The 120,000-nt window shown below is 57.1% G+C and overlaps 2 protein-coding genes across 2 annotated transcripts; both read right to left on the bottom strand.

Annotated features, from left to right (window-relative positions):
• Window positions 1-14,482: 14,482 nt before the first annotated feature.
• On the bottom strand, window positions 14,483-36,010 carry LOC144486892 (uncharacterized). The gene is made up of 7 exons (XM_078204923.1): window positions 35,989-36,010; window positions 31,547-31,636; window positions 25,350-25,445; window positions 21,904-21,993; window positions 19,876-19,950; window positions 18,179-18,264; window positions 14,483-16,478 (listed from the first exon to the last, which is right to left on the bottom strand). The coding sequence occupies exons 1-7, from the start codon at window positions 36,008-36,010 to the stop codon at window positions 16,383-16,385; spliced, it is 555 nt and encodes a 184-aa protein (XP_078061049.1). The 3' UTR covers window positions 14,483-16,382.
• A 19-nt stretch (window positions 36,011-36,029) lies between these two features.
• LOC144486894 (uncharacterized) lies at window positions 36,030-106,065 on the bottom strand. Its single transcript, XM_078204925.1, has 19 exons — window positions 106,032-106,065; window positions 104,735-104,879; window positions 101,814-101,890; window positions 101,556-101,720; window positions 96,177-96,321; window positions 92,954-93,030; window positions 92,696-92,860; window positions 81,219-81,363; window positions 78,290-78,366; window positions 78,032-78,196; window positions 72,765-72,860; window positions 68,358-68,447; window positions 64,781-64,876; window positions 60,206-60,295; window positions 52,120-52,215; window positions 48,650-48,739; window positions 44,235-44,330; window positions 40,784-40,873; window positions 36,030-36,208 (listed from the first exon to the last, which is right to left on the bottom strand). Exons 1-19 carry the CDS (start codon window positions 106,063-106,065, stop codon window positions 36,030-36,032), a joined length of 2,118 nt encoding a protein of 705 aa, XP_078061051.1.
• Window positions 106,066-120,000: the final 13,935 nt, after the last annotated feature.

Genomic DNA, 120,000 nt, shown 5'->3' with positions numbered 1-120,000 from the left:
GATAATTAAGATTAATTGATAATTAGATATATTAATAGATTTATTCAGTATTTACACAGATTAGTGATAATTAAGATTAATTGATAATTAGATACATTAATAGATTTATTCAGTATTTACAGATGTGATAATTAAGATTAATTGATAATTAGATATATTAATAGATTTATTCAATATTTACACAGATTAGTGATAATTAAGATTAATTGATAATTAGATATATTAATAGATTTATTCAATATTTACACAGATTAGTGATAATTAAGATTAATTGATAATTAGATATATTAATAGATTTATTCAATATTTACACAGATTAGTGATAATTAAGATTAATTGATAATTAGATATATTAATAGATTTATTCAGTATTTACACAGATTAGTGATCATTAAGATTAATTGATAATTAGATATATTAATAGATTTATTCAATATTTACACAGATTAGTGATAATTAAAATTAATTGATAATTAGATATATTAATAGATTTATTCAGTATTTACACAGATTAGTGATAATGAAGATTAATTGATAATTAGATATATTAATAGATTTATTCAGTATTTACACAGATTAGTGATAATGAAGATTAATTGATAATTAGATATATTAATAGATTTATTCAGTATTTACACAGATTAGTGATAATGAAGATTAATTGATAATTAGATATATTAATAGATTTATTCAGTATTTACACAGATTAGTGATAATGAAGATTAATTGATAATTAGATATATTAATAGATTTATTCAATATTTACACAGTTTAGTGATAATTAAGATTAATTGATAATTAGATACATTAATAGATTTATTCAATATTTACACCGATTAGTGATAATTAAGATTAATTGATAATTAGATACATTAATAGATTTATTCAATATTTACACAGTTTAGTGATAATGAAGATTAATTGATAATTAGATACATTAATAGATTTATTCAATATTTACACCGATTAGTGATAATTAAGATTAATTGGTAATTAGATATATTAATAGATTTATTCAGTATTTACACAGATTAGTGATAATTAAGATTAATTGATAATTAGATACATTAATAGATTTATTCAGTATTTACACAGATTAGTGATAATTAAGATTAATTGATAATTAGATATATTAATAGATTTATTCAGTATTTACACAGATTAGTGATAATTAAGATTGATTGATAATTAGATACATTAATAGATTTATTCAATATTTACACCGATTAGCGATAATTAAGATTAATTGATAATTAGATATATTAATAGATTTATTCAGTATTTACACAGATTAGTGATAATTAAGATTAATTGATAATTAGATACATTAATAGATTTATTCAGTATTTACAGATTAGTGATAATTAAGATTAATTGATAATTAGATATATTAATAGATTAATTCAATATTTACACAGATTAGTGATAATTAAGATTAATTGATAATTAGATATATTAATAGATTTATTCAGTATTTACACAGATTAGTGATAATGAAGATTAATTGATAATTAGATATATTAATAGATTTATTCAGTATTTACACAGATTAGTGATAATGAAGATTAATTGATAATTAGATATATTAATAGATTTATTCAATATTTACACAATTTAGTGATAATTAAGATTAATTGATAATTAGATATATTAATAGATTTATTCAGTATTTACACAGATTAGTGATAATTAAGATTAATTGATAATTAGATACATTAATAGATTTATTCAATATTTACACCGATTAGCGATAATTAAGATTAATTGATAATTAGATATATTAATAGATTTATTCAGTATTTACACAGATTAGTGATAATTAAGATTAATTGATAATTAGATACATTAATAGATTTATTCAATATTTACACAGATTAGTGATAATTAAGATTAATTGATAATTAAATATATTAATGATGGATCAATTGAATATTTGAACAGTTCAGTGATGGATAATTAAGGTTAATTAGATGGAACACAATGTGGAAAAGTGTGAGGTTACTTTGGAAGGAGGAATGGAGGTACAGACTATTTTCTAAATGGGGAAATGTTTCGGAAATCAGAAACACAAAGGGACTTGGGAGTCTTTGTTCAAGATTCTCTTCAGGTTAACGTGCAGGTTCAGTTGGCAGTTCGGAAGGCAAATGCAATGTTAGCATTCATGTCGAGAGGGTCTAGAATACAAGAGCAGGGATGTACTTCTGAGGCTGTATCAGGCTCTGCTCAGACCCCATTTGGAGTATTGTGAGCAGTTTTGGGCCCCGTATCTAAGGAAGGATGTGCTGGGCCTTGGAAAGGGTCCAGAGGAGGTTCACAAGAATGATCCCTGGAATGAAGAGCTTGTCGTGTGAGGAACGGTTGAGGACTCTGGGTCTGTACTCGTTGCAGTTTAGAAGGATGAGGGGGGATCTTATTGAAACTTACAGGATACTGCGAGGCCTGGATAGAGTGGACGTGGAGAGGATGTTTCCACTAGTAGGAAAAACTAGAACCAGAGGGAACACAACCTCAGGCTGAAGGGACGATGCTTTAAAACAGAGATGAGGAGGAATTTCTTCAGCCAGAGGGTGGTGAATCTGTGGAACTCTTTGCCGCAGAAGGCTGTGGAGGCCGGGTCATTGAGTGTCTTTAAGACAGAGATAGATAGGTTCTTGATTAATAAGGGGGTCGGGGGTTATGGGGAAAAGGCAGGAGAATGGGGATGAGAAAAATATCAGCCATGATTGAATGGCGGAGCAGACTCGATGGGCCGAGTGGCCTAATTCTGCTCCTATGTCTTATGGGCTTAGGCCTAAGGTGTGGGATATTACACACACAGGCCTGGATTGAAGCCTTGGCCGAGCCTACGCTCTCCCAGGTGCCCTCAGCGACACGGGTGGTGGGCCCAGGCATGCGGGCTGGAGGTGGTGGGTGGGGGGGAGAGGGGGTACGTGATTCCGGCAGGGGGGCGGCCATCTTGGGAAGGGCAGAGGTGGGCAGCTGACCCCTGACCCCCACCCCCCCGCCGCTCCTTCCAAAGTGCACGACCTCACACTTTTCCACATTCTACTCCATCGAATTAATCCTAATTATCTGTCACAAATATGTTTAAATATTGATCCCCGGGAGGTCACCGCTGGGAAGGGAGAGAGGTTGAGACAATGGGGATGACGGGATAGACAGGCCAGCGAGGCTCACTGGGTCAAAACAGAGCAACAATCCACATTAATGTATTTAATAATCAGCCATAGACTCACTGGAGCAAAACAGAGAATAAATTGCTGCGTTCTTGAACATCGATCAGTCAACCAACTCGAAGCAGTCCCGGAGGAGATCATTCGATTCCTCACCAACTCGCTGATGGCCGGTGCAGACTCAATGGGCCAAAGGGCCTCTCTCTCGATGTTGTGTAACTCGGCAATTCAAATATTCTGTCAGATGCCTAAGGGGGCGAAACTGAAGGGGATTAATACCCGTACTATAGAGGAAAACAGTAGCCCTAATAATAACTGCGTCCGGTGAAAGGGTTAGCAGAGACACATTACAAAAGGCCACACAATGTTTAACTTCAGAGATTTTGATTTGATTTGAATATTGTCACATGTATCGGGATACAGTGAAAAGTATTGTTTCTTGCGCGCTGTACAAAGCATACCGTTCATCGAGTACAGAGGGGAGAAGGAAAGGAGAGGGTGCAGAATGTAGTGTTACAGTCACAGCTAGGGTGTAGAGAAAGATCAATTTAATATTTGATTTGATTTATTATTGTCACATGTACTGGGATACAGTGAAAAGTATTGTTTCTTGCGCGTTATACAGACAAAGCATACCGTTCATAGAGAAGGAAAGGAGAGGGTGCAGAATGTAGTGTTACAGTCACAGCTAGGGTGTAGAGAAAGATCAACTCAATGCGAGGTAGGTCCATTCAAAAGTCTGACAGCAGCAGGGAAGAAGCTGTTCTTGAGTCGGTCGGTACGTGACCTCAGACTTTTGTATCTTTTTCCCGACGGAAGAAGGTGGAAGAGAGAATGTCCGGGGTGTGTGGGGGGTCCTTGATTATGCCGGCTGCTTTTCCCCGAGGCAGCGGGAAGTGTAGACGGAGTCAATGGGTGGGAGGCTGGTTTGCGTGATGGGATTGGGCTACATTCACGATCTTTTGTAGTTCCTTGCGGTCTTGGGCAGAGCAGGAGCCAGACCAAGCTGTGATACAACCAGAAAGGATGCTTTCTATGGTGCATCTGTAAAAGTTGGTGAGTCGTAGCTGACATGCCAAATTTCCTTAGTCTCCTGAGAAAGTAGAGGTGTTGGTGGGACTTTCTTAACTATAGAGTCGGCGTGGGGGGGACCAGGACAGGTTGTTGGTGATCTGGACACCTAAAAACTTGAAGCTCTCGACCCTTTCTACTTCATGCCCGTTGATGTAGACAGGGGGATGTTCTCCTTTACGCTTCCTGAAGTCGATGACAATCTCCTTCGTTGTGTTGACATTGAGGGAGAGATTATTGTCACCGCACCCAGTTCACCAGATTCTCTGTCTCTTTCCTGTGCTCCATCTCATCATTGTTTGAGATCCCACCCACTACGGTGGTGTTGTCAGCAAACCTGAAAATGGAGTTGGAGGGGAATTTGGCCGCACAGTCTGAGGTGTATAAGGAGGATAGTAGGGGGCTGAGAACACAGCCTTGTGGGGCACCGGTGTTGAGGATGATCGTGGAGGAGGTGTTGTTGCCTATCCTTACTGATTGTGTAAGCAGCTAGTTCCTGACGCCGGATAGTAAGCAGTTAGTTCCTGACGCCTGATCTTCAGACAAGAAAGGAAGAAAGATACCGTGCTGGGAAAAGGCCTTTAAACCAGGCTTTGGACAAGGGAGTTGATCCCTGTTCCGACATTCTGACACAGCGGGGATGTTCAAAGATAGTTGGAAACAAGACCCAATTGAAGCTATTAAAAGCCTCGCACCGACTGGATATTATAATTCAGCAAGTGTAAGGTGACTGTGATTGGTTTTACAAACTGTACATTATGCATGACGTAACCTTAATCAATAATTGTGAGTGGATCGAGATTACTCCCAGATTTTTATTGGTACGTGCTAATTATTTGCAATCAAATTTGAACTGAAATTGTTTACATATTTCTGTACTTTTCACTCTGAGTGACTTCATTCAGAGTCCTGTAGCTATAGTCTTTCAATAAACGCATCATGAATCCACTCCGCTTCTGTCTACTTGAGGGGAACGATGGTTCTAAATACAACAAGAAAACCAGCCCCAATCCTGATAAGGTAAATATCAGACGCACCCCTGTTTAGGTAGCAATAATCGGAAGGCAGATTATTACCTGAATGGGTGTAGATTGAGAGAGGCGGATACTCAGCGAGACCTTGGAGTCCTCGTGCATCAGTCGCTGAGAGTAAGCGCGCAGATACAGCAGGCGGTAAAGAAGGCAAATGGTATGTTGGCCTTCATAGCGAGAGTTCCATCTGTTTCCTTTCTAACCTTGGGCGGCACGGTAGCACAGTGGGTTAGCACTGCTGCTTCACAGCTCCAGAGTCTCAGGTTCGATTCCCGGCTCGGGTCACTGTCTGTGTGGAGTTTGCACATTCTCCTCGTGTCTGCGTGGGTTTCCTCCGGGTGCTCCGGTTTCCTCCCACAGTCCAAAGATGTGCGGGTTAGGTTGATTGGCCAGGTAAAAAAATTGCCCCTTAGAATCCTGACATGCGTAGGTTAGAGGGATTAGTGGGTAAAATATGTGGGAGTAGGGCCTGGGTGGGATGGCGGTCGGTGCAGACTCGATGGGCCGAATGGCCTCCTTCTGCACTGTAGGGTTTCTCTGTTTCTCTGTTTCTTCTCTGAGAGGATTTGAGTATCGGGATAGGGATGTTTTGCTGCAATTGTACAGGGTGTTGGTGAGGCCACACCTGGAGTATTGTGTACAGTTCTGGTCTCCGTATCTGAGGAAGGATGTCCTTGTTCTAGAGGGAGCGCAGCGAAGGTTTCCCAGGCTGATTCCTGGGATGGCAGGATGAGGAGAGATTACGAGCAGAGAGGATTATATTCACTGGAGTTTAGAAGAGTGAGAGGGGATCTCATAGAAACTTATAAAATTCTAACAGGATTAGACAGGGTAGATTCAGAAAGAATGTTCCCGATGGTGGGGGGAGTTCAGAACTGGGGGGGTCATAGTTTGAGGATAAGGGGTAAACCTTTGAGGACTGAGGTGAGGAGAAATTTCTTCACCCAGAGGGTGGTGAATGTGTGGAATTCACTCCCACAGAAAGTAGTTGAGGCCAAAACATTGTGATTTCACAGAATCATAGAATCCTACAGTCCAGGACAAGGCCATTCAGCCCATCGAGGCTGGATCGACCACAATCCCACCCAGGCCCTATCCCCATAACCCTACTTATTTACCTTACTAACCCCCTGACACTAAGGGGCAATTTAGTATGGCCAATCCATCTAACCTGCACATCCAGAACTGGCTTGCCCAAAGGAGGCAGAGAGTGGGTATAGATGGGTCTTTTTCTAAATGGAATTTAATCCGGATAAATGCGAAGTGATGCATTTTGGAAGAAATAATGTAGGGAGGAGTTATACAATAAATGGCAGAGTCATCAGGAGTATAGAAACACAGAGGGACCCAGGTGTGCAAGTCCACAAATCCTTGAAGGTGGCAACACAGGTGGAGAAGGTGGTGAAGAAGGCATATGGTATGCTTGCCTTTATAGGACGGGGTATAGAGTATAAAAGCTGGAGTCTGATGATGCAGCTGTATAGAACGCTGGTTAGGCCACATTTGGAGTACTGCATCCAGTTCTGGTCGCCGCACTACCAGAAGGACGTGGAGGCATTGGAGAGAGTGCAGAGAAGGTTTACCAGGATGGTGCCTGGTATAGAGGGTCTTAGCTATGAGGAGAGATTGGGTAGACTGGGGTTGTTCTCCTTGGAAAGACGGAGAATGAGGGGAGATCTAATAGAGGTGTACAAGATTATGAAGGGTATAGATAGGGTGAACAGTGGGAAGCTTTTTCCCAGGTCGGAGGTGACGATCACGAGGGGTCACGGGCTCAAGCTGAGAGGGGCGAAGTATAACTCAGACATCAGAGGGACGTTTTTTACACAGAGGGTGGTGGGGGCCTGGAATGCGCTGCCAAGTAGGGTGGTGGAGGCAGGCACGCTGACATCGTTTAAGACTTACCTGGATAGTCACATGAGCAGCCTGGGAATGGAGGGATACAAACGATTGGTCCAGTTGGACCAAGGAGCGGCACAGGCTTGGAGGGCCGAAGGGCCTGTTTCCTGTGCTGTACTGTTCTTTGTTCTTAGTTGCAGCATAACCCCACGGCTCTTAAACTCAAACCCCCTGTTAATGAACGCCAACACACTATAGGCCTTCTTCACGGCTCTATCCACTTGAGTGGCAACCTTCAGAGATCTATGGATATGAACCCCAAGATCTCTCTGTTCCTCCACATTCTTCAGAACCCTACCTTTGACCCTGTAATCCACATTTCAATTTGTCCTCCCAAAATGAATCACCTCGCGTTTGTCAGGGTTAAACTCCATTTGCCATTTTTCAGCCCAGCTCTGCATCCTATCTATATCTCTTTGCAGCCTCCAACAGCCCTCCACCTCATCCACCACTCCACCAATCTTGGTGTCATCAGCAAATTTACTGATCCACCCTTCAGCCCCCTCCTCCAAGTCATTTATAAAAATGACAAATAGCAGAGGACCAAGCACTGATCCCTGTGGCACTCTGCTGGTAACCGGTTTCCAGTCTGGAAATTTTCCATCCACCACCACCCTCTGTCTTCGATCAGACAGCCAGTTACCTATCCAATCGGCCAAACTTCCCTCTATCCCACACATCCTTACTTTCTTCATAAGCTGACCATGGGGGACTTTATCAAACGCCTTACTAAAATCCATGTATATGACACCAACTGCACTACCTTCATCAACACACTTAGTTACCTCCTCAAAAAATTCTATCAAATTTGTGAGGCAAGACTTGCCCTTCACAAATCCGTGCTGACTATCCCGGATTAAGCTGCATCTTTCTAAATGGTCGTAAATCCTGTCCCTGAGGACCTTTTCCATCAACTTAGCGGCCACCGAAGTAAGACTAACCGGCCTATAATTACCAGAGTCATTTCTATTCCCTTTCTTAAACAGAGGAACCACATTCGCCACTCTCCAGTCCTCTGGCACCACCCCCGTGGACAGTGAGGACGCAAAGATCAATGCCAAAGGCTCTGCTATCTCATCCCTTGCCTCCCAAAGACTCCTAGGATATATTTCATCAGGCCCAGGGGACTTATCAACTTTCAGTTTATTCAAAATTGCCAGTACATCTTCCCTCCGAACATCTACTTCCTCCAGCCTATCAGCCTGTGACACCCTCTCTTCCTCAAAAACATGGCCCCTCTCCTTGGTGAACACCGAAGAAAAGTATTCATTCATCACCTCTCCTATCTCTTCTGACTCCATGCACAAGTTCCCACTGCCGTCCTTGACCGGCCCTAACCTCACCCTGGTCATTCTTTTATTCCTCACATAAGGGGTTTTCCTTGATCCGACCCATCTGGGGATAGGGAAGGTCCAGAACATCCAGGTTAGGGAATTCTCGTTTCTGTCGGACAAGGGAGTCGTCTTCCGCTCTTTCCCGCAGGAGGGGATCATCCACTAAGGCTTCCCTGAGGCACTTTCCGTTACAGAGAATATGATCATATTTTCCCTCCGAGGGTTCTCTTTTACAGGTAAATTAGAATTTGCATCCCCAGTACCAACCTGGTAAGGTTCAAAGATTGCGTTTGTCTAAAACCAATTTTCTACCTGCCTGGACTAGGTACCCGTTACAGAAGTCTATTTTAATCACATTCCACCATCCAAATAAGCCTTCACGGGTGTCGTTAGAAACAAGAACATCTCGTGAGCACAAATGATGTACCTGGTTGGATTGATTAGCCTTGCAAATAATGGTTCTCGCTTCTGACTCAAGGACGAGAGCCACTAGAACTAGCACCTTTACCCATAAGCACATTCCCTTTATACTAACTCCAATTTCCTTCAACTGTTACCTGCAGCGAGGGCGAGAGCAACGATAAGATCCCACTTTATAACAATCAAAAAGCATTGGGGAGGAACAGTTAGAAAGTCCAGAAAAAGTCTGAGATCCTGGTTTTTGAAGTTGACAGGTCTTTAGAACCATAGAAAATTACAGCTCAGAAACAGGCCTTTTGGCCCTTCTTGTCTGTGCCGAACCATTTTATGCCTAGTCCCACTGACCTGCATTTGGACCATATCCCTCCACACCCCTCTCATCCATGAACCCGTCCAAGTTTTTCTTAAATGTTAAAAGTGACCCCGCATTTACCACTTTATCCGGCAGCTCATTCCACACTCCCACCACTCTCTGCGTGAAGAAGCTCCCCCTAATATTCCCTTTAAACTTTTCTCCTTTCACCCTTAACCCATGCCCTCTGGTTTTTTTCTCCCCGAGCCTCAGCGGAAAAAGCCTGCTTGCATTCACTCTATCTATACCCATCAAAATCTTATACACCTCTATCAAATCTCCCCTCAATCTTCTACGGTCCAGGGAATAAAGTCCCAACCTATTCAATCTCTCTCTGTAACTCAGCTTCTCAAGTCCCGGCAACATCCTTGTGAACCTTCTCTGCACTCTTTCAACCTTATTTACATCCTTCCTGTAACTAGGTGACCAAAACTGTACACAATACTCCAAATTCGGCCTCACCAATGCCTTATATAAAGGCCAATGTACCAAAGGCACTCTTTACGACCCTATCCACCTGAGTGACGTCACTTTTAGGGAATTCTGTACCTGTATTCCCAGATCCCTCTGTTCAACTGCACTCTTCAGAGTCCTACCATTTACCCTGTACGTTCTTCTTTGGTTTGTCCCTCCAAAGTGCAATATCTCACACTTGTCTGCGTTAAACTCCATTTGCCATTTTTCAGCCCATTTTTCTAGTTGGTCCAAATCCCTCTGCAAGCTTTGAAAACCTTCCTCACTGTCCACTACACCTCCAATCTTTGTATCATCAGCAAACTTGCTGATCCAAACTGTACCTTTCTTCTTTAGTCGTTCTGGATTAGGTGTGATCAAACTGTCCAACGCTGACAGTCACTCAGATGTATCCATCTTTCCTGCCCTTTCACCCTCACCGCGGTTGGGGTCTGGAGCAGAGCTTGGAAGGGTCCTCTCCAGCGAGGTCCTAATTTGGGTCGTTCCCAGTCACGAATCAGCACCCAGTCCCCGGTTCCGACTCCTTCCCAATCTCCGCCCTTGTCGGGGTGGAGGCCTGGTAGATTCCTTCAGCTGAGTGTGTAAAAACTTAAGCGACTTAGTCAATTGTTTAAAATATTGCTGGAGTTGGTCAGACATGACGTGTAGCTCTATCTGGGGAGGAGGAGGTGTAGGGCTATCCCATGGGGTTCTAAGTGGGCGCCCATATATTATCTAAGCGGCATTTAAACCGGTACCGGTATGGGGGGTAATGCGCATATGATAGAGTGCCAATGGAAGGACCTTTAGCCAATTCAGTCCTGTCTCAAGGGTGAGTTTGGTTAGCTTATCCTTAAGGATTCCATTTGCGCGTTCTACCATCCCCTTGAGTGATGGGAGCAGTGGAATTCATCCAAAAGCTCATGCCCGGGGAAGGCACCCACAATTCAACAACCCGCCAACCGCCGTCAGTACAAGTGACGGTCAGATTGAGTCGGCACAGAATATCCCGGCCTGCCAGGCTAACACCTGGCGAGGGGGTAACTGCAAACTGGGAACGTGCGACCCGGGAATCATAACGCGGCTCCCAGGCGTTCGTAAGGGGGAACTCACGAGTTTGGACGGGACAATCCTGATAAACAAACCTCAGAGTCGGAGAAGGGGAATTGGAGCAAACTGAGGCATCCAGTGAGGATGCGGTAGCTCCTGTGTCCAATAAGAAGGGGATCCGGAGTGACTCTAATTTCGAGATAAAAACGTGGGCTCTTCCTCTGCCGGGGTGGCGAGGAGCGGGAAATTCCGGGGTGTTGGCAGGGTGACCTGTTCACCCGTAAGCAGTCATTGTTGGGAGGGGTTGTGTGACGGAAAAGGAGCTCCTTGCTGGGGACGTGGGTGTGGTGGGCGAGGGCCACCTGTAGCCTGGCGGTGGGGGCATTCCCTTTGCCAGTGGTCCTGGGATCCGCAATTATAGCATCCAGTGGAGAAATTGGGGAAGGGCCCCTTCCTGGGTCCGGGGCCGTTTGGAGTATAAGACTGTGTGGGCGTGGGGACATAAGGGGGGACCATATGAAGGATCTGTTACCTGGAAAACGGGCCTTGTTCGTTAACATGACCGTATGCGATCCCCTAACGCCTGCCCTTGACCCATTCATGGACACTGAGGATTGTAATGAAATGACAAAAGGAGGGAATGAGAATGCGTATAAGATAGATTGAGAAGAGGAAAGGGTTAAATTGGGATGCATAACTAGAAATCAGTTGAGGGATAAGCTGCTTATGGAAAGGGCCTGAGGCGAAGGCAACAAGGCCCAGCGAAACTAATGATCACGTTAAAGAAACTGCTAATAGGTAATTGTGGTTCTGGCTTCGGAGGGCAGGGCCTTATCGATTGGCCTTTGGTTCTTGAAAGTAATCTAATCAGAAACTTTAATAGCCATGTCCTTACGTGGCAATCGCCTTTTGTTCTTGAAAGTAATCTAATCAAAATGTAACAATACAGCTATGCCCTTATTGGCTAACAGAAGTATGTGGATGTATCTCCTGCGTGTATAACTGAAACTGTTTTGTAAGCCAGAGACTCACGAACCCATGCTAGATGCGCATGGTCTCGCGATCTCTCCTCCGATGCAATAAAGAAGGTTTGCGGAGAAATGTGTCTCATCAGTTTTTGATCCAACTTCCGAAAGCGAATTCCACACCATTGCTGGGATCTTACCCTGCCTCCTCCTGCGATGGCACAAGGAGACCTCAGATAGCACGCAATAAAAGACCCCTGTCAGTGACCAGATCAGGAACCCCAGGGTACATTCTGAAGTCAGCCTAGAGCCCAACTTTTACTTTTGATTCTGATATTTGGGTGAGCGTACGGTGTTTCACTCCAGGTATGATTCAAGTGACCCACGAGGGAGCTTTGACCAAACAAAGTTTATTTAAGATCACAGTTAGAATACAAGAAAAAGAATTAGCCTCACTTTCACCAGTTAAAGCATTTAAACATGACAAAGCGCGAACCTTAACAGCTAGCTATCTCTGTTGTTCCAATTTATCAGTATTTCCTCACAGACGTAAACCGCTTCTTCAGAACCAGTTAGCCCCAAAGACCAATATGCTCACGTGGATGTTGGATTTCCAGGCTTTTGACACCTCCGGTCAGAGATCCAGACAGCAGATTCCAGAGAAGGATATATCCTGAAGCAGCAGAACTTCAGAGTAATAAACCTAGTCTCTGGCTGATCTCAGCCTCCCAACATCTAAGGACAAATTTCGCTGTTCTGAGGGGTGGACCATGGAAAGGTCCGTTGACCTCGGACGGGATCTTCCGGTTTCTGGGCGAGCATGGCCAGAAAATCCCACACCTTTTTACTACAGCTGCTGTAAAAGCAACTGAGCTTGAGTTCTCCGTGTAAGCCTAGCTCCACCCAGTTGCATGATATTACTGTCAATCATCCCCAAACAAGTCCTCCTCTGCAAAAGCCCAGGGGAAAAGACCAAACACAACAGAGCAGCGTTAGTTCAGATTAAAACATTCTAACAATGAGGAGCATTTATCCTGCTGCAGCAACAATACAGGATGCCGGATTAAGACCCAGCGGCACCAATAATTAAACAAAAAACATTTTCCGACATTATGCTCTGTTTGCCAGAGCTGTGCCCACTGTCTTAACCGGACTCCATCACCTTGTAACATCCTTGACCCATTTATGTCCTCCTTATACTTTACCATCTCACCTATTTAAAAGTAGGTGTCAGAAGACCTCTTCACGCTAACTCTCCATCTCCTGTTAACTGGATGTGGCTGATGTTACCTGTCAGGGTGTGCCAACTCGGAACGTCACTTCATGGTGCTGTACAGTTTGGTTTACCCGAGTGGTGGGAGAGAAGCATCGTGCAAGACCCAGTGAGAACCGTAACTAACCCATCATAGAATCGCACAGTGCAGAAGAGGCCATTCGGCCCATTCAGTCTGCATTGACACACGAGAAACACCGAGCCCTCCCACCTAATCCCATCTACCAGCATCGGCCCGTACCCCTGAATGTTCTGACCTGCCAAGCACCATCCAGGTAGTTTTTAAAGGGTGTGAGGCATCCCGCCTCCACCACCCTCCCAGGCAGCGCATTCCAGACCCTCACCATCCTCTGGGTGAAACAGCTTTTCCCCACATCCCCCCCTAAACCTCCCGCCCCCTCACCTTGACCCTATGTCCCCTCGTGACTGACCCTTCAGCGAAGGGGAACAGCTGCCCCCAATCCACTCTGTCCTTGTCCCTCATAATCTTATCCACCTCGATCAGGTCTTCTCTGCTCCCGAGATAACAGCCCGAGTTTGTCCAGATTCTCCTTATCGCTCCCACCCTCTAATCCAGGCAGCATTCCTGGGAAACCTCTCCTGCACCCTCTCCAAAGCCGGCACATCCTTCCCTGTGACGTGGTGACCAGAATCGAACGTGAGACTCTATAAGTGCGGCCTGAGCAGAGTTTTATGAAGCCGCAACGTGACATCCGGACTCAGGTGAATGGTCATTCTCTAAATCATTTGCCCTCTGCTCAGACATCACTAATGTTCAAAACTAATCACATCTCCAAAGATGTGCGGGTTGGGTGGATTGGCCATGCTAAATTGTCCCTTAGTGTCCAAACATGTGCGGGTTGGGTGGATTGGCCATGCAAAATTGTCCCTTAGTGTCCAAAGATGTGCGGGTTGGGTGGATTGGCCATGCTAAATTCCCCCTTAGTGTCCAAAGATGTGCAGGTTAGGTGGATTGGCCATGCTAAATTGTCCCTTAGTGTCCAAAGGTGTGCAGGTTGGGTGGATTGGCCATGCTAAATTGCTCCTTAGTGTCCAAAGATGTGTAGGTTGGGTGGATTGGCCATGCTAAATTCTCCCTTAGTGTCCAAAGATGTGCGGGTTGGGTGGATTGGCCATGCTAAATTCCCCCTTAGTGACCAAAGATGTGCAGGTTGGGTGGATTGGCCATGCTAAATTCCCCCTTAGTGACCAAAGATGTGCAGGTTGGGTGGATTGGCCATGCTAAATTCCCCCTTAGTGTCCAAAGATGTGCAGGTTAGGGGGATTGGCCATGCTAAATTGCCCCTTAGTATCCAAAGATGTGCAGGTTAGGGGGATTGGCCATGCTAAATTGTCCCTTAGTGTCCAAAGATGTGCAGGTTAGGGGGATTGGCCATGCTAAATTGCTCCTTAGTGTCCAAAGATGTGCAGGTTAGGGGGATTGGCCATGCTAAATTCCCCCTTAGTGACCAACGATGTGCAGGTTAGGGGGATTGGCCATGCTAAATTCCCCCTTAGTGACCAAAGATGTGCAGGTTAGGGGGATTGGCCATGCTAAATTGCTCCTTAGTGTCCAAAGATGTGTCGGTTGGGTGGATTGGCCATGCTAAATTCCCCCTTAGTGTCCAAAGATGTGCGGGTTGGGTGGATTGGCCATGCTAAATTCCCCCTTAGTGACCAAAGATGTGCAGGTTGGGTGGATTGGCCATGCTAAATTCCCCCTTATTGTCCAAAGATGTGCGGGTTGGGTGGATTGGCCATGCTAAATTCCCCCTTAGTGACCAAAGATGTGCAGGTTGGGTGGATTGGCCATGCTAAATTCCCCCTTAGTGACCAAAGATGTGCAGGTTGGGTGGATTGGCCATGCTAAATTCCCCCTTAGTGTCCAAAGATGTGCAGGTTAGGGGGATTGGCCATGCTAAATTGCCCCTTAGTGTCCAAAGATGTGCAGGTTAGGGGGATTGGCCATGCTAAATTGTCCCTTAGTGTCCAAAGATGTGCAGGTTAGGGGGATTGGCCATGCTAAATTGCTCCTTAGTGTCCAAAGATGTGCAGGTTAGGGGGATTGGCCATGCTAAATTCCCCCTTAGTGACCAAAGATGTGCTAGTTAGATGGATTGGCCATTCTAAATTGCCCCTTAGTGTCCAAAGATGTGTGGGTTAGGTGCACTGGCCATGCTAAATTGCCTGAGTGTCCTAAAGGTGTGCAGGTTGGGTGGATTGGCAGGTGTGTGGGGTTACAGAGATAGGGCCTGGGTAAGAAACTCTGTCAGAGAGTCGGTGCAGGCTCGATGGGTTGAATAGCCTCCTCCTGCACTGCAAGAGCTCTGAGAAATCGGAGGATTTGTTTGAAAGGTCTCTCTCTCTCTGCCCCTCTCTCTCTGCCCCTGTCTATCTCTCCATCTCTCTCTCTCTTCACTGTCTATCTCTCCCTCTATCTCTTTCTGTCTTTCATTCTTTCTCTCTGCCCCTCTCTCTCTGCCTATCTCTCCATCTCTCTCTCTTCTCTGTCTATCTCTCCCTCTATCTCTCTCTGTCTTTCATTCTCTCTCTCTGACCCTGTTCAATGTCAGTGTTGAATCATTTCCCCATTCTACACAAACCTCCATTCAAGTGGGGATATCGGAGATGTTTCACCTTTCACAGGGGCTGTCTGGTGTCCTTCAAGCTTCAATAATCGTGTCACGGCATTAACACGGCAATGAAGTTACTGTGAAAATCCCCTAGTCGCCACACTCCGGCGCCTGTTCAGGTTACACTGAGGGAGAATTTAGCACGGCCAATGCACCCTAACCAGCACGTCTTTCAGACTCTGGGAGGAAACCGGAGGAAACCCACGCAGACACGGGGAGAACGTGCAGACTCCGCACAGACAGTGACCCGAGGCCGGGAATCGAACCCGGGTCCCTGGCGCTGTGAGGCAGCAGTGCGAACCCACTGTGCCACGGTGCCAGCCCTTGTCCCTGTTATCAGTGCTGACAACTCCCTGAATCTCAAAGGGCCGGACGCAAAGGGAGATCTTTCATCCACTTCCCTCAGTCAGGGGCAGAACCCTTCACCCCGGGACGGGACACAACTGGAGGGTCAGTCTGGTTCCAACTGAGCAGCAGACATTCTTTACAAAACGGGACTTTAATTCCCTACTGAAAGTGATCAGAAACAAATGCTTCAAGCTCCCACTCCCTGCAGCCTAACACACAGTAAATATGGCTTTAACTCTCACATACGTCTCACTGGAGATGAACCCTGTGCTTGCGGGGAAACGAGGTGAGGTTAAGGTCGAACGGTCCTGGAGCGAGTCTGGGAATCGCACCCAGACCGGATCACGGGATCCGGTTGCTCGCTCACAGGGTGATCTCCCTCAGGGATCCGGCTCGTCCACATCCCAGCACTGGACCTCCACCTCATCCCAATCGATCGGCTGCTTTGGACATTGATCCTGGAACACCTGCTGCACCTGGAAAGCACAGAGGAGAAAGGATGAGTGTGAGAGCGGAGAGAGAGAGAGACAGAGAGAGAGACACAGAGAGACAGAGAGAGAGAGAGACAGAGAGACAGAGAGAGAGAGACAGAGAGAGAGAGAGAGACAGACAGAGAGAGAGAGAGAATCAGAGAGAGAGAGACAGAGAGAGAGAGACAGAGAGAGAGAGACAGAGAGAGAGAGACAGAGAGAGAGAGAGAGAGAAAGAGACAGAGAGAGAGACAGAGAGAGACAGAGAGAGAGAGACAGAGAGAGACAGAGAGAGAGAGAGACAGAGAGAGAGAGACAGAGAGAGAGACAGAGAGAGAGAATCAGAGAGCGAGAGAGAGAGAGAGAGAGAGACAGAGAGACAGAGAGAGAGAGAGAGAGACAGAGAGAGAGAGAATCAGAGAGAGAGAGACAGAGAAAGAGAGACAGAGAGAGAGAGACAGAGAGAGAGAGAGACAGAGAGAGACAGACACAGAGAGAGAGACACAGAGAGAGAGAGACAGAGAGAGAGACAGAGAGAGAATCAGAGAGAGACAGAGAGAGAGAGACAGAGAGAGGGAGAGTTACAGAGACAGACAGAGAGAGAGAGAGAGACAGAGAGAGAGAGAGACAGAGAGAGAGAGAGACAGAGAGAGAGACAGAGAGAGAGTGGGGGAGAGAGAGTGGGGGAGAGAGAGTGGGGGAGAGAGAGTGGGGGAGAGAGAGTGGGGGAGAGAGAGTGGGGGAGAGAGAGTGGGGGAGAGGGAGTGGGGGAGAGACAGGGTGGGGGAGAGACAGGGTGGGGGAGAGACAGGGTGGGGGAGAGACAGGGTGGGGGAGAGACAGGGTGGGGGAGAGACAGGGTGGGGGAGAGACAGGGTGGGGGGGAGACAGGGTGGGGGGGAGACAGGGTGGGGGGGAGACAGGGTGGGGGGGAGACAGGGTGGGGGGGAGACAGGGTGGGGGGGAGACAGGGTGGGGGGGAGACAGGGTGGGGGGGAGACAGGGTGGGGGGGAGACAGGGTGGGGGGGAGACAGGGTGGGGGGGGGGAGACAGGGTGGGGGGGGGAGACAGGGCGGGGGGGGAGAGACAGGGTGGGGGGGAGACAGGGGCGGTGGGGGGAGACTGGGTGGGGGGGGAGACAGGGGCGGTGGGGGGAGACAGGGGCGGTGACGGGGGGGGGGGGGAGACGGGGGGGGAGAGAGAGAGACGGGGGGGAGAGACAGGGGGGGTAGAGACAGGGGGGGAGAGACAGGGGGGGAGAGTAAGGGGCGGGAGAGTAAGGGGCGGGAGAGTAAGGGGCGGGAGAGTAAGGGGCGGGAGAGTAAGGGGCGGGAGAGTAAGGGGCGGGAGAGTAAGGGGGGGGGGGGGAGAGACAGGGGGGGAGAGACAGGGGGGGAGAGATACAGACACCAAGAGAGAGGGGGACAGAGAGAGAGAGACGAGGAGATTCACAGAGAAAGAGATACAGGGGGAGAGAGAGAGAGCAGTCGGCCATTCAGCCCATCTGGAGACTGTTATTAAAACTGTGAGGCCATTCAGCCCCTCTTGTTGTGGGGTTGGGGGTGAGAATGGGCAGAGGGGACGCGATGGGAAGGGTTAATGATTGTGAGCTGGAATCAGCAGTCAGTGAGTGCTGACAGTGAGAGGGACGATGTCCTCTCTCTCTCTCTCTGGTGTTGAGCCTCAGTGTAATACAAACTCTCACCCTCCTCAATGCCACCTTCTTTGCTGTGTCATCGTCCAGTTCCGTCATTGAAGAGATCTCCACATTAATGGTCTGGGACTCAGAATCTAAACACAACACACACACCGTCAGCAAGTTCCACACAGCCAGGGTTTAGTGTAGGAGGCAGCATCGATCGAGTAATATCCCTCGCAGAGAATTCACCTCCCCGTCCCGTCTGTTTAACACCATCTCCATTCTCACACACTCTCTGTGTCTCCCACATTAAGAGTTTTAACAACACCAGGTTAAAGTCCAACAGGTTTATTTGGTAGCAAATACCATAAGCTTTCGGAGCGCTGCTCCTACGTCAGATTGATTGGAAATCTGCTCTCAAACAGGGCACAGAGACACAACATCAAGTTACAGAATACTGATGAGAATGCGAATCCCTACAACCAGCCAGATCTTAAAGATACAGACAATGTGGGTGGAGGGAGCATTAAGCACAGGTTAAAGAGATGTGTATTGTCTCCAGACAGGACAGCCAGTGAGATTCTGCAAGTCCAGGCAGGCTGTGGGGGTTACTGATAATGTGACATGAAGCCACCATCCCGGTTTAGGCCGTCCTCATGTGTGCGGAACTTGGCGATCAGGAACTTGGCTACAAGCACAGCAAGAAAGATCTGGCTGGTTGTCGGGATTCGCATTCTAATCTGTAACTTGATGTTGTGTCTCTGTGCCCTGTTTGAGAGCAGATTTCCACTCCATCTGACGAAGGAGCAGCGCTCCGATAGAGAATGGTATTTACTACCAAATAAACCTGTCGGACTTTAACCTGATGTTGTTAAAACTCTTACTGTGTTTACTCCAGTCCAACGCCGGCACCTCCACATCATGACTCCCACATTAACCCAGAACATCGCCGTCACTCCCCACAGTACGAACCCCACTCGGTGGCCATTCACTACTCTGTGATATCCCACTGCCCTCACTCACTCCATCCCACACCCCTCACTCGCTCCAACCCACTCCCCTCACTCGCTCCAGCCCACTCCCCTCACTCACTACATCCCACTGCCCTCACTCACTCCATCCCACACCCCTCACTCACTCACTCCATCCCACTCCCCTCGCTCGCTCCATCCCACTCCCCTCGCTCGCTCCATCCCACTCCCCTCACTCGCTCCATCCCACTCCCCTCACTCCCTCCATCCCACTCCCCTCACTCCCTCCATCCCACTCCCCTCACTCGCTCCATCCCACTCCCCTCACTCACTCCATCCCACTCCCCTCGCTCACGCCTCTCACTCACTCCATCCCACTCCCCTCACTCACTCCATCCCACTCCGCTCGCTCACGCCATCCCAATCCCCTCGCTCACTCCATCCCACTCCCCTCGCTCACTCCATCCCACTCCCCTCGCTCACTCCCCTCACTCACTCCATCCCACTCCCCTCGCTCACTCCATCCCACTCCCCTCGCTCACTCCATCCCACTCCCCTCGCTCACTTCCCACACTCACTCCATCCCTCTCCACTGGAACTAAATGCACTCTGTCTCTGGTTTACAATCTCTCCATTCAGGTCATTAAATTCCACTTTATCTCTACAATTATTCTCACTCACTCACTGCTCCCACTCCATCAGGAAATGCCGGAGTGAATCTTCAGGACTGACATCTTCAGATGTCACACTGAGGGATTAATTCATCGTCAACATTGACTGAGTTTCACCTACCTGGGATTGAAGAACCCGCTTGGACAGTGGATGATTGGTCAGTTTTCCCCCCACTGTCCCGAGTTGTGGATTTTCCTGGAATGAGATGAAAAGACTTCACAACTTGCGATTGGACAATCCCACAACAGACCATAATACTCAGACCAGATTCTGGACAATATCTTGACCGAAACATTTCTCAAACATTCCTCTTCTGAAAGTCTCGTCAGGGCAATACACCACATTTCTCGAATAAGGTCGCAAAAAGAGATGCACTGTCGAAGTTTTCGATCTGGGACTCATCAGGACTCAGATACAACAAAAGCCATCTTCACAGGGACAAACATTATGTGAAGCGTGGGAAAGATGGTGCTGATTAGTTGGCATTTAATTTACATATCGGAGACTGCAAACCAACTAATCAGCCTCCTGCTCCAATGGAGTGTAAATTATTTCTCCCTTTGAGGTTTTGTACCCTTGATAATCTGTCATGATGAGTTCAAGATGAAAAGTTTTGACTGCATTTATCTCACCTCAGAGATTCACAAATTCAGTCACTGCGCCCCAATCCCCTCACTCACTCCATCCCACTCCCCTCACTCACTCCATCCCACTCCCCTCGGTCACTACCCCCCACTCCCCTCACTCACTCCATCCCACTCCCCTCACTCACTACATCCCACTCCCCTCACTCACTACATCCCACTCCCCTCACTCACTCCATCCCACTCCCCTCACTCACTCCATCCCACGCCCCTCACTCACTCCATCCCACTCCCCTCACTCACTCCATCCCACTCCCCTCACTCACTACATCCCACTCCCCTCACTCACTACATCCCACTCCCCTCACTCACTCCATCCCACTCCCCTCACTCACTCCATCCCACTCCCCTCACTCACCATCCCACGCCCCTCACTCACTACATCCCACTCCCCTCACTCACTCCATCCCACTCCCCTCACTCACTACATCCCACTCCCCTCACTCACTCCATCCCACTCCCCTCACTCACTCCATCCCACGCCCCTCACTCACTCCATCCCACTCCCCTCACTCACTCCATCCCACTCCCCTCACTCACTCCATCCCACTCCCCTCACTCTCTCCATCCCATTCTCCTCACTCACTCCATCCCACTCCCCTCACTCACTCCATCCCACTCCCCTCACTCACTCCATCCCTCTCCGCTCACTTACTCCTTCCCACTCCCCTCACTCACTCCATCCCACTCCCCTCACTCACTCCATCCCACTCCCCTCACTCGCTCCATCCCACTCCCTTCACTCACTGCACACACACCCCTCACACTGTATCCCACTCCCCTCACTCACTCCATCCCACTCCCCTCACTCACTCCATCCGACTCCCCTCACTCGCTCCACCCCACTCCCCTCACTCAAACCATCCCACTCCCCTCACTCAATCCATCCCACTCCCCTCACTCAATCCATCCCACTCCCCTCACTCACTCCATCCCACTCCCCTCAGTCACTGCATCCGACTCCCCTCACTCACTCCACCCCACTCACTCCGTCCCTCTCCCCTCAATCACTATATCCCACGCCCCTCACTCACGGCATCCCGCCCCCTCACTCACTGCATCCCGCTCCCCTCACTCACTCCATCCCACTCCCCTCACTCACTCCATCCCACTCCCCTCACTCACTCCATCCCACTCCCCTCACTCACTCCATCCCACTCCCCTCACTCACTCCATCCCACTCCCCTCACTCACTCCATCCCACTCCCCTCACTCACTCCATCCCTCTCCCTTCACTCACTACATCCCACTCCCCTCACTCACTCCACTCCCCTCACTCACTCCAGTCCCCTCACTCACTCAATCCCACCCCCCTCACTCACTCCATCCCACTCCCCTCACTTACTCCATCCCACTCCCCTCACTCACTCAATCCCTCTCTCCTCACTCACTCCCTCCGTCTCTATCTGGAATGTGCTCCGATGCTGTCCCAGGAAATGATTTTCCGACTGTCTGGGGGGTTGGGATGAGGATTCCAGTGGGAATGTTCCCGGAATTCAGTTACCTGAGGTTGGAGATCCGCCTGGGACAGAGGATGACTGCTGGCTGGATTCGCCAGTCGACTGGTCCCCGTGTGTGGGAGGTGTGGGTGTCCCTGAATCCACAAAGGGTTAAAGAACCTGGTGTCAGTGAATATTGGGGACTAACGGGACAGAGCCTCACACTGCTGTTACTCTCTGAACAATATCACACCGTAATCTTTCCAAAAGGTTCATGTTCCAAACCCACCAGATTGTCGCAATCAACCCCCTAAAACCAGACGCAATAGGAACAGGAGTCACCCATTCAGCCCTTCCATCCTGCTACCCCATTTAATCAGGACATGGCTGATCCAACACTATTTTATATTTGAGTTATTATTATCACATGTATTGGGAGACTGTGAAAAGTATTGTTTCTTGCACGCTATACAGACAAAGCATACCGTTCATAGAGAAGGAAAGGAGGGGGTGCAGAATGTAGTGTTACAGTCGGAGCTACGGTGCAGAGAAAGATCAACTTAATATTTGATTTGATTTATTATTGTCACATATATTGGGATACAGTGAAAAGTATTGTTTCTAGCTTGCGATACAGACAAAGCATACTGTTCATAAAGAAGGAAAGGAGAGAGTGTGGAATGTAGTGTTACGGTCAGAGATAAGGTGTAGAGAAAGATCAGCTTAATGTGAGGTAGGTCTATTCAAAAGTCTGACGGCAGCAGGGAAGAAGCTGTTCTTGAGTCGGTCGGTACGTGACCTCAGACTTTTGTATCTTTTTCCCGAAGGAAGAAGGTGGAAGAGAGAATGTCCGGGGTGCGGGGGGTCCTTTGCCCCGAGGCAGCAAATGGTATGTTGGCCTCCATAGCAAGAGGATTTGAGTATCGGGATAGGGATGTTTTGCTGCAATTGTACAGGGTGTTGGTGAGGCCACACCTGGAGTATTGTGTACAGTTTTGGTCTCCGTCTCTGAGGAAGGATGTTCTTGTACAAAGATGTCGAGTGTTGGTAGGAGAGGTACTCAATACAATTATTGTTACCGGGGAGGCAGTGCTTGGTAGACTAACGGGACTGAAGGTGGACAAGTCCCCAGGCCCGGATGGAATGCATCCCAGGGAACTGAAAGAAATGTCAGAGGTAATAGCGGATGTGTTAGTGGTTATTCATCAAAATTCACTGGATTCTGGGGTAGTGCCGGCGGATTGGAAAAGGGCGAATGTTACGCCGCTGTTTAAAAAAGGAAATAGACAAAAGGCGGGTAACTACAGGCCGGTTAGCTTAACGTCTGTAGTTGGGAAAATGCTGGAATCCATCATTAAAGAGGAAATAGCAGGCCATCTGGATAAGAATGGTTCGATCAAGCAGACGCAGCATGGATTCATGTGGGGAAAGTCGAGCCTGACGAATTTGTTGGATTTTTATGAAGATGTGACCAGTGCGGTTGATCGAGGGGAACCGGGGGATGCGGTGTTTTTGGATTCCCAAAAGGCGTTTGATAAGGTGCCTCACAAAAGGTTGCTGAAGAAGATTGGGTCACACGGAGTTGGGAGTAAGGTGTTAGCGTGGATTGGGGATTGGCTATCCGACAGGAAGCAGAGAGTCGGAATAAATGGGTGCTTTTCTGGTTGGCAGATGGTGACTAGTGGCGTGCCGCAGGGATCGGTACTGGGGCCTCAACTATTTACCATTTATATAGGCGATCTGGAGGAGGGGACTGAGTGTAGGGTAACAAAGTTTGCTGACGACACGAAGATAAGTGGAAAAGTGAATCGTGTGGAGGGCGTAGAAGGTCTGCAGAGAGATTTGGACAGGCTGAGTGAGTGGGCGAGGATCTGGCAGGTGGAGTATAACGTTGGCAAATGCGAGGTTATTCACTTTGGAAGAAATAATAGCAAATTGGATTAGTATCTAAATGGAAAGAAATTACAACATGCTGCTGTGCAGAGGGACCTGGGGGTCCTTGTGCATGAGTCGCAAAAACCCAGTCTGCAGGTACAACAGATGATCAAGAAGGCGAATGGAATGTTGGCCTTTATCGCGAGGGGGATAGAATATAAAAGCAGAGATGTCTTGCTGCATCTGTACAGGGCATTGGTGAGGCCGCAGCTGGAATACTGTGTGCAGTATTGGTCCCCTTATTTGCGGACGGATATATTGGCCTTGGAGGGAGTGCAGAGAAGGTTCACCAGGTTGATACCAGAGATGAGGGGTGTTGATCATGAGAAGAGACTGAGCAGATTGGGTTTGTATTCGTTGGAGTTTAGAAGGCTGAGGGGTGATCTTATCGAGGCATATAACATAATGAAGGGGCTGGATAGGGTAGAGGTGGAGAGATTCTTTCCACTCAGAAAGGAAACCAGAACTAGAGGGCACAGCCTCAAAATAAAGGGGGGTCAGTTTAGGACAGAGTTGAGGAGGAACATCTTCTCTCAGAGGGTGGTGAATCTCTGGAATTCTCTGCCCACTGAAGTGGTGGAGGCTACCTCGTTGAATATGTTGAAGTCACAGATAGATGGATTCCTGATGGGATCAGGCGGGTAAGTGGTACTGATCCACTTCAGATCAGCCATGATCTTATTGAATGGCGGGGCAGGCTCGAGGGGCTCGATGGCCTACTCCTGCTCCTATTTCTTATGTTCTTATGTTCGAGAGGGAGCGCAGCGAAGGTTTCCCAGGCTGATTCCTGGGATGGCAGGTCTGTCATATGAGGAGAGACTAAGTCGGTTAGGATTGTATTCACTGGAGTTCAGAAGAGTGAGAGGGGATCTCATAGAAACTTATAAAATTCTAACAGGATTAGACAGGGTAGATTCAGAAAGAATGTTCCCGATGGTGGGGGGAGTCCAGAACTGGGGAGTCATAGTTTGAGGATAAGGGGGAAACCTTTGAGGACTGAGATGAGGAGAAATGTCTTCACCCAGAGGGTGGTGAATGTGTGGAATTCACTCCCACAGAAAGCAGTTGAGGCCAAAACGTTGTGTGATTTTGAGTGGATATTAGATATCGCTCTTGGGGCTAAAGGGATGGAGGGATATGGGGCGGGGGGGGGAGAAAGGGGGGTGAGGGATCAGGATATTGAATCTGATGATCAGCCATGATCATAATGAATGGCGGAGCAGGCTGGAAGGGCCGAATGGCCTCCTCCTGCTTCTAGTTTCTGTGTTTCACTGTTTCTCTGAGCTTCTGACCCTGTGTGCCAGCATCCTGGCTCTCAGAGACGATGACCCTCCCTCCCTCCCCTTCCCCCCGCCCCCCAAGTCCCGCTCTGTCCCACAGCTTTCTGCAGCCTCTCTCCATTTAAACAATGATTCCCCGTCTCATTCTCCCTTCCAAACGGAACAATCTCACAATTTCCCAGGTGCAATTCCATTTCCCAATCCCCTCGGTCGCTACTCCCGCTCACGCCAGTCGGGAATTCCGGCTGGATATCTGGGGAATGTCGAATCCGGATAAACTGGCGGCAGATTGATACCTGAGTATGGAGATTCTGTCGGGATTGGGGAACCTGAGTCAGTGGATTCCGGCTGGGATTTATCATCGGCTCCCAGATTTGGAGCTGTCCCTGGATCTGTGACAAGGGAGGAGATATGGGAGATCACAGAGCAGGAATCATCTCAATCCTTCATCTGTTTGTATCGGAAATTCAGACCAATTTACACTTCCCAATTTATTCCACCCGGAATCAGTCAGTGCCCAGAAACTGTGTCACACCGAGACATTAAATCACACTGCACTCTGCACGCAGCACACTAACTCCTGTCACTGAATCCCACTGCCCTCGCTCCCTCAATCCCACTGCCCTCACTCCCTCAATCCCACTGCCTTCACTCCCTCAATCCCACTGCCCTCACTCCCTCAATCCCACTCCCCTCACTCCCTCAATCCCACTGCCCTCGCTCCCTCAATCCCACTCCCCTCGCTCCCTCAATCCCACTCCCCTCACTCCCTCAATCCCACTCCCCTCGCTCACTCAATCCCACTGCCCTCACTCCCTCAATCCCACTCCCCTCGCTCACTCAATCCCACTGCCCTCACTCCCTCAATCCCACTCCCCTCGCTCACTCAATCCCACTGCCCTCACTCCCTCAATCCCACTGCCCTCACTCCCTCAATCCCACTCCCCTCGCTCCCTCAATCCCACTCCCCTCACTCCCTCAATCCCACTCCCCTCGCCCCCTCAATCCCACTCCCCTCGCTCCCTCAATCCCACTCCCCTCGCTCCCTCAATCCCACTCCCCTCGCTCCCTCAATCCCACTGCCCTCACTCCCTCAATCCCACTGCCCTCACTCCCTCAATCCCACTCCCCTCACTCCCTCAATCCCACTCCCCTCACTCCCTCAATCCCACTGCCCTCACTCCCTCAATCCCGCTCCCCTCGCTCCCTCAATCCCACTCCCCTCGCTCCCTCAATACCACTCCCCTCGCTCCCTCAATCCCACTCCCCTCGCTCCCTCAATCCCACTGCCCTCGCTCCCTCAATCCCGCTCCCCTCGCTCCCTCAATCCCACTCCCCTCGCTCCCTCAATCCCACTGCCCTCACTCCCTCAATCCCACTCCCCTCACTCCCTCAATCCCACTCCCCTCACTCCCTCAATCCCGCTCCCCTCGCTCCCTCAATCCCACTCCCCTCGCTCCCTCAATCCCACTGCCCTCGCTCCCTCAATCCCACTGCCCTCACTCCCTCAAACCCACTGCCCTCACTCCCTCAATCCCACTCCCCTCGCTCCCTCAATCCCACTGCCCTCGCTCCCTCAATCCCACTGCCCTCACTCCCTCAATCCCACTGCCCTCGCTCCCTCAATCCCACTGCCCTCGCTCCCTCAATCCCACTCCCCTCCCTCCCTCAATCCCACTCCCCTCGCTCCCTCAATCCCACTGCCCTCACTCCCTCAATCCCACTGCCCTCGCTCCCTCAATCCCACTCCCCTCGCTCCCTCAATCCCACTCCCCTCACTCCCTCAATCCCACTGCCCTCGCTCCCTCAATCCCACTCCCCTCGCTCCCTCAATCCCACTGCCCTCACTCCCTCAATCCCACTCCCCTCGCTCCCTCAATCCCACTGCCGTCACTCCCTCAATCCCACTCCCCTCGCTCCCTCAATCCCACTGCCCTCGCTCCCTCAATCCCACTGCCGTCACTCCCTCAATCCCACTGCCCTCGCTCCCTCAATCCCACTGCCCTCACTCCCTCAATCCCACTCCCCTCGCTCCCTCAATCCCACTGCCCTCGCTCCCTCAATCCCACTCCCCTCACTCCCTCAATCCCACTGCCCTCGCTCCCTCAATCCCACTCCCCTCACACCCTCAATCCCACTCCCCTCGCTCCCTCAATCCCACTCCCCTCACTCCCTCAATCCCACTGCCCTCACTCCCTCAATCCCACTCCCCTCGCTCCCTCAATCCCACTCCCCTCACTCCCTCAATCCCACTGCCCTCACTCCCTCAATCCCACTCCCCTCACTCCCTCAATCCCACTGCCCTCGCTCCCTCAATCCCACTGCCCTCGCTCCCTCAATCCCACTCCCCTCAATCCCACTCCCCTCACTCCCTCAATCCCACTCCCCTCGCTCCCTCAATCCCACTCCCCTCGCTCCCTCAATCCCACTCCCCTCGCTCCCTCAATCCCACTGCCGTCACTCCTTCAATCCCACTCCCCTCGCTCCCTCAATCCCACTCCCCTCACTCCCTCAATCCCACTCCCCTCACTCCCTCAATCCCACTGCCCTCACTCCCTCAATCCCACTGCCCTCACTCCCTCAATCCCACTGCCCTCACTCCCTCAATCCCACTGCCCTCGCTCCCTCAATCCCACTCCCCTCACTCCCTCAGTCCCACTCCCCTCACTCCCTCAATCCCACTCCCCTCGCTCCCTCAATCCCACTGCCCTCACTCCCTCAATCCCACTCCCCTCACTCCCTCAATCCCACTGCCCTCGCTCCCTCAATCCCACTCCCCTCACTCCCTCAGTCCCACTCCCCTCACTCCCTCAATCCCACTGCCCTCACTCCCTCAATCCCACTGCCCTCGCTCCCTCAATCCCACTCCCCTCACTCCCTCAGTCCCACTCCCCTCACTCCCTCAATCCCACTGCCCTCGCTCCCTCAATCCCACTCCCCTCGCTCCCTCAATCCCACTGCCCTCACTCCCTCAATCCCACTCCCCTCGCTCCCTCAATCCCACTGCCCTCACTCCCTCAATCCCACTCCCCTCGCTCCCTCAATCACACTGCCCTCGCTCCCTCAATCCCACTGCCGTCACTCCCTCAATCTCACTCCCCTCGCTCCCTCAATCCCACTGCCCTCACTCCCTCAATCCCACTGCCCTCACTCCCTCAATCCCACTCCCCTCGCTCCCTCAATCCCACTGCCCTCGCTCCCTCAATCCCACTGCCCTCACTCCCTCAATCCCACTCCCCTCGCTCCCTCAATCCCACTGCCATCACTCCCTCAATCCCACTGCCCTCGCTCCCTCAATCCCACTCCCCTCACACCCTCAATCCCACTCCCCTCGCTCCCTCAATCCCACTCCCCTCACTCCCTCAATCCCACTGCCCTCACTCCCTCAATCCCACTCCCCCCGCTCCCTCAATCCCACTCCCCTCACTCCCTCAATCCCACTGCCCTCACTCCCTCAATCCCACTCCCCTCACTCCCTCAATCCCACTGCCCTCGCTCCCTCAATCCCACTGCCCTCGCTCCCTCAATCCCACTCCCCTCACTCCCTCAATCCCACTCCCCTCACTCCCTCAATCCCACTCCCCTCGCTCCCTCAATCCCACTCCCCTCGCTCCCTCAATCCCACTCCCCTCGCTCCCTCAATCCCACTGCCGTCACTCCTTCAATCCCACTCCCCTCGCTCCCTCAATCCCACTGCCCTCGCTCCCTCAATCCCACTCCCCTCACTCCCTCAATCCCACTCCCCTCGCTCCCTCAATCCCACTCCCCTCGCTCCCTCAATCCCACTCCCCTCGCTCCCTCAATCCCACTCCCCTCGCTCCCTCAATCCCACTGCTGTCACTCCTTCAATCCCACTCCCCTCGCTCCCTCAATCCCACTGCCCTCGCTCCCTCAATCCCACTCCCCTCACTCCCTCAATCCCACTCCCCTCACTCCCTCAATCCCGCTGCCCTCACTCCCTCAATCCCACTGCCCTCACTCCCTCAATCCCACTGCCCTCACTCCCTCAATCCCACTGCCCTCGCTCCCTCAATCCCACTCCCCTCACTCCCTCAGTCCCACTCCCCTCACTCCCTCAATCCCACTCCCCTCGCTCCCTCAATCCCACTGCCCTCACTCCCTCAATCCCACTGCCCTCACTCCCTCAATCCCACTGCCCTCGCTCCCTCAATCCCACTCCCCTCACTCCCTCAGTCCCACTCCCCTCACTCCCTCAATCCCACTGCCCTCACTCCCTCAATCCCACTGCCCTCGCTCCCTCAATCCCACTCCCCTCACTCCCTCAGTCCCACTCCCCTCACTCCCTCAATCCCACTCCCCTCACTCCCTCAATCCCACTCCCCTCACTCCCTCAGTCCCACTCCCCTCACTCCCTCAATCCCACTCCCCTCGCTCCCTCAATCCCACTGCCCTCGCTCCCTCAATCCCACTGCCCTCACTCCCTCAATCCCACTGCCCTCACTCCCTCAATCCCACTCCCCTCACTCCCTCAATCCCACTGCCCTCACTCCCTCAATCCCACTGCCCTCGCTCCCTCAATCCCACTGCCCTCACTCCCTCAATCCCACTCCCCTCACTCCCTCAATACCACTCCCCTCGCTCCCTCAATCCCACTCCCCTCGCTCCCTCAATCCCACTCCCCTCGCTCTCTCAATCCCACTCCCCTCGCTCTCTCAATCCCACTCCCCTCGCTCCCTCAATCCCACTGCCCTCGCTCCCTCAATCCCACTGCCCTCGCTCCCTCAATCCCACTCCCCTCGCTCCCTCAATCCCACTCCCCTCGCTCCCTCAATCCCACTCCCCTCGCTCCCTCAATCCCACTCCCCTCGCTCCCACTCCCCTCACTCCCTCAATCCCACTCCCCTCGCTCCCTCAATCCCACTCCCCTCGCTCCCTCAATCCCACTCCCCTCGCTCCCTCAATCCCACTGCCGTCACTCCCTCAATCCCACCCCCCTCGCTCCCTCAATCCCACTCCCCTCGCTCCCTCAATCCCACTCCCCTCGCTCCCTCAATCCCACTCCCCTCGCTCCCTCAATCCCACTGCCGTCACTCCCTCAATCCCACTCCCCTCGCTCCCTCAATCCCACTGCCCTCACTCCCTCAATCCCACTCCTCTCGCTCCCTCAATCCCACTGCCCTCACTCCCTCAATCCCACTGCCCTCGCTCCCTCAATCCCACTCCCCTCACTCCCTCAATCCCACTCCCCTCGCTCCCTCAATCCCACTGCCCTCACTCCCTCAATCCCACTGCCCTCGCTCCCTCAATCCCACTGCCCTCACTCCCTCAATCCCACTCCCCTCACTCCCTCAATCCCACTCCCCTCGCTCCCTCAATCCCACTCCCCTCGCTCCCTCAATCCCACTCCCCTCGCTCCCTCAATCCCACTCCCCTCGCTCCCTCAATCCCACTCCCCTCGCTTCCTCAATCCCACTCCCCTCGCTCCCTCAATCCCACTGCCCTCGCTCCCTCAATCCCACTCCCCTCCATCCGTCAATCCCACTGCCCTCGCTCCCTCAATCCCAGTCCCCTCCATCCGTCAATCCCACTGCCCTCACTCCCTCAATCCCACTCCCCTCGCTCCCTCAATCCCACTCCCCTCGCTCCCTCAATCCCACTACCCTCGCTCCCTCAATCCCACTCCCCTCGCTCCCTCAATCCCACTGCCCTCGCTTCCTCAATCCCACTCCCCTCGCTCCCTCAATCCCACTGCCCTCGCTCCCTCAATCCCACTCCCCCCGCTCCCACTCCCCACAATCCCACTCCCCTCACTCACTCCATCCCACTCCCCTCACACTCCATCCCACTCCCCTCACTCACTCCATCCCACTCCCCTCACTCCCTCCATCCCACTCCCCTCACTCACTTCATCCCACTCCCCTCACTCACTTCATCCCACTCCCCTCACTCACTCCATCCCACTCCCCTCACTCACTCCATCCCACTCCCCTCACTCACTCCATCCCACTCCCCTCACTCACTACAACCCTCTCCCTTCACTCACTACATCCCACTCCCCTCACTCACTCCACTCCCCTCACTCACTCCATCCCACTCCCCTCACTCACTCCATCCCACTCCCCTCACTCACTCCATCCCACTCCCCTCACTCACTCCATCCCACTCCCCTCACTCACTCCATCCCACTCCCCTCACTCACTCCATCCCACTCCCCTCACTCACTCCATCCCACTCCCCTCACTCACTACAACCCTCTCCCTTCACTCACTACATCCCACTCCCCTCACTCACTCCACTCCCCTCACTCACTCCACTCCCCTCACTCACTCAATCCCACCCCCCTCACTCACTCCATCCCACTCCCCTCACTTACTCCATCCCACTCCCCTCACTCACTCAATCCCTCTCTCCTCACTCACTCCCTCCGTCTCTATCTGGAATGTGCTCCGATGCTGTCCCAGGAAATGATTTTCCGACTGTCTGGGGGGTTGGGATGAGGATTCCAGTGGGAATGTTCCCGGAATTCAGTTACCTGAGGTTGGAGATCCGGCTGGGACAGAGGATGACTGCTGGCTGGATTCGCCAGTCGACTGGTCCCCGTGTGTGGGAGGTGTGGGTGTCCCTGAATCCACAAAGGGTTAAAGAACCTGGTGTCAGTGAATATTGGGGACTAACGGGACAGAGCCTCACACTGCTGTTACTCTCTGAACAATATCACACCGTAATCTTTCCAAAAGGTTCATGTTCCAAACCCACCAGATTGTCGCAATCAACCCCCTAAAACCAGACGCAATAGGAACAGGAGTCACCCATTCAGCCCTTCCATCCTGCTACCCCATTTAATCAGGACATGGCTGATCCAACACTATTTTATATTTGAGTTATTATTATCACATGTATTGGGAGACTGTGAAAAGTATTGTTTCTTGCACGCTATACAGACAAAGCATACCGTTCATAGAGAAGGAAAGGAGGGGGTGCAGAATGTAGTGTTACAGTCGGAGCTACGGTGTAGAGAAAGATCAACTTAATATTTGATTTGATTTATTATTGTCACATATATTGGGATACAGTGAAAAGTATTGTTTCTAGCTTGCGATACAGACAAAGCATACTGTTCATAAAGAAGGAAAGGAGAGAGTGTGGAATGTAGTGTTACGGTCAGAGATAAGGTGTAGAGAAAGATCAGCTTAATGTGAGGTAGGTCTATTCAAAAGTCTGACGGCAGCAGGGAAGAAGCTGTTCTTGAGTCGGTCGGTACGTGACCTCAGACTTTTGTATCATTTTCCCGAAGGAAGTAGGTGGAAGAGAGAATGTCCGGGGTGCGGGGGGTCCTTTGCCCCGAGGCAGCAAATGGTATGTTGGCCTCCATAGCGAGAGGATTTGAGTATCGGGATAGGGATGTTTTGCTGCAATTGTACAGGGTGTTGGTGAGGCCACACCTGGAGTATTGTGTACAGTTTTGGTCTCCGTATCTGAGGAAGGATGTTCTTGTACAAAGATGTCGAGTGTTGGTAGGAGAGGTACTCAATACAATTATTGTTACCGGGGAGGCAGTGCTTGGTAGACTAACGGGACTGAAGGTGGTCAAGTCCCCAGGCCCGGATGGAATGCATCCCAGGGTACTGAAAGAAATGTCAGAGGTAATAGCGGATGTGTTAGTGGTTATTCATCAAAATTCACTGCATTCTGGGGTCGTGCCGGCGGATTGGAAAACGGCTAATGTTACGCCGCTGTTTAAAAAGGAAATAGACAAAAGGCGGGTAACTACAGGCCGGTTAGCTTAACGTCTGTAGTTGGGAAAATGCTGGACTCCATCATTAAAGAAGAAATAGCAGGCCATCTGGATAAGAATGGTTCGATCAAGCAGATGCAGCATGGATTCATGAAGGGAAAGTCGTGCTTGACGAACTTGTTGGATTTTTATGAAGATGTGACCAGTGCGGTTGACGGAGGGGAACCAGTGGATGCGGTGTTTTTGGATTTTCAAAAGGCGTTTGATAAGGTGCCTCACAAAAGGTTGCTGAAGAAGATTGGGTCACACGGAGTTGGGGGTAGGGTGTTAGCGTGGATTGGGGATTGGCTATCCGACAGGAAGCAGAGAGTCGGAATAAATGGGTGCTTTTCTGGTTGGCAGGTGGTGACTAGTGGCGTGCTGCAGGGATCAGTATACTGGGGCCTCAACTATTTACCATTTATATAGACGATCTGGAGGAGGGGACTGAGTGTAGGGTAACAAAGTTTGCTGATGACACGAAGATAACTTCCTTAAAGTGGATTGGGGACTGGCTATCCGACAGGAAGCAAAGAGTCGGCATAAATTTTTCCGGTTGGAGGAAGGTAACTAGTGGCGTGCCGCAGGGATCGGTACTCGGGCCGCAACTATTTACCATTTATATAGATGATCTGGAGGAGGGGACGGAGTGTAGGGTAACGAAGTTTGCAGATGACACAAAGATAAGTGGAAAAGTGAATCGTATGGAGGACGGAGAAGATCTGCAGAGAGATTTGGACAGGCTGAGTGAGTGGGCGAGGATATGGCAAATGGAGTATAACGTTGATAAATGCGAGGTTATACACTTTGGAGGAAATAATAACAAATGGGATTACTATCTCAATGGAAACAAATTAAAACATGCTACCGTGCAAAGGGACCTGGGGGTCCTTGTGCATGAGACGCAAAAGCCCAGTCTGCAGGTACAACAGGTGATCAAGAAGGCAAATGGGATGTTGGCCTATATTGCGAGGGGGATAGAATATAAAAGCAGGGATGTCTTGATGCACCTGTACAGGGCATTGGTGAGGCCGCAGCTGGAATACTGTGTGCAGTATTGGTCCCCTTATATGAGGAAGGATATATTGGCATTGGAGGGAGTGCAGAGAAGGTTCACCAGGTTGATACCGGAGATGAGGGGTTTGGATTATGAGGAGAGGCTGAGGAGATTGGGCTTGTACTCGTTGGAGTTTAGAAGGATGAGGGGGGATCTTATGGAGACTTATAAGATAATGCGGGGGCTGGATAGGGTGGAGGCGGAGAGATTCTTTCCACTTAGTAAGGAAGTTAAAACTGGAGGACACAGCCTCAAAATAAAGGGGGGTCGGTTTAGGACAGAGATGAGGAGGAACTTCTTCTCCCAGAGGGTGGTGAATCTCTGGAATTCTCTGCCCACTGAGGTGGTGGAGGCTACCTCGCTGAATATGTTTAAAGCGCGGATGGATGGATACCTGAGCGGTAAGGGAATTAAGGGTTATGGGGATCAGGCGGGTAAGTGGTTCTGATCCACGTCAGATCAGCCATGATCTTATTGAATGGCGGGGCAGGCTCGAGGGGCTAGATGGCCACCTCCTGCTCCTATTTCTTATGTTCTTATAAGTGGAAAAGTGAATTGCGTGGAGGGCATAGAAGGTCTGCAGAAAGATTTGGACAGGCTGAGTGAGTGGGTGAGAATCTGGCAGATGGAGTAAAACGTTGGCAAATGTGAGGTTATTCACTTTGGAAGAAATAATAGCAAATTGGATTAGTATCTAAATGGAAAGAAATTACAACATGCTGCTGTGCAGAGGGACCTGGGGGTCCTTGTGCATGAGTCGCAAAAACCCAGTCTGCAGGTGCAGCAGGTGATCAAGAAGGCAAATGGGATGCTGGCCTATATCGCAAGGGGGATAGAATATAAAAGCAGAGATGTCTTGCTGCATCTGTACAGGGCATTGGTGAGGCCGCAGCTGGAATACTGTGTGCAGTATTGGTCCCCAAATATGCGGAAGGATATATTGGCCATGGAGGGAGTGCAGAGAAGGTTCACCAGGTTGATACCAGGGATGAGGGGTTTAGATTATGAGAAGAGACTGAGCAGATTGGGTTTGTATTCGTTGGAGTTTAGAAGGCTGAGGGGTGATCTTATCGAGGCATATAACATAATGAAGGGGCTGGATAGGGTAGAGGTGGAGAGATTCTTTCCACTCAGAAAGGAATCCAGAACTAGAGGGCACAGCCTCAAAATAAAGGGGGGTCAGTTTAGGACAGAGTTGAGGAGGAACTTCTTCTCTCAGAGGGTGGTGAATCTCTGGAATTCTCTGCCCACTGAAGTGGTGGAGGCTACCTCGTTGAATATGTTTAAGTCACAGATAGATGGATTCCTGATCGGAAAGGGAATTAGGGGTTATAGGGATCAGGCGGGATAAGTGGAACTGATCCACTTCAGATCAGCCATGATCTTATTGAATGGCAGGGCAGGCTCGAGGGGCTCGATGGCCTACTCCTGCTCCTATTTCTTATGTTCTAGAGGGAGCGCAGCGAAGCTTTCCCAGGCTGATTCCTGGGATGGCAGGTCTGTCATATGAGGAGAGACTAAGTCGGTTAGGATTATATTCACTGGAGTTTAGAAGAGTGAGAGGGGATCTCATAGAAACTTATAAAATTCTAACAGGATTAGACAGGGTAGATTCAGAAAGAATGTTCCCGATGGTGGGGGAGTCCAGAACTAGGGGGGTCAGAGTTTGAGGATAAGGGACCTTTGAGGACTGAGGTGAGGAGAAATTTCTTCACCCAGAGGGTGGTGAATGTGTGGAATTCACTCCCACAGAAAGTAGTTGAGGACAAAACGTTGTGTGATTTTGAGAAGATATTAGATATCGCTCTTGGGGCTAAAGGGATCGAGGGATATGGGGCGGTGGAGGAAGGGGGGTGAGGGATCAGGATATTGAATCTGATGATCAGCCATGATCATAATGAATGGCGGAGCAGGCTGGAAGGGCCGAATGGCTTCCTCCTGCTTCTAGTTTCTGTGTTTCACTGTTTCTCTGAGCTTCTGACCCTGTGTGCCAGCATCCTGGTTCTCAGAGACGATGACCCTCCCTCCCTCCCCTTCCCCCCGCCCCCCCAAGTCCCGCTCTGTCCCACAGCTTTCTGCAGCCTCTCTCCATTTAAACCATGATTCCCCGTCTCATTCTCCCTTCCAAACGGAACAATCTCACAATTTCCCAGGTGCAATTCCATTTCCCAATCCCCTCGGTCGCTACTCCCGCTCCCGCCAGTCGGGTATTCCGGCTGGATATCTGGGGAATGTCGAATCCGGATAAACTAGCGGCAGATTGATGCCTGAGGTTGGAGATTCTGTCGGGATTGGGGAACCTGAGTCAGTGGATTCCGGCTGGGATTTATCATCGGCTCCCAGAGTTGGAGCAGTCCCTGGATCTGTGACAAGGGAGGAGATATGGGAGATCACAGAGCAGGAATCATCTCAATCCTTCATCTGTTTCTAACGGAAATTCAGACCAATTTACACTTCCCAATTTATTCCACCCGGAATCAGTCAGTGCCCAGAAACTGTGTCACACCGAGACATTAAATCACACTGCACTCTGCACGCAGCACACTAACTCCTATCACTGCATCCCACTGCCGTCACTCCCTCAATCCCACTCCCCTCGCTCCCTCAATCCCACTCCCCTCACTCCCTCAATCCCACTCCCCTCACTCCCTCAATCCCACTCCCCTCACTCCCTCAATCCCACTGCCTTCACTCCCTCAATCCCACTGCCCTCGCTCCCTCAATCCCACTCCCCTCGCTCCCTCAATCCCACTGCCCTCACTCCCTCAATCCCACTGCCCTCGCTCCCTCAATCCCACTGCCCTCACTCCCTCAATCCCACTGCCCTCACTCCCTGAATCCCACTGCCCTCGCTCCCTCAATCCCACTGCCCTCACTCCCTCAATCCCACTGCCCTCACTCCCTCAATCCCACTCCCCTCACTCCCTCAATCCCACTGCCCTCACTCCCTCAATCCCACTGCCCTCACTCCCTCAATCCCACTCCCCTCGCTCCCTCAATCCCACTCCCCTCGCTCCCTCAATCCCACTCCCCTCGCTCCCTCAATCCCACTCCCCTCGCTCCCTCAATCCCACTGCCCTCGCTCCCTCAATCCCACTTCCCTCGCTCCCTCAATCCCACTGCCCTCGCTCCCTCAATCCCACTGCCCTCACTCCCTCAATCCCACTGCCCTCGCTCCCTCAATCCCACTCCCCTCACTCCCTCAATCCCACTGCCCTCGCTCCCTCAATCCCACTGCCCTCACTCCCTCAATCCCACTCCCCTCGCTCCCTCAATCCCACTTCCCTCACTCCCTCAATCCCACTCCCCTCGCTCCCTCAATCCCACTCCCCTCACTCCCTCAATCCCACTACCCTCGCTCCCTCAATCCCACTGCCCTCGCTCCCTCAATCCCACTGCCCTCGCTCCCTCAATCCCACTGCCCTCGCTCCCTCAATCCCACTCCCCTCACTCCCTCAATCCCACTGCCCTCGCACCCTCAATCCCACTCCCCTCACTCCCTCAATCGCACTGCCCTCACTCCCACTGCCCTCAATCCCACTCCCCTCGCTCCCTCAATCCCACTCCCCTCACTCCCTCAATCCCACTACCCTCGCTCCTCAATCCCACTCCCCTCGCTCCCTCAATCCCACTCCCCTCACTCCCTCAATCCCACTCCCCTCACTCCCTCAATCCCACTGCCATCACTCCCTCAATCCCACTCCCCTCGCTCCCTCAATCCCACTCCCCTCACTCCCTCAATCCCACTACCCTCGCTCCTCAATCCCACTCCCCTCGCTCCCTCAATCCCACTCCCCTCACTCCCTCAATCCCACTCCCCTCACTCCCTCAATCCCACTGCCCTCACTCCCTCAATCCCACTGCCCTCACTCCCTCAATCCCACTGCCCTCACTCCCTCAATCCCACTGCCCTCACTCCCTCAATCCCACTCCCCTCACTCCCTCAATCCCACTCCCCTCGCTCCCTCAATCCCACTGCCCTCACTCCCTCAATCCCACTCCCCTCGCTCCTCAATCCCACTGCCCTCACTCCCTCAATCCCACTCCCCTCACTCCCTCAATCCCTCTGCCCTCGCTCCCTCAATCCCACTCCCCTCGCTCCCTCAATCCCACTCCCCTCGCTTCCTCAATCTCACTGCCCTCGCTCCCTCAATCCCACTCCCCTCGCTCCCTCAATCCCACTGCCCTCGCTCCCTCAATCCCACTCCCCTCGCTTCCTCAATCCCACTCCCCTCACTCCCTCAATCTCACTGCCCTCGCTCCCTCAATCCCACTGCCCTCACTCCCTCAATCCCACTGCCCTCACTCCCTCAATCCCACTGCCCTCGCTCCCTCAATCCCACTGCCCTCGCTCCCTCAATCCCACTCCCCTCACTCACTCCATCCCACTGCGCTCGCTCCCTCAATCCCACTCCCCTCACTCACTCCATCCCACTCCCCTCACTCGCTCCATCCCACTCCCCTCACTCACTCCTTCCCACTCCCCTCACTCACTCCATCCCACTGCCCTCGCTCCCTCAATCCCACTCCCCTCACTCACTCCATCCCACTGCGCTCGCTCCCTCAATCCCACTCCCCTCACTCACTCCGTCCCACTCCCCTCACTCACTCCATCCCACTCCCCTCACTCACTCCATCCCACTCCCCTCACTCACTCCATCCCACTCCCCTCACTCACTCCATCACACGGCCCTCACTCACTCCATCCCCTCACTACATCCCACTCCCCTCAATCACTCAATCCCACTCCCCTCACTCACTCCATCCCACTCAGTACATCACACTCCGCTCACTCACTCGATCCCACTCCCCTCACTCACTACATCCCACTCCCCTCAATCACTACATCCCACTCCCCTCACTCACTACATCCCACTCCCCTCAATCACTACATCCCACTCCCCTCAATCACTACATCCCACTCCCCTCAATCACTACATCCCACTCCCCTCAATCACTACATCCCACTCCCCTCAATCACTACATCCCACTCCCCTCAATCACTACATCCCACTCCCCTCACTCACTACATCCCACTCCCCTCACTCACTACATCCCACCCCTCTCACTCACGACATCCCCCTCCTCTCACTCACTCCATCCCATTCCCCTCAATCACTCAATCCCCATCCCCCCACTCAGTCCGTCACACTCCCCTCACTTACTCCATCCCACTCCTCTCACTCACTCCATCCCACTCCCCTCACTCACGACATCCCACTCCCCTCACTCACTACATCCCACTCCCCTCACTTACCCCATCCCACTCCGCTCACTCACTCCATCCCACTCCCCTCACTCACTACATCCCACTCCCCTCACTCACTCCATCCCATTCCTCTCACTCACTACATCCCTCTCCCCTCACTCACTACATCGCACTCCTCTCACTCACGACATCCCACTCCCCTCACTCACTCCATCCCACTCCCCTGACTCGTTCCATCCCACTCCCCTCAGTCACTACATCCCACTCCCCTCACTCACTCCATCCCACTCCCCTCACTCACTCCATCCCACTCCCCTCACTCACTCCATCCCACTCCCCTCACTCACTCCATCCCACTCCCCTCACTCACTCCATCCCACTCCCCTCACTCACTCCATCCCACTCCCCTCACTCACTCCATCCCACTCCCCTCACTCACTCCATCCCACTCCCCTGACTCGTTCCATCCCTCTCCCCTCTCTCACTGCATCCCACTCCCCTCACTCACTCCATCCCACTCCTCTCACTAACTCCATCCCACTCCCCTCACTCACTCCATCCCACACCCCTCACTCGTTCCATCCCACTCTCCTCACTCACTCCATTCCACTCCCCTCAATCACTGCATCCCACTCCCCTCACTCACTCCATCCCACTCCCCTCACTCACTCCATTCCACTCCCCTCAATCACTACATCCCACTCCCCTCACTCACTCCATCCCACTCCCCTCACTCACTCCATCCTACTCCCCTCAATCACTCCATCCCACGCCCTCACTCACTACATCCCACTCCCCTCACTCACTACATCCCACTCCCCTCACTCACTCCACTCCCCTCACTCACTCAATCCCACTCCCCTCAATCCCACTGCCCTCAATCACTCCATCCCACTCCCCTCAATCACTACATCCCACTCCCCTCACTCACGACATCCCACTCCCCTCACTGACTACACCCCATTCCCCTCACTCACGCCATCCCACTCCCCTCAATCACTACATCCCACTCCCCTCACTCACGACATCCCACTCCCCTCACTGACTACACCCCATTCCCCTCACTCACGCCATCCCACTCCCCTCACTCACTGCATCCCACTCCCCTCACTCACTGCATCCCACTCCCCTCACTCACTGCATCCCACTCCCCTCACTCGCTCCATCCCACTCCCCTCACTCACTACATCCCACACCCCTCACTCACTACATCCCACTCCCCTCACTCACTCCACTCCCCTCACTCACTCAATCCCACTCCCCTCACTCACTCCATCCTGCTCCCCTTACTCACTCCATCCCACTCCCCTCACTCACTCCATCCCACTCCCCTCACTCACTCCATCCCACTCCCCTCACTCACTCCATCCCACTCCCCTCACTCACTCCATCCCACTCCCCTCACTCACTCCATCCCACTCCCCTCACTCACTCCATCCCACTCCCCTCACTCACTCCATCCCACTCCCCTCACTCACTCCATCCCACTCCCCTCACTCACTCCATCCCTCTCTCCTCACTCACTCCATCCCACTCCCCTTACTCACTCCATCCCACTCCCCTCACTCACTCAATCCCTCTCTCCTCACTCACTCAATCCCTCTCTCCTCACTCACTCCCTCCGTCTCTATCTGGAATGTGCTCCGATGCTGTCCCAGGAAATGATTTTCCGACTGTCTGGGGGGTTGGGATGAGGATTCCAGTGGGAATGTTCCCGGAATTCAGTTACCTGAGGTTGGAGATCCGCCTGGGACAGAGGATGACTGCTGGCTGGATTCGCCAGTCGACTGGTCCCCGTGTGTGGGAGGTGTGGGTGTCCCTGAATCCACAAAGGGTTAAAGAACCTGGTGTCAGTGAATATTGGGGGCTAACGGGACAGAGCCTCACACTGCTGTTACTCTCTGAACAATATCACACCGTAATCTTTCCAAAAGGTTCATGTTCCAAACCCACCAGATTGTCGCAATCAACCCCCTAAAACCAGACGCAATAGGAACAGGAGTCACCCATTCAGCCCTTCCATCCTGCTACCCCATTTAATCAGGACATGGCTGATCCAACACTATTTTATATTTGAGTTATTATTATCACATGTATTGGGAGACTGTGAAAAGTATTGTTTCTTGCACGCTATACAGACAAAGCATACCGTTCATAGAGAAGGAAAGGAGGGGGTGCAGAAAGTAGTGTTACAGTCGGAGCTACGGTGCAGAGAAAGATCAACTTAATATTTGATTTGATTTATTATTGTCACATATATTGGGATACAGTGAAAAGTATTGTTTCTAGCTTGCGATACAGACAAAGCATACTGTTCATAAAGAAGGAAAGGAGAGAGTGTGGAATGAAGTGTTACGGTCAGAGATAAGGTGTAGAGAAAGATCAGCTTAATGTGAGGTAGGTCTATTCAAAAGTCTGACGGCAGCAGGGAAGAAGCTGTTCTTGAGTCGGTCGGTACGTGACCTCAGACTTTTGTATCATTTTCCCGAAGGAAGAAGGTGGAAGAGAGAATGTCCGGGGTGCGGGGGGTCCTTTGCCCCGAGGCAGCAAATGGTATGTTGGCCTCCATAGCAAGAGGATTTGAGTATCGGGATAGGGATGTTTTGCTGCAATTGTACAGGGTGTTGGTGAGGCCACACCTGGAGTATTGTGCACAGTTTTGGTCTCCTTATCTGAGGAAGGATGTTCTTGTACAAAGATGTCGAGTGTTGGTAGGAGAGGTACTCAATACAATTATTGTTACCGGGGAGGCAGTGCTTGGTAGACTAACGGGACTGAAGGTGGACAAGTCCCCAGGCCCGGATGGAATGCATCCCAGGGTACTGAAAGAAATGTCAGAGGTAATAGCGGATGTGTTAGTGGTTATTCATCAAAATTCACTGGATTCTGGGGTAGTGCCGGCGGATTGGAAAAGGGCGAATGTTACGCCGCTGTTTAAAAAAGGAAATAGACAAAAGGCGGGTAACTACAGGCCGGTTAGCTTAACGTCTGTAGTTGGGAAAATGCTGGAATCCATCATTAAAGAGGAAATAGCAGGCCATCTGGATAAGAATGGTTCGATCAAGCAGACGCAGCATGGATTCATGAGGGGAAAGTCGAGCCTGACGAATTTGTTGGATTTTTATGAAGATGTGACCAGTGCGGTTGATCGAGGGGAACCGGTGGATGCGGAGTTTTTGGATTTCCAAAAGGCGTTTGATAAGGTGCCTCACAAAAGGTTGCTGAAGAAGATTGGGTCACACGGAGTTGGGAGTAAGGTGTTAGCGTGGATTGGGGATTGGCTATCCGACAGGAAGCAGAGAGTCGGAATAAATGGATGCTTTTCTGGTTGGCAGATGGTGACTGGTGGCGTGCCGCAGGGATCGGTACTGGGGCCTCAACTATTTACCATTTATATAGGCGATCTGGAGGAGGGGACTGAGTGTAGGTTAACAAAGATTGCTGACGACACGAAGATAAGTGGAAAAGTGAATCGTGTGGACGGCGTAGAAGGTCTGCAGAGAGATTTGGACAGGCTGAGTGAGTGGGCGAGGATCTGGCAGGTGGAGTATAACGTTGGCAAATGCGAGGTTATTCACTTTGGAAGAAATAATAGCAAATTGGATTATTATCTAAATGGAAAGAAATTACAACATGCTGCTGTGCAGAGGGACCTGGGGGTCCTTGTGCATGAGTCGCAAAAACTCAGTCTGCAGGTGCAACAGGTGATCAAGAAGGCAATGGAATGTTGGCCTATATCGCAAGGGGGATAGAATATAAAAGCAGAGATGTCTTGCTGCATCTGTACAGGGCATTGGTGAGGCCGCAGCTGGAATACTGTGTGCAGTATTGGTCCCCTTATTTGCGGAACGATATATTGGCCTTGGAGGGAGTGCAGAGAAGGTTCACCAGGTTGATACCAGAGATGAGGGGTGTAGATTATGAGAAGAGACTGAGCAGATTGGGTTTGTATTCGTTGGAGTTTAGAAGGCTGAGGGGTGATCTTATCGAGGCATATAACATAATGAAGGGGCTGGATAGGGTAGAGGTGGAGAGATTCTTTCCACTCAGAAAGGAATCCAGAACTAGAGGGCACAGCCTCAAAATAAAGAGGGGTCAGTTTAGGACAGAGTTGAGGAGGAACTTCTTCTCTCAGAGGGTGGTGAATCTCTGGAATTCTCTGCCCACTGAAGTGGTGGAGGCTACCTCGTTGAATATGTTGAAGTCACAGATAGATGGATTCCTGATCGGAAAGGGAATTAGGGGTTATAGGGATCAGGCGGGTAAGTGGAACTGATTCACTTCAGATCAGCCATGATCTTATTGAATGGCAGGGCAGGCTCGAGGGGCTCGATGGCCTACTCCTGCTCCGATTTCTTATGTTCGAGAGGGAGCGCAGCGAAGGTTTACCAGGCTGATTCCTGGGATGGCAGGTCTGTCATATGAGGAGAGACTAAGTCGGTTAGGATTATATTCACGGGAGTTCAGAAGAGTGAGAGGGGATCTCATAGAAACTTATAAAATTCTAACAGGATTAGACAGGGTAGATTCAGAAAGAATGTTCCCGATGGTGGGGGGAGTCCAGAACTAGGGGGTCATAGTTTGAGGATAAGGGGGAAACCTTTGAGAACTGAGATGAGGAGAAATTTCATCACACAGAGGGTGGTGAATGTGTGGAATTCACTCCCACAGAAAGCAGTTGAGGACAAAACGTTGTGTGATTTTGAGAAGATATTAGATATCGCTCTTGGGGCTAAAGGGATGGAGGGATATGGGGCGGTGGAGGAAGGGGGGTGAGGGATCAGGATATTGAATCTGATGATCAGCCATGATCATAATGAATGGTGGAGCAGGCTGGAAGGGGCGAATGGCCTCCTCCTGCTTCTAGTTTCTGTGTTTCACTGTTTCTCTGAGCTTCTGACCCTGTGTGCCAGCATCCTGGCTCTCAGAGACGATGACCCTCCCTCCCTCCCCTTCCCCCCGCCCCCCCAAGTCCCGCTCTGTCCCACAGCTTTCTGCAGCCTCTCTCCATTTAAACAATGATTCCCCGTCTCATTCTCCCTTCCAAACGGAACAATCTCACAATTTCCCAGGTGCAATTCCATTTCCCAATCCCCTCGGTCGCTACTCCCGCCAGTCGGGAATTCCGGCTGGATATCTGGGGAATGTCGAATCCGGATAAACTAGCGGCAGATTGATACCTGAGGTTGGAGATTCTGTCGGGATTCGGGAACCTGAGTCTCTGGATCCCGGCTGGGATTTATCATCGGCTCCCAGATTTGGAGCTGTCCCTGGATCTGTGACAAGGGAGGAGATATGGGAGATCACAGAGCAGGAATCATCTCAATCCTTCATCTGTTTGTATCGGAAATTCAGACCAATTTACACTTCCCAATTTATTCCACCCGGAATCAGTCAGTGCACAGAAACTGTGTCACACCGAGACATTAAATCACACTGCACTCTGCACGCAGCACACTAACTCCTGTGACTGCATCCCACTGCCGTCACTCCCTCAATCCCACTCCCCTCGCTCCCTCAATCCCACTGCCTTCACTCCCTCAATCCCACTGCCCTCACTCCCTCAATCCCACTGCCTTCACTCCCTCAATCCCACTGCCTTCACTCCCTCAATCCCACTGCCCTCACTCCCTCAATCCCACTGCCCTCGCTCCCTCAATCCCACTGCCTTCACTCCCTCAATCCCACTGCCCTCACTCCCTCAATCCCACTCCCCTCACTCCCTCAATCCCACTCCCCTCGCTCCCTCAATCCCACTCCCCTCGCTCCCTCAATCCCACTGCCCTCACTCCCTCAATCCCACTGCCCTCGCTCCCTCAATCCCACTGCCCTCGCTCCCTCAATCCCACTGCCCTCGCTCCCTCAATCCCACTGCCCTCGCTCCCTCAATCCCACTCCCCTCGCTCCCTCAATCCCACTGCCCTCACTCCCTCAATCCCACTGCCCTCGCTCCCTCAATCCCACTGCCCTCACTCCCTCAATCCCACTCCCCTCACTCCCTCAATCCCACTGCCCTCACTCCCTCAATCCCACTCCCCTCGCTCCCTCAATCCCACTCCCCTCACTCCCTCAATCCCACTGCCCTCGCTCCCTCAATCCCACTCCCCTCGCTCCCTCAATCCCACTGCCCTCGCTCCCTCAATCCCACTCCCCTCGCTCCCTCAATCCCACTGCCCTCACTCCCTCAATCCCACTGCCCTCGCTCCCTCAATCCCACTGCCGTCACTCCCTCAATCCCACTCTCCTCGCTCCCTCAATCCCACTCCCCTCACTCCCTCAATCCCACTGCCCTCGCTCCCTCAATCCCACTCCCCTCACTCCCTCAATCCCACTGCCCTCGCTCCCTCAATCCCACTCCCCTCCCTCCCTCAATCCCACTCCCCTCGCTCCCTCAATCCCACTCCCCTCGCTCCCTCAATCCCACTGCCCTCGCTCCCTCAATCCCACTCCCCTCGCTCCCTCAATCCCACTCCCCTCGCTCCCTCAATCCCACTCCCCACGCTCCCTCAATCCCACTCCCCTCACTCCCTCAATCCCACTGCCCTCGCTCCCTCAATCCCACTCCCCTCACTCCCTCAATCCCACTGCCCTCGCTCCCTCAATCCCACTGCCCTCGCTCCCTCAATCCCACTCCCCTCACTCCCTCAATCCCACTCCCCTCGCTCCCTCAATCCCACTCCGCTCGCTCCCTCAATCCCACTCCCCTCGCTCCCTCAATCCCACTGCCCTCACTCCCTCAATCCCACTCCCCTCGCTCCCTCAATCCCACTGCCCTCACTCCCTCAATCCCACTGCCCTCACTCCCTCAATCCCACTGCCCTCGCTCCCTCAATCCCACTCCCCTCACTCCCTCAATCCCACTGCCCTCGCTCCCTCAATCCCACTCCCCTCGCTCCCTCAATCCCACTGCCCTCACTCCCTCAATCCCACTCCCCTCACTACCTCAATCCCACTGCCCTCGCTCCCTCAATCCCACTCCCCTCGCTCCCTCAATCCCACTGCCCTCACTCCCTCAATCCCACTGCCCTCACTCCCTCAATCCCACTGCCCTCACTCCCTCAATCCCACTGCCCTCACTCCCTCAATCCCACTCCCCTCACTCCCTCAATCCCACTGCCCTCGCTCCCTCAATCCCACTCCCCTCACTCCCTCAATCCCACTGCCCTCGCTCCCTCAATCCCACTGCCCTCACTCCCTCAATCCCACTGCCGTCACTCCCTCAATCCCACTCTCCTCGCTCCCTCAATCCCACTCCCCTCACTCCCTCAATCCCACTGCCCTCGCTCCCTCAATCCCACTCCCCTCACTCCCTCAATCCCACTGCCCTCGCTCCCTCAATCCCACTCCCCTCCCTCCCTCAATCCCACTCCCCTCGCTCCCTCAATCCCACTCCCCTCGCTCCCTCAATCCCACTGCCCTCGCTCCCTCAATCCCACTCCCCTCCCTCCCTCAATCCCACTCCCCTCACTCCCTCAATCCCACTCCCCTCACTCCCTCAATCCCACTGCCCTCACTCCCTCAATCCCACTCCCCTCACTCCCTCAATCCCACTGCCCTCACTCCCTCAATCCCACTCCCCTCACTCCCTCAATCCCACTGCCCTCACTCCCTCAATCCCACTCCCCTCACTCACTCCATCCCACTCCCCTCGCTCACTCAATCCCACTCCCCTCATTCACTGCATCCCAATCCCCTCACTCACTCCATCCCACTCCCCTCACTCACTCCATCCCACTCCCTCACTCACTCCATCCCACTCCCCTCACTCACTCCTTCCCACTCCCCTCACTCACTCCATCCCACTCCCTCACTCACTCCATCCCACTCCCTCACTCACTCCATCCCACTCCCCTCACTCACTCCATCCCACTCCCTCACTCACTCCATCCCACTCCCCTCACTCACTCCATCCCACTCCCCTCACTCACTCCATCACACGGCCCTCACTCACTACATCCTACTCCCCTCAATCACTCAATCCCACTCCCCTCACTCACTCCATCCCACTCAGTACATCACACTCCGCTCACTCACGCGATCCCACTCCCCTCACTCACTACATCCCACTCCCCTCAATCACTACATCCCACTCCCCTCAATCACTACATCCCACTCCCCTCAATCACTACATCCCACTCCCCTCACTCACTACATCCCACTCCCCTCACTCACTACATCCCACTCCCCTCACTCACTACATCCCACCCCTCTCACTCACGACATCCCCCTCCTCTCACTCACTCCATCCCATTCCCCTCAATCACTCAATCCCACTCCCCCCACTCAGTACGTCACACTCCCCTCACTTACTCCATCCCACTCCTCTCACTCACTCCATCCCACTCCCCTCACTCACTACATCCCACTCCCCTCACTCACTCCATCCCACTCCCCTCACTCACCCCATCCCACTCCGCTCACTCACTCCATCCCACTCCCCTCACTCACTACATCCCACTCCCCTCACTCACTCCATCCCACTCCCCTCACTCACTACATCCCACTCCCCTCACTCACTCCATCCCACTCCCCCCACTCACTACATCCCTCTCCCCTCACTCACTACATCGCACTCCTCTCACTCACGACATCCCACTCCCCTCACTCACTACATCCCACTCCCCTCACTCACTCCATCCCACTCCCCTGACTCGTTCCATCCCACTCCCCTCACTCACTCCATCCCACTCCCCTCACTCACTCCATCCCACTCCCCTCACTCACTCCATCCCACTCCCCTCACTCACTCCATGCCACTCCCCTCAGTCACTCCATCCCACTCCCCTCACTCACTCCATCCCACTCCCCTGACTCGTTCCATCCCTCTCCCCTCTCTCACTGCATCCCACTCCCCTCACTCACTCCATCCCACTCCTCTCACTAACTCCATCCCACTCCCCTCACTCACTCCATCCCACTCTCCTCACTCACTCCATTCCACTCCCCTCAATCACTACATCCCACTCCCTTCACTCACTCCATCCCACTCCCCTCACTCACTCCATCCCACTCCCCTCAATCACTCCATCCCACGCCCTCACTCACTACATCCCACTCCCCTCACTCACGACATCCCACTCCCCTCACTCACTACATCCCACTCCCCTCACTCACTCCATCCCACTCCCCTCAATCCCACTGCCCTCAATCTCTCCATCCCACTCCCCTCAATCCCACTGCCCTCAATCACTCCATCCCACTCCCCTCAATCACTCCATCCCACTCCCCTCACTCACGACATCCCACTCCCCTCACTGACTACACCCCATTCCCCTCACTCACGCCATCCCACTCCGCTCACTCACTACATCCCACTCCCCTCATTCACTACATCCCTCTCCACTCACTCACTCAAACCCTCTCCCCTCACAATCCACTCCCCTCACTCACTCCATCCCACTCCCCTCACTCACTCCATCCCACTCCCCTCACTCACTCAATCCCTGTCTCCTCACTCACTCAATCCCTCTCTCCTCACTCACTCCCTCCGTCTCTATCTGGAATGTGCTCCGATGCTGTCCCAGGAAATGATTTTCCGACTGTCTGGGGGGTTGGGATGAGGATTCCAGTGGGAATGTTCCCGGAATTCAGTTACCTGAGGTTGGAGATCCGGCTGGGACAGAGGATGACTGCTGGCTGGATTCGCCAGTCGACTGGTCCCCGTGTGTGGGAGGTGTGGGTGTCCCTGAATCCACAAAGGGTTAAAGAACCTGGTGTCAGTGAATATTGGGGACTAACGGGACAGAGCCTCACACTGCTGTTACTCTCTGAACAATATCACACCGTAATCTTTCCAAAAGGTTCATGTTCCAAACCCACCAGATTGTCGCAATCAACCCCCTAAAACCAGACGCAATAGGAACAGGAGTCACCCATTCAGCCCTTCCATCCTGCTAGCCCATTTAATCAGGACATGGCTGATCCAACACTATTTTATATTTGAGTTATTATTATCACATGTATTGGGAGACTGTGAAAAGTATTGTTTCTTGCACGCCGTACAGACAAAGCATACCGTTCATAGAGAAGGAAAGGAGGGGGTGCAGAATGTAGTGTTACAGTCGGAGCTACGGTGTAGAGAAAGATCAACTTAATATTTGATTTGATTTATTATTGTCACATATATTGGGATACAGTGAAAAGTATTGTTTCTACCTCGCGATACAGACAAAGCATACTGTTCATAAAGAAGGAAAGGAGAGAGTGTGGAATGAAGTGTTACGGTCAGAGATAAGGTGTAGAGAAAGATCAGCTGAATGTGAGGTAGGTCTATTCAAAAGTCTGACAGCAGCAGGGAAGAAGCTGTTCTTGAGTCGGTCGGTACGTGACCTCAGACTTTTGTATCTTTTTCCCGAAGGAAGAAGGTGGAAGAGAGAATGTCCGGGGTGCGGGGGGTCCTTTGCCCCGAGGCAGCAAATGGTATGTTGGCCTCCATAGTGAGAGGATTTGAGTATCGGGATAGGGATGTTTTGCTGCAATTGTACAGGGTGTTGGTGAGGCCACACCTGGAGTATTGTGTACAGTTTTGGTCTCCGTATCTGAGGAAGGATGTTCTTGTACAAAGATGTCGAGTGTTGGTAGGAGAGATACTCAATACAATTATTGGTACCGGGGAGGCAGTGCTTGGTAGACTAACGGGACTGAAGGTGGACAAGTCCCCAGGCCCGGATGGAATGCATCCCAGGGTACTGAAAGAAATGTCAGAGGTAATAGCGGATGTGTTAGTGGTTATTCATCAAAATTCACTGGATTCTGGGGTAGTGCCGGCGGATTGGAAAAGGGCTAATGTTACGCCGCTGTTTAAAAAAGGAAATAGACAAAAGGCGGGTAACTACAGGCCGGTTAGCTTAACGTCTGTAGTTGGGAAAATGCTGGAATCCATCATTAAAGAAGAAATAGCAGGCCATCTGGATAAGAATGGTTCGATCAAGCAGACGCAGCATGGATTCATGGGGGGAAAGTCGAGCCTGACGAATTTGTTCGATTTTTATGAAGATGTGACCAGTGCGGTTGATCGAGGGGAACCGGTGGATGCGGTGTTTTTGGATTTCCAAAAGGCGTTTGATAAGGTGCCTCACAAAAGGTTGCTGAAGAAGATTGGGTCACACGGAGTTGGGAGTAAGGTGTTAGCGTGGATTGGGGATTGGCTATCCGACAGGAAGCAGAGAGTCGGAATAAATGGGTGCTTTTCTGGTTGGCAGATGGTGACTAGTGGCGTGCCGCAGGGATCGGTACTGGGGCCTCAACTATTTACCATTTATATAGGCGATCTGGAGGAGGGGACTGAGTGTAGGGTAACAAAGATTGCTGACGACACGAAGATAAGTGGAAAAGTGAATCGTGTGGAGGGCGTAGAAGGTCTGCAGAGAGATTTGGACAGGCTGAGTGAGTGGGCGAGGATCTGGCAGGTGGAGTATAACGTTGGCAAATGCGAGGTTATTCACTTTGGAAGAAATAATAGCAAATTGGATTAGTATCTAAATGGAAAGAAATTACAACATGCTGCTGTGCAGAGGGACCTGGGGGTCCTTGTGCATGAGTCGCAAAAACTCAGTCTGCAGGTGCAGCAGGTGATCAAGAAGGCGAATGGGATGTTGGCCTATATCGCAAGGGGGATAGAATATAAAAGCAGAGGTGTCTTGCTGCATCTGTACAGGGCATTGGTGAGGCCGCAGCTGGAATAGTGTGTGCAGTATTGGTCCCCTTATTTGCGGACGGATATATTGGCCTTGGAGGGAGTGCAGAGAAGGTTCACCAGGTTGATACCAGAGATGAGGGGTGTAGATTATGAGAAGAGACTGAGCAGATTGGGTTTGTATTCGTTGGAGTTTAGAAGGCTGAGGGGTGATCTTATCGAGGCATATAACATAATGAAGGGGCTGGATAGGGTAGAGGTGGAGAGATTCTTTCCACTCAGAAAGGAAACCAGAACTAGAGGGCACAGCCTCAAAATAAAGGGGGGTCAGTTTAGGACAGAGTTGAGGAGGAACATCTTCTCTCAGAGGGTGGTGAATCTCTGGAATTCTCTGCCCACTGAAGTGGTGGAGGCTACCTCGTTGAATATGTTTAAATCACGGATAGATGGATTCCTGATCGGTAAGGGAATTAGGGGTTATAGGGATCAGGCGGGTAAGTGGTACTGATCCACTTCAGATCAGCCATGATCTTATTGAATGGCGGGGCAGGCTCGAGGGGCGAGATGGCCTACTCCTGCTCCTATTTCTTATGTTCTTATGTTCGAGAGGGAGCGCAGCGAAGGTTTCCCAGGCTGATTCCTGGGATGGCAGGTCTGTCATATGAGGAGAGACTAAGTCGGTTAGGATTGTATTCACTGGAGTTCAGAAGAGTGAGAGGGGATCTCATAGAAACTTATAAAATTCTAACAGGATTAGACAGGGTAGATTCAGAAAGAATGTTCCCGATGGTGGGGGGAGTCCAGAACTGGGGAGTCATAGTTTGAGGATAAGGGGGAAACCTTTGAGGACTGAGATGAGGAGAAATGTCTTCACCCAGAGGGTGGTGAATGTGTGGAATTCACTCCCACAGAAAGCAGTTGAGGCCAAAACGTTGTGTGATTTTGAGTGGATATTAGATATCGCTCTTGGGGCTAAAGGGATGGAGGGATATGGGGCGGGGGGGGGAGAAAGGGGGGTGAGGGATCAGGATATTGAATCTGATGATCAGCCATGATCATAATGAATGGCGGAGCAGGCTGGAAGGGCCGAATGGCCCCCTCCTGCTTCTAGTTTCTGTGTTTCACTGTTTCTCTGAGCTTCTGACCCTGTGTGCCAGCATCCTGGCTCTCAGAGACGATGACCCTCCCTCCCTCCCCTTCCCCCCGCCCCCCCAAGTCCCGCTCTGTCCCACAGCTTTCTGCAGCCTCTCTCCATTTAAACAATGATTCCCCGTCTCATTCTCCCTTCCAAACGGAACAATCTCACAATTTCCCAGGTGCAATTCCATTTCCCAATCCCCTCGGTCGCTACTCCCGCTCACGCCAGTCGGGTATTCCGGCTGGATATCTGGGGAATGCCGAATCCGGTTAAACTAGCGGCAGATTGATACCTGAGTTTGGAGATTCTGTCGGGATTCGGGAACCCGAGTCAGTGGATTCCGGCTGGGATTTATCATCGGCTCCCAGATTTGGAGCTGTCCCTGGATCTGTGACAAGGGAGGAGATATGGGAGATCACAGAGCAGGAATCATCTCAATCCTTCATCTGTTTGTATCGGAAATTCAGACCAATTTACACTTCCCAATTTATTCCACCCGGAATCAGTCAGTGCCCAGAAACTGTGTCACAACGAGACATTAAATCACACTGCACTCTGCACGCAGCACACTAACTCCTGTGACTGCATCCCACTGCCCTCACTCCCTCAATCCCACTGCCCTCACTCCCTCAATCCCACTACCCTCACTCCCTCAATCCCACTGCCCTCGCTCCCTCAATCCCACTGCCCTCGCTCCCTCAATCCCACTCCCCTCGCTCCCTCAATCCCACTGCCCTCGCTCCCTCAATCCCACTCCCCTCGCTCCCTCAATCCCACTGCCCTCACTTCCTCAATCCCACTCCCCTCACTCCCTCAATCCCACTCCCCTCGCTCCCTCAATCCCACTGCCCTCGCTCCCTCAATCCCACTCCCCTCGCTCCCTCAATCCCACTCCCCTCGCTCCCTCAATCCCACTGCCCTCGCTCCCTCAATCCCACTCCCCTCACTCCCTCAATCCCACTCCCCTCGCTCCCTCAATCCCACTGCCCTCGCTCCCTCAATCCCACTGCCCTCGCTCCCTCAATCCCACTCCCCTCACTCCCTCAATCCCACTGCCCTCGCTGCCTCAATCCCACTGCCCTCACTCCCTCAATCCCACTGCCCTCACTCCCTCAATCCCACTGCCCTCACTCCCTCAATCCCACACCCCTCACTCCCTCAATCCCACTGCCCTCACTCCCTCAATCCCACTGCCCTCACTCCCTCAATCCCACTGCCCTCACTCCCTCAATCCCACTGCCCTCACTCCTCAATCCCACTGCCCTGACTCCCTCAATCCCACTGCCCTCACCCCTCAATCCCACTGCCCTCACTCCCTCAATCCCACTCCCCTCGCTCCCTCAATCCCACTGCCCTCACTCCCTCAATCCCACTCCCCTCGCTCCCTCAATCCCACTGCCCTCACTCCCTCAATCCCACTGCCCTCACTCCCTCAATCCCACTCCCCTCACACCCTCAATCCCACTGCCCTCACTCCCTCAATCCCACTGCCCTCACTCCCTCAATCCCACTCCCCTCGCTCCCTCAATCCCACTCCCCTCACTCCCTCAATCCCACTGCCCTCGCTCCCTCAATCCCACTCCCCTCACTCCCTCAATCCCACTGCCCTCGCTCCCTCAATCCCACTGCCCTCGCTCCCTCAATCCCACTGCCCTCGCTCCCTCAATCCCACTCCCCTCACTCCCTCCATCCCACTGCCCTCACTCCCTCAATCCCACTCCCCTCACTCCCTCAATCCCACTGCCCTCACTCCCTCAATCCCACTGCCCTCACTCCCTCAATCCCACTCCCCTCACACCCTCAATCCCACTGCCCTCACTCCCTCAATCCCACTGCCCTCGCTCCCTCAATCCCACTCCCCTCACTCCCTCAATCCCACTGCCCTCGCTCCCTCAATCCCACTCCCCTCACTCCCTCAATCCCACTCCGCTCACTCCCTCAATCCCACTCCCCTCACTCCCTCAATCCCACTCCCCTCGCTCCCTCAATCCCACTGCCCTCACTCCCTCAATCCCACTCCCCTCACTCCCTCAATCCCACTCCCCTCACTCCCTCAATCCCACTCCCCTCGCTCCCTCAATCCCACTGCCTTCACTCCCTCAATCCCACTGCCCTCGCTCCCTCAATCCCACTCCCCTCGCTCCCTCAATCCCACTGCCCTCGCTCCCTCAATCGCACTGCCCTCGCTCCCTCAATCCCACTCCGCTCACTCCCTCAATCCCACTGCCCTCGCTCCCTCAATCCCACTCCGCTCACTCCCTCAATCCCACTCCCCTCACTCCCTCAATCCCACTCCGCTCACTCCCTCAATCCCACTCCCCCAATCCCACTCCCCTCGCTCCCTCAATCCCACTGCCCTCACTCCCTCAGTCCCACTCCCCTCACTCCCTCAATCCCACTCCCCTCACTCCCTCAATCCCACTGCCCTCGCTCCCTCAATCCCACTCCCCTCACTCCCTCAATCCCACTCCCCTCGCTCCCTCAATCCCACTGCCCTCACTCCCTCAGTCCCACTCCCCTCACTCCCTCAATCCCACTCCCCTCACTCCCTCAATCCCACTGCCCTCACTCCCTCAATCCCACTCCCCTCACTCCCTCAATCCCACTCCCCTCGCTCCCTCAATCCCACTGCCCTCACTCCCTCAATCCCACTCCCCTCGCTCCCTCAATCCCACTCCCCTCGCTCCCTCAATCCCACTGCCCTCACTCCCTCAATCCCACTGCCCTCACTCCCTCAATCCCACTCCCCTCGCTCCCTCAATCCCACTGCCCTCACTCCCTCAATCCCACTCCCCTCGCTCCCTCAATCCCACTCCCCTCGCTCCCTCAATCCCACTGCCCTCACTCCCTCAATTCCACTCCCCTCACTCCCTCAATCCCACTCCCCTCGCTCCCTCAATCCCACTGCCCTCACTCACTCAATCCCACTCCCCTCGCTCCCTCAATCCCACTGCCCTCACTCCCTCAATCCCACTCCCCTCACTCCCTCAATCCCACTCCCCTCGCTCCCTCAATCCCACTCCCCTCGCTCCCTCAATCCCACTGCCCTCACTCCCTCAATCCCACTGCCCTCACTCCCTCAATCCCACTGCCCTCACTCCCTCAATCCCACTGCCCTCACTCCCTCAATCCCACTGCCCTCGCTCCCTCAATCCCACTGCCCTCGCTCCCTCAATCCCACTCCCCTCGCTCCCTCAATCCCACTGCCCTCACTCCCTCAATCCCACTGCCCTCGCTCCCTCAATCCCACTGCCCTCGCTCCCTCAATCCCACTCCCCTCGCTCCCTCAATCCCACTGCCCTCACTCCCTCAATCCCACTCACTCCCTCAATCCCACTCCCCTCGTTCCCTCAATCCCACTCCCCTCGTTCCCTCAATCCCACTGCCCTCGCTCCCTCAATCCCACTGCCTTCACTCCCTCAATCCCACTGCCCTCGCCCCCTCAATCCCACTGCCCTCACTCCCTCAATCCCACTGCCCTCACTCCCTCAATCCCACTCCCCTCGCTACCTCAATCCCACTCCCCTCGCTCCCTCAATCCCACTCCCCTCGCTCCCTCAATCCCACTCCCCTCGCTTCCTCAATCCCACTCCCCTCACTCCCTCAATCCCACTCACTCCCTCAATCCCACTCCCCTCGTTCCCTCAATCCCACTCCGCTCGTTCCCTCAATCCCACTGCCCTCGCTCCCTCAATCCCACTACCCTCACTCCCTCAATCCCACTGCCCTCACTCCCTCAATCCCACTCCCCTCACTCCCTCAATCCCACTGCCCTCACTCCCTCAATCCCACTGCCCTCACTCCCTCAATCCCACTGCCCTCGCTCCCTCAATCCCACTGCCCTCGCTCCCTCAATCCCACTCCCCACTCCCTCAATCCCACTGCCCTCACTCCCTCAATCCCACTGCCCTCACTCCCTCAATCCCACTGCCCTCACTCCCTCAATCCCACTCCCCTCACTCCCTCAATCCCACTGCCCTCACTCCCTCAATCCCACTGCCCTCACTCCCTCAATCCCACTCCCCTCACTCCCTCAATCCCACTCCCCTCACTCCCTCAATCCCACTGCCCTCACTCCCTCAATCCCACTCCCCTCACTCCCTCAATCCCACTCCGCTCGCTCCCTCAATCCCACTGCCCTCGCTCCCTCAATCCCACTGCCCTCGCTCCCTCAATCCCACTGCCCTCGCTCCCTCAATCCCACTCCCCTCACTCCCTCAATCCCACTCCCCTCGCTCCCTCAATCCCACTCCCCTCGCTTCCTCAATCCCACTCCCCTCGCTTCAATCCCACTCTACTCGCTCCCTCAATCCCGCTGCCCTCGCTCCCTCAATCCCACTCGCCTCGCTCCCTCACTCCCACTGCCCTCGCTCCCTCAATCCCACTGCCCTCGCTCCCTCAATCCCACTCGCCTCGCTCCCTCAATCCCACTCCCCTCACTCACTCTATCCCACTGCGCTCGCTCCCTCAATCCCACTCCCCTCACTCCGTCCATCCCACTCCCCTCACTCAATCCATCCCACTCCCTCACTTTTTGAATCCCACTCCCCTCACTCACTCCATCCCACTCCCCTCACTCACTCCATCCCACTCCCCTCACTCACTCCTTCCCACTCCCCTCACTCACTCCATCCTACTCCCCTCACTCACTCCATCCCACTCCCCCACTCACTCCATCACACGGCCCTCACTCACTCCATCCCACTCCCCTCAATCACTCAATCCCACTCCCCTCACTCACTCCATCCCACTCACTCCATCCCACTCCGCTCACTCACTCGATCCCACTCCCCTCACTCACTACATCCCACTCCCCTCAATCACTACATCCCACTCCCCTCAATCACTACATCCCACTCCCCTCAATCACTACATCCCACTCCCCTCAATCACTACATCCCACTCCCCTCACTCACAAATCCCACTCCCCTCACTCACTACATCCCACTCCCCTCACTCACTCCATCCCATTCCCCTCAATCACTCAATCCCACTCCCCCCACTCAGTACGTCACACTCCCCTCACTTACTCCATCCCACTCCTCTCACTCACTCCATCCCACTCCTCTCACTCGCTCCATCCCACTCCCCTCACTCACTCCATCCCACTCCTCTCACTCACTCCATCCCACTCCCCTCACTCACTCCATCCCACTCCCCTCACTCACTACATCCCACTCCCCTCACTCACTCCATCCCATTCCTCTCACTCACTACATCCCTCTCCCCTCACTCACTACATCGCACTCCTCTCACTCACGACATCCCACTCCCCTCACTCACTCCATCCCACTCCCCTGACTCGTTCCATCCCACTCCCCTCAGTCACTACATCCCACTCCCCTCACTCACTCCATCCCACTCCCCTCACTCACTCCATCCCACTCCCCTCACTCACTCCATCCCACTCCCCTCACTCACTCCATCCCACTCCCCTCACTCACTCCATCCCACTCCCCTCACTCACTCCATCCCACTCCCCTCACCCACTCCATCCCACTCCCCTCACTCACTCCATCCCACTCCCCTGACTCGTTCCATCCCTCTCCCCTCTCACTGCATCCCACTCCCCTCACTCACTCCATCCCACTCCTCTCACTAACTCCATCCCACTCCCCTCACTCACTCCATCCCACACCCCTCACTCGTTCCATCCCACTCTCCTCACTCACTCCATTCCACTCCCCTCAATCACTGCATCCCACTCCCCTCACTCACTCCATCCCACTCCCCTCACTCACTCCATTCCACTCCCCTCAATCACTACATCCCACTCCCCTCACTCACTCCATCCCACTCCCCTCACTCACTCCATCCTACTCCCCTCAATCACTCCATCCCACGCCCTCACTCACTACATCCCACTCCCCTCACTCACTACATCCCACTCCCCTCACTCACTCCACTCCCCTCACTCACTCAATCCCACTCCCCTCAATCCCACTGCCCTCAATCACTCCATCCCACTCCCCTCAATCACTACATCCCACTCCCCTCACTCACGACATCCCACTCCCCTCACTGACTACACCCCATTCCCCTCACTCACACCATCCCACTCCCCTCACTCACTGCATCCCACTCCCCTCACTCACTGCATCCCACTCCCCTCACTCACTGCATCCCACTCCCCTCACTCGCTCCATCCCACTCCCCTCACTCACTACATCCCACTCCCCTCACTCACTACATCCCACTCCCCTCACTCACTCCACTCCCCTCACTCCCTCAATCCCACTCCCCTCACTCCCTCAATCCCACTGCCCTCACTCCCTCAATCCCACTCCCCTCACTCCCTCAATCCCACTCCCCTCACTCCCTCAATCCCACTCCCCTCACTCCCTCAATCCCACTCCCCTCACTCCCTCAATCCCACTCCCCTCGCTCCCTCAATCCCACTGCCCTCGCTCCCTCAATCCCACTCCCCTCGCTCCCTCAATCCCACTCCCCTCACTCCCTCAATCCCACTGCCCTCACTTCCTCAATCCCACTCCCCTCGCTCCCTCAATCCCACTGCCCTCACTCCCTCAATCCCACTCCCCTCGCTCCCTCAATCCCACTGCCCTCACTCCCTCAATCCCACTCCCCTCACTCCCTCAATCCCACTCCCCTCACTCCCTCAATCCCACTCCCCTCGCTCCCTCAATCCCACTCCCCTCACTCCCTCAATCCCACTCCCCTCACTCCCTCAATCCCACTGCCCTCACTCCCTCAATCCCACTGCCCTCACTCCCTCAATCCCACTGCCCTCACTCCCTCAATCCCACTCCCCTCGCTCCCTCAATCCCACTCCCCTCACTCCCTCAATCCCACTCCCCTCACTCCCTCAATCCCACTCCCCTCACTCCCTCAATCCCACTGCCCTCACTCCCTCAATCCCACTCCCCTCGCTCCCTCAATCCCACTGCCCTCACTCCCTCAATCCCACTGCCCTCACTCCCTCAATCCCACTCCCCTCACTCCCTCAATCCCACTGCCCTCACTCCCTCAATCCCACTGCCCTCACTCCCTCAATCCCACTGCCCTCGCTCCCTCAATCCCACTCCCCTCACTCCCTCAATCCCACTGCCCTCGCTCCCTCAATCCCACTGCCCTCACTCCCTCAATCAAACTGCCCTCACTCCCTCAATCCCACTCCCCTCGCTCCCTCAATCCCACTCCCCTCGCTCCCTCAATCCCACTGCCCTCGCTCCCTCAATCCCACTGCCCTCGCTCCCTCAATCCCACTCCCCTCGCTCCCTCAATCACACTCCCCTCGCTCCCTCAATCCCACTGCCCTCGCTCCCTCAATCCCACTCCCCTCGCTCCCTCAATACCACTGCCCTCGCTCTCTCATTCCCACTGCCCTCGCTCCCTCAATCCCACTCCCCTCGCTCCCTCAATACCACTGCCCTCGCTCTCTCAATCCCACTCCCCTCGCTCCCTCAATCCCACTCCCCTCGCTCCCTCAATCCCACTCCCCTCGCTCCCTCAATCCCACTCCCCTCGCTCCCACAATCCCACTCCCCTCGCTCACTCAATCCCACTCCCCTCGCTCCCTCAATCCCACTCCCCTCGCTCACTCAATCCCACTCCCCTCACTCACGACACCACACTCCCCTCACTCACTCCATCCCACTCCCCTCACTCACTCCATCACACGGCCCTCACTCACTACATCCTACTCCCCTCAATCACTCAATCCCACTCCCCTCACTCACTCCATCCCACTCAGTACATCACACTCCGCTCACTCACTCGATCCCACTCCCCTCACTCACTACATCCCACTCCCCTCACTTCCCCCATCCCACTCCGCTCACTCACTCCATCCCACTCCCCTCACTCACTACATCCCACTCCCCTCACTCACTCCATCCCATTCCCCTCACTCACTACATCCCACTCCCCTCACTCACTCCATCCCACTCCCCTCACTCACTCCATCCCACTCCCCCCACTCACTCCATCCCACTCCCCTCACTCACTCCATCCCACTCCCCTGACTCGTTCCATCCCACTCCCCTCACTCACTCCATCCCACTCCCCTCACTCACTCCATCCCACTCCCCTCACTCACTCCATCCCTCTCTCCTCACTCACTCCATCCCACTCCCCTCACTCACTCCATCCCACTCCCCTCACTCACTCCATCCCACTCCCCTCACTCACTCCATCCCTCTCTCCTCACTCACTCCATCCCACTCCCCTCACTCACTCCATCCCACTCCCCTCACTCACTCAATCCCTCTCTCCTCACTCACTCAATCCCTCTCTCCTCACTCACTCCCTCCGTCTCTATCTGGAATGTGCTCCGATGCTGTCCCAGGAAATGATTTTCCGACTGTCGGGGGTTTGGGATGAGGATTCCAGTGGGAATGTTCCCGGAATTCAGTTACCTGAGGTTGGAGATCCGGCTGGGACAGAGGATGACTGCTGGCTGGATTCGCCAGTCGACTGGTCCCCGTGTGTGGGAGGTGTGGGTGTCCCTGAATCCACAAAGGGTTAAAGAACCTGGTGTCAGTGAATATTGGGGGCTAACGGGACAGAGCCTCACACTGCTGATACTCTCTGAACAATATCACACCGTAATCTTTCCAAAAGGTTCATGTTCCAAACCCACCAGATTGTCGCAATCAACCCCCTAAAACCAGACGCAATAGGAACAGGAGTCACCCATTCAGCCCTTCCATCCTGCTATCCCATTTAATCAGGACATGGCTGATCCAACACTATTTTATATTTGAGTTATTATTATCACATGTATTGGGAGACTGTGAAAAGTATTGTTTCTTGCGCACTGTACAGACAAAGCATACCGTTCATAGAGAAGGAAAGGAGGGGGTGCAGAATGTAGTGTTACAGTCGGAGCTACGGTGCAGAGAAAGATCAACTTAATATTTGATTTGATTTATTATTGTCACATATATTGGGATACAGTGAAAAGTATTGTTTCTAGCTTGCGATACAGACAAAGCATACTGTTCATAAAGAAGGAAAGGAGAGAGTGTGGAATGTAGTGTTACGGTCAGAGATAAGGTGTAGAGAAAGATCAGCTTAATGTGAGGTAGGTCTATTCAAAAGTCTGACAGCAGCAGGGAAGAAGCTGTTCTTGAGTCGGTCGGTACGTGACCTCAGACTTTTGTATCTTTTTCCCGAAGGAAGAAGGTGGAAGAGAGAATGTCCGGGGTGCGGGGGGTCCTTTGCCCCGAGGCAGCAAATGGTATGTTGGCCTCCATAGCGAGAGGATTTGAGTATCGGGATAGGGATGTTTTGCTGCAATTGTACAGGGTGTTGGTGAGGCCACACCTGGAGTATTGTGTACAGTTTTGGTCTCCGTATCTGAGGAAGGATGTTCTTGTACAAAGATGTCGAGTGTTGGTAGGAGAGGTACTCAATACAATTATTGTCACCGGGGAGGCAGTGCTTGGTAGACTAACGGGACTGAAGGTGGACAAGTCCCCAGGCCCGGATGGAATGCATCCCAGGGAACTGAAAGAAATGTCAGAGGTAATAGCGGATGTGTTAGTGGTTCTTCATCAAAATTCACTGGATTCTGGGGTAGTGCCAGCGGATTGGAAAACGGCGAATGTTACGCCGCTGTTTAAAAAAGGAAATAGACAAAAGGCGGGTAACTACAGGCCGGTTAGCTTAACGTCTGTAGTTGGGAAAATGCTGGAATCCATCATTAAAGAGGAAATAGCAGGCCATCTGGATAAGAATGGTTCGATCAAGCAGACGCAGCATGGATTCATGAAGGGAAAGTCGTGCTTGACGAACTTGTTGGATTTTTATGAAGATGTGACCAGTGCGGTTGACGGAGGGGAACCAGTGGATGCGGTGTTTTTGGATTTTCAAAAGGCGTTTGATAAGGTGCCTCACAAAAGGTTGCTGAAGAAGATTGGGTCACACGGAGTTGGGGGTAGGGTGTTAGCGTGGATTGGGGATTGGCTATCCGACAGGAAGCAGAGAGTCGGAATAAATGGGTGCTTTTCTGGTTGGCAGATGGTGACTAGTGGCGTGCTGCAGGGATCAGTATACTGGGGCCTCAACTATTTACCATTTATATAGACGATCTGGAGGAGGGGACTGAGTGTAGGGTAACAAAGTTTGCTGATGACACGAAGATAACTTCCTTAAAGTGGATTGGGGACTGGCTATCCGACAGGAAGCAAAGAGTCGGCATAAATTTTTCCGGTTGGAGGAAGGTAACTAGTGGCATGCCGCAGGGATCGGTACTCGGGCCGCAACTATTTACCATTTATATAGATGATCTGGAGGAGGGGACGGAGTGTAGGGTAACGAAGTTTGCAGACGACACAAAGATAAGTGGAAAAGTGAATCGTATGGAGGACGGAGAAGATCTGCAGAGAGATTTGGACAGGCTGAGTGAGTGGGCGAGGATATGGCAAATGGAGTATAACGTTGATAAATGCGAGGTTATACACTTTGGAGGAAATAATAACAAATGGGATTACTATCTCAATGGAAACAAATTAAAACATGCTACCGTGCAAAGGGACCTGGGGGTCCTTGTGCATGAGACGCAAAAGCCCAGTCTGCAGGTACAACAGGTGATCAAGAAGGCAAATGGGATGTTGGCCTATATTGTGAGGGGGATAGAATATAAAAGCAGGGATGTCTTGATGCACCTGTACAGGGCATTGGTGAGGCCGCAGCTGGAATACTGTGTGCAGTATTGGTCCCCTTATATGAGGAAGGATATATTGGCATTGGAGGGAGTGCAGAGAAGGTTCACCAGGTTGATACCGGAGATGAGGGGTTTGGATTATGAGGAGAGGCTGAGGAGATTGGGTTTGTACTCGTTGGAGTTTAGAAGGATGAGGGGGGATCTTATGGAGACTTATAAGATAATGCGGGGGCTGGATAGGGTGGAGGCGGAGAGATTCTTTCCACTTAGTAAGGAAGTTAAAACTAGAGGACACAGCCTCAAAATAAAGGGGGGTCGGTTTAGGACAGAGATGAGGAGGAACTTCTTCTCCCAGAGGGTGGTGAATCTCTGGAATTCTCTGCCCATTGAGGTGGTGGAGGCTACCTCGCTGAATATGTTTAAAGCGCGGATGGATGGATACCTGAGCGGTAAGGGAATTAAGGGTTATGGGGATCAGGCGGGTAAGTGGTACTGATCCACGTCAGATCAGCCATGATCTTATTGAATGGCGGGGCAGGCTCGAGGGGCTAGATGGCCTACTCCTGCTCCTATTTCTTATGTTCTTATAAGTGGAAAAGTGAATTGCGTGGAGGGCATAGAAGGTCTGCAGAGAGATTTGGACAGGCTGAGTGAGTGGGTGAGAATCTGGCAGATGGAGTAAAACATTGGCAAATGTGAGGTTATTCACTTTGGAAGAAATAATAGCAAATTGGATTAGTATCTAAATGGAAAGAAATTACAACATGCTGCTGTGCAGAGGGACCTGGGGGTCCTTGTGCATGAGTCGCAAAAACCCAGTCTGCAGGTGCAATAGGTGATCAAGAAGGCAAATGGAATGTTGGCCTATATCGCGAGGGGGATAGAATATAAAAGCAGAGATGTCTTGCTGCATCTGTACAGGGCATTGGTGAGGCCGCAGCTGGAATACTGTGTGCAGTATTGGTCCCCATATATGCGGAAGGATATATTGGCCTTGGAGGGAGTGCAGAGAAGGTTCACCAGGTTGATACCAGGGATGAGGGGTTTAGATTATGAGAAGAGACTGAGCAGATTGGGTTTGTATTCGTTGGAGTTTAGAAGGCTGAGGGGTGATCTTATCGAGGCATATAACATAATGAAGGGGCTGGATAGGGTAGAAGTGGAGAGATTCTTTCCACTCAGAAAGGAATCCAGAACTAGAGGGCACAGCCTCAAAATAAAGGGGGTCAGTTTAGGACAGAGTTGAGGAGGAACTTCTTCTCTCAGAGGGTGGTGAATCTCTGGAATTCTCTGCCCACTGAAGTGGTGGAGGCTACCTCGCTGAATATGTTGAAGTCACAGATAGATGAATTCCTGATCGGTAAGGGAATTAGGGGTCATGGGAATCAGGCGGGATAAGTGGAACTGATCCACTTCAGATCAGCCATGATCTTATTGAATGGCAGGGCAGGCTCGAGGGGCTCGATGGCCTACTCCTGCTCCTATTTCTTATGTTCTAGAGGGAGCGCAGCGAAGCTTTCCCAGGCTGATTCCTGGGATGGCAGGTCTGTCATATGAGGAGAGACTAAGTCGGTTAGGATTATATTCACGGGAGTTCAGAAGAGTGAGAGGGGATCTCATAGAAACTTATAAAATTCTAACAGGATTAGACAGGGTAGATTCAGAAAGAATGTTCCCGATGGTGGGGGGAGTCCAGAACTGGGGAGTCATAGTTTGAGGATAAGGGGGAAACCTTTGAGGACTGAGATGAGGAGAAATGTCTTCACCCAGAGGGTGGTGAATGTGTGGAATTCACTCCCACAGAAAGCAGTTGAGGCCAAAACGTTGTGTGATTTTGAGTGGATATTAGATATCGCTCTTGGGGCTAAAGGGATGGAGGGATATGGGGCGGGGGGGGGAGAAAGGGGGGTGAGGGATCAGGATATTGAATCTGATGATCAGCCATGATCATAATGAATGGCGGAGCAGGCTGGAAGGGCCGAATGGCCCCCTCCTGCTTCTAGTTTCTGTGTTTCACTGTTTCTCTGAGCTTCTGACCCTGTGTGCCAGCATCCTGGCTCTCAGAGACGATGACCCTCCCTCCCTCCCCTTCCCCCCGCCCCCCCCAAGTCCCGCTCTGTCCCACAGCTTTCTGCAGCCTCTCTCCATTTAAACAATGATTCCCCGTCTCATTCTCCCTTCCAAACGGAACAATCTCACAATTTCCCAGGTGCAATTCCATTTCCCAATCCCCTCGGTCGCTACTCCCGCTCACGCCAGTCGGGTATTCCGGCTGGATATCTGGGGAATGCCGAATCCGGTTAAACTAGCGGCAGATTGATACCTGAGTTTGGAGATTCTGTCGGGATTCGGGAACCCGAGTCAGTGGATTCCGGCTGGGATTTATCATCGGCTCCCAGATTTGGAGCTGTCCCTGGATCTGTGACAAGGGAGGAGATATGGGAGATCACAGAGCAGGAATCATCTCAATCCTTCATCTGTTTGTATCGGAAATTCAGACCAATTTACACTTCCCAATTAATTCCACGGGGAATCAGTCAGTGCCCAGAAACTGTGTCACAACGAGACATTAAATCACACTGCACTCTGCACGCAGCACACTAACTCCTGTGACTGCATCCCACTGCCTTCACTCCCTCAATCCCACTCCCCTCACTCCCTCAATCCCACTCCCCTCACTCCCTCAATCCCACTGCCCTCACTCCCTCAATCCCACTCCCCTCACTCCCTCAATCCCACTCCCCTCACTCCCTCAATCCCACTCCCCTCACTCCCTCAATCCCACTCCCCTCACTCCCTCAATCCCACTCCCCTCGCTCCCTCAATCCCACTGCCCTCGCTCCCTCAATCCCACTCCCCTCGCTCCCTCAATCCCACTCCCCTCACTCCCTCAATCCCACTGCCCTCACTTCCTCAATCCCACTCCCCTCGCTCCCTCAATCCCACTGCCCTCACTCCCTCAATCCCACTCCCCTCGCTCCCTCAATCCCACTGCCCTCACTCCCTCAATCCCACTCCCCTCACTCCCTCAATCCCACTCCCCTCACTCCCTCAATCCCACTCCCCTCGCTCCCTCAATCCCACTCCCCTCACTCCCTCAATCCCACTCCCCTCACTCCCTCAATCCCACTGCCCTCACTCCCTCAATCCCACTGCCCTCACTCCCTCAATCCCACTGCCCTCACTCCCTCAATCCCACTCCCCTCGCTCCCTCAATCCCACTCCCCTCACTCCCTCAATCCCACTCCCCTCACTCCCTCAATCCCACTCCCCTCACTCCCTCAATCCCACTGCCCTCACTCCCTCAATCCCACTCCCCTCGCTCCCTCAATCCCACTGCCCTCACTCCCTCAATCCCACTGCCCTCACTCCCTCAATCCCACTCCCCTCACTCCCTCAATCCCACTGCCCTCACTCCCTCAATCCCACTGCCCTCACTCCCTCAATCCCACTGCCCTCGCTCCCTCAATCCCACTCCCCTCACTCCCTCAATCCCACTGCCCTCGCTCCCTCAATCCCACTGCCCTCACTCCCTCAATCAAACTGCCCTCACTCCCTCAATCCCACTCCCCTCGCTCCCTCAATCCCACTCCCCTCGCTCCCTCAATCCCACTGCCCTCGCTCCCTCAATCCCACTGCCCTCGCTCCCTCAATCCCACTCCCCTCGCTCCCTCAATCACACTCCCCTCGCTCCCTCAATCCCACTGCCCTCGCTCCCTCAATCCCACTCCCCTCGCTCCCTCAATACCACTGCCCTCGCTCTCTCATTCCCACTGCCCTCGCTCCCTCAATCCCACTCCCCTCGCTCCCTCAATACCACTGCCCTCGCTCTCTCAATCCCACTCCCCTCGCTCCCTCAATCCCACTCCCCTCGCTCCCTCAATCCCACTCCCCTCGCTCCCTCAATCCCACTCCCCTCGCTCCCACAATCCCACTCCCCTCGCTCACTCAATCCCACTCCCCTCGCTCCCTCAATCCCACTCCCCTCGCTCACTCAATCCCACTCCCCTCACTCACGACACCACACTCCCCTCACTCACTCCATCCCACTCCCCTCACTCACTCCATCACACGGCCCTCACTCACTACATCCTACTCCCCTCAATCACTCAATCCCACTCCCCTCACTCACTCCATCCCACTCAGTACATCACACTCCGCTCACTCACTCGATCCCACTCCCCTCACTCACTACATCCCACTCCCCTCACTTCCCCCATCCCACTCCGCTCACTCACTCCATCCCACTCCCCTCACTCACTACATCCCACTCCCCTCACTCACTCCATCCCATTCCCCTCACTCACTACATCCCACTCCCCTCACTCACTCCATCCCACTCCCCTCACTCACTCCATCCCACTCCCCCCACTCACTCCATCCCACTCCCCTCACTCACTCCATCCCACTCCCCTGACTCGTTCCATCCCACTCCCCTCAGTCACTACATCCCACTCCCCTCACTCACTCCATCCCACTCCCCTCACTCACTCCATCCCACTCCCCTCACTCACTCCATCCCACTCCCCTCAGTCACTACATCCCACTCCCCTCACTCACTCCATCCCACTCCCCTCACTCACTCCATCCCACTCCCCTCACTCACTCCATCCCACTCCCCTCACTCACTGCATCCCACTCCCCTCACTCACTCCATCCCACTCCCCTCACTCACTACATCCCACTCCCCTCACTCACTCCATCCCACTCCCCTCACTCACTCCATCCCACTCCCCTCACTCACTCCATCCCACTCCCCTCACTCACTGCATCCCACTCCTCTCACTAACTCCATCCCACTCCCCTCACTCACTCCATCCCACACCCCTCACTCGTTCCATCCCACTCCCCTCTCTCACTGCATCCCACTCCCCTCAATCGCTACATCCCACTCTCCTCACTCACTCCATTCCACTCCCCTCAATCACTACATCCCACTCCCCTCACTCACTCAATTCCACTCCCCTCAATCACTACATCCCACTCCCCTCACTCACTCCATCCCACTCCCCTCACTCACTCCATCCCACTCCCCTCAATCACTCCATCCCACGCCCTCACTCACTACATCCCACTCCCCTCACACTACATCCCACTCCCCTCACTCACTCCATCCCACTCCCCTCAATCCCACTGCCCTCAATCTCTCCATTCCACTCCCCTCAATCCCACTGCCCTCAATCACTCCATCCCACTCCCCTCAATCACTACATCCCACTCCCCTCACTCACTCCATCCCACTCCCCTCACTCACTCCATCCCACTCCCCTCAATCACTCCATCCCACGCCCTCACTCACTACATCCCACTCCCCTCACACTACATCCCACTCCCCTCACTCACTCCATCCCACTCCCCTCAATCCCACTGCCCTCAATCTCTCCATCCCACTCCCCTCAATCCCACTGCCCTCAATCACTCCATCCCACTCCCCTCAATCACTACACCCCATTCCCCTCACTCACGCCATCCCACTCCCCTCACTCACTGCATCCCACTCCCCTCACTCACTGCATCCCACTCCCCTCACTCACTACATCCCACTCCCCTCACTCACTACAACCCTCTCCCTTCACTCACTACATCCCACTCCCCTCACTCACTCCACTCCACTCCCCTCACTCACTCAATCCCACTCCCCTCACTCACTCCATCCCACTCCCCTTACTCACTCCATCCCACTCCCCTCACTCACTCCATCCCACTCCCCTCACTCACTCCATCCCACTCCCCTCACTCACTCAATCCCTCTCTCCTCACTCACTCAATCCCTCTCTCCTCACTCACTCCCTCCGTCTCTATCTGGAATGTGCTCCGATGCTGTCCCAGGAAATGATTTTCCGACTGTCTGGGGGGTTGGGATGAGGATTCCAGTGGGAATGTTCCCGGAATTCAGTTACCTGAGGTTGGAGATCCGGCTGGGACAGAGGATGACTGCTGGCTGGATTCGCCAGTCGACTGGTCCCCGTGTGTGGGAGGTGTGGGTGTCCCTGAATCCACAAAGGGTTAAAGAACCTGGTGTCAGTGAATATTGGGGACTAACGGGACAGAGCCTCACACTGCTGTTACTCTCTGAACAATATCACACCGTAATCTTTCCAAAAGGTTCATGTTCCAAACCCACCAGATTGTCGCAATCAACCCCCTAAAACCAGACGCAATAGGAACAGGAGTCACCCATTCAGCCCTTCCATCCTGCTACCCCATTTAATCAGGACATGGCTGATCCAACACTATTTTATATTTGAGTTATTATTATCACATGTATTGGGAGACTGTGAAAAGTATTGTTTCTTGCACACTATCCAGACAAAGCATACTGTTCATAGAGAAGGAAAGGAGGGGGTGCAGAATGTAGTGTTACAGTCGGAGCTACGGTGTAGAGAAAGATCAACTTAATATTTGATTTGATTTATTATTGTCACATATATTGGGATACAGTGAAAAGTATTGTTTCTAGCTTGCTGTATAGACAAAGCATACTGTTCATAAAGAAGGAAAGGAGAGAGTGTGGAATGAAGTGTTAGGGTCAGAGATAAGGTGTAGAGAAAGATCAGCTTAATGTGAGGTAGGTCCATTCAAAAGTCTGACAGCAGCAGGGAAGAAGCTGTTCTTGAGTCGGTCGGTACGTAACCTCAGACTTTTGTATCATTTTCCCGAAGGAAGAAGGTGGAAGAGAGAATGTCCGGGGTGCGGGGGGTCCTTTGCCCCGAGGCAGCAAATGGTATGTTGGCCTTCATAGCGAGAGGATTTGAGTATCGGGATAGGGATGTTTTGCTGCAATTGTACAGGGTGTTGGTGAGGCCACACCTGGAGTATTGTGTACAGTTTTGGTCTCCTAATCTGAGGAAGGATGTTCTTGTACAAAGATGTCGAGTGTTGGTAGGAGAGATACTCAATACAATTATTGTTACCGGGGAGGCAGTGCTTGGTAGACTAACGGGACTGAAGGTGGACAAGTCCCCAGGCCCGGATGGAATGCATCCCAGGGTACTGAAAGAAATGTCAGAGGTAATAGCGGATGTGTTAGTGGTTATTCATCAAAATTCACTGGATTCTGGGGTAGTGCCGGCGGATTGGAAAAGGGCTAATGTTACGCCGCTGTTTAAAAAGGAAATAGACAAAAGGCGGGTAACTACAGGCCGGTTAGCTTAACGTCTGTAGTTGGGAAAATGCTGGACTCCATCATTAAAGAAGAAATAGCAGGCCATCTGGATAAGAATGGTTCGATCAAGCAGATGCAGCATGGATTCATGAAGGGAAAGTCGTGCTGGACGAACTTGTTGGATTTTTATGAAGATGTGACCAGTGCGGTTGACGGAGGGGAACCGGGGGATGCGGTGTTTTTGGATTTTCAAAAGGCGTTTGATAAGGTGCCTCACAAAAGGTTGCTGAAGAAGATTGGGTCACACGGAGTTGGGGGTAGGGTGTTAGCGTGGATTGGGGATTGGCTATCCGACAGGAAGCAGAGAGTCGGAATAAATGGGTGCTTTTCTGGTTGGCAGATGGTGACTAGTGGCGTGCCGCAGGGATCGGTACTGGGGCCTCAACTATTTACCATTTATATAGACGATCTGGAGGAGGGGACTGAGTGTAGGGTAACAAAGTTTGCTGATGACACGAAGATAACTTCCTTAAAGTGGATTGGGGACTGGCTGTCCGACAGGAAGCAAAGAGTCGGCATAAATTTTTCCGGTTGGAGGAAGGTAACTAGTGGCGTGCCGCAGGGATCGGTACTCGGGCCGCAACTATTTACCATTTATATAGATGATCTGGAGGAGGGGACGGAGTGTAGGGTAACGAAGTTTGCAGACGACACAAAGGTAAGTGGAAAAGTGAATCGTGTGGAGGACGGAGAAGATCTGCAGAGAGATTTGGACAGGCTGAGTGAGTGGGCGAGGATATGGCAAATGGAGTATAACGTTGATAAATGCGAGGTTATACACTTTGGAGGAAATAATAACAAATGGGATTACTATCTCAATGGAAACAAATTAAAACATGCTACCGTGCAAAGGGACCTGGGGGTCCTTGTGCATGAGACGCAAAAGCCCAGTCTGCAGGTACAACAGGTGATCAAGAAGGCAAATGGGATGTTGGCCTATATTGCGAGGGGGATAGAATATAAAAGCAGGGATGTCTTGATGCACCTGTACAGGGCATTGGTGAGGCCGCAGCTGGAATACTGTGTGCAGTATTGGTCCCCTTATATGAGGAAGGATATATTGGCATTGGAGGGAGTGCAGAGAAGGTTCACCAGGTTGATACCGGAGATGAGGGGTTTGGATTATGAGGAGAGGCTGAGGAGATTGGGCTTGTCCTCGTTGGAGTTTAGAAGGATGAGGGGGGATCTTATGGAGACTTATAAGATAATGCGGGGGCTAGATAGGGTGGAGGCGGAGAGATTCTTTCCACTTAGTAAGGAAGTTAAAACTAGAGGACACAGCCTCAAAATAAAGGGGGGTCGGTTTAGGACAGAGATGAGGAGGAACTTCTTCTCCCAGAGGGTGGTGAATCTCTGGAATTCTCTGCCCACTGAGGTGGTGGAGGCTACCTCGCTGAATATGTTTAAAGCGCGGATGGATGGATTCCTGATCGGTAAGGGAATTAAGGGTTATGGGGATCAGGCGGGTAAGTGGTACTGATCCACGTCAGATCAGCCATGATCTTATTGAATGGCGGGGCAGGCTCGAGGGGCTAGATGGCCTACTCCTGCTCCTATTTCTTATGTTCTTATAAGTGGAAAAGTGAATTGCGTGGAGGGCGTAGAAGGTCTGCAGAGAGATTTGGACAGGCTGAGTGAGTGGGCGAGGATATGGCAAATGGAGTATAACGTTGGCAAATGTGAGGTTATTCACTTTGGAAGAAATAATAGCAAATTGGATTAGTATCTAAATGGAAAGAAATTACAACATGCTGCTGTGCAGAGGGACCTGGGGGTCCTTGTGCATGAGTCGCAAAAACCCAGTCTGCAGGTGCAACAGGTGATCAAGAAGGCGAATGGGATGTTGGCCTATATCGCGAGGGGGATAGAATATAAAAGCAGAGGTGTCTTGCTGCACCTGTACAGGGCATTGGTGAGGCCGCAGCTGGAATACTGTGTGCAGTATTGGTCCCCTTATTTGCGGAAGGATATATTGGCCTTGGAGGGAGTGCAGAGAAGGTTCACCAGGTTGATACCAGAGATGAGGGGTGTAGATTATGAGAAGAGACTGAGCAGATTGGGTTTGTATTCGTTGGAGTTTAGAAGGCTGAGGGGTGATCTTATCGAGGCCTATAACATAATGAAGGGGCTGGATAGGGTAGAGGTGGAGAGATTCTTTCCACTCAGAAAGGAATCCAGAACTAGAGGGCACAGCCTCAAAATAAAGGGGGGTCGGTTTAGGACAGAGTTGAGGAGGATCTTCTTCTCTCAGAGGGTGGTGAATCTCTGGAATTCTCTGCCCACTGAAGTGGTGGAGGCTACCTCGTTGAATATGTTGAAGTCACGGATAGATGGATTCCTGATCAGTAAGGGAATTAGGGGTTATGGGGATCAGGCGGGATAAGTGGAACTGATCCACTTCAGATCAGCCATGATCTTATTGAATGGCGGGGCAGGCTCAAGGGGCTAGATGGCCTACTCCTGCTCCTATTTCTTATGTTCTAGAGGGAGCGCAGCGAAGGTTTCCCAGGCTGATTCCTGGGATGGCAGGTCTGTCATATGAGGAGAGACTAAGTCGGTTAGGATTATATTCACTGGAGTTTGGAAGAGTGAGAGGGGATCTCATAGAAACTTATAAAATTCTAACAGGGTTAGACAGGGTAGATTCAGAAAGAATGTTCCCGATGGTGGGGGGAGTCCAGAACTGGGGGGTCAGAGTTTGAGGATAAGGGACCTTTGAGAACTGAGATGAGGAGAAATTTCTTCACCCAGAGGGTGGTGAATGTGTGGAATTCACTCCCACAGAAAGTAGTTGAGGACAAAACGTTGTGTGAATTTGAGAAGATATTAGATATCGCTCTTGGGGCTAAAGGGATCGAGGGATATGGGACGGGGGGGGGGGGGGTCAGCCGTGATCATAATGAATGGCGGAGCAGGCTGGAAGGGCCGAATGGCCTCCTCCTGCTTCTAGTTTCTGTGTTACACTGTTTCTCTGAGCTTCTGACCCTGTGTGCCAGCATCCTGGTTCTCACAGACGATGACCCTCCCTCCCTCCCCTTCCCCCCGCCTCCCCTCGGTCGCTACTCCCGCTCACGCCAGTCGGGAATTCCGGCTGGATATCTGGGGAATGTCGAATCCGGATAAACTAGCGGCAGATTCATACCTGAGTTTGGAGATTCTGTCGGGATTGGGGAACCTGAGTCAGTGGATTCCGGCTGGGATTTATCATCGGCTCCCAGAGTTGGAGCTGTCCCTGGATCTGTGACAAGGGAGGAGATATGGGAGATCACAGAGCAGAAATCATCTCAATCCTTCATCTGTTTGTATCGGAAATTCAGACCAATTTACACTTCCCAATTTATTCCACCCGGAATCAGTCAGTGCCCAGAAACTGTGTCACAACGAGACATTAAATCACACTGCACTCTGCACGCAGCACACTAACTCCTGTCACGGCATCCCACTGCCTTCACTCCCTCAATCCCACTGCCCTCGCTCCCTCAATCCCACTGCCCTCGCTCCCTCAATCCCACTGCCCTCGCTCCCTCAATCCCACTGCCCTCACTTCCTCAATCCCACTGCCCTCGCTCCCTCAATCCCACTGCCCTCACTCCCTCAATCCCACTCCCCTCGCTCCCTCAATCACACTCCCCTCGCTCTCTCAATACCACTCCCCTCACTCGCTCCATCCCACTCCCCTCACTCGCTCCATCCCACTCCCCTCACTCACGACATCCCACTCCCCTCACACGCTCCATCCCACACCCCTCACTCACTACATCCCACTCCCCCCACTCACTCCATCCCACTCCCCTCACTCACTCCATCCCACTCCCCTCACTCACTCCATCCCACTCCCCTCACTCACTCCATCCCACTCCCCTCACTCACTCCATCCCACTCCCCTCACTCACTCCATCCCACTCCCCTCACTTCCTCAATCCCACTCCCCTCGCTCCCTCAATCCCACTGCCCTCACTCCCTCAATCCCACTCCCCTCGCTCCCTCAATCCCACTGCCCTCACTCCCTCAATCCCACTCCCCTCACTCCCTCAATCCCACTCCCCTCACTCCCTCAATCCCACTCCCCTCGCTCCCTCAATCCCACTCCCCTCACTCCCTCAATCCCACTCCCCTCACTCCCTCAATCCCACTGCCCTCACTCCCTCAATCCCACTGCCCTCACTCCCTCAATCCCACTGCCCTCACTCCCTCAATCCCACTCCCCTCGCTCCCTCAATCCCACTCCCCTCACTCCCTCAATCCCACTCCCCTCACTCCCTCAATCCCACTCCCCTCACTCCCTCAATCCCACTGCCCTCACTCCCTCAATCCCACTCCCCTCGCTCCCTCAATCCCACTGCCCTCACTCCCTCAATCCCACTGCCCTCACTCCCTCAATCCCACTCCCCTCACTCCCTCAATCCCACTGCCCTCACTCCCTCAATCCCACTGCCCTCACTTCCTCAATCCCACTCCCCTCGCTCCCTCAATCCCACTCCCCTCGCTCCCTCAACCCCACTGCCCTCACTCCCTCAATCCCACTCCCCTCGCTCCCTCAATCCCACTGCCCTCGCTCCCTCAATCCCACTGCCCTCGCTCCCTCAATCCCACTGCCCTCGCTCCCTCAATCCCACTCCCCTCGCTCCCTCAATCCCACTCCCCTCGCTCCCTCAATCCCACTGCCCTCACTCCCTCAATCCCACTGCCCTCGCTCCCTCAATCCCACTCCCCTCACTCCCTCAATCCCACTGCCCTCGCTCCCTCAATCCCACTGCCCTCACTCCCTCAATCAAACTGCCCTCACTCCCTCAATCCCACTCCCCTCGCTCCCTCAATCCCACTCCCCTCGCTCCCTCAATCCCACTGCCCTCGCTCCCTCAATCCCACTGCCCTCGCTCCCTCAATCCCACTCCCCTCGCTCCCTCAATCACACTCCCCTCGCTCCCTCAATCCCACTGCCCTCGCTCCCTCAATCCCACTCCCCTCGCTCCCTCAATACCACTGCCCTCGCTCTCTCATTCCCACTGCCCTCGCTCCCTCAATCCCACTCCCCTCGCTCCCTCAATACCACTGCCCTCGCTCTCTCAATCCCACTCCCCTCGCTCCCTCAATCCCACTCCCCTCGCTCCCTCAATCCCACTCCCCTCGCTCCCTCAATCCCACTCCCCTCGCTCCCACAATCCCACTCCCCTCGCTCACTCAATCCCACTCCCCTCGCTCCCTCAATCCCACTCCCCTCGCTCACTCAATCCCACTCCCCTCACTCACGACACCACACTCCCCTCACTCACTCCATCCCACTCCCCTCACTCACTCCATCACACGGCCCTCACTCACTACATCCTACTCCCCTCAATCACTCAATCCCACTCCCCTCACTCACTCCATCCCACTCAGTACATCACACTCCGCTCACTCACTCGATCCCACTCCCCTCACTCACTACATCCCACTCCCCTCACTTCCCCCATCCCACTCCGCTCACTCACTCCATCCCACTCCCCTCACTCACTACATCCCACTCCCCTCACTCACTCCATCCCATTCCCCTCACTCACTACATCCCACTCCCCTCACTCACTCCATCCCACTCCCCTCACTCACTCCATCCCACTCCCCCCACTCACTCCATCCCACTCCCCTCACTCACTCCATCCCACTCCCCTGACTCGTTCCATCCCACTCCCCTCAGTCACTACATCCCACTCCCCTCACTCACTCCATCCCACTCCCCTCACTCACTCCATCCCACTCCCCTCACTCACTCCATCCCACTCCCCTCAGTCACTACATCCCACTCCCCTCACTCACTCCATCCCACTCCCCTCACTCACTCCATCCCACTCCCCTCACTCACTCCATCCCACTCCCCTCACTCACTGCATCCCACTCCCCTCACTCACTCCATCCCACTCCCCTCACTCACTACATCCCACTCCCCTCACTCACTCCATCCCACTCCCCTCACTCACTCCATCCCACTCCCCTCACTCACTCCATCCCACTCCCCTCACTCGCTCCATCCCACTCCCCTCACTCACGACATCCCACTCCCCTCACACGCTCCATCCCACACCCCTCACTCACTACATCCCACTCCCCCCACTCACTCCATCCCACTCCCCTCACTCACTACATCCCACTCCCCTCACTCACTCCATCCCACTCCCCTCACTCACTCCATCCCACTCCCCTCACTCACTCCATCCCACTCCCCTCACTCACTCCATCCCACTCCCCTCACTCACTCCATCCCACTCCCCTCACTCACTCCATCCCACTCCCCTCACTCACTCCATCCCACTCCCCTCACTCACTCCATCCCACTCCCCTCACTCACTCCATCCCACTCCACTCACTCACTCCATCCCACTCCCCTCACTCACTCCATCCCACTCCCCTCACTCACTCCATCCCACTCCCCTCACTCACTCCATCCCACTCCCCTCACTCACTCCATCCCACTCCCCTCACTCACTCCATCCCACTCCCCTCACTCACTCCATCCCACTCCCCTCACTCACTCCATCCCACTCCCCTCACTCACTCCATCCCACTCCCTCACTCACTCCATCCCACTCCCCTCACTCCATCCCACTCCCCTCACTCACTCCATCCCACTCCCCTCACTCACTCCATCCCACTCCCCGCACTCACTACATCCCACTCCCCTCACTCACTCCATCCACCTCTCCTCACGCACTCCATCCCACTCGCCTCGCTCCCTCAATCCCACTCCCCTCACTCCTTCAATCCCACTCCCCTCGCTCCCTCAATCCCACTCCCCTCACTCCCTCAAACCCACTCCCCTCCCTCCCTCAATCCCACTGCCCTCGCTCCCTCAATCCCACTCCCCTCGCTCCCTCAAACCCACTCCCCTCGCTCCCTCAATCCCACTCCCCTCACTCTCTCAATGCCACTCCCCTCGGCCCCACAATCCCACTCCCCTCGCTCCCTCAATCCCACTCCCCTCACTCCCTCAATCTCACTCCCCTCAATCTCACTCCCCTCGCTCCCTCAATGCCACTCCCCTCGCTCCCTCAATGCCACTCCCCTCGCTCCCTCAATCCCACTCCCCTCGCTCCCTCAATCCCACTCCCCTCGCTCCCTCAACCCCACTCCCCTCGCTCCCTCAATCCCACTCCCCTCGCTCCCTCAATCCCACTCCCCTCGCTCCCTCAATCCCACTGCCCTCACTCCCTCAATCCCACTCCCCTCACTCCCTCAATCCCACTCCCCTCACTCCCTCAATCCCACTCCCCTCACTCCCACTCCCTCAATCCCACTCCCCTCGCTCCCTCAATCTCACTCCCCTCGCTCCCTCAATCTCACTCCCCTCGCTCCCTCAATCTCACTCCCCTCGCTCACTCAATCTCACTCCCCTCGCTCCCTCAATCCCACTGCCCTCGCTCCCTCAATCCCACTGCCCTCGCTCCCTCAATCCCACTGCCCTCGCTCCCTCAATCCCACATCCCTCGCTCCCTCAATCCCACATCCCTCGCTCCCTCAAACCCACTCCCCTCACTCCCTCAATCTCACTGCCCTCACTCCCTCAATCCCACTCCCCTCACTCCCTCAATCTCACTGCCCTCGCTCCCTCAATCTCTCTCCTCGCTCCCTCAATCCCACTCCCCTCCCTCCCTCATTCTCACTCCCCTCCCTCCCTCATTCCCACTCCCCTCCCTCCCTCAATCCCACTCCCCTCGCTCCCTCAATCTCACTCCCCTCGCTCCCTCAATCCCACTCCCTCGCTCCCACAATCCCACTCCCCTCGCTCCCTCAATCCCACTCCCCTCACTCCCTCAATCTCACTCCCCTCAATGCCACTCCCCTCAATGCCACTCCCCTCGCTCCCTCAATGCCACTCCCCTCGCTCCCTCAATCCCACTCCCCTCGCTCCCTCAATCCCACTCCCCTCACTCCCTCAAACCCACTCCCCTCACTCCCTCAATCCCACTCCCCTCACTCACTCCATTCCACTCCCCTCACTCACTACATTCCACTCCCCTCACTCACTACATTCCACTCCCCTCACTCACTCCGCCCCTCTCCCCTCAGTCGCTCCGTCCCTCTCCCCTCAGTCGCTCCGTCCCTCTCCCCTCACTCACTCCGCCCCTCTCCCCTCAGTCGCTCCGCCCCTCTCCCCTCAGTCGCTCCGTCCCTCTCCCCTCAGTCGCTCCGTCCCTCTCCCCTCATTCACTCCGTCCCTCTCCCCTCAGTCGCTCCGTCCCTTTCCCCTCAGTCGCTCCGTCCCTCTCCCCTCAGTCGCTCCGTCCCTCTCCCCTCAGTCGCTCCGTCCCTCTCCCCTCAGTCGCTCCGTCCCTCTCCCCTCAGTCACTCCGTCCCTCTCCCCTCAGTCACTGGGTGTGTCAGTGTCCCGGTATATCCAGTGTTGCCCTCCTGGGTCATTTTGAAACAGCAATGTACCTGTGCAATAAGCAGCGTCACAGCCTGGTGTCGGTTTCAGCTCATAGACAAAGTAACTGCTGCAGTTTTTAATCTTTATCTCTCGCTCCAATTTACATTGACTGCTCTGATTGGTCAAACAAACTGTCCGGTTTACTTCCCCCTGTTCCAGGGTGGGATGTGATCCTGAAATGAGGTGTATAAATATTGGAGAGTGTAAGCGATGTGAACAGTGCTGGACAGAGAGTGTAAATCTGATATTGTAAAGTCTGACTCTACCCTGTAACCAGCCTGGATGATATGTGGAGCAGTGTCTCGGTGCGACCGGAGTCTCCGGAATCTTCCATCCGCCAGAACTGGAATAAAAATCAGAGTTACTTTCACATTCTCACACCCTCCCCATGCGCACGAGAACCATATTCTCCCCCACTCCCGTGGGAGTTTTACCCACATTCTCCCCCACTGCACGTGAGAACGATTTTCCCTTTCTCCCCTACTCCCCTTGGAGCGAGTCCCACATTCTCCTCCATTCCCCTTCGAGCGAGTCCCACATTCTCCCCACTCCCCTTGGAGCGAGTCCCACATTCTCCTCCACTCCCCTTGGAGCGAGTCCCACATTCTCCCCGCTGGAGCGAGTCCCACATTCTCCCCACTCCCCTTGGAGCGATTCCCACATTCTCCCCACTCCCCTTGTAGCGAGTCCCACATTCTCCCCACTCCCCTTGGAGTGAGTCCCACATTCTCCTCCACTCCCCTTGGAGCGAGTCCCACATTCTCCCCACTCCCCTTGGAGCGAGTCCCACATTCTCCCCACACCCCGCTGGAGTGATTCCCACATTCTCCCCACTCCCCGCTGGAGTGATTCCCACATTCTCCACGCTCTCCGTTGGAGCGATTCCCACAGTCTCCCCACTGGAGTGATTCCCACATTCTCCACACTCTCCGTTGGAGCGATTCTCACATTCTCCCCACTCCCCGCTGAAGCGAGTCCCACATTCTCCCCACTCCCCTTGGAGCAAGTCCCACATTCTCCCCACTCCCCTTGGAGCGAGTCCCACATTCTCCCCACTCCCCTTGGAGCGAGTCCCACATTCTCCCCACTCCCCTTGGAGCGAGTCCCACATTCTCCCCACTCCCCTTGGAGCGAGTCCCACATACTCCCCACTCCCCTTGGAGCGAGTCCCACATTCTCCCCACTCCCCTTGGAGCGATTCCCACATTCTCCCCACTCCCCTTGGAGCGAGTCCCACATTCTCCCCACTCCCCTTGGAGTGAGTCCCACATTCTCCTCCATTCCCCTTGGAGCGAGTCCCACATTCTCCCCACTCCCCTTGGAGCGAGTCCCACATTCTCCCCACACCCCTTGGAGCGAGTCCCACATTCTCCCCACTCCCCTTGGAGCGAGTCCCACATTCTCCCCACTCCCCTTGGAGCGAGTCCCACATTCTCCCCACTCCCCTTGGAGCGAGTCCCACATTCTCCCCACTCCCCGTTGGAGTGATTCCCACATTCTCCCCACTCCCCGCTGGAGTGATTCCCACATTCTCCACACTCTCCGTTGGAGCGATTCCCACATTCTCCCCACTCCCCGCTGGAGTGATTCCCACATTCTCCCCACTCCCCGCTGGAGCGAGTCCCACATTCTCCCCACTCCCCTTGGAGCGAGTCCCACATTCTCCCCACTCCCCTTGGAGCGAGTCCCACATTCTCCCCACTCCCCTTGGAGCGAGTCCCACATTCTCCCCACTCCCCGTTGGAGTGATTCCCACATTCTCCCCACTCCCCGCTGGAGTGATTCCCACATTCTCCACACTCCCCGCTGGAGCGATTCCCACATTCTCCCCACTCCCCGCTGGAGTGATTCCCACATTCTCCACGCTCTCCGTTGGAGCGATTCCCACATTCTCCCCACTGGAGTGATTCCCACATTCTCCACACTCTCCGTTGGAGCGATTCCCACATTCTCCCCACTCCCCTTGGAGCGATTCCCACATTCTCCCCACTCCCCTTGGAGCGAGTCCCACATTCTCCCCACTCCCCTTGGAGCGATTCCCACATTCTCCCACACACCCCGTGGGAGTGAGTCCCACATTCTCCCCACTCCCCGCTGGAGTGATTCCCACATTCTCCCCACTCCCTGCTGGAGCGAGTCCCACATTCTCCTCCACTCCCCTTGTAGCGAGTTCCACATTCTCCCCACTCCCCTTGGAGCGAGTCCCACATTCTCCCCACTCCCCGTGGGAGCGAGTCCCACATTCCTCCCCACTCCCCTTGGAGCGAGTCCCACATTCTCCCCACTCCCCTTGGAGCGAGTCCCACATTCTCCCCACTCCCCTTGGAGCGAGTCCCACATTCTCCCCACTCCCCTTGGAGCGATTCCCACATTCTCCCCACTCCCCTTGGAGCGATTCCCACATTCTCCCCACTCCCCGTTGGAGCGATTCCCACATTCTCCCACACACCCCGTTCGAGTGATTCCCACATTCTCCCCATTCCCTGCTGGAGCGATTCCCACATTCTCCCCACTCCCCGTTGGAGCGAGTCCCACATTCTCCACACTCCCCGTTGGAGCGAGTCCCACATTCTCCACACTCCCCGTTGGAGCGATTCCCACATTCTCCCCACTCCCCGCCGGAGCGATTCCCACATTCTCCCCACTCCCCGCTGGTGTGATTCCCACATTCTCCCCACTCCCCGCTGGAGCGATTCCCACATTCTCCCCACTCCCCGCTGGAGTGATTCCCACATTCTCCCCACTCCCCGTTGGAGCGATTCCCACATTCACCCCACTCCCCGCTGGAGCGATTCCCACATTCTCCCCACTCCCTGTTGGAGCGATTCCCACATTCTCCCCACTCCCCGCTGGAGCGATTCCCACATTCTCCCCACTCCCCGCTGGAGCGATTCCCACATTCCACCCTCCCTCGCTGTTCGAACTCAGAAGAGAAGAAAGACACCAGGCAAGTGGCTTGTCCCAGTCTGGCATTTACAATCTCACTGCTAGTAGCTTCAGTGACACGGGCTGGCACAGTCTGACCCCGTCATAGTGGGACCCACTGTGGGGTCCAGCTGAACATCCACTGGCCGTATGGCGGGATTGGATGATCGAGACAGTGGACAGGACAGAAACCCCACCCATCATCACCACTACCTGTCACTAACTCCCACCTTCCCAGGTGGTTGAGCTGGGTGTCCCCCTACACCTTACCTGTTGAACCTGTACCATCCGTAGACAAGATCCTCGTCACACTGCAGCCGTCCCACACACTCTGTCCCAGTACAATCGCTGCTTCTCCAGGGCTGGTTCAGCACCGTGTGATCTACACACGGCTCAGTGAGCGCTGAGTTTGGGTCTGAGTGACAGAGAGATGTTTAACGTTAACAGATAAAGTACAGTCAATGTCACACGGAGATATGTGTCCAGCCCATCCCCCCTCGTTAAGACAACAGCAACCTCAAGGCAGGAGAACGTGTCAGGGGATGGAGGAATCTGAGTGACGTGGAGAGATTGGAGAGATTCAGGGACAGTGCTCTACACGGGGAAGAGGTGAAGGCAGAGGGGAGACTTGATCCGAGGGCTCATGATAAGGAGGGTGGAATGTCTGGGGTAGGGCCAAGAGGGAGAAACGGTTACCATTGAGGTGGTAAGTTGAGAATGAGAGGGGGACAGACAGATTCACGGGGATGGGTCAGAGAATCGATGGGGACAGGAGGAGAAATGTTTTCACACGGCGAGTGGTTCGGGTGTGGAGTGAGCTGTCTGACAGTGTGGGGGAGGCAGCTTCAATCGAGGGATTCGCAAGGGAATTCCACAGGAATCTGGAAAGACGGAATGTGCCGAGGTTACATCCCACTCCCCTCAGTCACTACACCACACTCCCCTCAGTCACTACACCACACTCCCCTCACTCACTCCGCCCCTCTCCCCTCAGTCACTACACCCCACTCCCCTCACTCACTACATCCCACTCCCCTCACTCACTACACCCCACTCCCCTCACTCACTAGACCCCACTCCCCTGACTCACTACATCCCACTCCCCTCACTCACTCCATCCCACTCCCCTCACTCACTCCATCCCACTCCCCTCAGTCACTACACCCTACTCCCCTCACTCACTACATCCCACTCCCCTCACTCACTACACCACACTCCCCTCACTCACTCCATCCCACGCCCCTGACTCACTACATCCCACTCCCCTCACTCACTCCATCCCACTCCCCTCACTCACTACATCCCACTCCCCTCACTCACTCCATCCCACTCCCCTGACTCACTACACCACACTCCCCTCACTCACTCCATCCCACTCCCCTCACTCACTACACCCCACTACCCTCACTCACTCCATCCCACTCCCCTCACTCACTCCATCCCACTCCCCTCACTCACTACACCACACACCCCTCACTCACTACACCACACACCCCTCACTCACTACACCCCACTCCCCTCACTCACTACACCCCACTCCTCTCACTCGCTCCATCCCACTCCTCTCACTCGGTCCATCCCACTCCCCTCACTCGCTCCATCCCACTCCCCTCACTCCCTCAATCCCACTTCCGTCACTCACTCCACCCCACTCCCCTCACTCACTCCACCCCACTCCCCTCACTCACTCCATCCCACTCCCCTCACTCACTCCATCCCACTCCCCTCACTCACTACATCCCACTCCCCTCACACTACATCCCACTCCCCTCACTCACTACACCCCACTCCCCTCACTCACTACACCCCACTCCCCTCACTCACTGCATCCCACTCCCCTCACTCACTGCATCCCACTCCCCTCACTCACTCCATCCCACTCCCCTCACTCACTACATCCCACTCCCCTCACTCGCTCCATCCCACTCCCCTCACTCGCTCCATCCCACTCCCCTCACTCGCTCCATCCCACTCCCCTCACTCACTCCATCCCACTTCCCTCACTCACTACATCCCACTCCCCTCACTCGCTCCATCCCACTCCCCTCACTCGCTCCATCCCACTCCCCTCACTCACTACATCCCACTCCCCTCACTCACTACATCCCACTCCCCTCACTCACTCCATCCCACTCCCCTCATTCACTCCATCCCACTCCCCTCACTCACTCCATCCCACTCCCCTCACTCACTACATCCTACTCCCCTCACTCACTACATCCCACTCCTCTGACTCACTACATCCCACTCCCCTCACTCACTACATCCCACTCCCCTCACTCACTCCATCCCACTCCCCTCATTCACTCCATCCCACTCCCCTCATTCACTACATCCCACTCCCCTCACTCACTCCATCCCACTCCCCTCATTCACTCCATCCCACTCCCCTCACTCACTCCATCCCACTCCCCTCACTCACTACATCCCACTCCCCTCACTCACTACACCACACCCCTCACTCACTACACCGCACTCCCCTCACTCACTACACCCCACTCCCCACACTCACTGCATCCCACTCCCCTCACTCACTGCATCCCACTCCCCTCACTCACTCCATCCCACTCCCCCCACTCACTCCATCCCACTCCCCTCACTCGCTCCATCCCACTCCCCTCACTCGCTCCATCCCACTCCCCTCACTCACTCCATCCCACTCCCCTCACTCACTCCATCCCACTCCCCTCACTCGCTCCATCCCACTCCCCTCACTCGCTCCATCCCACTCCCCTCACTCACTACATCCCACTCCCCTCACTCACTACATCCCACTCCCCTCACTCACTCCATCCCACTCCCCTCATTCACTCCATCCCACTCCCCTCATTCACTCCATCCCACTCCCCTCACTCACTCCATCCCACTCCCCTCACTCACTACATCCCACTCCCCTCACTCACTACATCCCACTCCCCTCACTCACTACATCCCACTCCCCTCACTTGCTCCGTCCCACTCCCCTCACTCACTACATCCCACTCCCCTCACTCACTACATCCCACTCCCCTCACTCACTCAATCCCACTCCCCTCACTCACTCCATCCCACTCCCCTCACTCACTCCATCCCACTCCCCTCACTCACTACACCCCACTCCCCTCACTCACTCCATCCCACTCATCTCACTCACTCCATCCCACTCCCCTCACTCACTCCATCCCACTCCCCTCACTCACTACACCCCACTCCCCTCACTCACTCCATCCCACTCATCTCACTCACTCCATCCCACTCCCCTCACTCACTCCATCCCACTCCCCTCACTCACTCCATCCCACTCATCTCACTCACTCCATCCCACTCCCCTCACTCACTACATCCCACTCCCCTCACTCACTCAATCCCACTCCCCTCACTCACTCCATCCCACTCCCCTCACTCACTCCATCCCACTCCCCTCACTCACTACACCACACTCCCCTCACTCACTCCATCCCACTCCCCTCACTAACTACACCACACTCCCCTCGCTCACTACATCCCACTCCCCTCACTCACTCCATCCCACTCCCCTCACTCACTCCATCCCACTCCCCTCACTCACGACACCACTCCCCTCACTCACTCCATCCCACTCCCCTCACGCACTCCATCCTACTCCCCTCACGCACTCCATCCTACTCCCCTCACTCACTCCATCCCATTCCCCTCACTCACTACAACACACTGCCCTCACTCACTACACCACACTGCCCTCACTCACTACACCACACTCCCCTCACTCACTGCACCCCACTCACTCCATCCCACTCACCTCACTCACTGCACGCCATTCCCCTCACTCACTCCATCACACTCCCCTCGCTCGCTCCATCCCACTCCCCTCAATCGCTCCATCCCACTCCCCTCAATCGCTCCATCCCACTCCCCTCACTCGCTCCATCCCACTCCCCTCGCTCGCTCCATCCCACTCTCCTCGCTCACAACACCACACTCCCCTCACTCACTCCATCCCACTCCCCTCGCTCACTACACCACACTCCCCTCGCTCACTCCACCACACTCCCATCGCTCACTCCATCCCACTCCCCTCACTCGCTCCATCCCACTCCCCTCACTCGCTACATCCCACTCCCCTCACTCACGACATCCCACTCCCCTCACACGCTCCATCCCACACCCCTCACTCACTACATCCCACTCCCCCCACTCACATCATCCCACTCCCCTCACTCACTCCATCCCACTCGCCTCACTCACTCCATCCCACTCCCCTCACTCACTCCATCCCACTCCCCTCACTCACTCCATCCCACTCATCTCACTCACTCCATCCCACTCATCTCACTCACTCCATCCCACTCATCTCACTCACTCCATCCCACTCCCCACTCACTCCATCCCACTCCCCTCACTCACTCCATCCCACTCCCCTCACTCACTCCATCCCACTCATCTCAGTCACTCCATCCCACTCATCTCACTCACTCCATCCCACTCCTCACTCACTACATCCCACTCCCCTCACTCACTACACCCCACTCCCCTCACTCACTCCATCCCACTCACCTCACTCACTCCATCCCACTCCCCTTACTCACTACATCCCACTCCCCTCACTCACTCAATCCCACTCCCCTCACTCACTCCATCCCACTCCCCTCACTCACTCCATCCCACTCCCCTCACTCACTCCATCCCACTCCCCTCACTCACTCCATCCCACTCCCCTCACTCACTCCATCCCACTCCCCTCACTAACTACACCACACTCCCCTCGCTCACTACATCCCACTCCCCTCACTCACTCCATCCCACTCCCCTCACTCACGACACCACTCCCCTCACTCACTCCATCCCACTCCCCTCACGCACTCCATCCCACTCCCCTCACTCACTCCCACTCCCCTCACTCACTCCATCACACTCCCCTCACTCACTCCATCCCATTCCCCTCACTCACTACACCACACTGCCCTCACTCACTACACCACACTGCCCTCACTCACTACACTCCCCTCACTCACTGCACCCCACTGCCCTCACTCACTCCATCCCACTCACCTCACTCACTGCACGCCATTCCCCTCACTCACTACATCCCAGTCCCCTCACTCACTCCATCACACTCCCCTCGCTCGCTCCATCCCACTCCCCTCAATCGCTCCATCCCACTCCCCTCAATCGCTCCATCCCACTCCCCTCACTCGCTCCATCCCACTCCCCTCACTCGCTCCATCCCACTCCCCTCACTCGCTCCATCCCACTCCCCTCACTCACTACACCACTCTCCTCGCTCACTACACCACACTCCCCTCGCTCACTACACCACACTCCCCTCACTCACTCCATCCCACTCCCCTCACTCACTCCATCCCACTCCCCTCACTCACTACACCACACTCCCCTCGCTCACTACACCACACTCCCCTCGCTCACTCCACCACACTCCCATCGCTCGCTCCATCCCACTCCCCTCACTCGCTCCATCCCACTCCCCTCACTCACTCCATCCCACTCCCCTCACTCGCTCCATCCCACTCCCCTCACTCGCTCCATCCCACTCCCCTCACTCACTACATCCCACTCCCCTCACTCACTACATCCCACTCCCCTCACTCACTACATCCCACTCCCCTCACTCACTCCATCCCACTCCCCTCACTCACTCCACCCCACTCCCCTCACTCACTCCATCCCACTCCCCTCACTCACTACATCCCACTCCCCTCACTCACTCCATCCCACTCCCCTCACTCACTCCATCCCACTCCCCTCACTCGCTCCATCCCACTCCCCTCACTCGCTCCATCCCACTCCCCTCACTCACTACATCCCACTCCCCTCACTCACTACATCCCACTCCCCTCACTCACTCCATCCCACTCCCCTCATTCACTCCATCCCACTCCCCTCACTCACTCCATCCCACTCCCCTCACTCACTACATCCTACTCCCCTCACTCACTACATCCCACTCCCCTGACTCACTACATCCCACTCCCCTCACTCACTACATCCCACTCCCCTCACTCACTACATCCCACTCCCCTCACTCACTCCATCCCACTCCCCTCATTCACTCCATCCCACTCCCCTCATTCACTACATCCCACTCCCCTCACTCACTCCATCCCACTCCCCTCATTCACTCCATCCCACTCCCCTCACTCACTCCATCCCACTCCCCTCACTCACTACATCCCACTCCCCTCACTCACTACACCACACACCCCTCACTCACTACACCGCACTCCCCTCACTCACTACACCCCACTCCCCTCACTCACTGCATCCCACTCCCCTCACTCACTGCATCCCACTCCCCTCACTCACTCCATCCCACTCCCCCCACTCACTCCATCCCACTCCCCTCACTCGCTCCATCCCACTCCCCTCACTCGCTCCATCCCACTCCCCTCACTCGCTCCATCCCACTCCCCTCACTCACTCCATCCCACTCCCCTCACTCGCTCCATCCCACTCCCCTCACTCGCTCCATCCCACTCCCCTCACTCACTCCATCCCATTCCCCTCACTCACTACATCCCACTCCCCTCACTCACTCCATCCCACTCCCCTCACTCACTCCATCCCACTACCCTCATTCACTCCATCCCACTCCCCTCATTCACTCCATCCCACTCCCCTCACTCACTCCATCCCACTCCCCTCACTCACTACATCCCACTCCCCTCACTCACTACATCCCACTCACTACATCCCACTCCCCTCACTTGCTCCGTCCCACTCCCCTCACTCACTACATCCCACTCCCCTCACTCACTACATCCCACTCCCCTCACTCACTACACCCCACTCCCCTCAGTCACTCAATCCCACTCCCCTCACTCACTCCATCCCACTCCCCTCACTCACTCCATCCCACTCCCCTCACTCACTACACCCCACTCCCCTCACTCACTCCATCCCACTCATCTCACTCACTCCATCCCACTCCCCTCACTCACTCCATCCCACTCCCCTCACTCACTACACCCCACTCCCCTCACTCACTCCATCCCACTCATCTCACTCACTCCATCCCACTCCCCTCACTCACTCCATCCCACTCCCCTCACTCACTCCATCCCACTCATCTCACTCACTCCATCCCACTCCCCTCACTCACTACATCCCACTCCCCTCACTCACTCAATCCCACTCCCCTCACTCACTCCATCCCACTCCCCTCACTCACTCCATCCCACTCCCCTCACTCACTACACCACACTCCCCTCACTCACTCCATCCCACTCCCCTCACTAACTACACCACACTCCCCTCGCTCACTACATCCCACTCCCCTCACTCACTCCATCCCACTCCCCTCACTCACGACACCACTCCCCTCACTCACTCCATCCCACTCCCCTCACGCACTCCATCCTACTCCCCTCACGCACTCCATCCTACTCCCCTCACTCACTCCATCCCATTCCCCTCACTCACTACAACACACTGCCCTCACTCACTACACCACACTGCCCTCACTCACTACACCACACTCCCCTCACTCACTGCACCCCACTGCCCTCACTCACTCCATCCCACTCACCTCACTCACTGCACGCCATTCCCCTCACTCACTCCATCACACTCCCCTCGCTCGCTCCATCCCACTCCCCTCAATCGCTCCATCCCACTCCCCTCAATCGCTCCATCCCACTCCCCTCACTCGCTCCATCCCACTCCCCTCGCTCGCTCCATCCCACTCCCCTCGCTCACTACACCACACTCCCCTCACTCACTCCATCCCACTCCCCTCGCTCACTACACCACACTCCCCTCGCTCACTCCACCACACTCCCATCGCTCACTCCATCCCACTCCCCTCACTCGCTCCATCCCACTCCCCTCACTCGCTACATCCCACTCCCCTCACTCACGACATCCCACTCCCCTCACACGCTCCATCCCACACCCCTCACTCACTACATCCCACTCCCCCCACTCACACCATCCCACTCCCCTCACTCACTCCATCCCACTCCCCTCACTCACTCCATCCCACTCTCCTCACTCACTCCATCCCACTCCCCTCACTCACTCCATCCCACTCATCTCACTCACTCCATCCCACTCATCTCACTCACTCCATCCCACTCATCTCACTCACTCCATCCCACTCCCCTCACTCACTCCATCCCACTCCCCTCACTCACTACACCCCACTCCCCTCACTCACTCCATCCCACTCATCTCACTCACTCCATCCCACTCATCTCACTCACTCCATCCCACTCCTCACTCACTACATCCCACTCCCCTCACTCACTACACCCCACTCCCCTCTCACTCCATCCCACTCACCTCACTCACTCCATCCCACTCCCCTTACTCACTACATCCCACTCCCCTCACTCACTCAATCCCACTCCCCTCACTCACTCCATCCCACTCCCCTCACTCACTCCATCCCACTCCCCTCACTCACTCCATCCCACTCCCCTCACTCACTCCATCCCACTCCCCTCACTCACTCCATCCCACTCCCCTCACTAACTACACCACACTCCCCTCGCTCACTACATCCCACTCCCCTCACTCACTCCATCCCACTCCCCTCACTCACGACACCACTCCCCTCACTCACTCCATCCCACTCCCCTCACTCACTCCCACTCCCCTCACTCACTCCATCACACTCCCCTCACTCACTCCATCCCATTCCCCTCACTCACTACACCACACTGCCCTCACTCACTACACCACACTGCCCTCACTCACTACACTCCCCTCACTCACTGCACCCCACTGCCCTCACTCACTCCATCCCACTCACCTCACTCACTGCACGCCATTCCCCTCACTCACTACATCCCAGTCCCCTCACTCACTCCATCACACTCCCCTCGCTCGCTCCATCCCACTCCCCTCAATCGCTCCATCCCACTCCCCTCAATCGCTCCATCCCACTCCCCTCACTCGCTCCATCCCACTCCCCTCACTCGCTCCATCCCACTCCCCTCACTCGCTCCATCCCACTCCCCTCACTCACTACACCACTCTCCTCGCTCACTACACCACACTCCCCTCGCTCACTACACCACACTCCCCTCACTCACTCCATCCCACTCCCCTCACTCACTCCATCCCACTCCCCTCACTCACTACACCACACTCCCCTCGCTCACTACACCACACTCCCCTCGCTCACTCCACCACACTCCCATCGCTCGCTCCATCCCACTCCCCTCACTCGCTCCATCCCACTCCCCTCACTCACTCCATCCCACTCCCCTCACTCGCTCCATCCCACTCCCCTCACTCGCTCCATCCCACTCCCCTCACTCACTACATCCCACTCCCCTCACTCACTACATCCCACTCCCCTCACTCACTACATCCCACTCCCCTCACTCACTCCATCCCACTCCCCTCACTCACTCCACCCCACTCCCCTCACTCACTCCATCCCACTCCCCTCACTCACTCCATCCCACTCCCCTCACTCACTCCATCCCACTCCCCTCACTCACTCCATCCCACTCCCCTCACTCACTCCATCCCACTCCCCTCACTCACTCCATCCCACTCCCCTCACTCACTCCATCCCACTCCCCTCACTCACTCCATCCCACTCCCCTCACTCACTCCATCCCACTCCCCTCACTCACTCCATCCCACTCCCCTCACTCACTCCATCCCACTCCCCTCACTCACTCCATCCCACTCCCCTCACTCACTCCATCCCACTCCCCTCACTCACTCCATCCCACTCCCCTCACTCACTCCATCCCACTCCCCTCACTCACTCCATCCCACTCCCCTCACTCACTCCATCCCACTCCCCTCACTCACTCCATCCCACTCCCCTCACTCACTCCATCCCACTCCCCTCACTCACTCCATCCCACTCCCCTCACTCACTCCATCCCACTCCCCTCACTCACTCCATCCCACTCCCCTCACTCACTCCATCCCACTCCCCTCACTCACTCCATCCCACTCCCCTCACTCACTCCATCCCACTCCCCTCACTCACTCCATCCCACTCCCCTCACTCACTCCATCCCACTCCCCTCACTCACTCCATCCCACTCCCCTCACTCACTCCATCCCACTCCCCGCACTCACTACATCCCACTCCCCTCACTCACTCCATCCACCTCTCCTCACGCACTCCATCCCACTCGCCTCGCTCTCTCAATCCCACTCCCCTCACTCCTTCAATCCCACTCCCCTCGCTCCCTCAATCCCACTCCCCTCACTCCCTCAATCCCACTCCCCTCCCTCCCTCAATCCCACTGCCCTCGCTCCCTCAATCCCACTCCCCTCGCTCCCTCAAACCCACTCCCCTCGCTCCCTCAATCCCACTCCCCTCACTCTCTCAATGCCACTCCCCTCGGCCCCACAATCCCACTCCCCTCGCTCGCTCAATCCCACTCCCCTCACTCCCTCAATCTCACTCCCCTCAATCTCACTCCCCTCGCTCCCTCAATGCCACTCCCCTCGCTCCCTCAATGCCACTCCCCTCGCTCCCTCAATCCCACTCCCCTCGCTCCCTCAATCCCACTCCCCTCGCTCCCTCAATCCCACTCCCCTCGCTCCCTCAATCCCACTCCCCTCGCTCCCTCAATCCCACTCCCCTCGCTCCCTCAATCCCACTGCCCTCACTCCCTCAATCCCACTCCCCTCACTCCCTCAATCCCACTCCCCTCACTCCCACTCCCTCAATCCCACTCCCCTCGCTCCCTCAATCTCAATCCCCTCGCTCCCTCAATCTCACTCCCCTCGCTCCCTCAATTTCACTCCCCTCGCTCCCTCAATCCCACTGCCCTCGCTCCCTCAATCCCACTGCCCTCACTCCCTCAATCCCACTGCCCTCGCTCCCTCAATCCCACATCCCTCGCTCCCTCAATCCCACATCCCTCGCTCCCTCAAACCCACTCCCCTCACTCCCTCAATCTCACTGCCCTCACTCCCTCAATCCCACTCCCCTCACCCCCTCAATCTCACTGCCCTCGCTCCCTCAATCTCTCTCCTCGCTCCCTCAATCCCACTCCCCTCCCTCCCTCATTCCCACTCCCCTCCCTCCCTCAATCCCACTCCCCTCGCTCCCTCAATCTCACTCCCCTCGCTCCCTCAATCCCACTCCCTCGCTCCCACAATCCCACTCCCCTCGCTCCCTCAATCCCACTCCCCTCACTCCCTCAATCTCACTCCCCTCAATCTCACTCCCCTCAATGCCACTCCCCTCGCTCCCGCAATGCCACTCCCCTCGCTCCCTCAATCCCACTCCCCTCGCTCCCTCAATCCCACTCCCCTCGCTCCCTCAATCCCACTCCCCTCGCTCCCTCAAACCCACTCCCCTCACTCCCTCAATCCCACTCCCCTCACTCACTACATTCCACTCCCCTCACTCACTACATTCCACTCCCCTCACTCACTACATTCCACTCCCCTCACTCACTCCGCCCCTCTCCCCTCAGTCGCTCCGTCCCTCTCCCCTCAGTCGCTCCGTCCCTCTCCCCTCACTCACTCCGCCCCTCTCCCCTCAGTCGCTCCGCCCCTCTCCCCTCAGTCGCTCCGTCCCTCTCCCCTCAGTCGCTCCGTCCCTCTCCCCTCATTCACTCCGTCCCTCTCCCCTCAGTCGCTCCGTCCCTTTCTCCTCAGTCGCTCCGTCCCTCTCCCCTCAGTCGCTCCGTCCCTCTCCCCTCAGTCGCTCCGTCCCTCTCCCCTCAGTCGCTCCGTCCCTCTCCCCTCAGTCACTCCGTCCCTCTCCCCTCAGTCACTGGGTGTGTCAGTGTCCCGGTATATCCAGTGTTGCCCTCCTGGGTCATTTTGAAACAGCAATGTACCTGTGCAATAAGCAGCGTCACAGCCTGGTGTCGGTTTCAGCTCATAGACAAAGTAACTGCTGCAGTTTTTAATCTTTATCTCTCGCTCCAATTTACATTGACTGCTCTGATTGGTCAAACAAACTGTCCGGTTTACTTCCCCCTGTTCCAGGGTGGGATGTGATCCTGAAATGAGGTGTATAAATATTGGAGAGTGTAAGCGATGTGAACAGTGCTGGACAGTGAGTGTAAATCTGATATTGTAAAGTCTGACTCTACCCTGTAACCAGCCTGGATGATATGTGGAGCAGTGTCTCGGTGCGACCGGAGTCTCCGGAATCTTCCATCCGCCAGAACTGGAATAAAAATCAGAGTTACTTTCACATTCTCACACCCTCCCCATGCGCACGAGAACCATATTCTCCCCCACTCCCGTGGGAGTTTTACCCACATTCTCCCCCACTGCACGTGAGAACGATTTTCCCTTTCTCCCCTACTCCCCTTGGAGCGAGTCCCACATTCTCCTCCATTCCCCTTCGAGCGAGTCCCACATTCTCCCCACTCCCCTTGGAGCGAGTCCCACATTCTCCTCCACTCCCCTTGGAGCGAGTCCCACATTCTCCCCGCTGGAGCGAGTCCCACATTCTCCCCACTCCCCTTGGAGCGATTCCCACATTCTCCCCACTCCCCTTGTAGCGAGTCCCACATTCTCCCCACTCCCCTTGGAGTGAGTCCCACATTCTCCTCCACTCCCCTTGGAGCGAGTCCCACATTCTCCCCACTCCCCTTGGAGCGAGTCCCACATTCTCCCCACACCCCGCTGGAGTGATTCCCACATTCTCCCCACTCCCCGCTGGAGTGATTCCCACATTCTCCACGCTCTCCGTTGGAGCGGTTCCCACATTCTCCCCACAGGAGTGATTCCCACATTCTCCACACTCTCCGTTGGAGCTATTCTCACATTCTCCCCACTCCCCGCTGGAGCGAGTCCCACATTCTCCCCACTCCCCTTGGAGCAAGTCCCACATTCTCCCCACTCCCCTTGGAGCGAGTCCCACATTCTCCCCACTCCCCTTGGAGCGAGTCCCACATTCTCCCCACTCCCCTTGGAGCGAGTCCCACATTCTCCCCACTCCCCTTGGAGCGAGTCCCACATTCTCCCCACTCCCCTTGGAGCGAGTCCCACATTCTCCCCACTCCCCTTGGAGCGATTCCCACATTCTCCCCACTCCCCTTGGAGCGAGTCCCACATTCTCCCCACTCCCCTTGGAGTGAGTCCCACATTCTCCTCCACTCCCCTTGGAGCGAGTCCCACATTCTCCCCACTCCCCTTGGAGCGAGTCCCACATTCTCCCCACACCCCTTGGAGCGAGTCCCACATTCTCCCCACTCCCCTTGGAGCGAGTCCCACATTCTCCCCACTCCCCTTGGAGCGAGTCCCACATTCTCCCCACTCCCCTTGGAGCGAGTCCCACATTCTCCCCACTCCCCGTTGGAGTGATTCCCACATTCTCCCCACTCCCCGCTGGAGTGATTCCCACATTCTCCACACTCTCCGTTGGAGCGATTCCCACATTCTCCCCACTCCCCGCTGGAGTGATTCCCACATTCTCCACACTCTCCGTTGGAGCGATTCCCACATTCTCCCCACTCCCCGCTGGAGTGATTCCCACATTCTCCCCACTCCCCGCTGGAGCGAGTCCCACATTCTCCCCACTCCCCTTGGAGCGAGTCCCACATTCTCCCCACTCCCCTTGGAGCGAGTCCCACATTCTCCCCACTCCCCTTGGAGCGAGTCCCACATTCTCCCCACTCCCCGTTGGAGTGATTCCCACATTCTCCCCACTCCCCGCTGGAGTGATTCCCACATTCTCCACACTCCCCGCTGGAGCGATTCCCACATTCTCCCCACTCCCCGCTGGAGTGATTCCCACATTCTCCACGCTCTCCGTTGGAGCGATTCCCACATTCTCCCCACTGGAGTGATTCCCACATTCTCCACACTCTCCGTTGGAGCGATTCCCACATTCTCCCCACTCCCCTTGGAGCGATTCCCACATTCTCCCCACTCCCCTTGGAGCGAGTCCCACATTCTCCCCACTCCCCTTGGAGCGATTCCCACATTCTCCCCACTCCCCTTGGAGCGATTCCCACATTCTCCCACACACCCCGTGGGAGTGAGTCCCACATTCTCCCCACTCCCCGCTGGAGTGATTCCCACATTCTCCCCACTCTCTGCTGGAGCGAGTCCCACATTCTCCTCCACTCCCCTTGTAGCGAGTTCCACATTCTCCCCACTCCCCTTGGAGCGAGTCCCACATTCTCCCCACTCCCCGTGGGAGCGAGTCCCACATTCTCCCCCACTCCCCTTGGAGCGAGTCCCACATTCTCCCCACTCCCCTTGGAGCGATTCCCACATTCTCCCCACTCCCCTTGGAGCGAGTCCCACATTCTCCCCACTCCCCTTGGAGCGAGTCCCACATTCTCCCCACTCCCCTTGGAGCGAGTCCCACATTCTCCCCACTCCCCTTGGAGCGATTCCCACATTCTCCCCACTCCCCTTGGAGCGATTCCCAAATTCTCCCCACTCCCCGTTGGAGCGATTCCCACATTCTCCCACACACCCCGTTCGAGTGATTCCCACATTCTCCCCATTCCCTGCTGGAGCGATTCCCACATTCTCCCCACTCCCCGTTGGAGCGAGTCCCACATTCTCCACACTCCCCGTTGGAGCGATTCCCACATTCTCCCCACTCCCCGCCGGAGCGATTCCCACATTCTCCCCACTCCCCGCTGGTGTGATTCCCACATTCTCCCCACTCCCCGCTGGAGCGATTCCCACATTCTCCCCACTCCCCGCTGGAGTGATTCCCACATTCTCCCCACTCCCCGTTGGAGCGATTCCCACATTCACCCCACTCCCCGCTGGAGCGATTCCCACATTCTCCCCACTCCCTGTTGGAGCGATTCCCACATTCTCCCCACTCCCCGCTGGAGCGATTCCCACATTCTCCCCACTCCCCGCTGGAGTGATTCCCACATTCTCCCCACTCCCCGTTGGAGCGATTCCCACATTCACCCCACTCCCCGCTGGAGCGATTCCCACATTCTCCCCACTCCCCGCTGGAGTGATTCCCACATTCTCCCCACTCCCGGTTGGAGCGATTCCCACATTCACCCCACTCCCCCCTGGAGCGATTCCCACATTCCACCCTCCCTCGCTGTTCGAACTCAGAAGAGAAGAAAGACACCAGGCAAGTGGCTTGTCCCAGTCTGGCATTTACAATCTCACTGCTAGTAGCTTCAGTGACACGGGCTGGCACAGTCTGACCCCGTCATAGTGGGACCCACTGTGGGGTCCAGCTGAACATCCACTGGCCGTATGGCGGGATTGGATGATCGAGACAGTGGACAGGACAGAAACCCCACCCATCATCACCACTACCTGTCACTAACTCCCACCTTCCCAGGTGGTTGAGCTGGGTGTCCCCCTACACCTTACCTGTTGAACCTGTACCATCCGTAGACAAGATCCTCGTCACACTGCAGCCGTCCCACACACTCTGTCCCAGTACAATCGCTGCTTCTCCAGGGCTGGTTCAGCACCGTGTGATCTACACACGGGTCAGTGAGCGCTGAGTTTGGGTCTGAGTGACAGAGAGATGTTTAACGTTAACAGATAAAGTACAGTCAATGTCACACGGAGATATGTGTCCAGCCCATCCCCCCTCGTTAAGACAACAGCAACCTCAAGGCAGGAGAACGTGTCAGGGGATGGAGGAATCTGAGTGACGTGGAGAGATTGGAGAGATTCAGGGACAGTGCTCTACACGGGGAAGAGGTGAAGGCAGAGGGGAGACTTGATCCGAGGGCTCATGATAAGGAGGGTGGAATGTCTGGGGTAGGGCCAAGAGGGAGAAACGGTTACCATTGAGGTGGTAAGTTGAGAATGAGAGGGGGACAGACAGATTCACGGGGATGGGTCAGAGAATCGATGGGGACAGGAGGAGAAATGTTTTCACACGGCGAGTGGTTCGGGTGTGGAGTGAGCTGTCTGACAGTGTGGGGGAGGCAGCTTCAATCGAGGGATTCGCAAGGGAATTCCACAGGAATCTGGAAAGACGGAATGTGCCGAGGTTACATCCCACTCCCCTCAGTCACTACACCACACTCCCCTCAGTCACGACACCACACTCCCCTCACTCACTCCGCCCCTCTCCCCTCAGTCACTACACCCCACTCCCCTCACTCACTACACCCCACTCCCCTCACTCACTACATCCCACTCCCCTCACTCACTACACCCCACTCCCCTCACTCACTGGACCCCACTCCCCTGACTCACTACATCCCACTCCCCTCACTCACTCCATCCCACTCCCCTCACTCACTCCATCCCACTCCCCTCAGTCACTACACCCTACTCCCCTCACTCACTACATCCCACTCCCCTCACTCACTACACCACACTCCCCTCACTCACTCCATCCCACGCCCCTGACTCACTACATCCCACTCCCCTCACTCACTCCATCCCACTCCCCTCACTCACTACATCCCACTCCCCTCACTCACTCCATCCCACTCCCCTGACTCACTACACCCCACTACCCTCACTCACTCCATCCCACTCCCCTCACTCACTCCATCCCACTCCCCTCACTCACTACACCACACACCCCTCACTCACTACACCACACCCCTCACTCACTACACCCCACTCCCCTCACTCACTACACCCCACTCCTCTCACTCGCTCCATCCCACTCCTCTCACTCGCTCCATCCCACTCCCCTCACTCGCTCCATCCCACTCCCCTCACTCACTACATCCCACTTCCGTCACTCACTCCACCCCACTCCCCTCACTCACTCCACCCCACTCCCCTCACTCACTCCATCCCACTCCCCTCACTCACTACATCCCACTCCCCTCACACTACATCCCACTCCCCTCACTCACTACACCCCACTCCCCTCACTCACTACACCCCACTCCCCTCACTCACTACACCCCACTCCCCTCACTCACTACACCCCACTCCCCTCACTCACTGCATCCCACTCCCCTCACTCACTCCATCCCACTCCCCTCACTCACTCCATCCCACTCCCCTCACTCGCTCCATCCCACTCTCCTCACTCGCTCCATCCCACTCCCCTCACTCACTCCATCCCACTCCCGTCACTCACTCCATCCCACTCCCCTCACTCACTCCATCCCACTCCCCTCACTCGCTCCATCCCACTCCCCTCACTCGCTCCATCCCACTCCCCTCACTCACTACATCCCACTCCCCTCACTCACTACATCCCACTCCCCTCACTCACTCCATCCCACTCCCCTCATTCACTCCATCCCACTCCCCTCTCACTCCATCCCACTCCCCTCACTCACTACATCCTACTCCCCTCACTCACTACATCCCACTCCCCTGACTCACTACATCCCACTCCCCTCACTCACTACATCCCACTCCCCTCACTCACTACATCCCACTCCCCTCACTCACTCCATCCCACTCCCCTCATTCACTCCATCCCACTCCCCTCATTCACTACATCCCACTCCCCTCACTCACTACATCCCACTCCCCTCACTCACTACATCCCACTCCCCTCACTCACTCCATCCCACTCCCCTCATTCACTCCATCCCACTCCCCTCACTCACTCCATCCCACTCCCCTCACTCACTACATCCCACTCCCCTCACTCACTACACCACACACCCCTCACTCACTACACCCCACTCCCCTCACTCACTGCATCCCACTCCCCTCACTCACTGCATCCCACTCCCCTCACTCACTGCATCCCACTCCCCTCACTCACTCCATCCCACTCCCCTCACTCACTCCATCCCACTCCCCTCACTCGCTCCATCCCACTCCCCTCACTCGCTCCATCCCACTCCCCTCACTCACTCCATCCCACTCCCCTCACTCACTCCATCCCACTCCCCTCACTCGCTCCATCCCACTCCCCTCACTCGCTCCATCCCACTCCCCTCACTCACTCCATCCCACTCCCCTCACTCGCTCCATCCCACTCCCCTCACTCACTCCATCCCACTCCCCTCACTCGCTCCATCCCACTCCCCTCACTCGCTCCATCCCACTCCCCTCACTCACTACATCCCACTCCCCTCACTCACTACATCCCACTCCCCTCACTCACTCCATCCCACTCCCCTCATTCACTCCATCCCACTCCCCTCATTCACTCCATCCCACTCCCCTCACTCACTCCATCCCAGTCCCCTCACTCACTACATCCCACTCCCCTCACTCACTACATCCCACTCCCCTCACTTGCTCCGTCCCACTCCCCTCACTCACTACATCCCACTCCCCTCACTCACTACATCCCACTCCCCTCACTCACTACACCCCACTCCCCTCACTCACTCAATCCCACTCCCCTCACTCACTCCATCCCACTCCCCTCACTCACTCCATCCCACTCCCCTCACTCACTCCATCCCACTCCCCTCACTCACTACACCCCACTCCCCTCACTCACTCCATCCCACTCATCTCACTCACTCCATCTCACTCCCCTCACTCACTCCATCCCACTCCCCTCACTCACTCCATCCCACTCATCTCACTCACTCCATCCCACTCCCCTCACTCACTACATCCCACTCCCCTCACTCACTCAATCCCACTCCCCTCACTCACTCCATCCCACTCCCCTCACTAACTACACCACACTCCCCTCACTCACTCCATCCCACTCCCCTCACTAACTACACCACACTCCCCTCGCTCACTACATCCCACTCCCCTCACTCACTCCATCCCACTCCCCTCACTCACGACACCACTCCCCTCACTCACTCCATCCCACTCCCCTCACGCACTCCATCCTACTCCCCTCACGCACTCCATCCTACTCCCCTCACTCACTCCATCCCATTCCCCTCACTCACTACAACACACTGCCCTCACTCACTACACCACACTCCCCTCACTCACTACACCACACTCCCCTCACTCACTGCACCCCACTGCCCTCACTCACTCCATCCCACTCACCTCACTTACTGCACGCCATTCCCCTCGCTCACTCCATCCCACTCCCCTCAATCGCTCCATCCCACTCCCCTCAATCGCTCCATCCCACTCCCCTCACTCGCTCCATCCCACTCCCCTCGCTCGCTCCATCCCACTCCCCTCGCTCACTACACCACACTCCCCTCACTCACTCCATCCCACTCCCCTCGCTCACTACACCACACTCCCCTCGCTCACTCCACCACACTCCCATCGCTCGCTCCATCCCACTCCCCTCACTCGCTCCATCCCACTCCCCTCACTCGCTACATTCCACTCCCCTCACTCACGACATCCCACTCCCCTCACACGCTCCATCCCACACCCCCAACTCACTACATCCCACTCCCCCCACTCACACCATCCCACTCCCCTCACTCACTCCATCCCACTCCCCTCACTCACTCCATCCCACTCCCCTCACTCACTCCATCCCACTCCCCTCACTCACTCCATCCCACTCCCCTCACTCACTCCATCCCACTCCCCTCACTCACTCCATCCCACTCCCCTCACTCACTCCATCCCACTCCCCTCACTCACTCCATCCCACTCCCCTCACTCACTCCATCCCACTCCCCTCACTCACTCCATCCCACTCCCCTCACTCACTCCATCCCACTCCCCTCACTCACTCCATCCCACTCCCCTCACTCACTCCATCCCACTCCCCTCACTCACTCCATCCCACTCCCCCTCACTCCATCCACCTCTCCTCACGCACTCCATCCCACTCCCCTCGCTCCCTGAATCCCACTCCCCTCACTCCTTCAATCCCACTCCCCTCGCTCCCTCAATCCCACTCCCCTCACTCCCACTCCCCTCACTCCCTCAATCCCACTCCCCTCACTCCCTCAATCCCACTCCCCTCGCTCCCTCAATCCCACTCCCCTCGCTCCCTCAATCCCACTCCCCTCACTCCCTCAATCCCACTCCCCTCACTCCCTCAATCCCACTCCCCTCACTCCCTCAATCCCACTCCCCTCACTCCCTCAATCCCACTCCCCTCGCTCCCTCAATCCCACTCCCCTCACTCCCTCAATCCCACTCCCCTCACTCCCTCAATCCCACTCCCCTCACTCCCTCAATCCCACTCCCCTCACTCCCACTCCCCTCACTCCTTCAATCCCACTCCCCTCGCTCCCTCAATCCCACTCCCCTCGCTCCCTCAATCCCACTCCCCTCATTCCCTCAATCCCACTCCCCTCACTCCCTCAATCCCACTCCCCTCGCTTCCTCAATCCCACTGCCCTCGCTCCCTCAATCCCACTCCCCTCGCTCCCTCAATCCCATTCCCCTCGCTCCCTCAATCCCATTCCCCTCGCTCCCTCAATCCCACTCCCTCGCTCCCTCAAGCCCACTCCCTCAATCCCACTCCTCTCACTCACTCCATCCCACTCCCCTCACTCACGACATTCCACTCCACTCACTCACTCCGCCCCTCTCCCCTCAGTCACTCCGTCCCTCTCCCCTCAGTCGCTCCGTCCCTCTCCCCTCACCCACTACATCCCACTCCCCTCACTCACTCCCCCCCTCTCCCCTCAGTCACTCCGTCCCTCTCCCCTCAGTCACTCCGTCCCTCTCCCCTCAGTCACTCCGTCCCTCTCCTCAGTCACTCCGTCTCTCTCCCCTCAGTCGCTCCGTCCCTCTCCCCTCAGTCGCTCCGTCCCTCTCCCCCTCAGTCACTCCGTCCCTCCCCCCTCAGTCGCTCCGTCCCTCTCCCCTCAGTCACTCCATCCCTCTCCCCTCGGTCACTGGGTGTGTCAGTGTCCCGGTATATCCAGTGTTGCCCTCCTGGGTCATTTTGAAACAGCAATGTACCTGTGCAATAAGCAGCGTCACAGCCTGGTGTCGGTTTCAGCTCATAGACAATGTAACTGCTGCAGTTTTTAATCTTTATCTCTCGCTCCCAGCTGCAGAGATTCCCATCCCAGTTAAAACAAACTCTCCGGTTTACTTCCCCCTGTTCCAGGGTGGGATGAGATCCTGAAATGAGGTGTATAAATATTGGAGAGTGTAAGCGATGTGAACAGTGCTGGACAGTGAGTGTAAATCTGATATTGTAAAGTCTGACTCTACCCTGTAACCAGCCTGAACGATGTGTGGAGCAGTGTTCCTCTGCGACCAGAGTCTCCGGAATCTTCCATCCGCCAGAACTGGAACAACAATCACAGAGTCAGAGAATTACAGAATGTTACAGCTGAGAATGAGCGCCATTCGGTCCCCCATGTCCCTGCTATCCCCTGTGAATGATCTATCCAATGATGTCTCACTCCCTTTCCATTCTCTCCACACTGGACTAAACGTCTCTCCTTCGGTATTTATCCAATGTCCTTTTCCATTGCGTCTACTTTGCTGGCCCTTCGGCCTGCGCTGTCCCTCCTCGCCAGCTGCTTCTGCCAATCGGCAACTTTCCCCTCATCTTGATCGTTGTCTAGTGACCTTCGCTCTGTGTCCCTCCTGGTTTTCCTCACACTTATCCCAGTGCGGACAATCCCTCTCCATGGTCCCTCGCTGAACACCCTTCCCGGATTCGAATGCATCTCCTCAGTCTCTCTGCTACCGCTCTCTATCCGAGGGAGGGAGACGGTCCGACTTACTCTCCCTGTAGCTGACGCTCCCCCCACCACCCCTCCCCACAGCTCCCCCAGCCATCGCTGGAACAGTTCTGGTGTCTCTCCTCAGCTCCCTGTCCGAGGACCGGAACATTCTTCCTCACGATGTGGGAGTCGCTAGCAAGGCCCAGCATTTATTACCCATCCCTAATTAACCCTTGACAAGATGGTGGGTGACCCGCCTTCCAGAACCTGCTGTGGGCCCTTGGTCGGTGTAGGTACACCCACGGTGCTGTTAGGGAGGGAGTTCCAGGATTGTTATTGGACATCAGTCAGTCCCCGTGTGTGGTGTAGGTACACCCACGGCGCTGTTAGGGAGGGAGTTCCAGGATTGTTATTGGACATCAGTCAGTCCCCGTGTGTGGTGTAGGTACACCCACGGTGCTGTTAGGGAGGGAGTTCCAGGATTGTTATTGGACATCAGTCAGTCCCCGTGTGTGGTGTAGGTACACCCACGGCGCTGTTAGGGAGGGAGTTCCAGGATTGTTATTGGACATCAGTCAGTCCCCGTGTGTGGTGTAGGTACACCCATGGCGCTGTTAGGGAGGGAGTTCCGGGATTGGTATTGGATATCAGTCAGTCCCCGTGTGTGGTGTAGGTACACCCACAGTGCTGTTAGGGAGGGAGTTCCGGGATTGTTATTGGATATCAGTCAGTCCCCGTGTGTGGTGTAGGTACACCCACGGTGCTGTTAGGGAGGGAGTTCCGGGATTGTTATTGGATATCAGTCAGTCCCCGTGTGTGGTGTAGGTACACCCATGGCGCTGTTAGGGAGGGAGTTCCAGGATTATTATTGGACATCAGTCAGTCCCTGTGTGTGGTGTAGGTACACCCACGGCGCTGTTAGGGAGGGAGTTCCAGGATTGTTATTGGACATCAGTCAGTCCCCGTGTGTGGTGTAGGTACACCCACGGCGCTGTTAGGGAGAGAGCTCCAGGATTGTTATTGGACATCAGTCAGTCCCGTGTGTGGTGTAGGTACACCCACGGCGCTGTTAGGGAGAGAGCTCCAGGATTGTTATTGGACATCAGTCAGTCCCGTGTGTGGTGTAGGTACACCCACGACGCTGTTAGGGAGAGAGCTCCAGGATTGTTATTGGACATCAGTCAGTCCCCGTGTGTGGTGTAGGTACACCCACAGTGCTGTTAGGGAGGGAGTTCCGGGATTGTTATTGGACATCAGTCAGTCCTGTGTGTGGTGTAGGTACACCCACAGTGCTGTTAGGGAGGGAGTTCCAGGATTGTTATTGGACATCAGTCAGTCCCCGTGTGTGGTGTAGGTACACCCACAGTGCTGTTAGGGAGGGAGTTCCGGGATTGTTATTGGACATCAGTCAGTCCCCGTGTGTAGTGTAGGTACACCCACGGTGCTGTTAGGGAGTGAGTTCCAGGATTTCGACCCCAGCCACAGTGAAGGAACGGCTGATATGTTTCCAAGTCGGGGATGGTGTGAGGGGCTCGGAGGGGGGAACTTGCAGGCGGTGGGTGTTCCCCATGTGTCTGCTGCCCTTGTCCTTCTAGATGGTAGAGGTGGTGGGTTTGGAAGGTGCTGTTGAAGGAGCCTTGGCGAGTCGCTGCGGTGCATCTTGTAGACGGTTCACACGGCTGCCGCTGTGCGTCGGTGGTGGAGGGAGTGAATGTTTGTGGTTAGCGTGTCGATCGAGCGGGGGGGAGGGGGCTACTTTGTCCTGGAGGGTGTCGAGCTTTCTCGAGTGTTGCCGGGAGCCGTATCCATCCAGGCGAGTGGAGAGAATCCCATCACACTCCGGACTTGTGTCCTTGTCGATGGTGGGACAGGCTTTGGGGAGGTGGGAGTCAGGAGGGGAGTGACTCTCTGCAGGATTCCCAGCCTCTGTCCTGCTCTGGGAGCCACAGTATTGATATGGCTGGGTCCCAGTTCAGTTTCTGCTCAATGGTCGCCCCCCAGGATGTTGATGGTGGGGGAGGGGGATACAGCGATAGTAACGCCATTGACTGTCAAGGGGGGGAGATGGTTCGATCCTCTCTTGTTGGAGATGGACACTTGTGTGGGGTGAATGTCACTCCCCACTGATGGGGAAGGAAATCTGCCATCATTACTCGGTCTGGCCTGCAGATGGCTCCACACACACAGCAACCTGGCTGAGTCTGTAATGGCCCCACAAACCAGTCAGTTGTAGCCAACAACTATTCACACCATGATGGAGAGAGCTTAGCAACTGCTGTTCCCCACTCCCCTCCCGCACTGATATCTCTGACCATCGCAGTCTCTGCAGTTACCAACCTGCACACTCTTGGACACCAAGTGGCAATTTAGAATCACCAATCTTGCTAACCTGCACATAATCTACACTCACACATTCCTCCCGGTGTGCCCAGTTTATCAGGAAATGTCCCGGCTCATCACCTTTTAAACCGGTACCATCCTACAAGGAGATCACCATCGCACATCGAGTTGTTGGAACACTCAGTCTCTCGGCAATCTGTGCTCCTCCAGGTATCGCTCAGGGCGGTGTGATCCACACACGGGTCAGTCAGGGCAGAGTCAGCGACTGAGAGACAGAGACATGTTTAATGTTAATATAAAGTACAGTTCATGCTAAACATTGAAACTAGAAGCAGGAGGAGGCCATTCGGCCCTTCCAGCCTGCCCCGCCATTCATTTTGATCACGGCTGATCATCAAATTTAATATCCTGATCCCCCCCCTTCCCCCCACCCATATCCCCCCATCCCTTTAGCCCCAAGAGCGATATCTAATATCTTCTCAAAATCTCACAATGTTTTGGCCTCAACTACTTTCTGTGGGAGTGAATTCCACACATTCACCACCCTCTGGGTGAAGAAATTTCTCCTCATCTCAGTCCTCAAAGGTTTCCCCCTTATCCTCAAACTATGACCCCCTAGTTCTGGACTCCCCCCACCATCGGGAACATTCTTTCTGAATCTACCCTGTCTAATACTGTTAGAATTTTATAAGTTTCTATGAGATTCCCTCTCACTCTTCTGAACTCCAGTGAATATAATCCTAACCGAATTAATCTCTCCTCATATGACAGACCTGCCATCCCAGGAATCAGCCTGGGAAACCTTTGCTGCGGTCCCTCTATAACAGGGACATCCTTCCTCAGATACGGAGACCAAAACTGTACACAATACTCCATCGAGATAAACATTTGTATTCATTCACAGGGTGGATTGGCCATGCTAAATTGCCCCTTCGTGTCCAAAGATGTGCAGGTTAGGTGGATTGGCCATGTTAAATTGCCTCTTAGTGTCCAAAGATGTGCAGGTTGGGGGGATTGGCCATGCTAAATTGCCTCATAGTGTCCAAAGATGTCCAGGTTGGGTGGATTGGCCATGCTAAATAGTCCCCGAGTGTCCAAAGATGTGCAGGTTGGGGGATTGGCCATGCTAAATGTGCGGGGTGGGTTATGGGGATAGGATTCGGTGTGGGCCGAGAGTGCCCTTTTGGAGGGTGGGTGCACAATCGATGGGCTGAATGGCCTCGTTGTGCACTGTTGGGATTCTGTGCTTCCATAAAAGACGTGCTCTCTGCACAGAGTACAACTGTAGGTAAAGCAACAGTCTGTGCAACACCCTAACGACATCACCATCAAATCATGTGATCATAAAGCAATCAGGCAAACACTTAAATATATAACAGGGGTCATTAACGCAGCGCAGTTTGACAACAGGACTCACTCAGCAAGCCCAGAATCAGCAGCAGGGTCCTCATCTCGCTGGCTCAGATTCTGCAGAGGGAAAGACAGAATTCATATTAGAGAGAGTTGAGAGGATATGGGGGAGGGTGCGGGGAAATGGAGCCAGTATTAAACAGTGAGTGCCTACAAGAGATCAGTCTGTTTCTCCAGTTAGAGCTCTGACTGGGTCCTCGATAGACCAAGGTGAGCCCCACCCCCTGTGCCACGACACCCCTGAATTGATGGTGAGGGACTGGGGAGTGGGGGTGAGGAAGTGAGGGAGGGGGGAGTGAGGGAGTGGGGACTGGGGGAGCGGGGTCTGGGGGAGGGGGGGCCGGGGGAGGGGGGGCCGGGGGAGGGGGGGCCGGGGGAGGGGGGGCCGGGGGAGGGGGGGCCGGGGGAGGGGGGGGCCGGGGGAGGGGCCGGGGGAGGAGGGGCCGGGGGAGGGGGGGCCGGGGGAGGGGGGGGCCGGGGGAGGGGGGGGCCGGGGGAGGGGGGGGGGCCGGGGGAGGGGGGGGGCCGGGGGAGGGGGGGGGGCCGGGGGAGGGGGGGGGGCGGGGGAGGGGGGGGCCGGGGGAGGGGGGGCCGGGGGAGGGGGGGCCGGGGGAGGGGGGACGGGGGAGGGGGGACGGGGGAGGGGGGGAGGGGGGGCCGGGGGAGGGGGGGAGGGGGGCTGGGGGAGGGGGGGCTGGGGGAGTGGGGGCTGGGGGAGTGGGGGCTGGGGGCTGGGGGAGCGGGGGCTGGGGGAGCGGGGGCTGGGGAGCGGGGCCGGGGGAGTGGGGGCTGGGGGAGCGGGGACTGGGGGAGGTGGGGCTGGGGGAGTGGGGACTGGGGGAGTGGGGGAGTGAGGAGTGGGGACTGGGGGAGTGGGGGCCGGGGGAGCGGGGGCCGGGGGAGCGGGGACTGGGGGAGGGGGGGCTGGGGGAGTGGGGACTGGGGGAGTGGGGTCTGGGGGAGCGGGGACTGGGGGAGCGGGGACTGGGGGAGCGGGGACTGGGGGAGCGGGGGCCGGGGGAGCGGGGACCGGGGGAGCGGGGGCCGGGGGAGCGGGGACCGGGGGCTGGGGGAGCGGGGACTGGGGGAGCGGGGACTGGGGGAGTGGGGACTGGGGGAGTGGGGACTGGGGGAGCGGGGGCCGGGGGAGCGGGGACCGGGGGCTGGGGGAGCGGGGACTGGGGGAGCGGGGGCCGGGGGAGCGGGGACTGGGGGAGCGGGGACTGGGGGAGCGGGGACTGGGGAGTGGGGACTGGGGGAGCAGGGGCCGGGGGAGTGGGGATTGGGGGAGTGGGGACTGGGCGAGGGGGGGCTGGGGGAGCGGGGGCCGGGGGAGCGGGGGCCGGGGGAGCGGGGGCTGGGGGAGCGGGGGCTGGGGGAGCGGGGTCTGGGGCAGCGGGGACTGGGGCAGCGGGGACTGGGGGAGTGGGGACTGGGGGAGTGGGGACTGGGGGAGCGGGGGCTGGGGGAGTGGGGACTGGGGGAGTGGGGACTGGGGGAGTGGGGACTGGGGGAGTGGGGACTGGGGCAGCGGGGACTGGGGGAGTGGGGACTGGGGGAGTGGGGTCTGGGGGAGCGGGGACTGGGGGAGTGGGGACTGGGGGAGTGGGGACTGGGGGAGTGGGGACAGGGGGAGCGGGGACTGGGGGAGTGGGGACTGGGGGAGTGGGGACTGGGGGAGTGGGGACTGGGGGAGTGGGGACTGGGGACTGGGGGAGTGGGGGCTGGGGGAGTGGGGACTGGGGGAGCAGGGACTGGGGGAGTGGGGACTGGGGGAGTGGGGACTGGGGGAGTGGGGACTGGGGGAGTGGGGACTGGGGGAGTGGGGACTGGGGACTGGGGGACTGGGGACTGGGGGAGTGGGGACTGGGGGAGTGGGGACTGGGGGAGTGGGGACTGGGGGAGTGGGGACTGGGGGAGTGGGGACTGGGGGAGTGGGGACTGGGGGAGTGGGGACTGGGGACTGGGGGAGTGGGGGCTGGGGGAGTGGGGACTGGGGGAGCAGGGACTGGGGCAGCGGGGACTGGGGGAGTGGGGGCTGGGGGAGTGGGGACTGGGGGAGCAGGGACTGGGGCAGCGGGGACTGGGGGAGTGGGGGCTGGGGGAGTGGGGACTGGGGGAGTGGGGACTGGGGGAGTGGGGGCTGGGGGAGTGGGGACTGGGGGAGCAGGGACTGGGGCAGCGGGGACTGGGGGTGTGGGGACTGGGGGAGTGGGGACTGGGGGAGCAGGGACTGGGGCAGCGGGGACTGGGGGAGTGGGGACTGGGGCAGCGGGGACTGGGGGAGTGGGGACTGGGGGAGTGGGGACTGGGGGAGTGGGGACTGGGGGAGTGGGGACTGGGGGAGTGGGGGCTGGGGGAGTGGGGACTGGGGGAGTGGGGACTGGGGGAGTGGGGGCTGGGGGAGTGGGGACTGGGGGAGCGGGGACTGGGGGAGTGGGGGCTGGGGGAGTGGGGACTGGGGGAGTGGGGACTGGGGGAGCAGGGACTGGGGCAGCGGGGACTGGGGGAGTGGGGGCTGGGGGAGTGGGGACTGGGGGAGTGGGGACTGGGGGAGTGGGGACTGGGGCAGCGGGGACTGGGGGAGTGGGGACTGGGGGAGTGGGGACTGGGGGAGTGGGGACTGGGGGAGTGGGGACTGGGGGAGTGGGGACTGGGGACTGGGGGAGTGGGGGCTGGGGGAGTGGGGACTGGGGGAGCGGGGACTGGGGGAGTGGGGACTGGGGGAGTGGGGACTGGGGGAGCGGGGACTGGGGGAGTGGGGACTGGGGACTGGGGGAGTGGGGGCTGGGGGAGTGGGGACTGGGCGAGTGGGGACTGGGGGAGTGGGGACTGGGGGAGCGGGGACTGGGGCAGCGGGGACTGGGGGAGCGGGGACTGGGGGAGTGGGGACTGGGGGAGTGGGGACTGGGGGAGCGGGGACTGGGGCAGCGGGGACTGGGGGAGCGGGGACTGGGGGAGTGGGGACTGGGGGAGTGGGGACTGGGGGAGTGGGGACTGGGGGAGTGGGGACTGGGGCAGCGGGGACTGGGGGAGTGGGGACTGGGGGAGTGGGGACTGGGGGAGTGGGGACTGGGGACTGGGGGAGTGGGGGCTGGGGGAGTGGGGACTGGGGGAGCGGGGACTGGGGGAGTGGGGACTGGGGGAGTGGGGACTGGGGGAGCAGGGACTGGGGGAGTGGGGACTGGGGACTGGGGGAGTGGGGGCTGGGGGAGTGGGGACTGGGCGAGTGGGGACTGGGGGAGTGGGGACTGGGGGAGCGGGGACTGGGGCAGCGGGGACTGGGGGAGCGGGGACTGGGGGAGTGGGGACTGGGGGAGTGGGGGCTGGGGGAGTGGGGAACAGGGAGTGGGGACTGGGGGAGTGGGGACTGGGGGAGTGGGGACTGGGGGAGTGGGGTCTGGGGGAGTGGGGACTGGGGGAGTGAGGGACTGGGGGGGTGGGGACTGGGGGGTGGGGACTGGGGGAGCGAAGACTGGGGGAGCGAAGACTGGGGGAGTGGGGAACGGGGAGTGGGGGGGCCGGGGGAGGGGGGGCCGGGGGAGGGGGGGCCGGGGGAGGGGGGGGGCCGGGGGAGGGGGGGCCGGGGGAGGGGGGGGCCGGGGGAGGGGGGGCCGGGGGAGGGGGGGCCGGGGGAGGGGGGGCCGGGGGAGGGGGGGCCGGGGGAGGGGGGGCCGGGGGAGGGGGGGCCGGGGGAGGGGGGGCCGGGGGAGGGGGGGCCGGGGGAGGGGGGACCGGGGGAGGGGGGACCGAGGGAGGGGGGGCCGGGGGAGGGGTGGAGGGGGAGGGGGGGCTGGGGGGGTGGGGGCTGGGGGAGTGGGGGCTGGGGGAGTGGGGGCTGGGGGAGCGGGGGCTGGGGGAGCGGGGGCTGGGGGAGCGGGGGCCGGGGGAGTGGGGGCTGGGGGAGCGGGGACTGGGGGAGTGGGGACTGGGGGAGTGGGGACAGGGGGAGTGGGGGCTGGGGGAGTGGGGGCTGGGGGAGTGGGGGCTGGGGGAGTGGGGGCTGGGGGAGTGGGGGCTGGGGGAGTGGGGGCTGGGGGAGTGGGGGCTGGGGGAGTGGGGACTGGGGGAGTGGGGACTGGGGGAGTGGGGACTGGGGGAGTGGGGACTGGGGGAGTGGGGACTGGGGGAGTGGGGACTGGGGACTGGGGGAGTGGGGTACGGGGGGAGTGGGGTACGGGGGGAGTGGGGTACGGGGGGAGTGGGGTACGGGGGGAGTGGGGGCTGGGGGAGTGGGGGCTGGGGGAGTGGGGGCTGGGGGAGTGGGGGCTGGGGGAGTGGGGACTGGGGGAGTGGAGACTGGGGGAGTGGGGACTGGGGGAGAGGGGACTGGGGGAGAGGGGACTGGGGGAGTGGGGACTGGGGGAGTGGGGACTGGGGGAGTGGGGACTGGGGCAGCGGGGACTGGGGGAGTGGGGACTGGGGGAGTGGGGACTGGGGGAGTGGGGACTGGGGACTGGGGGAGTGGGGGCTGGGGGAGTGGGGACTGGGGGAGCGGGGACTGGGGGAGTGGGGGCTGGGGGAGTGGGGACTGGGGGAGTGGGGACTGGGGGAGCAGGGACTGGGGCAGCGGGGACTGGGGGAGTGGGGGCTGGGGGAGTGGGGACTGGGGGAGTGGGGACTGGGGGAGTGGGGACTGGGGCAGCGGGGACTGGGGGAGTGGGGACTGGGGGAGTGGGGACTGGGGGAGTGGGGACTGGGGGAGTGGGGACTGGGGGAGTGGGGACTGGGGGAGTGGGGACTGGGGACTGGGGGAGTGGGGGCTGGGGGAGTGGGGACTGGGGGAGCGGGGACTGGGGGAGTGGGGACTGGGGGAGTGGGGACTGGGGGAGCAGGGACTGGGGGAGTGGGGACTGGGGACTGGGGGAGTGGGGGCTGGGGGAGTGGGGACTGGGCGAGTGGGGACTGGGGGAGTGGGGACTGGGGGAGTGGGGACTGGGGAAGCGGGGACTGGGGCAGCGGGGACTGGGGGAGCGGGGACTGGGGGAGTGGGGACTGGGGGAGTGGGGACTGGGGGAGTGGGGACTGGGGGAGTGGGGACTGGGGCAGCGGGGACTGGGGGAGTGGGGACTGGGGGAGTGGGGACTGGGGGAGTGGGGACTGGGGACTGGGGGAGTGGGGGCTGGGGGAGTGGGGACTGGGCGAGTGGGGACTGGGGACTGGGGGAGTGGGGACTGGGGGAGCGGGGACTGGGGGAGTGGGGACTGGGGGAGTGGGGACTGGGGGAGCAGGGACTGGGGGAGTGGGGACTGGGGACTGGGGGAGTGGGGGCTGGGGGAGTGGGGACTGGGCGAGTGGGGACTGGGGGAGTGGGGACTGGGGGAGCGGGGACTGGGGCAGCGGGGACTGGGGGAGCGGGGACTGGGGGAGTGGGGACTGGGGACTAGGGGAGTGGGGGAGTGGGGACTGGGGGAGTGGGGGCTGGGGGAGTGGGGAACAGGGAGTGGGGACTGGGGGAGTGGGGACTGGGGGAGTGGGGACTGGGGGAGTGGGGTCTGGGGGAGTGGGGACTGGGGGAGTGAGGGACTGGGGGGGTGGGGACTGGGGGGGTGGGGACTGGGGGAGCGAAGACTGGGGGAGCGAAGACTGGGGGAGTGGGGAACGGGGAGTGGGGGGGCCGGGGGAGGGGGGGCCGGGGGAGGGGGGGGCCGGGGGAGGGGGGGCCGGGGGAGGGGGGGGCCGGGGGGCCGGGGGAGGGGGGGCCGGGGGAGGGGGGGCCGGGGGAGGGGGGGCCGGGGGAGGGGGGACCGGGGGAGGGGGGACCGAGGGAGGGGGGGCCGGGGGAGGGGTGGAGGGGGAGGGGGGGCTGGGGGAGTGGGGGCTGGGGGAGTGGGGGCTGGGGGAGCGGGGGCTGGGGGAGCGGGGGCTGGGGGAGCGGGGGCCGGGGGAGTGGGGGCTGGGGGAGCGGGGACTGGGGGAGGGGGGGCTGGGGGAGTGGGGACTGGGGGAGTGGGGGAGTGAGGAGTGGGGACTGGGGGAGTGGGGGCCGGGGTAGCGGGGACTGGGGGAGGGGGGGCTGGGGGAGTGGGGACTGGGGGAGTGGGGTCTGGGGGAGCGGGGACTGGGGGAGCGAGGACTGGGGGAGTGGGGACTGGGGGAGTGGGGGCCGGGGGAGCGGGGGCCGGGGGAGCGGGGACCGGGGGCTGGGGGAGCGGGGATTGGGGGAGCGGGGGCCGGGGGCTGGGGGAGCGGGGACTGGGGGAGTGGGGACTGGGGACTGGGGGAGCGGGGGCCGGGGGAGCGGGGACCGGGGGCTGGGGGAGCGGGGACTGGGGGAGCGGGGGCCGGGGGCTGGGGGAGCGGGGACTGGGGGAGTGGGGACTGGGGACTGGGGGAGCGGGGGCCGGGGGAGCGGGGACCGGGGGCTGGGGGTGCGGGGACTGGGGGAGTGGGGACTGGGGGAGCGGGGACTGGGGGAGTGGGGACTGGGGGAGCGGGGACTGGGGGAGTGGGGACTGGGGGAGCAGGGGCCGGGGGAGTGGGGACTGGGGCAGCGGGGACTGGGGGAGTGGGGACTGGGGGAGTGGGGACTGGGGAGTGGGGACTGGGGGAGTGGGGACTGGGGCAGCTGGGACTGGGGGAGTGGGGACTGGGGGAGTGGGGACTGGGGGAGTGGGGACTGGGGCAGCTGGGACTGGGGGAGTGGGGACTGGGGGAGTGGGGACTGGGGGAGTGGGGACTGGGGGAGTGGGGACTGGGGCAGCGGGGACTGGGGGAGCAAGGACTGGGGGAGTGGGGACTGGGGGAGTGGGGACTGGGGCAGCGGGGACTGGGGGAGCGGGGACTGGGGGAGTGGGGACTGGGGGAGTGGGGACTGGGGGAGTGGGGGCTGGGGGAGTGGGGAACAGGGAGTGGGGACTGGGGGAGTGGGGACTGGGGGAGTGAGGGACTGGGGGAGTGAGGGACTGGGGGGGTGGGGACTGGGGGAGTGGGGACTGGGGGAGTGAGGGACTGGGGGGGTGGGGACTGGGGGTTGGGGACTGGGGGAGCGAAGACTGGGGGAGCGAAGACTGGGGGAGTGGGGAACGGGGAGTGGGGACTGGGGGAGTGGGGGCTGGGGGAGTGGGGGCTGGAGGAGTGGGGGCTGGGGGAGCGGGGGCTGGGGGAGAGGGGGCTGGGGGAGCGCCGGCTGGGGGAGCGCCGGCTGGGGGAGCGCCGGCTGGGGGAGTGGGGGCTGGGGGAGCGGGGGCTGGGGGAGCGGGGGCTGGGGGAGCGGGGGCTGGGGGAGCGGGGGCTGGGGTAGCGGGGGCTGGGGGAGGGGGGGCTGGGGGAGTGGGGGCTGGGGGAGTGGGGACTGGGGAGTGGGGACTGGGGGGGTGGGGACTGGGGGAGCGAAGACTGGGGGAGTGGGGAACGGGGAGTGGGGACTGGGGGAGTGGGGGCTGGGGGAGCGGGGGCTGGGGGAGCGGGGGCTGGGGGAGCGCCGGCTGGGGGAGCGCCGGCTGGGGGAGCGCCGGCTGGGGGAGCGGGGGCTGGGGGAGCGGGGGCTGGGGGAGGGGGGGCTGGGGGAGAGGGGGCTGGGGGAGCGGGGGCTGGGGGAGCGGGGGCTGGGGGAGCGGGGGCTGGGGGAGCGGGGGCTGGGGGAGCGGGGACTCGGGGAGCGGGGGCTCGGGGAGGGGGGGCTGGGGGAGGGGGGGGCTGGGGGAGTGGGGGCTGGGGGAGTGGGGGCTGGGGGAGTGGGGACTGGGGACCGGGGGAGTGGGGTCTGGGGGAGTGGGGACTGGGGGAGTGGGGACTGGGGGAGTGGGGACTGGGTGAGTGGGGACTGGGGAGTGGGGACTGGGGAGTGGGGACTGGGGAGTGGGGACTGAGGGATTGAGGGAGTGCGGACTGGGGGAGTGGGGACTGAGGGAGTGGGGACTGGGGGAGTGGGGACTGGCGGAGTGGGGACTGGGGGAGTGGGGTCTGGGGGAGTGGGGACTTGGGGAGTGGGGACTGGGGGAGTGGGGAGCGGGGACTGGGGGAGTGGGGACAGGGGGAGTGGGGACAGGGGGAGTGGGGACAGGGGGAGTGGGGACTGGGGGAGTGGGGACTGGGGGAGTGGGGACTGGGGGAGTGGGGACTGGGGGAGTGGGGACTGGGGGAGTGGGGACTGGGGGAGTGGGGACTGGGGGAGTGGGGACTGGGGGAGTGGGGACTGGGGGAGTGGGGACTGGGGGAGTGGGGACTGGGGACTGGGGGAGTGGGGTACGGGGGGAGTGGGGACTGGGGGAGTGGGGTACGGGGGTAGTGGGGACTGGGGGAGTGGGGACTGGGGGTGTGGGGACTGGGGGGGTGGGGACTGAGGGGGTGGGGACTGGGGGAGCGAAGACTGGGGGAGTGGGGACTGGGGGAGTGGGGAACGGGGAATGGGGACTGGGGGAGTGGGGGCTGGGGGAGCGGGGGCTGGGGGAGCGGGGGCTGGGGGAGAGGGGACTGGGGGAGCGCCGGATGGGGGAGTGGGGACTGGGGGAGGGGGGCTGGGGGAGGGGGGGCTGGGGGAGGGGGGGCTGGGGGAGCGGGGGCTGGGGGAGCGGGGGCTGGGGGAGCGGGGGCTGGGGGAGCGGGGGCTGGGGGAGCGGGGGCTGGGGGAGGGGGGGTGGGGGAGGGGGGGCTGGGGGAGGGGGGGCTGGGGGAGCGGGGGCTGGGGGAGCGGGAGCGGGGGCTGGGGGAGCGGGGGCTGGGGGAGCGGGGGCTGGGGGAGCGGGGGCTGGGGGAGCGGAGGCTGGGGGAGCGGGGGCTGGGGAACGGGGAGTGGGGACTGGGGAAGTGGGGACTGGGAGAGGGGGGAACGGGGTGTGGGGAGTGGGGACTGGGGGAGTGGGGAACGGGGAGTGGGGACTGGGGGAGTGCGTACTGGGGGAGTGGGGACTGGGGGAGTGGGGACTGGGGGAGTGCGTGCTGGGGGAGTGCGTACTTGGGGAGTGCGGACTGGGGGAGTGCGGACTGGGGGAGTGCGGACTGGGGGAGTGGGGACTGGGGACTGAGGGATTGAGGGAGTGGGGACTGGGGACTGAGGGAGTGAGGACTGAGTGAGTGGGGTCTGAGTGAGTGGGGAGTGAGGGAGTGGGGAGTGAGGGTGTGGGGAGTGAGGGAGTGGGGAGTGAGGGAGTGGGGAGTGAGGGAGTGCGGAGTGAGGGAGTGGGGAGTGAGGGAGTGGGGACTGGGGCAGTGGGGACTGGGGCTGTGGGGACTGGGGGAGTGGGGACTGGGGGAGTGGGGACTGGGGGAGTGGGGACTGGGGACTGGGGGAGTGGGGGCTGGGGGAGTGGGGACTGGGGGAGCAGGGACTGGGGCAGCGGGGACTGGGGGAGTGGGGGCTGGGGGAGTGGGGACTGGGGGAGCAGGGACTGGGGCAGCGGGGACTGGGGGAGTGGGGGCTGGGGGAGTGGGGACTGGGGGAGTGGGGACTGGGGGAGTGGGGGCTGGGGGAGTGGGGACTGGGGGAGCAGGGACTGGGGCAGCGGGGACTGGGGGTGTGGGGACTGGGGGAGTGGGGACTGGGGGAGCAGGGACTGGGGCAGCGGGGACTGGGGGAGTGGGGACTGGGGCAGCGGGGACTGGGGGAGTGGGGACTGGGGGAGTGGGGACTGGGGGAGTGGGGACTGGGGGAGTGGGGACTGGGGGAGTGGGGGCTGGGGGAGTGGGGACTGGGGGAGTGGGGACTGGGGGAGTGGGGGCTGGGGGAGTGGGGACTGGGGGAGCGGGGACTGGGGGAGTGGGGGCTGGGGGAGTGGGGACTGGGGGAGTGGGGACTGGGGGAGCAGGGACTGGGGCAGCGGGGACTGGGGGAGTGGGGGCTGGGGGAGTGGGGACTGGGGGAGTGGGGACTGGGGGAGTGGGGACTGGGGCAGCGGGGACTGGGGGAGTGGGGACTGGGGGAGTGGGGACTGGGGACTGGGGGAGTGGGGACTGGGGGAGTGGGGACTGGGGACTGGGGGAGTGGGGGCTGGGGGAGTGGGGACTGGGGGAGCGGGGACTGGGGGAGTGGGGACTGGGGGAGTGGGGACTGGGGGAGCAGGGACTGGGGGAGTGGGGACTGGGGACTGGGGGAGTGGGGGCTGGGGGAGTGGGGACTGGGCGAGTGGGGACTGGGGGAGTGGGGACTGGGGGAGCGGGGACTGGGGCAGCGGGGACTGGGGGAGCGGGGACTGGGGGAGTGGGGACTGGGGGAGTGGGGACTGGGGGAGCGGGGACTGGGGCAGCGGGGACTGGGGGAGCGGGGACTGGGGGAGTGGGGACTGGGGGAGTGGGGACTGGGGGAGTGGGGACTGGGGGAGTGGGGACTGGGGCAGCGGGGACTGGGGGAGTGGGGACTGGGGGAGTGGGGACTGGGGGAGTGGGGACTGGGGACTGGGGGAGTGGGGGCTGGGGGAGTGGGGACTGGGGGAGCGGGGACTGGGGGAGTGGGGACTGGGGGAGTGGGGACTGGGGGAGCAGGGACTGGGGGAGTGGGGACTGGGGACTGGGGGCTGGGGGAGTGGGGACTGGGCGAGTGGGGACTGGGGGAGTGGGGACTGGGGGAGCGGGGACTGGGGCAGCGGGGACTGGGGGAGCGGGGACTGGGGGAGTGGGGACTGGGGGAGTGGGGGCTGGGGGAGTGGGGAACAGGGAGTGGGGACTGGGGGAGTGGGGACTGGGGGAGTGGGGACTGGGGGAGTGGGGTCTGGGGGAGTGGGGACTGGGGGAGTGAGGGACTGGGGGGGTGGGGACTGGGGGGGTGGGGACTGGGGGAGCGAAGACTGGGGGAGCGAAGACTGGGGGAGTGGGGAACGGGGAGTGGGGGGGCCGGGGGAGGGGGGGCCGGGGGAGGGGGGGGGCCGGGGGAGGGGGGGCCGGGGGAGGGGGGGGCCGGGGGAGGGGGGGCCGGGGGAGGGGGGGCCGGGGGAGGGGGGGCCGGGGGAGGGGGGCCGGGGGAGGGGGGGCCGGGGGAGGGGGGGCCGGGGGAGGGGGGGCCGGGGGAGGGGGGGCCGGGGGAGGGGGGACCGGGGGAGGGGGGACCGAGGGAGGGGGGGCCGGGGGAGGGGTGGAGGGGGAGGGGGGGCTGGGGGGGTGGGGGCTGGGGGAGTGGGGGCTGGGGGAGTGGGGGCTGGGGGAGTGGGGGCTGGGGGAGCGGGGGCTGGGGGAGCGGGGGCCGGGGGAGTGGGGGCTGGGGGAGCGGGGACTGGGGGAGTGGGGACTGGGGGAGTGGGGACAGGGGGAGTGGGGGCTGGGGGAGTGGGGGCTGGGGGAGTGGGGGCTGGGGGAGTGGGGGCTGGGGGAGTGGGGGCTGGGGGAGTGGGGGCTGGGGGAGTGGGGGCTGGGGGAGTGGGGGCTGGGGGAGTGGGGACTGGGGGAGTGGGGACTGGGGGAGTGGGGACTGGGGGAGTGGGGACTGGGGGAGTGGGGACTGGGGGAGTGGGGACTGGGGACTGGGGGAGTGGTGTACGGGGGGAGTGGGGTACGGGGGGAGTGGGGTACGGGGGGAGTGGGGTACGGGGGGAGTGGGGGCTGGGGGAGTGGGGGCTGGGGGAGTGGGGGCTGGGGGAGTGGGGGCTGGGGGAGTGGGGACTGGGGGAGTGGAGACTGGGGGAGTGGGGACTGGGGGAGAGGGGACTGGGGGAGAGGGGACTGGGGGAGTGGGGACTGGGGGAGTGGGGACTGGGGGAGTGGGGACTGGGGCAGCGGGGACTGGGGGAGTGGGGACTGGGGGAGTGGGGACTGGGGGAGTGGGGACTGGGGACTGGGGGAGTGGGGGCTGGGGGAGTGGGGACTGGGGGAGCGGGGACTGGGGGAGTGGGGGCTGGGGGAGTGGGGACTGGGGGAGTGGGGACTGGGGGAGCAGGGACTGGGGCAGCGGGGACTGGGGGAGTGGGGGCTGGGGGAGTGGGGACTGGGGGAGTGGGGACTGGGGGAGTGGGGACTGGGGCAGCGGGGACTGGGGGAGTGGGGACTGGGGGAGTGGGGACTGGGGGAGTGGGGACTGGGGGAGTGGGGACTGGGGGAGTGGGGACTGGGGGAGTGGGGACTGGGGACTGGGGGAGTGGGGGCTGGGGGAGTGGGGACTGGGGGAGCGGGGACTGGGGGAGTGGGGACTGGGGGAGTGGGGACTGGGGGAGCAGGGACTGGGGGAGTGGGGACTGGGGACTGGGGGAGTGGGGGCTGGGGGAGTGGGGACTGGGCGAGTGGGGACTGGGGGAGTGGGGACTGGGGGAGTGGGGACTGGGGGAGCGGGGACTGGGGCAGCGGGGACTGGGGGAGCGGGGACTGGGGGAGTGGGGACTGGGGGAGTGGGGACTGGGGGAGTGGGGACTGGGGGAGTGGGGACTGGGGCAGCGGGGACTGGGGGAGTGGGGACTGGGGGAGTGGGGACTGGGGGAGTGGGGACTGGGGACTGGGGGAGTGGGGGCTGGGGGAGTGGGGACTGGGCGAGTGGGGACTGGGGACTGGGGGAGTGGGGACTGGGGGAGCGGGGACTGGGGGAGTGGGGACTGGGGGAGTGGGGACTGGGGGAGCAGGGACTGGGGGAGTGGGGACTGGGGACTGGGGGAGTGGGGGCTGGGGGAGTGGGGACTGGGCGAGTGGGACTGGGGAGTGGGGACTGGGGGAGCGGGGACTGGGGCAGCGGGGACTGGGGGAGCGGGGACTGGGGGAGTGGGGACTGGGGACTAGGGGAGTGGGGACTGGGGGAGTGGGGACTGGGGGAGTGGGGGCTGGGGGAGTGGGGAACAGGGAGTGGGGACTGGGGGAGTGGGGACTGGGGGAGTGGGGACTGGGGGAGTGGGGTCTGGGGGAGTGGGGACTGGGGGAGTGAGGGACTGGGGGGGTGGGGACTGGGGGGGTGGGGACTGGGGGAGCGAAGACTGGGGGAGCGAAGACTGGGGGAGTGGGGAACGGGGAGTGGGGGGGCCGGGGGAGGGGGGGCCGGGGGAGGGGGGGCCGGGGGAGTGGGGGCCGGGGGAGGGGGGGCCGGGGGGCCGGGGGAGGGGGGGCCGGGGGAGGGGGGGCCGGGGGAGGGGGGGCCGGGGGAGGGGGGACCGGGGGAGGGGGGACCGAGGGAGGGGGGGCCGGGGGAGGGGTGGAGGGGGAGGGGGGGCTGGGGGAGTGGGGGCTGGGGGAGTGGGGGCTGGGGGAGCGGGGGCTGGGGGAGCGGGGGCTGGGGGAGCGGGGGCCGGGGGAGTGGGGGCTGGGGGAGCGGGGACTGGGGGAGGGGGGGCTGGGGGAGTGGGGACTGGGGGAGTGGGGGAGTGAGGAGTGGGGACTGGGGGAGTGGGGGCCGGGGTAGCGGGGACTGGGGGAGGGGGGGCTGGGGGAGTGGGGACTGGGGGAGTGGGGTCTGGGGGAGCGGGGACTGGGGGAGCGAGGACTGGGGGAGTGGGGACTGGGGGAGTGGGGGCCGGGGGAGCGGGGGCCGGGGGAGCGGGGACCGGGGGCTGGGGGAGCGGGGATTGGGGGAGCGGGGGCCGGGGGCTGGGGGAGCGGGGACTGGGGGAGTGGGGACTGGGGACTGGGGACTGGGGAGCGGGGGCCGGGGGAGCGGGGACCGGGGGCTGGGGGAGCGGGGACTGGGGGAGCGGGGGCTGGGGGAGCGGGGACTGGGGGAGTGGGGACTGGGGACTGGGGGAGCGGGGGCCGGGGGAGCGGGGACCGGGGGCTGGGGGTGCGGGGACTGGGGGAGTGGGGACTGGGGGAGCGGGGACTGGGGGAGTGGGGACTGGGGGAGCGGGGACTGGGGGAGTGGGGACTGGGGGAGCAGGGGCCGGGGGAGTGGGGACTGGGGCAGCGGGGACTGGGGGAGTGGGGACTGGGGGAGTGGGGACTGGGGAGTGGGGACTGGGGGAGTGGGGACTGGGGCAGCTGGGACTGGGGGAGTGGGGACTGGGGGAGTGGGGACTGGGGGAGTGGGGACTGGGGCAGCTGGGACTGGGGGAGTGGGGACTGGGGGAGTGGGGACTGGGGGAGTGGGGACTGGGGGAGTGGGGACTGGGGCAGCGGGGACTGGGGGAGCAAGGACTGGG

The sequence above is a fragment of the Mustelus asterias genome, unplaced genomic scaffold, assembly GCF_964213995.1.
Source record: "Mustelus asterias unplaced genomic scaffold, sMusAst1.hap1.1 HAP1_SCAFFOLD_506, whole genome shotgun sequence".
Taxonomy (NCBI): domain Eukaryota; kingdom Metazoa; phylum Chordata; class Chondrichthyes; order Carcharhiniformes; family Triakidae; genus Mustelus; species Mustelus asterias.
This window is presented reverse-complemented; position numbering and strand designations above follow the sequence as displayed.

What these genes read in the sequence shown, in the direction of transcription:
- LOC144486892 (XM_078204923.1), bottom strand. Translation starts at nt 36,010, where the DNA reads ATGGAATTGCACCTGGGAAATT. An exon ending in GGAATTGCACCTGGGAAATT is followed by an intron (nt 31,637 to 35,988) that starts GTGAGATTGTTC and finishes TTGTGGATTCAG; the next exon opens with GGACACCCACACCTCCCACA. An exon ending in AGCCGGATCTCCAACCTCAG is followed by an intron (nt 25,446 to 31,546) that starts GTAACTGAATTC and finishes CCCTTGTCACAG; the next exon opens with ATCCAGGGACAGCTCCAAAT.
- LOC144486894 (XM_078204925.1), bottom strand. Translation starts at nt 106,065, where the DNA reads ATGAGGACCCTGCTGCTGATTCTGGGCTTGCTGA. An exon ending in GGATGGTACAGGTTCAACAG is followed by an intron (nt 78,367 to 81,218) that starts GTAAGGTGTAGG and finishes TTTTTATTCCAG; the next exon opens with TTCTGGCGGATGGAAGATTC. An exon ending in GACAGAATCTCCAAACTCAG is followed by an intron (nt 60,296 to 64,780) that starts GTATCAATCTGC and finishes TTGTGGATTCAG; the next exon opens with GGACACCCACACCTCCCACA.